The 141,770-nt window shown below is 48.7% G+C and overlaps 4 protein-coding genes across 4 annotated transcripts in view; all 4 read right to left on the reverse strand.

Annotated features, from left to right (window-relative positions):
• Positions 1–22,434: 22,434 nt before the first annotated feature.
• Positions 22,435–29,420, reverse strand: CCDC97 (coiled-coil domain containing 97). The gene is made up of 5 exons (XM_081335430.1): positions 29,106–29,420; positions 27,102–28,047; positions 24,734–24,988; positions 23,932–24,061; positions 22,435–23,252 (listed from the first exon to the last, which is right to left on the reverse strand). Exons 2-5 carry the CDS (start codon positions 27,952–27,954, stop codon positions 23,120–23,122), a joined length of 1,371 nt encoding a protein of 456 aa, XP_081191556.1. The 5' UTR covers positions 27,955–28,047; positions 29,106–29,420; the 3' UTR covers positions 22,435–23,119.
• Positions 29,421–30,227: 807 nt separating this feature from the next.
• Positions 30,228–48,944, reverse strand: HNRNPUL1 (heterogeneous nuclear ribonucleoprotein U like 1). Its single transcript, XM_081334970.1, has 15 exons — positions 48,678–48,944; positions 45,492–45,614; positions 44,249–44,483; positions 43,016–43,089; positions 40,942–41,081; positions 40,757–40,856; positions 39,908–40,020; positions 39,210–39,476; positions 37,878–38,000; positions 37,195–37,323; positions 35,809–35,977; positions 33,962–34,333; positions 33,198–33,418; positions 32,229–32,423; positions 30,228–31,523 (listed from the first exon to the last, which is right to left on the reverse strand). Exons 1-15 carry the CDS (start codon positions 48,853–48,855, stop codon positions 31,407–31,409), a joined length of 2,556 nt encoding a protein of 851 aa, XP_081191096.1. The 5' UTR covers positions 48,856–48,944; the 3' UTR covers positions 30,228–31,406.
• A 4,025-nt stretch (positions 48,945–52,969) lies between these two features.
• On the reverse strand, positions 52,970–106,586 carry AXL (AXL receptor tyrosine kinase; the record flags this gene model as incomplete). The annotated part of the gene is made up of 20 exons (XM_081334432.1): positions 52,970–56,056; positions 56,877–57,013; positions 57,194–57,353; positions 58,457–58,566; positions 58,703–58,824; positions 61,205–61,297; positions 61,930–62,007; positions 65,629–65,724; positions 66,697–66,788; positions 66,907–67,036; positions 67,281–67,307; positions 68,279–68,423; positions 69,550–69,689; positions 71,154–71,346; positions 77,969–78,084; positions 78,599–78,679; positions 87,944–88,126; positions 88,639–88,739; positions 95,415–95,613; positions 106,514–106,586. The coding sequence occupies 20 exons, from the start codon at positions 106,584–106,586 to the stop codon at positions 55,693–55,695; spliced, it is 2,640 nt and encodes an 879-aa protein (XP_081190558.1). The 3' UTR covers positions 52,970–55,692.
• A 27,142-nt stretch (positions 106,587–133,728) lies between these two features.
• CLPTM1 (CLPTM1 regulator of GABA type A receptor forward trafficking) overlaps positions 133,729–141,770 on the reverse strand; it is a 20,220-nt gene continuing 12,178 nt past the window's right edge. The window contains exons 7-14 of the mRNA XM_081335222.1: positions 141,240–141,360; positions 140,042–140,286; positions 139,285–139,378; positions 138,359–138,549; positions 137,635–137,730; positions 136,311–136,446; positions 135,099–135,266; positions 133,729–134,089 (exon numbers count right to left, since the gene is read on the reverse strand). Of these exons, the coding sequence (XP_081191348.1) occupies positions 133,770–134,089; positions 135,099–135,266; positions 136,311–136,446; positions 137,635–137,730; positions 138,359–138,549; positions 139,285–139,378; positions 140,042–140,286; positions 141,240–141,360 (1,371 nt within the window). The 3' untranslated portion in view covers positions 133,729–133,769. The remainder of the gene's footprint in view (positions 134,090–135,098; positions 135,267–136,310; positions 136,447–137,634; positions 137,731–138,358; positions 138,550–139,284; positions 139,379–140,041; positions 140,287–141,239; positions 141,361–141,770) is intronic.

The following is a 141,770-nucleotide window of genomic DNA, read 5'->3' on the forward strand; positions in this document are numbered from 1 at the left end:
GCTGAATAAAACTGGGGTGGGAGCCAAAACGAAGTTTAAAAATAGCTTCAAGCATTTGCTGTATAAACTCTATCGGCAAACATTCCTGCTGGCTGGCCATTGAGGGATGTAAACAGTATCCGGAAGAAAAGGCGCACCTCCATAAAATGGACCATTTCACGAGGACGGCAGCAGAACAGATCCGCAGATCTTGTCTGTAAAGCCATTTACTCTCTGGAGAACCTGTGATTCAGTTGCAGACTCAGATCACGCTGAATGCCAATTCCCAGATCCTTATGTAGTTTTAGGGTGGAGAATCGCTCAGTTTGCAGAGTTTCGAAGTCACTTTAAGATGGGTGGACTTCAACTCCCAGAATTCCCCAGCCAGCTTGCCTAACCCTAACCCAAGACAGCTGGCTGGGGGATTCTGGGAGTTGAAGGAAAGGAAAGGAAAGGAAAGGAAAGGAAAGGAAAGGAAAGGAAAGGAAAGGAAAGGAAAGGAAAGGAAAGGAAAGGAAAGGAAAGGAAAGGAAAGGAAAGGAAAGGAAAGGAAAGGAAGGGAAGGGAAGGGAAGGGAAGGGAAGGAAAGGAAAGGAAAGGAAAGGAAAGGAAAGGAAAGGAAAGGAAAGGAAAGGAAAGGAAAGGAAAGGGAAGGGAAAAAGGAAAAAGGAAAGTCCAACTTTGGGGTGAGTAATTCCCAGTGCTTTCTCCACCCTCGTCCTGCGAGAATTACATCAGTGTTTGTTTGCAAGCTTTGCTCTAAGCCAAGAGAAGAATTTATGGCCGTGCCAGCAAGACCAGCCACAGTGGAGCAGGGGGTGGGGTGTACAAACAGCCACAAGATTGAGCAATTCTGCTCCCAGCACCGAGCAGAAGCGTGCAAGAGAGTTGGCCGGTCCCTCTCCCGCCGCGTTTGGCACGCTCACCTCGAGCAGGAGAAGGAGGGTGACGCAGCTTAGCCAAGAGGTGGAATAGATGCTGGCTTGTTCCTGCTATCGGAAGGCAAAAGATGCATCAGGATGGCTTAAGCAGCTAGGAGAAATTGCTCAGAGAACTACAGGTCTCTCTCCCGCACCTCGGAAATACACCGGTCTCATCTCTTTCGCTCCCCAACCCCGGGAGAGGAAAGGAATCACTTCTGTAGGGAGGGATGGACGAGAGATTGGGTGGTCACCCAATTCCAAAAAGGGCCTTTGGCTTGGCAACCAGCGACTGGAATTGGTACCTTTGTGCCTTTGGGGACTTTTGGGTGGAAAGTGCCAATCCACACCCGGATTAGTGCATTAGTTGATCTCCGTCAACATGAATGTCACTCCCAATGGGCAGCCTGATGGCCAAACACTTTCAAAGCCCAAGCCGGGGTGGTCCATCCATCAAATTGAGCAGCATCCCGTCCCAGCAGAGAAGAGTCATGGCCACCCAGAAACGGAGGCCGAGCTGGGTTCAAGCCCACCAACGTTCATTATACGAAGCTCTGAACAACCGAGTCACGAGGTGGTTGATGGAAAAAGCACCCATCTTTTGCTAATGGGCACCAGGAGGATTTGAAAGCCGAGTAAGGCCCAGAATGCCGGGCCTTAATTCCAGAAGCCAAGAAAGAGTTTGATGGACATTGGGGGGGAGGGAGAGGTGTTGCAATGAAGAGATTTAGGGTGTAAAAATCAATGTGGATGAAATGACCAGAATTCCCCAGCCAGTGACCGACTCCCAGAATTCCCCAGCCAGCAAGCCTTAAGATGGTGGACTTCAACTCCCAGAATTCCCCAGCCAGCACGCTTTAAGACATGGGTGTCAAACTCGATCGCGTCACGCGACATATCGTGATGTCTCGCAACGTTTTTTTGTCTTTGCAGAGCCAGGATGGGCATGGCCTGTGCATGACGCATCTGGCCTGCAGGCCGCCAGTTTGACATCCCTGCTTTAAGACATATGGACTTTCAACTCCCAGAATTCCCCCAGCTGGCATGCTTTAAAATGTATGGACTTCAACTCCCACAATCCCCTAGTCGACATTATTTAAGACTTATGGACTTCAATTCCCAGAATCTCTCGCTCAGCTGGCATGCCACATCTTCCACTCTATCAGGAGTCAGAAAGACGAGGGCCGTTTTTGCCTTCCCAGCCACCCCCTGCCAATTGTGCAGCCAGCTCCCACCCACCTGTCAAATCTAATTCCCCCAAGCTGTTTCCCTTCGGGCTTCTCCCGCTGTGGCTCACATCAGCAGCTTCTGAGTGGCTTTGATGTGGATCAGGGATGGAAAGTGACTAAGACCCCCAGCGGGTCAGCAGAAAAACTACACAAGCCTCTCTTCTCGACCCAGCCAAGAACAAGATCTCCAGATCTCCTGCCAAAGGTGTTCTGGGACCTCATCGGGGACGACCGGGTCATCGTCTGGAGTGAGTCGTCTTCTTCCCACCCACCTCATTGCCATGGCCAGAGGTGCTATTGGATCCAGATGTGGACTGACCACCACACACCCCCAGGAGCCTGTAAAACTATCTGGATGGGCTGACACCCCCCCCACCCACCCCCCCTTAACCTCAGGGCCTTCCCCAGTGCATTGAACTGCGCTTTTCAAAGTCTGGATTTGTCCGTCTCTTTAATACTCACTGATGTCAGATCTCTGATCTCACAAGGGGTTGTGATTCACAGCAGCGGGGGTGGGGGGTGGGGGGTGGGGGGGGGGAAATGGAATTTTGGTGCTGTACTTGCAGGAGGGCGAGAGGGAACTGCAAATCCTCTGTGGGTGATACAGGTAGCTCTCAAATTATAACCATTCGTTTAGTGACGGTTTAAAGTTGCAAAGGCACCGGAAAAAGTGGCTTTATAATTTTTTCTTTTCTTGCGCCTGTCTTCAGCAGGGGAGGCACCCCCATTTGCACCACTCCGGTGACCCCCCCCCCGCCCCCAGGACACAGGTGAACCTCCAAGTGGCCTCAACGACCCTCTAAAACAGGGGTCTTCAAACTTGGCCCTTTTATGACTTGTGGACTTCAACTCCCAGAATTCCTCAGCCAGGCATGCTGGCTGAGGAATTCTGGGAGTTGAAGTCCATAAGTCATAAAAGGGCCAAGTTTGAAGACCCCTGCTCTAAAAGAAGGCAAACGATCAGCTGGCTGCAAGGAGTATAAATCCTTCCGTTCCCCACCATCCAGTCGGAGCCGAAGAAGCTTCTGGAACGAGAAGAGAAACGCCTTCAAAGGGGAACAAAAAAGTCCAGTTGCCTCCTGAAAAAAAAAGCACTTTTGGGACAGCCAGGATCTGGATGACTGAGAATCTCCACAGACATTGAAACCTCATGTTTTTCTTTCAAGGCTGATTTTAAACGATGGGGGGGGGGCGCGTTATAATCCAGAGCAGTGTTTCCCAACCTGTGCAATTCGAAGCTGTGAGGACTTCAATTCCCAGAACTGAATTCTGGGAGTTGAAGTCCGCACCTCTTCGAACTGCACAGGTTGAGGAACATGGAGGCTTTTCTGGGCTCTCGAATAAAAAAACTTAAGACTTAAGTTTTAAGCCTTCTCTCTCTCTCTCTCTCTCCTAGCTTTTTTCCCTTGGAGAATTCACTCCTTTAGTCCTGCGGACAGAGCATCTCCTGAAGAGGAGAAAAATAAGGGGGCATTTTTCTTCAGGAGAGGAGACAGGGGTCGTGGGTTCAAGGGGGTCTTGGATTCAGGTTTTGCCTCTTGGGAAGCCCCAGCCCGCTGTGCGAAAGGTGGCCGGTGCACAGTAGCCTTCTCCTGGCCCTTGGAGGCCCCCTTTGTGTGTCAGTGTGAGATGTGTGTGCGGTAGCTGCTTCGGCTGACCCATCCGGAAGGCATTTCCTGCTGACACCAGCAACGAGGGGGTGAAAGTTGGAGAACTTGAAAAGAATTTGCAAACCACAATTCATCGTTCCCAGGCCGAGGAGAGGCCGAGCCGTGGATGATCCCTGACCCAGGCATGGGAAGGGGCTGGGGGCCCAGCCCCCCCCTCTCCCCTAAGGAAAGCTTGGTCATAAAGGTTGGAAAAGTGATCCGGAGTTCTGTCTGGTCTGGTGACCTCCAAGGAAACCATCAGAGTCCTCTCTGGCCAGGGTGGGTGGGGGACGGTTGAGACACCCCGAAAGACTGTAAAGGCTGGGGAGGAGGGTCAGTTAAGAGCAGGATGAGCTCAGTTCGAATCCTCCTTTGGCCACAAAGCTCAATGGGTCTTCTCGAGGGAAACCCTCTTCTTCAAAACTGGTCTACCTTGCAGGGCTGTTGGCTAGGCCAGGAGGGATGGGAGAGAAATACTGGCCTAAGAGAGGTAGGAGAGTTTGAAAGAAAAGGGCATCCAGGTTCCCGGGCAGGTTTAAAGAAACCAGGATGGGAAGGCTTGTAGGCCCAGCTCTGGGTGGCTAAATGATAAAAAAAAGAATTAAAAACCCAGGAAAAAGAACCCAAACAATAATAAAAAAGAGAGAAATAACACAAAGTAATGTAGCAGCCAAGATCACTCATTATATAATTAATAATTATTATTCAATGTAATTGGATAACATAAGAGCAAGTTTGGTGTAGTGGTTAAGACTCCAGGCTAGAAAACGGGAAACGGTGAATTCTAGTCCTGCCTTAAACATGAAAGAGGGCTAGGTGACTTGGGGCCACTCACCAGGAGACGGGGAGTTCTAATTTTGCCTTAGGCACGAAAACTGGCTGGGTGACTTTGGGCCAATCGCCAGGAGACAGGGAGTTCTAGTCTCGCCTTATCCATGAAAGCCAACTGGGTGACTTTGGATTAATCACCAGGAGACTGTTGAGTTCTAGTTCTGCCTTAGGCACGAAAACTGGCTGGGTGACTTTGGGCCAATCAGCTGAAGATGGTGAGTTCTAGTCCTATCTTAGCCATGAAAGCCAGATGGGTGACCTTGGGCAACTTTCTCCCTGTCAGTCAGACCTACCTCACAGGGTTGTTGTGGGGAACATAGGAAGAGGAAGGAATATTAGGTGTATTTGCCAGCTTGAGTTACTTGTTAAAAAAAATAACAAAAGCAGGACATAAATAAACAAACAAGAAAATGGTTTCAAGAGAAACCTAACAAGTCAGATTTGCTTAGGAACTTAGCTGCCTTCACCGGAGGTGTTGAACCCAAGGCTGGAGTCTGTCGATCAGAGACGCTGTGGGGGCTGATGTCTGCTGATGAGGGTTGGACTAGCTGATCTCTGAGGTTCCTTCTGAGGTTCTCAGATTCAGCGGAAACAAATATGGACTTATCAAACAATTCGTTCCAGCGGAACTGAGTCATTTTCAAAATAGCCCGTGGGTGAATCTCTGCAAATGTCATTTTTAGTTCAGGCATGGGAAACCTTTAACGCATCAATGGCTGCTGGTGTTTGGTCATGCATATGGCCACATTAATGCACGTGTGCGCGCGCATGCACAAACACGGAAAAGCTCCTCTCTCATCTCTCTGACACTTCTTCCTCAATTGCACTGCTGTTTGGGCTGTGTTTCTCAGCTTGGCCGCTTTAAGATGAGTGGACTCCAATTCCCAGAATAACTGGCTGGGGAATTCTGGGAGTTGAAGTCCACCCATCTTAAAGCATGATGGCTGGGGAATTCTGGGAGTTGAAGTCCACCCATCTTAAAGCATGATGGCTGGGGAATTCTGGGAGTTGAAGTCCACACATCTTAAACATGATGGCTGGGGAATTCTGGGAGTTGAAGTCCACACATCTTAAACATGATGGCTGGGGAATTCTGGGAGTTGAAGTCCACCCATCTTAAAGCATGATGGCTGGGGAATTCTGGGAGTTGAAGTCCACCCATCTTAAAGCATGATGGCTGGGGAATTCTGGGAGTTGAAGTCCACACATCTTAAACATGATGGCTGGGGAATTCTGGGAGTTGAAGTCCACACATCTTAAACATGATGGCTGGGGAATTCTGGGAGGTGATGTCCACGCATCTTAAAGTTGTTGAGGTTGAGAAAGACAAGCCTAAAGAACCATCTCTTTTGTTATACTCAACCATGGCTATAATTTCCTATATCCAAATGTTGTTGGAAAAGCACACATGGGTTTGATCTCCTCTGCTTTGCATTTCTCGTTTCATCGCTTGCCTGGTGACTTTACTGTTGGTGGTTTCCGTCTCATTAAGATTTAATGCTGGCCACTGACCGAAATAAAGGAACTTAAAAGCTGTGAGTGAAAGCACGGGAAGAATTCAAAACGGGAGGAGCTTCTGCAGGCCACGCAGGGCCTCTTCCGGACATATTTCAATCGAACAACGAAGGTCTGAAGTGGGTCGGGACCCAGCCCAAATCCCCTAAAAACCCTGATCTGAGGATGATGGGGAGATGGTCTCCAGCGCTGTGGTTTCACCCACCTCGTCCCAAGCTTTGGTGGCCCTCCTACTGCTGAGAATCGGGTGGTCTTTGAATGTTCCTTCTCAAAGGATGGATGGATCCGTTTGTCTTCTCGAGTCGCAAACTGTTAGCCCTGCCTGGGGCGCTCTAGAAGGCCTCCACCCCTTGTCTCTCTGCTACATGTCTGATCTCAAGAGGGAGACGGCATCTTTGGAGTCACCACCCAAGACGCTGGAGAATGGGGTCAGGAACGGGTTCCTGGCTGTCCTCCAAAGAGCTGTCAGAGGAGAAAGGAGCCCCAGAAGTTACAATCCAGACCCGGCCACATGTATGATGCATCCAGCCCAGCCTAGGAACAGATCTCCCCCCAACCTGCCACCTCCCCCCACCCCCGTGCCGGATTTCCCCCAGGTTCAAGGCTGGTGGTAGAGGCCACTGAGGAGGCTGGAGGGAGCTATGCCTGACTGGAATGAGGTCACGAAGAAGACATTTCAGTTCCATGCAGCCCACGGAACATGGTGGCCACCAAAAGAAATGGATATGGAGACTGTGGCGATGGAGGATGGGAGAAGAGATCTGGGTCTCTGAAGAAGGACTGTGTGGGACGGTGGACAAGTTGTGGGGAGAGGAGAACACACCGCCGAGGAACACTCTTGAGAAGAGTGATCGGCATGGCCACCTCCTGATCCTCACCATGCAACATTGAACATGGAAGTCCCAAAGATGCTTCTTTTCACCAGGCGACTGAACTTCACGAGTCCAGTTGCCTCGTGAAAAAAGGACCTCTGGGACAACCATGGCCTGGATGATTGAGAATCTCCATAGACATGGAACATGGAACAATAGAGTCGGAATGGACCTTGGAGGTCTTCTAGTCCAGCCCCCTTCCCACGGCTGGAGACCCTATACCAGGGGTAGGCAACCTCGGCTCTTTTATGACTCATGGACTTCAACTCCCAGAATTCCTGAGTCAGCTGAACATGGAAGTCCCAAAGATGCTTCTTTTCACCAGGCGACTGAACTTCACGAGTCCAGTTGCCTCGTGAAAAAAGGACCTCTGGGACAACCATGGCCTGGATGATTGAGAATCTCCATAGACATGGAACATGGAACAATAGAGTCGGAATGGACCTTGGAGGTCTTCTAGTCCAGCCCCCTTCCCACGGCTGGAGACCCTATACCAGGGGTAGGCAACCTCGGCTCTTTTATGACTCATGGACTTCAACTCCCAGAATTCCTGAGTCAGCTGACTCAGGAATTCTGGGAGTTGAAGTCCATGAGTCGTAAAAGAGCCGAGGTTGCCTACCCCTGTCCTATACCATTCCAGACTTTCTTTGGGCTTGATGGGATGGATACATGTCATCATAGAAAGAATAACAGAATAACAGAGTCGGAAGGGACACCAAAGATCCTCCAGTCCAGCCCTCCCCCCCCGCCCCCATCCAATTAGAAGATCTATAGCACCATTCCAGACAAATGGCTGTCCAGTCTCTTCTTAAAATCCTCCACTGATGGAGCAGCCACAACCTCTGGAGGCAGGTCGCTCCACAGGGTCATTGTTCTCAGCGTTACCAACATGTCCATCTCCTGATGCTCACCATTGTTGGAACCGTGAAGGTGCCTTGATGCTTTCATGCCTCCTTCGAGGTTGACCATTGTAAGTGGGGGGACGAGGACCCCTTCACCTGAACCAGAGTAGTCCTCCTTTCTCAACAGGACTCTGTCCTAGGTGAGTTTGACCCTCAAGAGATTAGATCTGACCTGGGAAGGCTCTTCCTGTCCTGGTGGAATGGAATGGAATGGAATGGAATGGAATGGAATGGAAGGGAAGAGAAGGGAAGAGAAGAGAAGAGAAGAGAAGAGAAGAGAAGAGAAGAGAAGAGAAGAGAAGAGAAGAGAAGAGAAGAGAAGAGAAGAGAAGAGAAGAGAATGAAAATGAATAGACTAGACTAGACTAGACTAGACTAGACTAGACTAGACTAGACTAGACTAGACTAGAATAGAATAGAATAGAATAGAATAGAATAGAATAGAATAGAATAGAATAGAATAGAGTTGGAAGGGACCTTGGAGGTCCCGCTCAGGCGGGAAACCCTATGCTGTTTCAGACAAATGGCTGTCCAATCTTTTCTTGAAAACTTCCAGCGTTGCAGCACTCACAACTTCTGGTGGCAAGCTGCTCCACTGGTTAACTGTCCTCACTGTTAGGAAGTTTCTCCTTAATTCCTGGTTGCTTCTCTCCTTGATTAATTTCCATCTTGGGAAGCTTCTTGAGCTTCTCAAAATGAGTAGAACATCGTGCCTGGCCTGGCCTGGCCTTGGGAACCAGAGTCAGCCCTCGCTGATTCGTTGGGCCAGCTCCACCTCACAGGATACGAGTAACTCCGAGCGGCTTGTGAGTCAAAGAGGAGAAGACTCGCTCATTGCCCACCAAGGGAGAATGGGTGGGAGTGGGTGTAAGGGATGAGTGTTCCCACAAACCTTCCTGCAGGATCATGCTTTCTGGGCCAGCATGTGTTTGCTCAGCACATTATTCCTCTAAAACTGCATTTTTCTTGGAAACTTTAACAAGGATAGAATTCAACCCCCAGAATTCCCCAGTCCGCCCATATTTCCCAATTTATATGTTACTTACAAAGTGTTAATACCACTTTACAATGCCTTGGTAAGGCCACGCATGGAATACTGCATCCAGGTTTGGTCACCACAATGTAAAAAAGATGTTGAGACTCCAGAAAGAGTGCAGAGAAGAGCAACAAAGATGATCAGGGGACTGGAGGCTAAAACATATAGGGAACGGTTGCTGGAATTGGGCATGTCTAGTTTAATGAAGAGAAGGACGAGGGGGGACATGATACCAGCCTTCCAGTATCTCAGGGGTTGCCCCAAAGAAGAGGGAGTCAAGCTATTCTCCAAAGCACCCGAAAGCAGGACAAGAAGCAACGGATGGACACTAACCAAGGAGAGAAGCAACCTAGAACTAAGGAGAAACTTCCTGACAGAACAATTAACCAGTGGAACAACCTGCCTCCAGAAGCGGTGAATGCTCCAACACTGGAAGTATTTTAGAAGAGACTGGACAGCCATTTGTCTGAAATGGTATAGGGTTTCCTGCCTGAGCAGAGGGTTGGACTAGATGACCTTCAAGGTCCCTTCCAATTATTATTATTATTATTATTATTATTATTATTATTATTATTATTATTATTATTATTATTATTATTATTATTATTATTATTATTATTATTGGTAGTCCTCAACTTATGACCACAACAGAGGACACAATTTGTTGTTGTTAAGCGAGATATTTATTGAGTTTTGCCCCATTTTACGACCTTTCTTGCCTCAGTTTGTTAAGTGACTCACTGCAGTTGATAAGTTAGTAACCTGGTTGTTAAATGAATCTGGCTCCCCCCCCACACCAATTGACTTTGCTTTTCAGAAGGTCGCAAAAGGGGATCGTGTAGCTCGGGGACAGTGCAACTGTCATAAATATGAATCATTGGCCAAGCGTCTGAATTTTGATCACAGGATCATAGGGCTGCTGTAACTGGTCGTAACTGTGAAAAGGGCTCAAGCCACTTTTTTCAGGGCCGTTACAACATGGAACGGTCGCTAAACGAACCCTTGTAAGTCGAGGATTACCTGTATTAATCACGGATACAAAACGGACCTACAGCCCAATTCTAACAGCCCCCCCCTTCCACAGTGACATGATGGCAAGTTGGGCACTAGGCAACCGTCTCGCCTTTACGACCGTTTGTGGTTGTGTCCCGTGGTTCCACGACACTTTGATGGCGGTTTTGCCCAAAACCTGGCACTTATTCCTGGTTTTCAGCAAAACCAGCCCAAGTGAAGTGACCTGTTGGTTTGCTTAATGCCGGCGCCGTTTGCTTTACGACCACGGCGCTCATTTAATGGCTCCATCCAGTTAAAATAAAAATTTGCGGGGAGAGCACAGGTGAGACGTCTCAAGTTAGCCTTCTTCAGCTTCGCCAGGGAGGAAATACTTCTAAGATACACACACACACACACACCACCACCACCACCACCACCCACAGGCCAAGCTCAGAAGACCCACTGTCCTAACCCCAGATCAAAGGAGGCTTCCCACGTTCCAAATAAAGGTCGCCGTTTGTCGTCCATTCAATCCGTTCTGTTCCTTCTCCCGGACAGGATTTGGCACCCGTTGAAGAACTGAATGCAAAGAGATGGCTTAAGAAAGGTCAGCTACAAATGTGACCTGTGAGAAACAAGAAAACCGGCTCTTGCGTAACCCTAAATTCATGGGTGTTTCATCAAGCCCAGATGGGGTTTTTTTTCTCCCCCAAAATATGTATTTTTTGAAAAGGGAGACGGAGGAGGAGGAGGAGTGATCCCAAAGGAACTTCCTAAGAGCAGAGCAAATGAATCAGGCCGAAAAATATGATTTTTCAAAGAGTCTGCTGCTAAAAGAGTGCTGTCTGTTTAGTCTGCCGGGGGGGGGGGGTGCGCAGGCTGCAGGCTGAGCAGAGGGGTGGGTGGGTGGGAGGCGTTTCCGGCAACTCCTGACACCAACCTCGGTCCAAAATTACAATTATGGGAGCCCCTCCTTCTCCCAAATGAGCAGCAGGACTCGGTTTGGAAACAGCCACCTCTGGTGGGACCCGGAGCTACAGCCTTGGAGGAGGTTGCCTGTTGCCCCTCTGAACGAGGCCAGTTGTAGGAATCTGGGAAGCTGCCAGGGAGAAGGTCTTCAGTTCAGATATGTTGGGCAACTATAATCCAGTTTTTCTCGCCCCTCTTGCCAGTTTTATCATAGGATACAATTTTTCTTCTTCTTCTTCTTCTTCTTCTTCTTCTTCTTCTTCTTCTTCTTCTTCTTCTTCTTCTTCTTCTTCTTCTTCTTCTTCTTCTTCTTCTTCTTCTCCTCCTCCTCCTCCTCCTCCTCCTCCTCCTCTTCTTCTTCTTCTTCTTCTTCTTCTTCTTTCTTCTTCTTCTTCTTCTTCTTCTTCTTCTTCTTCTTCTTCTTCTTCTTCTTCTTCCTCCTCCTCCTCCTCCTCCTCTTCTTCTCCTTCTCCTTCTTCTCCTCTTTTTCTTTTTCTTCTTCTTCTTCCTCCTTCCTCCTCCTCCTTGTCTTTCTTCGTCTTCCTTCATCTTCCTCTTCTATTCCTTCTCCTTCTTCTCCACAGCAGATCTTGGCTTGACCAAGCCCCCTTGAACCAAGACATTGCTCTTCCGTCCCCAAAGCCCCAGTCAACACCTCCAATCTCTTCTCCTTCAGCTTTGGGGGTCTTCCTTGGTCCTCCAGGAGACAGTCACCTCCTTTGAACGGGGGGGGGGAGGGGGAGGGGGGAGGAGCCCATACAGTATCTACCAGGGTGCCCCAAAGGCATTTTTCCCAACTCCCCCATTCTCTTTTTAATAATAATAATAATAATAATAATAATAATAATAATAATAATAATAATAATAATAATAATAATAATAATAATAATAATAATAAGAAGAAGAAGAAGAAGAAGAAGAAGAAGAAGTTGGAAGGGACCTTTGAGGTCATCTAGTCCAACCCCCTGCTCAGGCAGGAAACCCTATACCATTTCAGACAAATGGCTGTCCAGTCTCTTCTTAAAAACTTCCGGTGTTGGAGCATTCACCGCTTGTAGAGGCAGGCTCTTCCACGGGTTAATTGTTCTAACTGTCAGTAAATTTCTCCTTAGTTCTAGGTTGCTTCTCTCCTTGACTAGTTTGCATCCATTGCTTCTTGTCCTGCCTTCAGGTGCTTTGGAGAATAGCTTGACTCCCTCTTCTTTGGGGCAGCCCCTGAGAGATTGGAACACTGCTTTTGATGGGATCCAGTTTTGCCCAAGGGATCTGTTCTCCCCCCAGGCCCCATGTGGGTGGGATTTGCAGCTGGGTGGGACAAGGGTTGACTGGGCTATTTTAAAACTTCACCAGCCGAAGGAAACCAGGCTGCTTCTTTTGGCAAAGCCTGGCTCTGTTTTGAAACCGAACTCGCAGCCGGACCGAAGAGGTGGGCATCTGCTTCCCCCAGTCTGGCGGGATGGAGTGTCTCTGTTATGCCAGGGTATTTCCCCCCCACACACACACACACACCAAAAGTGGCTGAGACCAGACACCGGGGCTCTCTGTGGGATGAATGGATCCTTCTCTGGGTCAGACAATGATGGATTACACAGCAGGGTGGAGCCGAGTGCGAGGGACGCCTTGAGGGCAGGAAACTAACCCAATATTGCTTTTGCTCGTTGGCCAGGTGCTCCAAGAGGGCAGGGAGGGCCCTGCCATGGTGAGAATTCCGGATTTTTTTGGCATTCCCTTCCAGAATTGAAATTGGAGCACTGGATTCCATTAGGATGGCTCTATTCATCCAGAGGAACATCACATCCCTGGAACTTGCATCTAATTCATCATCATCATCATCATCATTTCATCAAGGAATAGTAAAAGGTAAAGGTTCCCCCGCACATGCGTGCTAGTCGTTTCCGACTCTAGGGGCCGGTGCTCATCTCTGTTTCAAAGCCGAAGAGCCAGCGCTTGTCCGAGGACGTCTCCGTGGTCATGTGGCCGGCATGACTAGACACCAAAGGCGCACGGAACGCTGTTACCTTCCCACCGGAGTGGTCCCTATTTTTCTACTTGCATTTTTACGTGCTTTCGAACTGCTAGGTTGGCAGAAGCTGGGACAAGTAACAGGCGCTTACTCTGTTACGCGGCACTCGGGATTCAACCTGCCAAACTGCCGACCTTCTGATCGACAAGCGCAGCGTCCTAACCCACTGAGCCACCGCGTCCCTCATCAAGGAATAAGGCAGCATAAAAAACAGACAAAAGGAATGACATCTTCACCGTTTGGGGCTGGGCTACTTGAAGGACCTTCTTCTTCCTGGTCTTTCTACCTGTCTGATCTGATCCAGCAGGACGAGAATATTACAGTCCCTTGATTTAGTGGTTAAGGTCCCAAGCTAGAAAACTGGGGAAGGTGAGTTCTAGTCCTGCCTTAGGCAAGAAAGTGGCTGGGTGATTTGGGGCCAATGATCAGGAGACGGTGAGTTCTAGTCCCATCTTAGGCATGAACTAACTTTAGGCTGGCTAACTTTGGGCCAATCACTAGGAGACAGTGAGACCTAGTTCCACCTTAGCCGTGAAAACTGGCTGGGTGACTTTGAGCCAATCACTAGGAGACGGTGAGACCTAGTTCCACCTTAGCCATGAAAACTGGCTGGGTGACTTTGAGCCAATCACTAGGAGACGGTGAGACCTAGTTCCACCTTAGCCATAAAAGCTGGCTGGGTGACTTGGGCTAATCACCACGAGACGGTGAGTTCTAATCCCGCTTTAGGCATGAAAGCCAGCTGGGTGTCTGTGGATGAGTCCAACCCACCTTACAAGATTGTTGTTATGGGGAAATAGGAGGCGGAAGGTGTGTTAGCTATGCTTGCCGTTTTGAGGTTATTTGCAAACCTAATAAAAGCTGGGACCTCAATCAATCAGAATTGAGCCAGAAGGGACCTTGGAGGTCTTCTAGTCCAACCCGCCCCCCTGGTCAAGCAGGAGACCCTACCGTTTCAGACAGGTGGCTGTCAATCAAAAACCTAGACAGCGGCCATGCCCAAGACAGGATTGCAGCTGGAGCTCTACAGATGGGTTTGCGGGCACACGCCGCCGTGCCCCGGGCGAGGAGGCGATTACCGAGAATTCTGAATAACTGGAGGAGGCAACCATTTCTTCCTCGGCATCCGAGAGGAACCAAGTGTTTCCAGCTGACAAGGCTTTGCAGCGGGGTGTGCATGCTTCACTTTGCAGGGTCTCCAAAGGTTTAGAGGAGGGGGCAGACGCAGGATTAAGAAAACATAACAGAAACAGGCCTTCCCGTGGCTGAATCAGCCCTGCCGGGGAACTGTGCCACGTTGGGCAAAGATGCCTCTGTTTCTGCCTGCGTGGGAGGAGGGCCCCCCCACCCCTTATCTGCAGTGTTTACTCAGCTGCCGCCCTGCCTCCTGTGGTCCCGCAGCACCTCTCCTAGGTATGAGTCACTCCCCGGGCTGGTGGGGCCTGGGGCTGGGACGAGGCAGGTGACTCAAGGGCTGATGGTGTAATTTCGGGCCGTAAAGAGGTATCATTAAAACTGCCCACGGAAGATGGAAATAGCCCCAGGGTCCTCTCCGACCCGGCCCAGCCCCGCAGCCGGGCCTAAACAAAAGCCAGCCAAGCGATAGGGAGGAAAAACAAGTCCTTGGGTCACATCTCCCTCTAGGTATCCAACGGCTACCGTTCCTACCTTGTTCCCAGCTGGTGTCCAGGTGGCTGCTTCCATCATCTGCATCCCGCTACTGAGGATGCTTATCATCCCCTTCCAAAATTCCAAGAATTCCCCAGCCGGGGTGTTTTAAGATGGGTGGACTCTTAGCTCCCTGAATTCCCCAGCCAAAGTGCCTTTAAAATGGGTAGCAGAGCAAACCCCCATATCCCCCTTCTAGCACTGATGAGGTTACCTAGCCCGGTAATGAAACGTCTGCAAGAACGTCTATGGAGATTCTTGGTCCTCCAGGGCATGCTTGTCCCAAAGGCGGTTTCTTTTTTTCCAGGAGGCAACTGGACTGCCTTGTTTTTCTTTTGAAGACGTTTTGCTTCTCGTCCGAGAAGCTTCTTCGGCTCTTCCATTGCCCACCGTCCAGTCAGAGCCGAAGAAACTTCTCGGACGCGAAACGAAAGGTCTTCAAAGAAAAACAAGGAAGTCTGGTTGCCTCCTGGGAAAGCATCTTGGGGTCTGCCAGAAAGCCCCACCCTCAGGAAACCTGCAAAGGTATCTGCCAGGGCTTTTATCTAACCAGGTTGTGGGAAAGCAACCTGGGTTTTGCAATGTTGGAGAATACAAGACCCAGAGCGGAGAGCCGCCATCCAGGAAGGCTCAAGAGAATCGGTTTCTTGAATTTTAGACTCCATTGATCTTTGACCATGATTTAAGCATCGCGTCGTCCACCCTTTTGGGGGGGGGAGAAATTCCTGGGACGCTCCGAAAGTTGTAGCCTGGCCAAACCGGACTCCCACATAAACCTGGGAACCTGGGCGACAAGCAAGGCAAACCAACAGTTGTATCAAACCACAAGCGTCTTCCAGCCCAAGGGTACCCTGCAATCTTCAAAGCGGTGACCTCAGCTTGTTAAACGTTTTCTCTTCTCCCCTCCTGGGAATTCAGAAACACGGACAATAGTCGGCTGGATGACCCAGGCCATCTGTCCGGGCTCTGCCATAAGCCAGGGGAGAATTTTATGGCTAAGAAGCCTTGTCGAGGAGGGAGAGCCGGGTTCGAATCCTTCCCCCGGATCCCCGAACGCGCTCGGCGACTCTGGATCGGTCACCTAATTCCACTTTATACAGTTGCGCAGGTCACGCCCGCCTTGCAGCCCTTCGCTTTAGGGATGGTTCAAAGTTATGTTGCGGCACTGAAAAAATGACCGATGACCCGTTTTCGCACTTTTGACCGTCGCAAATTGAAGTCCACGAGTCATAAAAGAGCCAAGGTTGCCTACCCCCCCCACCCTAGGGCAAGAAAGGCCGTGAAATGGGGCAAAATTCGCTAAACAAATGTCTCACTTAGCAACAGAAATTTGGGGTCTCAGTTGTGGTTGTGAAGTTGAGGACCACCTGTAAAAAAAAAAAAAGCTAGGCTTCAAGCTGCACGAACTGCGGGTTGCTCTCAGGAGCTTCTGGAAAAACCGAAAGGGCGCAAGGGAACGAGCTTTCTCTGCCCAAAATACCTGTTGCACAGACATGCCTGGCTTTGCACAATGTGTGGAATGGCAAAAATCCTCCCCCTTCCCTGCACAAAGTGGGTGTCTTTTGGGAAGCACAAAGAGGACGTGATAATCGTGCACACGCACACACACACACACACACACACACACCGTCCAGGACCTCTTACCGTTCCGTCTGCTGGCATCCTCGTTTATTTATTATTTTATTTATTTATTTTAATTCCATTTATATCCCGCCCTTCTCCGAAGACTCAGGGCGGCTTACAAGCTTAGCAGTAGCCTTCATTCTATGTATATGCCTGCTTGTTAGGGCTTTCACAGACACCCCAAGCGGCATTATTACAAAGTCAGCTTAATTGCCCCCAACAATCTGGGTCCTCATTTTACCTACCTCGGAAGGATGGAAGGCTGAGTCAACCTTGAGCCTGGTGGGACTCGAACCTGCACTAATTGCAGGCAGCTGGTGTTACTTAAGGAGGCATTAGCCCACTGCTCCACCAAGGCTCCACCTTTTTACCATTCATTTTACCACCTTTTTGCCATTCATTAAGTGAATCACAACTAGTTGTTAAGGGAGACGTCATATGTCCACCCACTTTTCTTATTTTTGAGCTGAGAGGGAGCAACAGACCCAAAGTCACTCAGCTGGCTTTCATGGCTAAGGTAGGACTAGAACTCACTGCCTCCTGGTGATTGTCGCAAGTCACCCAGCCAGTTTTCATGGCTAAGGCAGGACTAGAACTCACTGCCTCCTGGTGATTGTCGCATGTCACCCAGCCGGCTTTCATGGCTAAGGTGGGACTAGAACTCACTGCCTCCTGGTGATTGTCACAAGTCACCCAGCCGGCTTTCATGGCTAAGGCAGGACTAGAACTCACTGCCTCCTGGTGATTGTCGCATGTCACCCAGCCGGCTTTCATGGCTAAGGCGGGACTAGAACTCACTGCCTCCTGGTGATTGTCACAAGTCACCCAGCCGGCTTTCATTGCTAAGGCGAGACTAGAACTCACAGCCTCCTGGTGATTGTCACAAGTCACCCAGCCGGCTTTCATGGCTAAGGTAGGACTAGAACTCGCAGCCTCCTGGTAATTGTCGCATGTCACCCAGCCGGCTTTCATGGCTAAGGCAGGACTAGAACTCACTGCCTCCTGGTGATTGTTGCATGTCACCCAGCCAGCTTTCATGGCTAAGGCGGGACTAGAACTCACAGCCTCCTGGTGATTGTCACAAGTCACCCAGCCGGCTTTCATGGCTAAGGCGGGACTAGAACTCACAGCCTCCTGGTGATTGTCGCAAGTCACCCAGCCGGCTTTCATGGCTAAGGCGGGACTAGAACTCACAGCCTCCTGGTGATTGTCGCAAGTCACCCAGCCGGCTTTCATGGCTAAGGTGGGACTAGAACTCACAGCCTCCTGGTGATTGTCGCAAGTCACCCAGCTGGCTTTCATGGCTAAGGCGAGACTAGAACTCGCAGCCTCCTGGTGATTGTCGCATGTCACCCAGCCGGCTTTCATGGCTAAGGCAGGACTAGAACTCACTGCCTCCTGGTGATTGTTGCATGTCACCCAGCCGGCTTTCATGGCTAAGGCAGGACTAGAACTCACAACCTCCTGGTGATTAGCCTACCAGGGCCAATTGAACAGTGGGTTCAACTCAATTATTCTAACCCCATTGGGATGGGGATCAATCACTCCAGCTCTGAGTCTTTCATTCTGCATTTTTTCAGTAATCTAGAGACTGAAATGTAGCATTCTATGGGCATCTTCTGTTTTTTTTTAATGGGACAACAACCAGAGTCCCTCTGTGAATGAGATGGGCGGTCAAGAAGAGACCGGACAGCCGTTGGTCCGGAATCGTATGGGATCTCTCCTGCCAGGGGCAGAGGTGGTGGTGGGGGGGGGTTGGACTAGAAGACCTCCAAGGTCCCTTCCAAATCTGCTATTCTGCTTTGTACTCTGCTCGTTTGCTTCTGCCAAAATCCGTGACTCAGGCAAATGCTTCGGGCCCATGGAACGGGGGGGGGAGGGAGGGAGGGGCGGTGGGAATCCCCTCCGCCGGGCGCAGACAGCATCCTGTTTGCAAAGTAATCCACACCGGGCCCCCGAGTAAGAAAACAGCAGCAGTGCCAGGCAGAAGTCGGCCTTCCTACCAGCCTCGACCACGGCAGGCTGAGGCCTGAACGTTGCCAAGCAAGGGATTAATCATTCGGGAGGTGGGGGGTTCCCCGAGGGGTCTCCCCACCACACCATCTCAAGGGAAAGTGGTGTCAGATCCAGCCCTGAGCTGGCAAGTCTCTCCTTGGTTGGTTTGTTTTTTTTCCCCGTCCTGGGACGGCAGGATAGGGCTGGGCTGAAGCGCCCACGGTGCTGCGTTGCAGCTTGCCGAGAGCCTCAAGCGGGTGCCGGGCCTCTGTGGGCATTCAGGAGAGCAATTGGCAGCTGGCAGGGAACCACGTTGGCAGGAAGGAGAGGCTCCCGCTGGAGGAATGGCCGTCCCGATGCCCGGCTCCCGGCGGTTGGCAGAGAAGTTTTGCAAGAATTTAAACTGCTCGGGGTTTCTAACACCACGGACTGTGCTGAAATGGACAGGCTTGCGTTGAGGATCAAAGAAAAAGAAGAGGCAGAATATTTTCAAACGTGGAACTTATTTTATCAGTGGCTGGGGAAACGGGATAGAGAGTTTAAGAACTTAACTTGTATCGCTAAGCAAAAAGAATCAACCCAGGCAACACGTTAAGCACTAATGAACTGTAATAATAGAAAATTAATCAAATATTATAAAACAAAACTGCTTGGGGTTGGGTCTTGTGGGGGCGGGGGATACACAACAGTTTTGGATTCATAAGCCTCCTCCTCTTTTGGCCGTTTTAAGAGGTATTGCTAGGCAACTGACTGCCCGGCCATGCTGCTAGTCCTCTGTGAGTCCGCCCCTGGCAAAGTAGAAGAGGCAATCTGGGATTTGGGAGGACTCAAGTCAATTTTAGTAGGGGAGTATACAGGCAGTCCTTGACTTACAACCGTTCATTTAGTGACCATTTAAAGTTACAACGGCACTGAGAAAAAGTGACTTAGGACCATTTTTCACACTTTACGACCGTTGTGCATCCCCGTGGCCACAGGATCAAAATCCAGACGCTCGGCAACCGACTCATGTGATGCCCTTTTGCGACCTTCCGACAAGCAAAGCCAACAGGGGAAGAAGGCGGATTCGCTTAATAACAATCCTGTTATTAACTTAACAACTGCAGTGATTCCCTTAATGACCGTGGCAAGACAGGTCGTAAAATGGGGCAAAATGTACTTGACAACTATCTGGCTTAGCTCAATCTGGGCTCAATTCTGGCCGTATTCCGAGGACTACCTGTAGCATCTTCTATACAATTTGATTCTTTGCTGAAAAAAACGGGACTTCCCACTTTCCCAAACTTCCCAGAATTCCCAGGGCTTCTCTGGGTGCAGTTTTGCCAAAGGATAGATTTAATTTGGGGGGGGAGTTTTGGCAAAACTATCGTAAATCTACCAAGCTCAGGGAGGGCCAGGGACCCCACGGTCCCCCCACTTCCTCCTCTCCACGAAGCCCACTCCCTCCTAGCCCTGATGACGTTACCTCGTTGGGTCCTGAAAGGGCCTCCCAGTGTAACCCTGAGCTACAAATAGTCTCTTCTATCAGCACCGGCTGAATTTGCCCTTTTCGCTTTTCCAGGCCTTCCTACAATTTGCGGAGATGCTCTCGGGGAAACGTTCTACACTGGGAAACCCGTTTATGAGCACCTGCCTACTTGTGCAAAACAGACAATGAACAAGCCGAAACAAAAAGACCAAAACGCTTCCCCACCAGCCATCAATGAGCAGAGAGTAACTCCAAGATTTAACACCAGACCGACGATCAGGAAGCGAAAAATACCCCAGTCAAGGAACTGCTGAATAAGCGGTGGCTCAGTGGGTTAGGACGCTGAGCTTGTCGATCAGAAGGTCGGCAGTTTGGCGGGTTGAATCCCGAGTGCCGCGTAGCAGAGTGAGCGCCTGTTACTCGTCCCAGTTTCTGCCAACCTAGCAATTCAAAAGCATGTAAAAATGCAAGTAGAAAAATAGGGACCACTACAGTGGGAAGGTAACAGCGTTCCGTGCGCCTTTGGCGTCTAGTCATGCCGGCCACATGACCACGGAGACGTCCTCGGACAAGCGCTGGCTCTTCGGCTTTGAAACGAAGATGAGCACCGGCCCCTAGAGTCGGAAACGACTAGCACGCATGTGCGGGGGAACCTTTACCTTTTAAACAGCCAAAGAAACTCCAAGGCCACTCCCTGCAACTCTGACAGGGCAAGCCAGTCGAATATAAAAGGAGAGCAGTGAGGATGTTAGTTTGGGTCATGAAAGGCCTGCAAGAAAACCATCAAGCTCAGAGAGCACCGAGGACCCCACAGTCCTCCTTCTAGCACTGATGATGTTCCCTAGCTGGACCACGAAACGTCTGCAAGAAAACAACCCAGCTAGGAGAGCACCAAGGATCCCTCGTTTCAACCCTGAGCTGGAAATGTTCTCCTTTATTGATGAGCATCTCATGAGGCCATGGGTGCCGCAGCCCACGGCTGGGCCACTACACCTTGAAGGCAGGGGACGGCGGTTCTGCAAGCCCAGTTAGCCTTAACCATAAGATCAATTGTAGCGATGAGGGTCAGATTCCTCTGTGGTGAGAAAAAGGGAAGCTTTTGCGTCACTCGGATGTGACCAAAGCACTCCAGGAGGCCTTGTTGTCTAAGATGAAGTCAGTGGCAACTGGGAGGCAGGATCTGCTGGGACGGTGTCCACATTTCTCTGGACGCCCTGCGTGCCGGACGGACGCCCTGCGTGCTTATCCTTCCAGTTGCCAAAAGCTTTCCACATTCTCAGGTGCTTTCAATTCCGTATGGTAAAATGCGGCCCTCTCTCTCGATTTTTCGCTCCAAATGTTAGGATTAGAACACAGAACATCATCAGAGTTGGAAGAGACCTCGGACGTCATCTAGTCCAACCCCCTGACCCAAGCAGGACACCGTATACCACTCCAGACAAATGGCTCTCCAGTCTCTTCTCAAAAGCCTCCAGTGATGGAGCACCCACAACTTCTGGAGGCGAGTCGTTCCACTGGTTAATAGTTCCCACTGTCAGGAAACTTCCCCCTAGATCCAGGTTGCTTCTCTCCTTTGGTTAGTCGGTTAGGAATACATTTTGGGCTGAATCCTAAAATCGCCGCAGTCACCTAAGGAACTCTGGAATCAGTTAGTGGTTAGCGGAGAAACGAGGAACAACAATCAAACAACGAAGGAAAAGGAAGGGAAGAGAGATGCCGTGTGATCAGCCCAGCATCCTGGAGACGGCCTGACCTCTCACTGCCAAATTTGAAGGTGTTTTTTTTCTGCAGTTTCTCCAAACTGGATCTAAGAATCCAGATGTTTACTGGAGACGTGCTGCCCCCTCCTGGCCATAGCCATCCAAAGCAGCTGACAATGATAGGATTTAAGAAATCAACAGAGGCTAGCCTATATTTAGGGCTGCGTTCTCGGCTGATACAGAGAAGGATGCTTGGTTTTGCCAGCCCTCTTGGGACTCCAGAGTGTGGGTTGTCGTAAGGGGACAACTAGCTGGGCAAACAGCTGAAATCTCCCCTTGCTCACTTATACACACACCTTGCTTCCAAACCAGATTAAAACTGGAGAGCTGCTCTTACAAGCCAGTTTAGTTCCTCAGAAAAGGGGAAATGGTACAATTTGTATCCTGCTCAAGTCTTTTCAGCTGTAAGGGCAAGTTCCTTGCTCCCTTAGAAGGACTTCAGTTCCTCTCAGTTTATTTATTAACACTTTTATCCCTTATTTCTTTGTTAAGTAATTCAAGGCGGCAAACATATCCAACACAGCTTTCTCCTTTTTTTCCCCAACAACAACCTTGTGAGGTGGGTTGGGCTGTGAGAGAGGGACTGGCCCCCAAAGTCACCCAACCAGCTTTTGACGCTTAAGGCAGAACCAGAACTCACCATCTCCTGGTGATTGGCCCAAAGTCACCCAGCCAGCTTTCATGCCTAAGGCAGAACTAGAACTCACCGTCACCTGGTGATTGTTCCAAAATCACCCAGCCAGTTTTCGTCATTGTCTCGCAGTTTCTAGAATGGGGCCTTAACCAAACTAACTCTTCTAATTCCAGAATTAGTGTGAACTCCAGAAGTTCAAAAAAAGTTCCCCCCTTCTGTTTTTCCAACTATACCCCGTTAGAGACAGGGACTGTATCATGCACAACGTTGGACGTCCAATCATTGGGAGCAACGGGGCCCTACGGGAGCTTTTACTGAAGCGGCGAACTTGCTGCGTATTCTGACGAAACCACTAAATGACGCCAAGCCTTATTTAACAATTTTATTGTTCACTTCCAAATGCTGGAAAACGCACACTTGGTGTCCCAATTGCCACTGAATAGCAGGACACTGGCAGGGTCGGCAGGACGTTAGATTTGGGGCAAGGGCAAACTTTGAGGCCAGCAATGTCTCTAACGGAGACTGATTTAAGTTAAAATAGTGTTTCTCACAACCTTGGCAATTTTAAGAGGGGTGGACTTCAACTCCCAGAGTTCCCCAGTCAGCATGGGGAAGTCCACCCCCCTGAAAGTTGCCAAGGTTGAAAAACACCGATTTACAAGTCAAGGGGAAAATGTGGACCCGAGAAAGGAACACGCCTGTAATCTCCACAACGAGCGTGTCCAAATAAAGGGACGGGGCAGGTCAAACCCAGGCTGGCATTCTCTGATCTTTCTCTTCTCCCCAATCTTTTCCTACTGGGCCCTCAGGAGAATTCAGGAAGCAACGTGGTCGTCTCCCCACCGCCTGCGCAAAATGTGTGTGGGTCTCCCAAGCTTCCCTCGGCAACGAGTTCCGGTTTCAACACTCCCATCGCTCTGAAGGTGAAGCGGATTCTTCCACCCAATTCAGCCAAGAGAAATAAAACCTACGATGGGGCATCACAAGGGTATATATCCCTGCCCTCTCACCAGGAGCAGGCTGCCTTGGTGCCTTTGCCTCCCTCCCAAGGGGCTAAGGTCTTCGCTCCGACTCTTCCGTTTCCATCGTGTCAGCGACTTCAGGGTCCTCCCCGTCAAAATAACGTTCTTCCTCGTCTCTCGAGACAATGTCGAGGTTGTCAAAATCCGGATTCTCGTCTACTTCACTGGAGGAAGGAGCGGGAAGTCAGGGGATGAAGGAGAGAAGGAAAAAGGGGTCAGCTTTCACCGCAGGCAGTCCTGGTCTTACGGTCACAACTGAGGCCAAAATTATTGTGGCGAAGCGAGGCAGTTACGTTTGAGTTAATTTTGATTGTGTGACCCTGGGGATGCTGCTGTGGTCCTAAGTAGGAAAACTGGTAGTAGCAAGTCACTTTTTCCCATACTATTCTAACTTTGAACGGTCACTAACCAAATGGTTGTAAATGAAGGACTAGACCTGTATTTCCAAGATGGCGTGCACAGAATAGAAGGTATTTTTTAAGAAGCTCCTTGTATTGCTCCACACCTGCATTTTTCATGGAACAGCTACTTAAGAGGCTACTTAAGACAAGTAGCTAGCTCCTGGGACCTGTGTCAGGCCCAAAGGACCCAGAACGGCGCGTGGAGTTACTTCTGAGTAGTTCCCGTGGTAAAAACACTAAGTTCTTGTGCATTTTTCCTCTTCCCGCCAGGCCCTTCTTCTGTTCATGCTGTGACTTTCTGACGGCTGGTAATTCAGCATGGGGGAACGTATGTGCTCAGCTACCTGGGCTTGGCTTGCACGATCCGTAAATCCAGCTAAGTGTTAGGTGTGCATGCCACTCCCGCAGAGATCTGTCCTGTCCTGAGTCGTCCTCTCCTTACCTGTAGTCGAAGTCCAGATCCTTGCCTTCCAGGAAACGCTGGTACATCCGGCTGGTGAATTCTTCCCGCAGAAAAGCCTTCTCCTCTGTGTCGGGGACCCACTCGTCTGCGTCGGGATTCAAACCCTGGTCTAAAGAAGGAAGAACAGCAGAAGGGATGGTCAGCGTCTCTTCCGGGGCTGGGAATGCCCTGCCCTTCCCTGCTTTTTTTTAAAAAATGACTTCCTTATTTTTTATATATTTGTACCCCAACTTTATTAGGTGGGATATCAGGCAACAAACATATCCAACACACCTTCCGACTCCTATTTTCCCCACAACAATCCTGCCAGGTGAGTTGGGCTGATTGATTGACAAAAGTCACCCAGCTGGCTTCCATGCCTAAGGCGGGACTAGAACTCCCCATCTCCTACTGATTGGCCCAAAGTCACCCAGATGGCTTTCATGCTTAAGGCAGGATTAGAACTCACAGTCTCTTAATTTCTAGCCTGGTGCCTTAACCACTAGGCCAAACTGGCTCTCCTACTACTTAGGATAGTAGAGGCAGCTTCTCCTCACCTTTTGGGAGACAGAAAACCTCCCTAGCAGTTTATGAGAGAATAAAAAATGGATTAAATTGTATTTAATTTACGATTAAATTGTACATTAAATCCTATCCATTATTCCCCATTTTTTCCGCAAAGCCACCGATCCAACAGGTTCTCCACTATCCCCTTCGAAGCAACTCAGCTGCTCTTGGTCTTCTGCAGGGCCTGGATCTCTTGAGATCCAACCACTAGACCCCACTTCCTTGTTTCACCAACCTTCGCTCTCCTGGTCGCTGTCTTCCTCCTCCTCCTCTTGGCAGGCGTCTTCCTGCTCCTGCTGGACCAGTAGCCGCTGCTGGATCACCTGCTCCTGGTAGGAATCTAGGAGGACGCCGGAGAGGGAGCAAGAAGCCTCCAGCTTACAGTGGCCAAGCTCCTGCAGCTCTTCATCGCTCAGATACTGTCCGATGTATTGCTCGTAAAGGAGGGGGTCACGGCCCCGCATCTGCTCATCGCTGAAATATTCCCCACCTACAAGGAACGGGGAGAGAGATGTCTGAGACAAGAAACCTGGAGTCAGGAGTATAGTTGGTGCAACAGGCAAATTTGGACTAGGCCAGGGGTAGGCAACCTTGGCTCTTTTATGACACGTGGACTTCAACTCAAAGAATTCCTCAGCCAGCATGGGGCAACTATGGCCCCCTCATGACTCGTGGACTTCAACTCCCAGAATTCCTGAGCCAGCATGGGGGAGCTATGGCCCCTTCATGACTCGTGGACTTCAACTCCCAGAATTCCTGAGCCAGCATGGGGGAACTATGGCCCCCTCATGACTCGTGGACTTCAACTCCCAGAATTCCTGAGCCAGCATGGGGGAACTATGGCCCCCTCATGACTCGTGGACTTCAACTCCCAGAATTCCTGAGCCAGCATGGGGGAACTATGGCCCCCTCATGACTCGTGGACTTCAACTCCCAGAATTCCTGAGCCAGCATGGGGGAACTATGGCCCCCTCATGACTCGTGGACTTCAACTCCCAGAATTCCTGAGCCAGCATGGGGGAACTATGGCCCCCTCATGACTCGTGGACTTCAACTCCCAGAATTCCTGAGCCAGCATGGGGGAACTATGGCCCCCTCATGACTCGTGGACTTCAACTCCCAGAATTCCTGAGCCAGCATGGGGGAACTATGGCCCCCTCATGACTAGTGGACTTCAACGCCCACAATTCCTGAGCCAGCATGGGGGAACTATGGACCCCTCATGACTCGTGGACTTCAACTCCCAGAATTCCTGAGCCAGCATGGGGGAACTATGGCCCCCTCATGACTCGTGGACTTCAACTCCCAGAATTCCTGAGCCAGCATGGGGGAACTATGGCCCCTTCATGACTCGTGGACTTCAACTCCCAGAATTCCTGAGCCAGCATGGGGGAACTATGGCCCCCTCATGACTCGTGGACTTCAACTCCCAGAATTCCTGAGCCAGCATGGGGGAACTATGGCCCCCTCATGACTAGTGGACTTCAATGCCCAGAATTCCTGAGCCAGCATGGGGGAACTATGGCCCCCTCATGACTAGTGGACTTCAATGCCCAGAATTCCTGAGCCAGCATGGGGAACTATGGCCCCCTCATGACTAGTGGACTTCAATGCCCAGAATTCCTGAGCCAGCATGGGGAACTATGGCCCCCTCATGACTAGTGGACTTCAATGCCCAGAATTCCTGAGCCAGCATGGGGAACTATGGCCCCCTCATGACTAGTGGACTTCAATGCCCAGAATTCCTGAGCCAGCATGGGGAACTATGGCCCCCTCATGACTAGTGGACTTCAATGCCCAGAATTCCTGAGCCAGCATAGGGAAATATGGCCCCTTCATGACTTGTGGACTTCAACTCTCAGAATTCCTGAGCCAGCATGGCTCAGCATGGAAACCTCTCCCTTTCCCCTCAGCATAGCTGGCTCAGGAATTCTGGGAGTTGAAGTCCACGAGTCATAAAAGAGCCAAGTTGCCTCCCCCTGGACTAGACAAATGGCAATTGCTTCTCTCTCCTACCCTCCTTTTCTCCCTCCCTTTCCTTCTCTCCCTCCCTCCTTCCGTCTCTCTCCCTCCATCCTCTTGTCTCTGTCTCTCTCCCTCCTTCCTCTCTCTCCCTCCCTCCCTCTCTCTCTAACACACATCCATCATGTGCAGTCCAGACACTAGCAGAACAGCTGCCTTATAGTTCAATCCAAGTGAGAGCAGCAAAATTACTGCACCACAACCCTGGAGAACAGTTAACAGGTCTTCTTGCCCTCTCCTTCTGAAAAAAAAAAGAAACTATTTCTATTTGCTGCAAAAACACCTGCGGCCTCTGATCCGGCCTCCTTGTGCGAAGGAAATAATATCACCTACAACAGACATGTCAAACTTGCGACGTTGCGTGACGTATCGGAGCTTTTTCCCCATTGCCGGCAATAGGGTGGGCACGGTTTCGTCGCGACGCGTCCGACCTGCGGGCCAGCAGTTTGACACCCCTGACCTACAAGACATGTGGCTAAAACGGTGCCTCTTCCTACTCTTAGTCCACAAATCTGCCAATCTACAGGTTTACTTTTAAGCAAACTGTAAATCCCTCCCAAAATTCATTCAGGCCCCGGCACCTCTGATGAGCTGTTGCAGAGCTGCGTAACGCTTGTTCCTCATCCTAGTATGCAGAGCTTTGCCCCGGTTTGCTTTGCGGACCTCAGCACAGTAAAAGTCTGCCTCATAATTGCCAGAGAGATGGCGGAAGCAGGGCAAGTGTTCTTCGCGCAGGACCGTTTGGAAGCGCTCCAGGAAGACCAGAGGCTTGGTGTGGTATAAATCCCGTAAAATGTCCAATTTCTGAGCTGCAGTAAAATCTGGTTCATCCTTCTGCTGGCTTCGGACAGCCAAGCGGCTGTTGGCCACAGCATGGAACATGGCAAGCAGAGCGGAGTCTTCCTCCTCCATGGGACTATCGCTCACCCTGCTTGAAGCCAGGGACTTAAAATTTCCATGATTGTAACATGACTTTTTGTTGCCGGAGGTCTCCTCTCCTCTGGGGGTGCCATTTTCAGCATCTGGGTCCTCCAGTTTTTCAGTGCCTTGGTTACCATCTTGGGTAGCCTTGCTCCCATTATTCATGGCTGGATTTTCTGTCTTTAATTCAGCCCAGCAGCGGAACAGAGGGGGCCTTTCTCTGGACTCGCGTTTGCCCGCAGACATAGTTTGGCCTGGATTCCAAGATTCCTCTTCCCTACGAGAAGGTGATTCAGATGTTCCTTTCCGGCTCAGGGGATAATTGTGTGAATTTGGGACTCCTGACATTTGTTCTCCCCAATATGTCCGACTCAGAGGGGAACTGCCAACCGTTCTAAAGCTGCACATATCTGAGGCTGCAAGATTCTGATCATCACCAGGAGATGCTTGGAAAGACCTATCAGAATCTCTGTTGCTTTGCAAAGGGCAACCTTTGCTTGCTGGAATCTCCATCCTGTGATTTCTAGCCTCGGTTTTGTCTGGAAAAATTGCTCTCCGCCCTCTGTGGCAAACTTTCTCCTTTTTTTTTCCTTAGAGAATTAACACCTTGGAAGAGAAAATATTTTTTGTTAGCATTGATTCAAACAGATATCCAATGTCCCCAAGAGAAGGAATCACACCTACTGTACTAGGACAACCTGTGGCTCAGAAATAAATACAAAGAAGCTTGTATGACACTGTGGCCTGAGCCCAAAGGGGTATTCTGTGAAGTAAATTATATAGAAGACAAATTCAAAATTATTTTAATGGCTACAAATTTTGGAAGGAAGACCCAAGATGCTGCTGCTGTTATCTTAATATGGACACTTTAATGGCATTAAAAAGACAGAATAACTTATCCAGTGGGTTTGAAGGAGGGAAGGAGGAAGAACAACATGGCTCCCCCTTCCCCACTGATACTGATGGGGGGCAGAAGGCCACTCCACCACCCCTTAAGAAGCTCTGGATCCCATCCAAGCAGCATTTCAAAATATTCAGATTTAAGGACACTCCCCCCCCCCAGCTGAACAAAACGTCTAATGCGGCTCTCCAAGATCCTCGCTCTACATCCACCAGACAAACTGGAGGGGACTGGAGGCTAAAACATACAAGGAACGGTTGCCGGAATTGGAGGTGTCTAGTTTAATGAAAAGAAGAACTAGGGATGATATGATAGCCCCATTCCAATATTTGAGGGGCTGCCCCAAAGAAGAGGGAGTCAAGCTACTCTCCAAAGCACCTGAGGGCAGGACAAGAAGCAACGGATGGAAACTAACCAAGGAGAGAAGCAACCTGGAAGTAAGGAGAAATTCCCTGACAGTGAGCACAATTAACCAGTGGAACGACTTGCCTCCAGAGGTTGTGGCTGCTCCATCATTGCAGATTTTTAAGAAGAGATTGGAACACCCTTAGACTGAGATGGTATAAGGACTCCTGCTTTGGGCAGGGGCTGGACTAGAAGACCTCCAAGGTCCCTTCCAAGTCTTGTTATTCTGGACCAAGGAGGACCCGAAGGGGAGCAGGTCGGGGTCGTCCCCAAAGGAAGGGGCGCCTTTCCAGGGCAACCATCCCTCCACGTCAACAGAAGCAGGAGGTGGGGGGGGGAGGCCAGGACGGAAGCTCACCGCTGGAAACGGCTCCCGAGGCGTCTCCCGCTCCTTCTTGGCCGACCGCCTTGCCGGGGGAACGTAAACCAAGACGAACAAGCTCTCTCCGAGCGACTTCCGGTTCCTGGGCGGGGCGGCGGGAATGGCGCTCCGGGTGGGAATCTGAGCTGCGGAAACTTTGGTTCCGGGAGAGTTGTAACTGGACGCCTCCATCGAGATTCTCAGGCATCCAGGGGAGGGTTGTCCCAAAGGCGCTTTTCCAACAGGCCTTTTTGTTTTTCCCCCTTTTTAAAAAGACGTTTCGATTCTCATCCAGGAAGCTTCTTCGGTTCTGTCTCCATCTCAGCACTGAAGAAGCTTCTTGGGTGAGGAGTTTTCTGAGGAAAAATAAAGCCCAGCTGCCTTTTGGGGAAAGCACCTTTGAGATTCTAACTCAGGGGTAGGCCAACCTCGGCTCTTTTATGACTCGTGGACTTCAACTCCCAGAATTCCTGAGCCAGCATGGCTCAGCTTGGAAACCTCTCCCTTTGCCCCTCAGCATTTCTTTGCTGAGACACGAAACGTTTTCAAAGATTAAAAAAACCAGGAAAGGCCAGTTGCCTTTTGGAAAAGCATCTTTGGGGGACCACCATGACCTGGATCGGGGTAGGCAACCTCGGCTCTTTTACGACTCATGGACTTCAACTCCCAGAATTCCTGAGCCAGCTATGCTGACTTCAGGAATTCTGGGAGTTGAAGTCCATGAGTCGTAAAAGAGCCGAGGTTGCCTACCCCTGACCTGATTTCAGAATCTCTACAGATATTGAAGACTTGTGGACTTCAACTCCCAGAATCCCCCACCCAGCCATGCTTTTTTCCCCCGTTCCTTCTTTGGAAGGACAGATATTGAAGTTGGAGCTTGATTACTCTGGAGACCTAAGAAGAGGGGACTCATTGGAAAAGACCCTGATGTGGGGGAAAAGATTGACGGTAAAGGGGATGGCAAAGGATGTGATGGTTCGATAGTGTCACTGACACCACGAACATGAATTTGGGCGAACTCTGGTGTGTTATGGTCCATGGGGTTGCAAATAGCTCGGACACAACTTAGCGACTGAAGAACAGCCACAACAATTTTTAAATGCTATGTGCACAGGCAGAGATAGAAAAACACAGGGGCAGTTTAAAGTTCAATATTCATTCTTTTTTCTTCAGATACAAAAAGCTGTTACAATTCAACTCAACACAAAGCATGTTCAGAGTTACAGAAACTGAAACATTGTATAAAAAGTTACACATTTAAGATGATTTTTCTCCCCCTCCACCCCCCCTTTTTAAATCCTCTCCTGTACTGAACAAACAGAAATTGTTATCTTGATGAAAATATTAACAGCTACTGACCCACAGTAAAAAGTTACAGAATTTCTTTAAAAAACAAAACAAAAGAAAAAACAATCGTAATTAAATGTAAAGATAGCCATTTCTCTCCTCCCTCCGGTTTTAATGGTTATTTGCAAAAAACAAAAAAAGAGAGAGACAAGATTAAAAACACCTCAGACAGGTGACACCAAACTGCAAGAAGTTTCCAAATGGTGTAAAGCAAGGGTCTTCAAACTTGGCCCTTTTTATGACTCATGGACTTCAACTCCCAGAATTCCTCAGCCAGTCATGCTGGAGGAGGAATTCTGGGAGTTGAAGTCCACAAGTCATAAAAGGGCCAAGTTTGAAGACCCTTGGTGTAAGGTTTATGGCCACTAGCAAATTGGATGAGGCGGGCTGGAAATGAGATAAACTGAGTCTGCAGGATGTGGTGAGCAAACAGGGTGGCCACAATACGACCCCTCATTTTATTTTTAATGTGCACTTTGACCACCCTCTTCTTCGGACCACCCCGTGGACACCCCTGGAGAGAACGGGGGGGGGGGAGTAAATCCTAAGGAGGCCCCCTCCAGAGCTGCCTGGCCTAAAAATAAAAATAAACAAAAGAACGACGATATGACATTGAAGACCATACTAGCTTCTTTTGGAATCAAAGAAATCTTAAAAGAAGAAAAAAAAAGGGGGTGGGGGTGCTAAAATGGTCTTCAACAAGGAGAGACAAGGAACCATGTAACTTCCTCCTGAGCGATGGTACAAAGGAGATATAACGTGCCTAGCTGTACAAGTAAAAATGCAACCATCCTCAAGAAACTCTAGAGAGGGAAGCTGGGCGGAGACACAAAAGCTTCCTTCTTCTGGATCTCTCGAGATTCAGAAATGCCCGTCAAGATTAAGAACGTGCTGTTCCCTTTCCCGGGGGACGGGGGGTAGGAGGGAGAACAACTCCCCCCCCCCCAGCTATCACTGTGTGCTTGAGCCTCCCTGCGAGGTGCCTGTGTAGCTCCCGTAGTCGTAGTTGCCGTAGTACGGGGGCCACTGACTCTGGTTCTGATAGTACTGGTTCCACTGCTGGGTGTACTGTGGGAAAAGGAGAAAAGTGATCAGTGGACAGCTAATATTTCCTCCCCCACTCTACCCCCCAAATAACTTCCATTTCCGTCTGCTGACTCATCTCAAGACTATGCTGAGGTTTGTTTCCTCCCCTCTACAAGGTCCCCCCTTCGCAAAAACGCCTTCCTTGCTAAAAGGCCAAGGACCAACAAGAGACTCAATAGCTGCGTTGGCGCAACATATTAAACCAGAAGTGCCCAACCTTGGCGACTGATAAAAAAGTTTATCGGTAAGTTTAATGCAGGGATATCCAACCTTGGCAACTTTTTTAAAGCCTCGTGGACTTCAACTCCCAGAATTCCCATGGCTGGCCTGCATTAAACTTATCAATCCGGAGGAGGACGACGACGGAACCACCGCTCCGTTTTTATTAAACACTAAAACAGTCCTCGATTTACGGCCACAGTTGGGATTAGAATTTCTGTGGCTAAGCGAGGCAGTTGTCAAATGAACCACAGTCGATTTCGTGACTTTGTTAATGGAATCACAGGGTTGTGGTTGTGAGGCCAGCTATCCCCCCACCGACACTGCTCGTCGGAAGCCAGTTTGGGAAGGCTGCAAATGGCGACCACGTGACACCCCCACCCAGGGCACTGCAACCGTCATAAATACGTGGGCGGTCCCAAACCCTGAATTCAATGCCTAAAGGGAGTCTTGCTTTTCCACACTTACTTGTTGGTACTGATTGTAGTTGGGCTGACTGTAGGCTGGTGGGGTTGGGGCTGGCGGGGTTGGGGCTGGTGGAGGCGGCGGCGGCTGGGTGTAACTTTGGCTGTAACTGCCATAGGTTCCATAGTTGTAGCTGGGAGCACTGTAGCCCCCTTGGCTGTAGCTGGCAGGGGGGCTGTAGGGCTGGTTGTAGCTTTGCTGTGGGTGACAAAGTCACAGTTGATTCTCTAAGCTGAATTGTGCAGACACAGACCCTCTAAACCCCGTTTAGAGGGCCCCCCCCCTGTCAAAAACCTCGTGCCGCAAGCTGAACTCAGCCTCATCTGGCTTAGAGGCACAAGAACAAAATCCTTTTCTCCTTGCTGACATCCCTTTTTTTTTACCCAAAGGAATATTTTAAAAAGCTGCGTTTTGGTCTAGTGGTTAAGACAGCAGTCTAGAAAGTGAGAGGCTCTGAGTTCTGGTCCTGCCTTAAGAATGAAAGCCGGCTGGGTGACTTTGGGCCAATCACCAGGAGACGGTGAGTTCTAGTCCCGCCTTAGGTATGTAAAGCTGGCTGGATGACCTTGGGCCAGCCACTCTGTCTCGGCCCAATCCACCTCACAGGAGATGGATTGGGGAAAAGAGGAGGAGGGGCTGTTGGATAAGTTTGCCACCTTGAGGAGTTTGTAAAAATAATAAAGGAGGGATACCAATAAAATTTGTAACATATCGTCATGCCAAAGGCTAATGAAGCACCAGGCCTAGAAAGATGTCCTACCGATCGGTATCACGTACGTCCAACGTGATGCCCACATATAACCTGCTAGTCCTCATCTTTCCTTTTACCCACCAAGTCACGCTACTGGGGTTGCTTTCTCAGCTGCCTTGATCGTTCCCAGATTCATCCCTTAATTATCCCCCGCTTGGAGGAGGCTTCAGCATTTCCCCAAAGGGAATCTCGAGTGTAACCCTGGGGGGGGGGCACCCTACCTGTGGTCCTTGACTGTACGACCCCGGAGGGGGGTTGGTGGCAGGGGCCACGGCTGGTGGAGCAGGGGCCAAGCTACTGCTCTTGTAAGGATTCTGGTCACGTGCTGGGCTGTAGCTGCTCGGCTGTTGGTTGTTCTGATTGTAGCTACCTCGGGTGTTATTATTGTTGTCTCGGTTTCCACTCCCCCAGCGATTTTGGTTGTAGCCGCCTCGGTTGAAGCCTGAATGGCAAACCAGTTATGAGCTTCCACTAAAGAGCCAGTCTGGTATAGTGGTTAAGGCGCCAGGCTAGAAAGCAGGACGCTGTGAGTTCTAGTCCTGCCTTTGCCATGAAAGCCACTGGGTGACTTTGGGCCAATCACAGGGGATAGCAAGTTCTAGTCCCGCCTTTGCCATGAAAGCCACTGGGTGACTTTGGGCCAATCATCAGGAGACGGTGAGTTCTAGTCCTGCCATAGGCACGAAAGCCAGCTGGGTGACTTTGAGCCAATCATCAGGAGACGGGAGAGTTCTAGTCCCGGCTTTGCCATGAAAGCCATTGGGTGACTATGGGCCAATCACAGGGGTCATAGTGAGTTCTAGTCAAGCTATACTGAAATATTACATTCATGGGGAGACTTTGAACTTTGAAACAACACATAAGGGACTCCCAGCTAAGTTTATTGGAATGTCCAGTGGCTCCTAAGCGACCAGTCATAAGTCAAGGATGTATAATTGAGGCAAGCAACTTTCTCACCTCACCGAGGCCATTAGTCCAGTCTTACCTCCACTTCCGCTGCCACCACCAACTCCGATTCCTCCTCCTCCTCCTCCTCCTCCTCCACCGCCTCTGTAGCCACCTCCTCCTCCTCCTCCGCCACCTCCTCCTCCTCCTCGGTTCTGGAAGCCGCCCCGGCTGCCCACTGGCGGGCCTCGATTGTCAAAGCGCTGAAATCCTCCTCCGCCTCCTCGGCCACGGAAACCACCGCCACCGCCTCCGCCGCCACCCCAGCTGTCGAAGCGTTTTTCAGGGGGCGGGCCTGCTTTCTTGCCTTCGTCGTTGTACTGCCTCACCAGCTTCTCTGCCTCCTCCTGCTGCACCTCAATGTAAACCACCGAGTCCAGGAAATCGCCGGCTTCCGGCAGGGCAAAGTTGGCTGCCGGGAAAGAAACCAGAGATGCTGGTCAGTCACCGCTTAAGAGGGGTGGAATGGGGACCCGCCGAGTCACAGGGGACGGGACCACGTGGAGAGTTCCAGGGATTCAGGAACAGCAGAAAGAGAATGGAAAGGAGGGGGGGGGAAACAAGTGGGGAGAGAACAGAGGAACACACCTTAAACAAGGGGTCCTCAACCTTGGCAGCTTTAAGACTTGTGGACTTCAACTCCCAGAATTCCTCAGCCAGCATAGCTGGCTGAGGAATTCTGGAAGTTGAAGTCCACAAGTCTTAAAGCTGCCAAGGTTGAGGAACCCCTGCCTTAAACCACAAGCAGGGCAGGTTGTTAGTGGTGCTCCTCCCTTCATGCCATGTGACCAGTAGGGAACCTTATCCTGGTTTCAAGCTGGCGGCTTCATAAATAGTCCTCAGCTTACAGCCATTCATTTAGCAACTGTTCAAAAGTTACAACGGCATTTGAAACCGTGACTTTAAAAATGTGACTTTATGTCCATCTCGGCATCGCCACCATCACGTAATCAACGTTCAGATGCTTCAGATATTGATGACTTTAGGAATCGCTGGTTCTGACCTTCCAAACTGGCTTCCAAACAAACAGAGGTCAACAGGGAAAGCTGGATTCACTTCATGACCGGATGATTCATTTGAGCTGTTCTGGGGTTCGTTTTTTTTCCCCCTAGAGAAGGCCTCAACTACAGCTTCCCAGCAGTCAGTGGTAAGGGTGAGGCTTTCAACTTTCAAGAGAGGCTCAAGGCTAAAAGTGGGAGACCCCGAGTTCAATTCTGGTGTCAGCATGAGAACAGGCTGAGTGACTTTAGGCCAATCACCAGGAGACGGGGAGTTCTAGTCCTGCCTTAACCATGAAAGCTAGGCGGGTGGCTTTGGGCCAATCACCAGGAGACGGTGAGTTCTAGTCCCACCTTGGGCATGAAAGCTGGCTGGGTGCCCTTGAGCCAATCACCAGGAGACGGTGAGTTCTAGTCCCACCTTAGGTATGAAAGCCAGTTGGGTGCCTTTGGGCCAATCACCAGGAGACGTTGAGTTCTAGTCCCACCTTGGGCGTAAAAGCCGGCTGGCTGCCTTTGGGCCAGTCGCTTTCTCTCAGCACATCTCATCTCACAGGATGGTTGTTATGGGGAAAATAGGAGGAAGGTGTGTTGGATATGTCCCTTGCCTTATTTATAAAAACAATGAAGGGGGGATTCGAATAAATAAATAAATAAAATAAAAACCAACCAGGACAGCTGTAGATTTAAAGCATCATAGGTATGGGAGTGGGTGGGAGCTTCAAATATTTCAGAGAGAAGAGGAGGAAAACCAAGAGGGAACTAGAAACAACTGAAGGATCCCTTTTAAACTCCTTGAACTACACCCGACACACAGTCAGGATCGACCGTCTCCTTCTCGCGTGTGCCATGAATGCAAAGTTTGGTTTTCCTACTTCCGGCATCCTACCTTTCATTTCTAACACTGCGTGATCAGGCACATCTTTCCCCTCCTCATCCGTGCGTTTTATTGTCCGGTCTTTTAAATCCTCGTCCGTGGGACAAATTACGATGGCTTTGCGTTGAAAACCTTCAAAAGGACGCATTTTTCGTCTCTGAGCAGATCCATAAACATTTGTCTACCAATTGTAATAAAGAAGAGTGTTGTTTAAAAAAAAAAAGACCTGGTTGTTATTAGGCAATTTAAGGCTCCCCCCCCCACACATAATGGAACAAGGGTTTCAAAGAAAGAAACTCTGGCTTCCCTGCCCACCCACCCACCAGGCCCATTCCTCCCTCCCTCTATCCTTTCTGGATAGGTAAGAAGATGAGAATTGTCCCTGATAACAAAGCAACCTTGAAGAGAACCTCTCATTTTCAAAAGATAAAAACAGCAAGAGGCGACGGGAAAGCACCTTTTTTGCAATTCAAAGGAACCCCCCCAGCAGCGGTGGCTTTGCTCAGAAAAAGTGCAGTTTGGCTCAGGAGGGGGAAATGAAGCAACGGGGCACCCAGCGCCCCTTCATTTAAGTGCACCGTTCACGTATTAGAGCCATCCAAGCACTAGAGTTAACTAGCAGGGGGATTTTAAAAGATGTCGTTGTCTTAAAAGACCATCTCTAGACTTTTTTTTTGAGTTGAGGGAAAGAGGCAGGGAGGCTGCAACAATCTGAAGTGTGTGTGTGTGTGTGTGTGTCTCCAAGCTTGACAATTTGTAGACTTCAATTCCAGAATTCCCCAGGCAGCATGTGTCCACAGGTCGTTGTCAAGGTTAGACAAACCTGATCTGAATGCATTATGTTTGAAAGGCATAAGCTTCAGAAAGATTTATTAGACGCAAGAAGCCAAAAAAACTGGTTCAATTATGCCTTCTCTACCATTTGAAGCAAGGACTGCTGGTTTGCTTTGATTCTGGAATAAAGGTTGCACAACGGCAACCACCTATGTGTGGGTTGAGTGACTACACTGATTAATTAATAAATAAAATGGGGGGCCCGGAAATCTATCATCTAGCTAGCTAGCTATCATTATCTAGCTATCATATCTAGCTATCTATCTATCATTATCTTTTATCTAGCTATCAATTATCTATCTAGCTATCTATCATTATCTATCTTATCTAGCTAGCTAGGTATCTATATCTATCTATCTATCATCTATCTATCTATCTATCTATCTATCTATCTATCTATCTATCTACCTACCTACCTACCTATCTATCTATCTCAAATAAATAAATAAAATGGGGGGGGGAGAGAGCACACGTCCACCTACCCTAGGCTGGCGCAGCTTGCTACACATCTGCCCCAGACCCCCTCCCAGCTGTCCCCATGAAGCAAAAGGAGGGGCCTCATACCTGATCCAGGATGTAATTCCGCTTCTTCCGCGCTGCAATCTGGATGAGGCGGTTCAGGCACTGTGTCGCTTGCTGGATGAGAACGTCCCAGCGGCCGGCATAATTGCGCTGCCGTCGGAGTCCCATTACCTGAGAAAAGGCAGGGTGGTGAGGGCAGCTGGGGAAAGGTCATAGCAAGAGCGCCCCCTGGAGTAGCTGGCTGGAAATAGGCCTTGCTTCTAGCATTGGGAGTCCCAGGGCAATTCACGCAGGAGTCATGACAGGAGACTATCAGAATAATATACAGGTAGTCCTCCACTCACGACTGTAACTGAGCCTAGAATTACAGCTGTAAGTCATTGTGGTCGTAAGTCGAGGCATCCTGGCCCCAGACCTGATTTTTCACCATTTTTTTGCAGCGGTCACTAAGTGAATCCATTTTCACTAAGCAGAAATCCACAGGGACTGATTTTCACTTAGTAAAAATCTGCAGTAAAATCCGCAGGGACTCGTTTACTGTTTTATAGAAAAACCACCGGTGACGAAAGAAAGCCTATCTAAGCAAAGGTCTGGCCAGAAAAAACATCATTTTCAAAAGAGAGTGAGCTGATCTAGGCTTGGACATACCAGGAAGCTATAGGGGCCGACCCCAAATGAGGAAGCAGATGGGAGAAGCCGGCATTCTCTGCCTTTCCAAAGCTTACCCTCATTTTGTCCATAATGGCGTTTGTTCCCAAAATATTATACTTCTTGCCTGGATTGGCTGCGGCATGCTTAATGGCCCATGTAGTCTTCCCGGCGGCAGGCAACCCCACCATCATCAAGATCTGAAACACAGGGTGTGGTTTGAACAGCTGCTGCAAGCCAATAATGCAACTCCCAACCAGATTTTCCAAAGCAAATCTCTCCTTTACAGATCGAGTGGGGAAAAAAATGGCAGCTCCGTTGGACCGCATCCTTCGAAGGAACTATCCATTCCAGACACAGAAATATGAGATTACAGGGATCTCTTAGCCTCAGAGGCACAGAGAAACCAACATTTTTAACCCTTACATTTTCTTTTGAAATATACAGGTAGTCCTCGGCTTACAACAGTGTGCTTAGTGATCATTCAAAAGTTACAACGGCACTGAAGAGTGAGATAGGATTGTTTTTCGCATGACCGTTGCAGCATCCCCAGTCACATGTTCAAAATTCAGAGGCTTGGTCAACGGACTCGTATTTATGAAGGCTGCAGTGTCCCAGGGTCACACGATCCCCCTTTTGCCACTTTCTGACAAGCAAATGGTTGAGGCAGATCCGCCTAACCACCGTGTTATTAAGTCAACACATTCAGGGATTCACTTCACAACTGTGGCAAGAAAGGTTGCAATATGGGGCAAAATTCACAATTTTTTTGCTCAGTTGTGGTTGTTGAGGAATACCTGTAAAGCTTTTATCATTCTAACATCCAGTCACTGTGTTTGAATCTGTTGAGTCTCTCTGACTGGCCCTTTTCGCTGCTGACAATTTGAAAATCTGATTATTATTTTTTATTATAAGCAGTTAAGGCCTGGTCTTAAACCCAGTTGATACAAGACTATTTCAGAGGAAATAAACTGCTTGTCAATGCTGCAAACACTGACATGTTTTTGCACCGACAATATAAGAGATAGCCTTTTGTTTAAACTGCTTCACTCTGAATCTTGAAGGGAGGGAACTTTCTAACACTATTTTGAGAAGATTAGAAAAGCCCACGTGCAGAATGGGAGGTGAGACCTCTTATGTAAAACTAATTGGATAATGTGATTTATGACGTGTAGATAAGGGCGGGGATTGAGATTTCAGATTCTAGCATCCCTCCATGAGTGCTGATGTTTCGTTTCATTACTAAGACATTTTAGATAAATAATATGCCTGCAATTTGTTTGAACTGTCTCATTCATTGGAACCATGACACTGCTCTTGTCCGAGTCCTGGTCCACTCAACCCCCCCAACTGGAGAAAGACCTGCCAACTGAACCGGCCATGGCTGGCTTCTCATTTGGGGCACCTACTTCACATTCCCTTTTGCTCTTTGGTCCAATTGTGCCCCGAACTCGCTCAGACAGGGGGAGGTGCTGTATGAAGGTGAATCCCGGTGGAACCGGAAAGTAAGTGTCTTCCCTTTGGCCAAAGTTGAATTCGATGGCGCAGTTCTTGGCCAGGACATGAGGGAACAGGGCCTGGCCCCCCAAATTCTCCTTCCGTAGTCGATAGGCCACCCCGAGCCATTTCCCATTCTTCATGTAGGACATTTCCACATCGTCACCACACTCAAAGTCCTGAGAAGAAGAGGGAAGGAATCGTCAATCAATCTAGAGCAGGACATTTGAGGCCGGTGGAAGCTTAAAAGTCTTCCCTTTTCCTGCTAGGAGACAGTAAGGTAAAGGGGACCCTGAGGGTTTCACTCCATTAGTCACAGCCAACTTTAGGAGGCACTGCCCATTTCCTCTAGGCATGCAGCGGAACATAGAGCGCTGTTACCTTCCCATCGAAATGGTACCTGTTCATCTACTTGCAATTGCATGATTCTGAACTGCTAGGTGGGCAGGAGCTGGGGCAAGTAACGGGAGCTCAACCCGTCACGCACAGCGGCACTCGGGTCTCGAACCTGGGCTGTTGGTTTTCCAGCTGACAAGCCCAGCATCTTAACTACCGAGCCATCGTGGCACCTTAGAGGGGTAGCCTCTGAAACTCCACAGGTCGCACTCACCACAAGACAAGTGATGACGTCATTCTCGGTAAAGGTTTCGCCGTAATTTTCAAACTTGCAATTAGTGGATTTCTTTGCCGTGCCTCCGTAGCCGTAGGAGAAAGCCTCTTCACCTAAGGACGACGATAATTGAGCAGAGATCTGAGCAGCCGTGCCGTGGGGGACCAGGTGGCATTGGTGGAGCAAGAGAACTCTTAATATCCCCAAGGTGGTTTTACTTAAGCAGGGAAATTGCATAATTCAAATGCTCCGGTTTAAACTAAAGATACTCAGAAGTAATGACAGCCCAGTGTAGCATGAAAGCTGGCTGGGTGCCTGTGGGTCAAATCGCCAGGAGACAGTGAGCTCTAGTTCCAGCTCAGTCATGAAAGCCAGCTAGGTGACTCCAGGCCAATCACCAGGAGATTGTGAATTTCAGTCATGGTTTAGACATGAAAGCTGGCTGGGAGACTCTCTCTCAACCCAACTGATCTCACAGGGCTGTTGTTGTGCAGAAAATATCGGGGGGGGGGGGGCGGAAAGATGATGATGACGATGATAATAATAATGATGATGATGATGTTGGAAGGGACCTTGGAGGTCATCTAGTCCAACCCCCTGCTCAGGCAGGAAACCCTATCCCATTTCAGCCAAGTCTCTTCTTAAAAATTTCCAGTGTTGGAGCATTCACCACTTCTAGAGGCAGGTTGTTCCACTGGTTAATTGTTCTCACTGTCAGGAAGTTTCTCCTTAGTCCTAGTTACGTTCACCCACTTGAGTTGTTTATAAAAACAATACAGGTGGAATGTAAAATAAATAAATAAAACATACCCCAAGGCTTCCCTAGATCCAGCAATTGAAACTACTCACCTAACTGAGTGCTACATGAATCCAGTGACCAGCCAATCCGCACGACGTGAGGATCCGGTTCAGTGGGAGGAAGGTGCTTGACAGAGATCTCTTCATTGACCTGAAGACAAAAAGAAAGCGCCTGGCGTTTAGCGATACTCTTTTTCCCATAATCTCCTCCGCCATGAGGATGCACGTTCCCTCACCTTCATCTCATAGCACACCCGCCCACGTCGCACGCCGTACGTCGCTCGGGCGCCTGACCAGAGGTAAGCAAACCCTTCGATGGTCAGAGGGTACCCACTGTAGCGATCACGGGCAACTTTGAAATGGAGATCACAATTATCTGAAGAGCAAAACAAAGGTTGTCAATGAAAAGCAAAGGAGATTTAATTGTAGAGGCAGCTGTGGGCTAAAACCCCGTGCAGATCACAGCCGATGTGTGGAGGGGAGGCTTTCCTTGATGGAAAATGACTCTCCTGATGACGTTAAGCTAGGATAACAGGCAAGGAGAAATTGCTAACTCATTTCTGGGATCAAAACTGCTGCATGTAAATGACTGTATTTAAAGAAAGGCAGAACTCAAAATGGAATAGGAATGGAGAACTTTTACTGGGGGGGGGAATCACTTCTGCTTTGCAAGCTTAAAAAAAACAACCAACAGGCCTCTATTCAATCATTTTCTTGCCAAAATAGAATGGCTTAATGTGAGGCTGTCTCAGAGACTCAGGACCACTAAATGATCCACTTAGGGCAGGCGTGTCAAACTCAATTTCATTGAGGGCCGCATCAGCATTGCGGTTGCCCTCAGGGGGCCGGGTGGGCGTGGCCTACTGGGTGGGCGTGGCTAGAGTGTGTATGGCCTACTGGGTGGGCGTGGCCAGCTCTACATCATTCACATCAAGGGTGCCTATGGGGGCCTGGGCAGGAGTGGGACAGATCTGAGGGTCTCTGGCAGAAGGAGGGTCTCTGGGCCAGGGCCAAGGCAGTGGGGGCCGTTCCCTCACTGTTTCCAGGATGGCTTCGCAGGCCACATGAAACCGCTTCACGGGCCGCATCCGGCCCCCAGGCCTTGTGTTTGACATGTCTGACTTAGGGGCCTTGTGGTTTTTAGGGAAGAAAGCAATGCCATACAACTTGCCAATATCTAAGGCAGTTACTGCACCATTTAAATCCCTTTCCTACCACCCCTAAACACCTATATATACTGTACAAACTCAAAAGAATCTTGTTGGTTTAACCCAGGGGTAGGCAACCTCGGCTCTTTTATGACTCGTGGACTTTAACTCCCAGAATTCCTGGCCAGCTGGCTCAGGAATTCTGGGAGTTGAAGTCCACGAGTCATAAAAGAGCCGAGGTTGCCTACCCGTGGGTTAACCATTCAATTACATCTGACCCTTGGTGAATTTATAGGCAAGTGCTCTCCATGCCACCCTGTCAAGCGCACTTCCTTTCAGTTGCTGGATGTTCAACTTGCATCCGATTTGATGTTACCGAGCCAGCGTGTTCTCTGCTTGCCCCTTCTTCTTCTTCTTCCACTAACCATGCCTAGCATGGTTGTCTTCTCCAAGGCGTTTGCACCAGAAAGAAGGAAAACATTTAAAGTCCACCTTTTCGAGGGGAGGATTTGCCCACTTCTGACCCAAACTAAAATAGGCCCCATTGCAAAAAAGCTGAATTTTAAGCCTTCCTGCGACGAGGGTCAGATCTGTTATTTTTCTTCTCGCAGGGAACCCATTAATCTAAAGGACTTTTCCTCAACCCCTTTCCCTGAATTTCAAGAATTGTGACCCACACATTCCTCTACCTCAGCTGTTTTTTTATCTTATTGCACCTCAGGGATGTGAGATTATTGAAGGACACAGGAACAGAGCTGAAGGGGAAACTCTGCTATGTGTGTCGGCTCCGCAAATGAACAAGGTGGGGCAAGAGGGGGTCTGCCTTTGGGGGACGGGGCAGCATAATGTTTTTATTTTTTCACATTTCTGAACCGCCCTTCTCCCTCAAAAAGGGACGCTTACATTTGCAATAAAATGACATACATACATACATACATACATATACATGTTTGTGTGTGTGATGTATATGTGTATGTGTATGTGTATGTATGTATGTATGTATGTATATATATATATATATATATATATATATATATATATGTGTGTGTGTGTGTGTGTGTATTATACACACACAAACACACACACACACACACACACACACACACACACACACAATATCTAGAGAGAAGTTAAAAACAACACTGCAATCTCTGTAACTCACATGTATCGATGGCCACCAGGGAGTCGTCAAAATCATCCTCATCTTCTTCTGCAGGTGGCTGAGGAGATCGACCCCTGGAAGAGATGCAGCAGGAAAGGGAGCTTCCATCAACCCAGCTTAGGCAAACTGAGATGTGGCCTGCAACGCAGGCTGAGAAAGGAAACACAGTGCCTGACTCCAGGAAACTAGGCCCACCCCTGTTACCATGTTGAGTAAACTGGGAACACTTGGAAAGCTCCTAGCCAAGTCAAATATGGCTTCCCCAGGACTGCAGCCCTGGATTTAGATGTAGGAAATCTTCAGTTTTCCATAAGCGTCTGGACTACAATTCCTAGCATCCCTAGAAAACATGGCCAAAAGGGAGGGATACTGGGTGTTGTAGTTCAGGAACACCATGAAGATTTCTTTTGGTGAGATGGATGCCTATGATAGGTAGGTGGATAGGACAGACCAGGGGTAGGCAACCTTGGCTCTTTTATGACTCGTGGACATAGCTGGCTCAGGAATTCTGGGAGTAGAAGTCCACGAGTCATAAAAGAGCCAAGGTTGCCTACCCCTGGGATAGACAGGCAGACACATACACATATACATACATACATAGATAGCAGACTTAAGACTTATATACCGCTTCTCAGTGCTTTACAGCCCTCTCTAAGTGGTTTACAGAGTCAGCATATTTGCCCCCCAAAATCTGGGTCCTCATTTTACCAACCTCGGAAGGATGGAAGCCCGAGTCAACCTGGAGCCCACCAGGATCAAACTCCTGGCAGTGGGCAGTGAGTCAGCCTGCAACAGTGCAATTCTAACCACTGCACCACCACGGCTCCTTCACACACAAATACATACACACAACAGTATGTATGCCTTAACAAAAAAAAGTTTATCAGATGAGAATGTGCATTTACAAAGATGTTATAAAACAGCTGTTCATTTCAGCCAAATATCTATTTTATTGTAAAGTTTAAAACTAAGTATGGGTTACGATAATAGCCCACTCTTAATGCCCAATTTTTCATCCAATAACGCTTGCAATCTTTACAACTTACTAAAATCAAGCGGACGGCCAAGTTTGTGGAATAAACGAAGGGAATGCATTTGGCCAAATCCCAGATGCCTCTTAAAACAGATTCTGCACTCGATGGCACCGCTGGGCTCGGTTCCTTTCCAGGGTGTTTTGGGAAGATTAAAAACAAGCTAGAACAACGCATGTACCGAATCCTTGTCTGAACGTACCTTTTATTCTCACGGTATTCGTAATAGCCACGCCCTCTGGCCTCATCAAATGTCCTCTTATGACCTTGCTGCGGGGGTGGCGGCTGCTGCTGCTGCTGCTGCCACGGCTGATACGAGTCTGAGGTGTTATAAGCAGAGGGGGGCGCGTTGTAAGAGGAAGCCGAGGCATTGTAGCCAGATGCTGATATGCTGTGGCTGGGAGCTGACTCCTCTTGTTTTAATTCTGTCTTCATTTCTGCATTAAAACACAATGGGCATATTTAACTGGGCCAAGTAATCCACATTAAAAAGGAACAACTACTATTCGCTCCGAAAAAGCCAGCAAAAATCACCCTAACTACGAGAGAAAACTCTATTTCCATCACTACCAAATGACTTGGCTCTGAGTCAGGCAACAGTTAAGAACCACAGCAGAGACGATCAGCAATAAAACGTGCAAGGATACGTTCTCATTATCGCTCGGATTTATGTGCCAGAACCAAAACCACTGAAGTACCTATTTTAATCCCCCACAATTTTCTTCCTTCTGCTCTTAAGATGCGCGGATTCTATTAGAATAACATAGAGACATGATTAAGATAACAAGGAGAGGGATATTCAGGCAGAGAAGTCTAAGGGGAACAATGTAATTATCAATTAGGGCAGTGATCCCAAGTGGAGCCGAAAGAAAACAAGGTGTGTTCCTCACCTTACTGTGCTTTTTTTAAAAAAGGGAGAAGCTACAAGTCCACAGTAAACAGAAGAAAAAAATCCATTACATTTTCCTTTAGTGATATACAACAAAGCGAAAATAAATAATAATAATAAAATAAAAATGAATAAAAATGCATTAACAACAGATTCCCTTCGTGGAAAAAATGAGAACTCTATCATTCAACAACATGCAAATCTTTTACACATAGGTAGCCCTTGACTTACAACCGTCATAAATGAGTCAGTTGTCAAGTTTGATCGCAGGATGTTGTAATGGTTGTTAAGTTTGAAAAACGGACAGTCTCCGAACAGACTCCGAACGGTCGCTAAATGAACTGTTGTTAAGTTGAGGATGACCTGTGCTACATTTTGGAACGTTTATCCAGTAAAAAAGATCGTCCCTCCACATACTCTAACCTCCAAAGTTTTTTAGTGCAAAAAATAACTGGGGCGTCTCAGTAGCGCTATTCTAAAACTTCCTACCCAAACTTTGGAAAAACTCTCCAGTCAACAAAACAACAAAGGCTCTTTTCCCGACACTCGTTTTTACCTGATCGATCTTGGCTTACAGGTCCCCGCTCGTAACCCAATTCGTTCTCCTGTTTAACATTGAAATGCTCAAAAGACTGATACCCTTGCCGGTTGTCTTGGCGAGTGTTGTCACGGATGCCATCTTGAAAAACAGGAATCAAAAAGGAGGCAGATCAGCGTCACTGTTTCATGCTACTTTGGGGGACGGGGGGGGGGGAGAAAAAGGACCGAATGCCCTGGTTTTTCTTGCACCGTCAGAAAGCGGTTGTACATGGAGGGAGTGGCCATCCCAGCCAGCCAGCCAACCCGCCCTTACCTGGATGGCTGCAGATCAGTTATACCCTCAGCGCAATTAAAGAGGCTGAATCTTTTTTTCTGGAGCACCCACAATTCAAGATGCAGATGGGGAAGAGAAATGGCGGGGTTGTGTGTGAGAATAATGCCCCATCCTGAAAAGCAACATTATCCGTGCAGCAAACTGAAATGCCAGAGAGGAGGTTATTCTGTGCTGTTTTTCTCTGAATACGACTCCCACCCCAGGGGAGGACCAAAATAGTGCTGCTAAGGAGAGGGTTCGTTCCCTGATTACGGCAAGGCTGTACGCCAAGGCTAAACAACACAGGAAACCAGAGGGTGCAGCATGTCCTCCGCATCACAAGAAACAATTGTGCTTGATGTAGGGGGGGGGGGGAAAGCCCTGTATTTTGAGCCCAAAGCAAATCACAGGTGGGATGCTCCCCTCTTTAAATTTGGTACAGTTATCCACTTTGTTTGATCCCAGCTGGAATAATGTTATATCTTGTTGTGATACCTGTATGTTAACCAAAGAAATAACAGGAGTTGGAAGGGATTTTGGAGGTCTTTTAGTTCAATCCCCTGCAGGAGACTGTATGCCACTTCAGACAAATGGCTGTCCAATCTCTTCTTAAGAGCCTCCAGTAATGGAGCACCCACAACTTCTGTAGGCCAGTTGTTCCACTGGTTCATTGTTCTCACTATCAGGAAATTTCCCCTTTTTCTAGGTTGGGACTCTCCTTGATGAGTTTCCATCCGTTGCTTCTTGTTTTGCCTTCAGGTGCTTTGGAGATTAGGTTGACCCCTTCTTCTTTGTGGCAGCCCCTCAAATATCAGAACACGTGTCTCCCCCTAGTCCTTCTTTTCAGAAGACTAGGCAGACTAGAGTAGACAAACCCAACTGCGGTAAAGATAAATGGGAAAAATGCCTGACAATATGACACACCCAAGACAGAAATTTGCGGTCAATTTTGTAAGGTCCAAGAGATTCAGAGGCCAATTAAGAATAAGTATAACGAAGAGAACAAGAATAAATGGATCAAAGATTGCTAAAATCACCGGAATTCTAGGTAGTTATCAACAGCGCTGTCTTTACAACCAATGTTCAGGGCATGCTAGGTGCTGTTTGGAGATGCTATGGGTCCTTTCTCTGGCTTTCCAAGAAGCAGCTGTGCTGAACCTTCCCTTAAGGCAAGAGGATCACAGGCACTCAAGACAGGAGTCGCTTGGCAACAAAGGGGAACATCAGGGAAAACAAAGGCCCAGATGCCATAAAAATAACACCTTGCACTTTGGGAAGTGAGAAAAGCTCCGGTCTCTTCCCAACGGGCAGCTTGGATCGCCCACAGGCCTCCAGGCCGGGAAGCCCCCGAAGTGGAAGGTCTATGGCAAGGGTCCCCAACCCCCCCAGTCCGTGGATCGGTACCGGGACGTGGCATGGACTGCACAAACAAGCAAAGCTCTATCTGCTGGATGCAGGTAGCACACAAAACCAGTCACGGAAAAACCTCTCTCCACGGAACCGGTCCCTGGTCCCAAAAGTTTGGGGACCTCCCTCCGGTCTATGGAGATTCTCAGCCATCCAGGTCACGGTTGTTCCAAAGGTGCTTCCCCCCCCAAAAGGCAAGGAATGTTGTGGGTCCCATCCCCTAAGGCAGGGGTAGGGAGCCTTGGCTCTTTTATGAGTCGTGGACTTCAACTCCCAGAATTCCTGAGCCACCCTGGCTCAGCATGGAAACCTCTCCCTTTCCCCTCAGCATGGCAGGACCCAGAAGGAGGGCCTTCCCGGTGGTGGCTCCCTCTGCCTGGAACATCCTCCCCCCCCAAAAAAAAATTAGACTGGCCCTCCTCTCTGAGACTCTTCCGGAAGGCGCTGAAGACCTGGGTCTGCCAGAGGTCTTAGGGAACCCAGAGCGGGATGGAGCCCATCAAATGGTTAGTTTGAATGGGCGGGTGGGGGGGTGATTTATTATTTTTCTTGTTATTTTTTTCCAATAGGTGTGTTTTTATATCTGTGTGAGTCGCCGCCTGCGAGTAGGCGGCAGCATAAATTTTCCAGATAAATAAATACAGACATACACACATAAGAACTGGACTTTCTTTTGTTTTCCCTTGAAGACGTTTCCGCTTCCTCGGTTTTTCAGTTCAACCGAGGAAGCTTCTTGGATGGGGAAAAAACTCACAAGTCCAGCAGCCTTTTTGTGTGTTGGGGAGGAGCCCCCTTTGGGGCTCCGGGGAGGCCGGTCGGCGCGTTGGAGGAAGCGGCGCCGGGGCCTGGGCGGGCGGGCCGGAGGATCCCGGGCGCCTCCTCCAGACCCATGTTCCGCGGCCATGGGAGCCCATGCTCCGCAACGAGGGGCTGCCTACCGTAGGTCCATCCTCCCCAGCCTTACGCTCCCCGAGACCCATCCTGCCCAGCGAGACACTCTCCACCCATCCATGTTCCCCAGCGAGAGCCATGCTCGCCGGAGACCCATGCTGCACAGCGTGGGGGTGTCCTCACTGACCATACTCCCCGGCCACCACATTCCCCCCCCGCCCCGTCTCCTCACAACCCCATCTTCCCCAGCGAGTGGCTGCCGCGCACGGCCCATGCTCCCCGGCCAGAGGCTCCCCCAGAGACCCATCCTCCCCAACGAGCGGGAGTCTTCTTGCCCCCGCCTTAACGTCCCCCGTGAAGACCCATCCTCCCCAGCCAGAGACGCCTCCTGCCGGGCCCATCCTCCCCAGCGACCATCTGCCTCGTACGGCCCACCCTCCCCACAGCCCATGTTCCCCGGCCACCACAACCTCCGCCCCGCAGACCCATCCTCCCCGGCCGGCGGTGTCTCCTCACGGGCCCCGGCCTGAGACCCATCCTCCCCAGCGAGGGCCGCCGCCTCCTCCTCCTTCCCCCGCCCGGCCCGCTTACAGTGTCCGTCGGAGAGCGGCTCTCCGCCCGAGCCCAGTCCGGGCGCCCCGCGGGCCTGCTCGGCCTCTAGCGCCGCGTGCAGCCGCCCGGCCAGCTCGGCCTTGAGCCCGCGGGTGTCGAGGCCGCGGCGGCCGAGCTCCTCCTTCAGCTCGCTGACGCGCAGCCTCCGCACATCCATGGCGCCGCGCTCAGTCCCGGCCGCAGGGTCGCGGTTGCCCGGCCATCGGGGCGCCGTTCCGGGCTCGGCTCAAAATGGCCGCCCTCGCCGAACCCCCGCCATGCAACGGGCCCTCCGGTTGGCCGAGCCGGCGGGCGAGGAATAAGAGGCGCTCTCCGATTGGAGAGAGCGTCCCCTGCCTTCGCCCCCCCCTCCTCTCTCTCCCTCCGTCTCCCGCTCATTCCCTGCCTGTAAAAGGAGCTCATGCGTTGGTCAAAAATAAAGGTCAATCTATAAAGAGCATTCTCATTGGCTGAAAACGGCTCGTTTCCTACCCGCCTTCACTTTCTCTGAAACTGGTCAGGGAAAGGAGAGGGGAAAAACAACTGACTGACGAAGGAGGGGGCTGGACTTAGGTTGCTGAAGGCGAATCCCCAGGCCTCTCCCTTCCTCACTTCTCATTGGCTGAAATGCGGGCTTGTTTGGACTGTTATGTGGAGGGTACCCTTCCTCTCTTTTCTATTGGCTGAGCCTTGCGTAAACTCCTCTAATTTGGTCTCCTCCCACCCTCCCTGGGGATGATGGGAGTTGAAGTCCAACACATCTGGAGAAAATCAACTTAGGAAAAATTGACTCAAGGCCAAACGAAAGGTTTTTTTTCCCCTCAAACACCTCTTTATATTTATACCTCTACAAGGTTATATAATATTTAAGTGTTATATATTAAAATATATACTACACAAGCTTATATTAATAATTTATATCAAATATAAATAAATAAATAAATAAATAAATAAATAAATAAATAAATAAAATGAAAAATAAAAAATATAACCTGCATTTCTCTTTAATTATGCAACTGTAAAAAAGCAATATTGCCTCCAAATCGAGCATAAGCTAGTCAAAATTAAATACCTTGTAGAGCTTATTTTACCTACTGAATAACATGGATTTTAAATATAGAGTAACTTTGGCTAGTCTGAGGTCAGATTTAGACATTGAACTAAACCATGTTTTATTAATAAACCACAGCCTGCTAGTTGATGTGCTTAGCAAATGATGTGGTGAGGATGATGCTAGTTGATACATCACCTTAAGAACCAGGACCATGCTGGCTGGGAATTCTGGGAACTGTGGTCTCAAAACATCTAGACGTGTACATTTAGGAAGACAGTGAATTTTAGAGCATTGTATCTCAGCCTTAATAGCTATGGACTTCAACTCCCAGATCATCTGGCTGGGGAATTCTGGGACTTGAAGTCCATACCTCTTAAAATTGCCAAGGTTGAGAAACATTGAAATTGAGCATTTCTACACAGTGCAGAGATTTAACCGCCAGAGGGTAGCATTGTATCAGCCAGACCAGCAATGAGATATTTCCAATCTGATTTTTGTCCTCTGCAGGCTAAACTTTTTTCAGGGTAATTAATTGAAGCTCTTTACAGCTCCTTATTTTGAGCATATGATCCAAAGATCCAGCTCCTTTAAAAATTCTGCAATTCTGGGAAAATTGGAAAGAAACCATGAGCTTCAAGATGGATAGACTTTATTATAGCGGCAGTGAATGCACCCTGAGGCCCTAGAAGACCAGGTTGAGAACAAATCTTCTGGCAGAAAATCTATCTTGTGTCTGGATCTCCAACTTTGGCAACTTTAAGACTTGTGGACTTCAACTCCTAGAATTCCTCAGCCAGCATGGCTGGCTGAGGAATTCTGGGAGTTGAAGTCCACAAGTCTTAAAGTTGCCAAGTTTGGAAAGCCCTAATCTATTTGGTCACTAAATGTTGACACCAACTTGATGGCACCTAATCAATCAATCGAATTGGGTTGGGACCCATTTCTTTTCCTTCAAGGGGAGGAGGATTGGAATCTGTGTCTTAGCCACCATGTTGACTTTTTTGACCATGCCTGAAGACACCCCCAACTGAAACAGAGATTTATCTAAGACAAGTAAACTCTTGTTTCCCCATTTCTGCATTCTGTACTATTCACTTTCTCTCCTTTTAATTTCAATTTTCCACTCATCTTATTTCTTCCGAGAAACTGGAACGCCCCATTAAAGGGCTCTGCGGCTAATCAGAAAAGAGTTCAACCCTGATTAAGAGGAATGTGTTTGGGGAGACGAGAGCTCCCTGTGGTAAATAGACTTTCTTGTTTCTCTATTACTTGCTTGGCTTGATTCAACAATGGTTCTAGGAAGCAGTCTTGAATGTGCCTATTGATGGTGGTTTTCCCTGGCAAGCGGAGAGGGAAAACAAGGGATTATTCCCCCCTCCCCCGGTCTTCCGATACTCATCGCATTGGTTTTTAAGCATAAGCAAAGTTCCCTAACTCAACTACCAACAGAGATGCTGAGATCCTAGAAAGAGTGCAGAGAAGAGCAACAAAGAAGATCAGCGGTCTGGAGGCTAAACTGTATGATGAACGATTGTGGAAACTGGGTATGTCCAGTCTAAGGAAGAGAAGGACTAGGGGCAACATGATAGCAGTGTTCCAATATTAGACAGGCTTCTACAAAGAAGAGAGAGAGAGAGAGAGAGAGAAACTATTTTCCAAAGCTCCAAAAGGCAAAATAAGAAACAAAGGATGGAAGATAATCAAGGAGAGAAGCAACTTAGAACTTAGGAGAAATTTCCTGGCAGTGAGAACAAGCAACCAGTGGAATGATTTGATTCCAGAAGTTGTGGCTGCTCCATCACTGTGGTTTTTAAGAAGAGATTGGACAACCATTTGTTTGAAATGGCATGAGTGGAATTTTCCTCCAATGGGATTTTCCCATGTATTTTACCAGGAAACATACATAGGGCAGGCTAGAAAAGTCAGTGCCCTCCTAACCATACCCAAGAACTCTGACTTTGTTGGCGATGTCCATTTTTCTCTGAGTTCAGGGTGACGTAACCCTAACCCTAGAGTCTCCTGCCTGAGCATGGTTTGGACTAGAAGACCTCCAAGGACCCTTAACCTATTGTATTGTATTGTATTGTATTGTATTGTATTGTATTGTATTGTATTGTATTCTATTCTATTCTATTCTTTTCTATTCTATTCTATTCTATTCTATTCTATTCTATTCTATTCTATTCTATTCTATTCTATTCTTGTTGGACTAGAAGACCTCCAAGGTCCCTTCCAAACTTGTTATTCTAAAATAACTGTTAAGATGGACAGGAGAGCCAGAATTTGGTTCCCCCAAGGTGCTCTTCATCAAAACAATTAAAAAACGAAAGTTAGAATATTTCGGACATGTGATGTGACATCCAGAAAAATACTGCATACTCCATTTAATCCTCCAGGGAAAGACTGAAGGCAAATGAGGTCCATGCAGAAGAAGAACATCATGGCTTCAAAATCTAAGGGACTGGTTTGGACAAAATGCAGCAGCACTTTTTCGTGCTTGCAACATGATCACCAACGTCCGATAACAGATATGGGACAAGAAAAAGAAGGTGCTGATAAAGCAAAAGGGAAGATATATTCAAATGAATTCACTGTCCCAGCATCCTCAGAGTCGTGTGATCAAAATTCAGTCCTTTCGCCACTGATATTTATGATGGTTGCAGCATGTCAGGGTCATGGGTTTGCCATGTACGACATTCCCAGCTGGCTCCCGATAAACAAAGTCAATGAAGAGAGGCCAGATTCACTTAATGACCTCACGATTCATTTAAGGGCAGTGACTTGCTTAACAACCATGGCAAAAAAAATTTGTAAAATTGGGCATCCTTCACTTAACCACTGTCTTGCTTGGGAAATTCTGGCCTGATTGAGATCATAAGTCGAGGACTTAACCGTTCCATGTTTTAAGTCCTCTTCCCCCCCCCAACTTCCTAAATTTCCCATAGAAATTAAAACTTCAGACCAGATTTTTGTCTCTTATTTTTTTTAAAAGAAAGTTTTTATTTATAAAGCAAAATATACCACAGAGCATTCTCTAAAAACAGACCTGAGTGGAAAATGCATTTTTACAAAAGTAATGAGTGGAAAAACATTTCATATACAGCATTTTTTCTTTAAAAAGTATATACATTTATTATATATATATATATATATATATATATATATATATATATATATATATATATATATATATATATATATATAATAAGAATCTAAAGAAAGATAATTCACTGGGCTGTGTGCATGTCAGCTCGATAGACTGTAATCTTAATGTAATAGCAGGTAAAGTCAAATAACACACCAGGTGCAAGGAATGTCAAAAGGTAAAGAGGTGTGTTGCATATAAAAAAGGGGTGGGGTTTAGACAGGGCTTTTGCAGCAGCCATCTTGACTTTTTTGACCCACCAGGCATGTCCCTGAAACAAACTAAGTGGAACACATTATAGACCCAGAGGTGTCCAACCGTGGCCACTTTAAGACCTGTGGACTTCAACTCCCAGAATTCCCCAGCCAGCCATGCTGGGATTTGAAGTCCACAAGTTTTTAAATGGCCACGGTTGGACAGCCCAGCTTTAGACTAGCAGAAACGTCTCCTTTCTCCAATCTGGTCATTCCTTACAGATCCCCAAAAGAAGATGAGTTTGCATCAATACATAACTGGCAAGTAGAATGGAAAATATGAATTTGAAGCTGAAATGAAGTCCCTCAAAATATGATTCAGTGGCCGGGAAGAAGTTTGGAGAACTGGCATCGCACAATTCTATCTGCTTGTCCCCAGCTGAATCTCAACGTGGAATCATGGATCTGCTGAGTAACATAAAGTTGGAGGGGTGGGATGTCAACCCCCTTTTTTTTTTTTTGCTCTTAGCAACCCCCCTCCCAGACTGCACCCCTTTTTATTATTCTCCAGGCAGGCTCTGAGACTGCAATCGCTATAACTAAAATCACAGCGCACCCAGCTGTGTTTGCAGAAACCTTAACTCGATTACTAAGTTAAGCACTTTTTCTAAGTTCACACAAGACATTCGGTTACTTTCTGTTTCAAAGGGCCTGGGAGTTGCAAATCAAGGCTCACCCCCTCAAACAGGCAAACTAAAGTTCAAACTAACTAGATTAGCATGTGGGCCAAATGCTGCGTTCCAGGTCTGGTCCATAACCGGCAGTCTGAAGATACGGTGGCTGCCCACACATTTTCTCATAAATGTTGTGTTTCCTCACAACAGGGATAAAGAAGAGCCCCCATTGTAGGGCAAGATTTCTCAGCCTTGGCACCATTAAAATGTGTGGACTTCAGCTCCCAGAATTCCCCAGCCGGCATGCTAGCTAGCTTTAAGATGTGTGGACTTCAGCTCCCAGAATTTTGTACCCGGCATGCTCACAAGCTTTAAGATGTGTGGACTTCTGCTCCTAGAATTCCCAAGCCAGCATGCGAGCGAACTTTAAGGGGTGTGGACTTCTGCTCCCAGAATTCCCCAGTCAATCAATGCTGGCTGGGGAATTCTGGGAGTTGACAGTCACAGGTCTTCGAGTTGCCAAGGTTGAGTAATACGGCTTGGTATGACACAATCAGCTACATTCATGCTGGAAAGTAACATTATCACCATTGGCCAGGATTGTCCAGGTTGGGTTTTTCTTTCCCAAGGCAGCAAAATGGTGAAGGAGAAAAACACACCAGCGGTTATTTTCATCTTCCTGCAGCTGTTGAAGGTAAAGACTTTCCCAGGAAGAAACCAAGATGGTGGTTCCCTCCCCCTTCAGGGCATTTCCTAATCAATGCAGGTGGTCCGTCTCTCGTTTCTGCAAAGGCCTTGCAAAAAAAGGAAGAAAGGAAAAAAAACTTCTTCCTTCCCCCTTCCCCCCCCAGCAGAGAAGGGCGAGGGTTAGGACTCAATTTTAAGCATCTGGATAGGCACTGGAGGTTTTTAAGAAAAGATTGGACCGCCATTGGTCTGAAACGGTACAGAGTTTCCTGCCTGAGCAGGGGGTTGGACTAGAAGACCTCAGAGGTCCCTTCCAGCTCTGTTCTTCGGTTAGGCCTTTTGCCTTTTGCAGGATCCTTGGTCTGAAAGGGTTCCCCGGAGATCACCTCTCTGCAAGTGTTCACTTATGGCTAAAGTAAAATGCTGGCAAGTCTTCTCGAGACTTGGGTCTTCTCGAGAATCCCGTAAGCGGTGGAGGAAACCCTGAAGTTGTCTCCAAGAGCGGAAGGGAGCCAAATTACAAGTCCAACTCACTAGATTAGCACATGGGCCAAATGCTGCTATCCAGGCGTGGTCTGGAACCGGCAGTCCCTTTTTCTTGGGATTTAAGTTCACGAGCCAGATCTGGGTGTCCGAAATGATTCTTGAGAACCAACTGGGCTATCAAAGTTCGTCAGATAAGAAAGAAAGAAAGAAAGAAAGAAAGAAAGAAAGAAAGAAAGAAAGAAAGAAAGAAAGAAAGAAAGAAAGAAAGAAAGAAAGAAAGAAAGAAAGAAAGAAAGAAAGAAAGAAAGAAAGAAAGAAAGAAAGAAAGAAAGAAAGAAAGAAAGAAAGAAAGAAAAAGAAAGAAATCACTCTGCTCCCTTCAATCTCAGGTTGATCCTCTGCTTCATTTGTCCTTCAGTGCCAGCTGGCACAATACGCTCCATGGTGATGAGCAGAGAATCGTGGCAGTGAAATAGCCGGACGAAAATGAGAACCACGGATGTGTGTGTAGGGGGGGGAGTGGGGAGAGCTGGCTGGAAATCCCTCTGTCCGGTTGACTTGAGCAGGTCGGGTGGTCCGTGTGCTTCTCAGCTTGGGAAAAAGCTCAGCAGAATCAGGAGAGCGATTCCTTGCGAGAAGAAGGATGGCTGTGGGTCTCTCAAGGGTTTGTCTTTGGAAGTCCCCCCTTGGGGGCGGAGAGGTGGGGGGCCACCAGCAGGGTGTCTTGCGACATCTACACCAACGCCCAGCTCGAGGGCCCTGCAGATCTTCCCTTTTAGGCGCCTTCCTCAGTGGCGGCACAGCCGAGGGTCTCGGTCAAGAGTCGGCTGTTTTCAAGGGGAGTGGGACACATCACGTAGCGGCCCATCGCCTGCGGGGGATGGACCTCGGCCGAGGTCACCATGACCTTCAGCAGCTGGCTCTCTTTGGCCAGGGATTCCTCGGGGCCCAAGCCTCCTACGGCACCCAGCTCCGCCTCGGCGGGAGCCACGCCGTCGTCCATGTTGACGTAGAGGATCTCCTCAGGGTCCTTGGGCGGCGGGAGGGACTTGAGGGTCTTCTCCAGCTCCTGAGAGAGGATTTCAAAAGTGGGACGGTCGCGGGGGTTGAGCGCCCAACAGCTCATCATCAGCTCATACCTTGGTGGTGGGGGTGGGGATAAAAAGAAGATGAAGAAGTTATTTCTAGAGAGTAGATCTTTCTGAGACTCAGGGGGGTCCCTGAGTCTCAGAAAGAGGGTCTCCGAACTTGTCAACTTTAAGATTTGTGGACCTCAAAACAGAGAAGCAAAACCTACTCCCTTCGCTGATGAGGTTACCTAGTAGGTCATGAAACGTCTGCAGGAAAATAACCGAGTTCAAACACCACCAAGGACGCCGCAAATGTTCTTCTTTCCCTTGACTCCCAAATTTTGGCCAAACTTACTCAGGGTAGGCAACCTTGGCTCTTTTATGACTCGTGGACTTCAACTCCCAGAATTCCTGAGCCAGCCAAGGGAAGGAGGGAGGAAGAGAGAGAAGGAAAGGGAGGGAGAGAAAGAGGGAAAGGGAGGGAGAGAGGGAAGGAGGGAGGGAGAGGGGGAGGGAAGGAGGGAAGGGGAAGGAGGGAGGGAGAGAAAGGGAAAGGGAGGGAGAGGGGGGAAGGAGTGAGGGAGATAGAGGGAGGGAGGGAGGGAGAGAGAGGAGGAGGGAAGGAGAGAGAAGCAATTGCCATTTCCCTACCCCAGGGGTAGGCAACCTTGGCTCTTTTATGACTCATAGACTTCAACTCCCAGAATTCTTGAGCCAGCTATGCTAAGGAGACATGGAGAGGTTTCCATGCCGAGCCATGCTGGCTTAGGAATTCTGGGAGTTGAAGTCCACGAGTCATAAAAGAGCCAAGGTTGCCTACCCCTGGGGTAGGGAAATGGGAACTCCTACATTCTGTGACAAAATGGGAAACTGAGGCGGAAGTACGTACAGACTATCCAGGCAGTCAATCGGCTGCTTGAGGCGGTTGCCTTGACGTAGGTAGTCGTAAATTTCGCTGTTCTCCACCCCCGGATAAGGCGTCTGGCCTCGTGTGGCGATTTCCCACATGGTGACTCCAAAGGACCACTGCAGGGGAGAGGTTAGGAGAAAGAAGGTAAGGGGGGAGGGGGGCAGAAGAAAACTGGAGTCCAGATGGAATGCAGATGCTCCCCAGGATGCCCAAAAAATGGAGGTCTGTTTCCAGCAGGAACTAAAAGTCAGGCCGATTTACTGGCTGGCGAGGGAACAAGGGAGACAGCGGCTCACCACGTCGCTCTTGGTGGTGTAAACGCGATCTGCCAGGCTCTCGATGGCGATCCACTTCACCGGCATCTTGGAGATACGACCTTGGCGGTAATAATCACCGTTGTAGATCTTCTTAGAGAGGCCAAAATCGGCCACGCAGGCTGTCATGCTTTCGTTCAGCCTGTGGAGGGAATGCGAAGGGCTCTTGAAGGAAAGGCTTTAAGGGTGAAGAGAGGGGGGACGGTCGAACAGGCGGAGGGAGTAGCCTTGAGGGACAGGAAGGAGAGCCAGACAATGCTCAGATAACAGAGATCTGAGCCCAGGTCAGAAACGTAATCTGAGGAAGCATCAGACAAGGGCACGGCTAGTTCTCTTGGAGATAAAGGGAGGAAACACATTTAGACTGACAAGGTTCCGAACCAGATGGGTCTAGTGTTAAAGGCACTAGGCTAGAAACCAGGAGACTGTGAGTTCTAGTCCCACTTTAGCCACGAAAGCCAGCTGGGTGATCTTGAACCAATCACCAGGAGATTGTAAGTTCTAGTCCTGCTTTAGGCAAAATAGTGGGCTGGATGACTAGGCCACTACCAGATGTTGAGAGTTCTAGTCCCATTTTAGGCATGAAAGCTGGCTAGGTGACTTTGGGCCAATCGCCAGGAGACAGTGAGTTCTAGTCCTGGTTTAGGCATGAAAACCAATTGGGTACCTTTGGGCCAATCACCAAGAGTCGGTGTGTTCCAGACTCGCCTTAGCCATGAAAGCCAGATGGGTGACTTAGGCCAAGTCCTTCTCTCCACCCCACCCCACAGGGTTGTTTTTGTGAAGAAAATGGGAGGAGAAAGGAGTATGCCTGCCCTGCCCCCCCCCCCCGAGTTATTTACAAAAATCATAAAGGCAAGCTAAAAACAAGCAAAAGAAAAAGGAAATAATAACCTTATAACAAAATTAGTATTTACGTGCAGGACTTTCGTTTCCTAGTCTAGTCACCTTGAAGGCCTGACGTACAGGAACATTGCTACTGAACCCTTAAATAAGAGATTGAAACGCCTTTCCAACAGCTTGTATCTATATCCTCCAACGAATGAAATCATTGTGCACCCCAAAGCCAAGAAGCTTCTGGACTTCAACTCCCAGAATTCTCAGCAAAGGCTGGGAAAGTCTGAGCACTGAACTCCCCCAGATCTGGATAGTGGTGCCGAGATGCAGAACGCAGAAACGGATCCCGATGGGGCTTCATTGCTGATCTCTGCTTCTAAATCCCCCTTTCTAGAGATGTACACTCACATGCAGTTGCGGGCCGCCAAATCGCGATGAATGAAGTTCTTGCTACTCAGGTACTCCATCCCACTTGCAATGTCCACCATGAACTTAACCAGGGTCTGCGTGGGCAGGTACTGTGAAGAAAGAAGAACCCAATCAGAGGAGACCTCCCAACAAGGCCTAGGCTCTGATCTTGGACTTAGTCCCCCTCGGAATGGAGTCCCGTGTTTTAGGGCTAAGAATCAAGGATCCGGCATAATTGCTACCTACCATGGGACTCTCTCTGAGCCGGGAATAGAGCAGGAAGCTATGCAGATCTCCATGTTTCATGAACGGCAAGATCACCACAGGCGATGGGTAGCCTTCGCTTTCCGTGTTCTGCAGACAGACGCCTTCAGGAAAGAGAGAGAGAGAGGCCATTTGTGAATTCTCTACCACAGAAGAAGGCGCGGAGTCCTTGGCGCTCTGTGAGCTTGGCTGTTTTCTTGCAAATGTTTCCTGACCCAAACTAGGTAACCTCACTGAGCATTGATGATGTTCCCTAGTTGGGTCGTGAAACGTCTGCAAGAAAACAGCCAAGCTCAGAGAGCATCGAGGACCCCACAGTTCAACCCTGAGCTACAAGTATTCTCCTTTCTCAAAAGAAAGTCTGGCTTTCCTTTGCGGGACTGGCTTTCTTTTCGCTAAACCATGAGGCAGTTTGTCCACTTGTGCTTGGCATACTGTGTGAGAGAAGGTATTGTGGTTTACAAACTTACCTCTTCTTTGTGGAGCCCCTTAAGATTTTGGAACACTGCTATCATGTCACCTCTAGTCCTTTTCATTAAACTAGACACACCCAATTCCTGCATGTTTTAGCCTCCCGTCCCCGGATCATCTTCGTTGCTCTTCTCTGCATTCTTTCTAGAGCTGTGATGGCGAACCTATGGCACGGGTGCCACAGGTGGCATGCAGAGCCCTCTCTGTGGGCACACGCGCTGTCGCCCCAGTCCTAGGCCTTCAGCTGGGTTTTATAAAACCTTTTCGCTTTAGGCCTCTGCCGCTGTGTGCAAAGAAAAAAAGGTTCAATCAATCCATTTCAACTTCTCGCCGGAAAAAAAAAAGATCTCGCAAAGTTGGAATTGATTGATTGAACTTTTTAGTCCCACCCAGTCTGCCGTTAGCACGCCCAACCAATGGGCCACACCCACCCGGCACCCAACGATACATAAGTGGGTTTTGGGTTGCAGTTTGGGCATTCGGTCTCCAAAAGGTTCGCCCTCACTGTTCTAGAGCCTCGACATCTTTTTTATATCGTGGCGACCAAAACTGGATGTCACATTCCAAGTGTGGCCTTACCAAGCCCGAATGTTATTTTGACCGTGTTCCTCTTTAATAGGAACCAGAGGGCAGGAAAAAAGGGACAGGGGAAGAGGAGGGGGGGCAGGAAACTGAGTGAGAAGGTCCCACTTTGCTGCCTGGCAAACCCCAAGCTAGCCTGAGTTGCATTAGCTGAGCTCCCGCCCACCCGTCTGTCAGCCCCATCCCAGTCAGGGCTCCAGCAATCTTGCCAACATCTGTTTTCCCAAGTAACGTTCTCTGTTCCCTCTCGCTCACAGCTTCAATCCCCCCAGGGGACAATCTGTCCTTTCTGCTTTCCCCAGCCCTCTACCCCCCCCCCGCCCCCAAGCCCAAGCACTGTTTCCTTTCTTTTCCATCATTTTTTCCCCAGGCTCCAGCTGAAAAAAAGTTTGCCCCAGATGAAGTGAGCAAAGGTGCACTTTGCAGGTCTCTCCAGGCCAGGGCCACCTGCCCCTCCCCCCCCAGGCCGGAAATTGTAAATCTGCACACGATTGGATGTCAATCTCAGTCTGGGAATTTAATAAGAGGAGGAAGTGCGCAGAAGGAGAAAGAGGCAGGCCATAAGGAAAGGAGTAGGTAACCTGGCATGCTCAAGGTGGCTGCCTTGACCGCTCTCTATGGTTGGCCTTCTTGACCGCTCTCTATGGTTGGTCTTGTTGACCGCTCTCTATGATTGGCCTTGTTGACTGCTCTCTATGGTTGGTCTTGTTGACCGCTCTCTATGATTGGCCTTCTTAACCTCTCTATGGTTGGCCTTGTTGACCGCTCTCTCTGATTGGCCTTCTTAACCTCTCTATGGTTGGCCTTGTTGACCACTCTCTATGATTGGCCTTAACCTCTCTATGGTTGGCCTTGTTGACCGCTCTCTCTGATTGGCCTTCTTAACCTCTCTATGGTTGGCCTTGTTGACCACTCTCTATGATTGGCCTTCTTAACCTCTCTATGGTTGGCCTTGTTGACCGCTCTCTCTGATTGGCCTTCTTAACCTCTCTATGGTTGGCCTTGTTGACCGCTCTCTCTGATTGGCCTTCTTAACCTCTCTATGGTTGGCCTTGTTGACCGCTCTCTCTGATTGGCCTTCTTAACCTCTCTATGGTTGGCCTTGTTGACCACTCTCTATGATTGGCCTTCTTAACCTCTCTATGGTTGGCCTTGTTGACCGCTCTCTCTGATTGGCCTTCTTGACCATTCTCTATGGTTGGCCTTGTTGACCGCTCTCTCTGATTGGCCTTGTTGACTGCTCTCTATCGTTGGCCTTGTTGACCGCTCTCTATGGCTGGCCTTCTTGACCACTCTCTATAGCTGGCCTTCTTGACCGCTCTCTATGGCTGGCCTTCTTGACCGCTCTCTGGGCTAGAAGGAGGAGACCATGGATGCTCTACATGTCTGCAAGAAGCCGGGCATAGAAGAAGAGACCTCCTTGTCCCTCACCGATCAGTTTCATGACGTTGGGATGGTCAAAGTCCTTCATGCAAACGGCCTCACTGAGGAAGTCCTCCATCTCACTCCGGGTGCATATGGCAACTGCCAAGAGAAGAGAGAAATTAATGCTTTGGTAGCATTAATCCTTGCTCGAGGATTTCTGGGAAAGAAACTCGCTGTTCAATGACAGAAAAGGAATTATATGGCCACCATTCACCCCTAATGACTCTGGGCAGCTTACAATAACAATATAAATTAAAATTAAAAAAAATCTTTACCCAATATAAAAAGGATAAAAACAGTAAAAACAATAACCCCACCCCACACCATTGGGACAACAACCAAACAAGCCACTCGAAGGGGTCCCAGCCACCCTGGTTTCCCCAGGCCTGTCGGCAAAACCAGGTTTTCAGGGCGTCATGAAAGAGTGTCAAATTGGGGGGGGGGCACTCTAATCTCTGTGGGGATGATGTTGGAAAGGGAGGGAGCCACCAGCGCGAAGGCCCTTCTTCTGGGTCCCGCCAGATGTACCAACTCTTAGGAGAAGGCATTTGCAATATGCACACTTAAGACACTTAACACTGAGGAAAAGGAAAGGGAACCTCTGGGTATATGCAGAGTGGCATTCCTTCAGGATTAATTGTGCTCTCTCAGTTTACTGGGGTTGGGGCAGCTCTAAATCTCCCACCGAAAAAAGGATATATATATATTTTTTCCGTCTTTCAGTTACTTACTCTTCATTGTCTTGACCGCCACTTTAAAGACGGCGCCATCTTGGCTGAGTTGACCCTCCATAACCGAGCCAAATTCTCCTGAAAAAAGCAGAAAAAGGCTCTTCGTGAGGCTTCTCTGAGGAAAATCCAATATGGCTGACATCCCTGCCATCTTTAGGACGGCTCTGTGCCGCTCGTATCATCCCATGCTGGAATTGTAAAAGGTTTGTTATTACGGATGGGGTCTTTTTTTTAAATGAGGATATTATAACAGAATAACAGAACTGGAAGGGACCTTGGAGGTCTTCTAGTCCAACCCCCTGCTCAAGCAGGAGACCCTTAAAGAATCAGAGAATCCCCCCTCCTCTGCTTCCCCCTCCTCTCCACAAGCCCCACTCCCCTTCTAGCACTGATGAGGTTACCTAGTTGGGTCATGAAAGGTCTGCCAGAAAATGGCCAAGCTCAGAGAGCACCAAGGACCCCACAGTCATCTTCCACCACCTCCTCCTCGTCCTCCCCCCCGACCATGGGGGAAGCCGGTCTTGCTTAACGACTCTGTGATTCACTTAACAACTGTGGTGATTTGCCTCACAACCATTGCAGAAAGCTTGTAAGATGGGGCAAAACCAGTGGTGGGATTCAGCCAGTACCAGTTCAGCGGAACTGGTAGCTAATTTTTGGTTGCCCAGGCCCAGAACGGATATCCAGAAGCAGCATCCACGCAGAGAACCGGCGGTTGACCTGTTTGAATCCCACCACTGGCAGCAACTCCATTGACAACCACCTCACACAGCAACGGAAAATCAGATCCTAATTCGCGCCGTAAGTCTGAGCATGGCTCAGAGAAACCCAAGACTGATTTCCTCGTCTGTCGGGTATTTGATTGTCCGAATCGGATTGCCAGTTTCTGTGTTTTCTTTCAGGCGCAGTAAGGTTTTTGGATTCGCCTGAGATTTTAATTTGATTTTAGGAAGGCTGGGCTTCTTTTAAAGTTCTGGGGATTCAGGAGCCGGAAGGGAAGAATTTCCATGGAAGAAAAGCAAAGTTATGAAATTCAGCCACGTAGCAGGGGGAAAGGCTGTCATCCAAAGCTCCTCGGGGATTAAATACACCCCCGCACACCATTTTATTGTTGGGCGGGAATGAGAAGACGCATTTTCCCCCAACCCAGACGTTATCATGAGCCTGTCCTACTTGAACGGAAGAAAAAAAATGGATAGCTCAGATAAGGAAGGGAGAACAGGCCAGATGCTAACCGTCTTTCGACAGAAAAATGACTGATGTTCACCCAGGCTTGCAAGAAACACCATCACCTACGCTGAGTAGTAAACCAGCCAGATGATTTTTACAACAATGGCTTCCTGTTACCCATTTTGAAGGCGTGGGATGAATCTAGCCAGGATCGGCTACTCATAATTAAAAACATTTAGGGAAAATCGAGAAGCTGGCTATTTATTCTCTTTTATAGTTTGTTTGTTTTTCTTTAATTTTATTTTTAAATTTGGTCTTTCTGGCTGAACCTGGAGAACGTGGAAGCTCCAGAAAGGTCGCTGGCATTAAACCAAACCATTGGCAAGGCAAAGAAGTTGGTGCGCCCGTGCACATAGCTGGTTTAATGTGCTTTCTGATTTATCCGACTATATTTATAATTGGGATATGAGCCGGTTGGTTGTAGTGGGTAAAGGCATCAAAGGAAGGAACCAGAGGATTCTATTCCTGCTTTAAGATGGGCACAAAGCCAACTGAGTGGTTTTGGGCTGGTTCTCCTCTCTCAGCTTTGGAAGAAGGCAAAGAGCTTGGGACAACCTCGCCAAGAAAACTGCAGGGACTGGACCGTTTAGTTGCCAGAGGCCAACAAGGTGCACACGAACACAAACAGGCAAACAAAATTTTATATACAGGTAGTCTTTAGCTTACAACTGTTTGTTTAGTGACTGTTCAAAGTTACCACTGAAGGAATGGAAGAAGGGAGGGAAGGAGGGAGGGAGGGAGGGACGGAGGAAGGAAGGAAGGAAGGAAGGAAGGAAGGAAGGAAAGGGAGGGAAGAAAGGGAGGAGAGGAAAAGGGAGGGAGGAATGGAGGAAGGAGAGGGAAGAAGGAAAGAGGGTGGGCAGAAGGACGGTAGAAAGGAAAGGAAGGAAGGAAGGAAGGAAGGAAAGGGAGGGAGGGAGGAAAGGGAAGAGAGGAAAGGAGAGAGGAAGGGAGGAAGGAGAGGGAAGAAGGGAAGGGATGACAGGGAGGGTGGGCAGAAGGGAGGAAGGAAGGGAGGAAGGAAGGGAGGAGAGGAAAAGAGAAGGAAGGAAGGAAGGAAGGAAAGAAGGAAAGAAGGAAAGAGGGGGAGGGAGGGGGGAAGGAAGGAAGGAAATAAGGAAGGAAGGAGATCCATTGAGGAAAACTTCTCTAAATGTTTTCCTCCTTCTGAAATGCTTCCAAACTAATTCCAGCTGTGCTTGAAAGAAACATCTTGGTTTCCTAAGTGAAGCTGGGAAGGAAAGTCTGCCAGGCCTCTGACCTAAATGAGCAAAACGGCTCTTCGTCTTGTTCTATTTTGACGGCAAGAGAGCCAGGGAGAGTGCTTAGTAATGGTGTAGTAGATTATTATGGTTGTCTTAGAAACCAAGCTTTGCATTTGGGGCCAGTTTATAGGTCATTAAGCTATAAAAATGGATTAGGGGGCCAACCCACCTCGATTGCTGCCCAGGGCAGGACGTAAGCCATCCCAGCCTAATCCAGAGACTAAAACAATTACCATGGCAAAAGAAACAAATCAAACACAACCAGTCAATCAGCAGGCTGAAAAAGAAGTCAATTTTAAGAGACTTCCAACAATCTGAGAAATTCCAGGGACTTGAAATGAATCGTTGTGCAATTCTAATAAACTAGTAGACATTCACGCAATTATTTCCATGGTGCAATTTGAGGCTTTTCCTGCTAGGATAATTTTGCAAATGTGTGGGTTATTTCCCCCCCCTCATAAATTTACATGTCTTTAATCTTACGCAAGTGTTGTGTGGTGGGTTACTATTTTCCCATCACAGGCAAAAGAAGTCTCCCAGACTGGTCCTGGGCTATGCAAATTCAGAGAACTTAAGAATTAACCCAGTGTTTCTCAACTGGGTTTGGCAACTGGAAGATGTGTGGACTTCAGCTCCCAGAATTCCCCAGCCATCCTCAAGTCTTAAAGTTCAATACCTTGCTGGCTGGGGGACGCTGGGAGCTGAAGTCCACCCATCCTAAACCTCACTAGCTTTCTTGACGAGAGAATTCTGGGAGCTGAAGTCCACCCATCCTAAACCTCACTAGCTTTCTTGACGAGAGAATTCTGGGAGCTGAAGTCCACATATCTTAAAGTTCACAAGCCTGATGGCTGGGGAATTCTGGGACTTGAAATCCACACTTCCACACGAGAAAGACTGGATTAACCAATCAGGAACTTTCCCCAATTCAGGGGTACTAACTATCAAGGCCAGGTCGTCCACAAGGAGAGGTCAAAAGACGTAAGATGGCGGCTTCAAATGGAAGGCACCATCTTTGCCTCACCCCGCAAGGTCCTCTAACAAGGTCCAACTAGGTTAGCTGGGAGCTGCTACCTAAATTACTGCCTAATTTAATCAGAATGAAATGGAATTTCATTTCTCTGCCCCTTTCTATGTGGTACAGCGCTGCCCTAACCTTGAACCGATTATTAAGCCATAATTGAGACTGGTCCCAAGAACATACCTTCGCCAAGGGTTTTGCCCAGGGCCACTCTGTGTCGGTCAATCATTACATCCTGAAGCTTCTCCTTCAGTTCTTCACTAATACCCAGACTGTTCACTGTAGGAAGAAAAGGCCTGGCTCAAATCATCCCTCCAGTAGCGTCTAAAGCAGGGCTGTCCAACCTTGGCAACTTTTAAGACTTGTGGACTTCAACTCCCAGAATTCCCCAGCCAGCTATGCTGGCTGGGGAATTCTGGGAGTTGAGGTCCACAGGTTTTAAAGTTGCCAAGGTTGGATACACCTGCCCTAAATCCAGCCAGTAATTGGCAAGGAGAAATATCAGAATTAGGCCTCCTTGAGGTCCAAAACAGAAGTCTCAATCGGGAAGCCAACATAATCCAGCTTTCCCAGCTTAATGGGATGGAGGGTTTGTTGTCACTGTGTGTTGGGGGGAGAGAGCACGGGGGGAGGCTCAGCTGATCTCAATGTACACATGTTGTACTTTGACAATAAAGGTTTATTATTATTAATGTCCTGGAGAGCTGCTAGAAGTGAGGCTGCCAACATATCAGCTAGCGTTGGGGAAGACTGGACTTCTGCTGTTGCTGCAAACCATCTCCAGATCTGGGTTGAATTGTATCAAGGTTTCCCGACTAGGCTATAGGTGGAAACCTTCTTCTCTAAGTTGGCTTGATCTTCTCCTTCTGAAGGATAAGCGGGCAGACGCTCCCGATTCCACCACGAGAACCTTCTCCTTTGATCTGATGGAATCTGCCTAGCCATTTATGGACTGTTGATGGTTATATAGTACAGAAAGATTATGGACCGTAAGACTTAAAGAGGTCAGCTACATCACAGTCTAGCTCAGCCTGGCACCAGCTGTTGCCTCGGTGGGCATGAGCGGCAACTGCTAAACCTGTGGGGAAATGGGAATGCTCCTTATGCACCGATGATGTTACCTAGTTTGCTCACGAAATGTCTGCAGGAAAACCACCAAGCCCAGAGACCCCAAAGTGAATGCCGCTTGCGGGATCTCAGTGTAAAGTCAGGCCCTGAGACACATTGCATTTGTGGGGAAGAGGAACTCACAAGTAGCTTCGGTGGTCCGGCGGCTGTACGATTTGCGGGCCCGATAGTGAACCACCAGCTCCCCCTGTTCCATGTTGGGCTCAAATGCTTCCCTGAGCAGAAAGAAAACATGAAATGGGGTCCTGACTGGTCCCACCACGAGAACCACCCAAAGGGTTGATCAAGACTTAAACAATGAGTGGCTTTTCTTGAAGGCCACCTTCTCCTTACCCGTAGCGTGTTTCCTTCTTCCTCATACGTGCCAAGAAGATGAGGATGAAGATGGTGGCTGCCACAGCAGTGGCCACTGCAATCACCACATACCACCAGTGCCAGGAGAAGGCAGAGACAGACAGTCCTACTGTGAAGAAGAGAAACTATTGTTAAGTGAGTAGAGCTTTGTCAGTGGGTAAACTTTTATAGGTAATGATCTAGGCCTCTGAAACTTTCTGGAAGACAAACCATCATTGGTAGGACCATTAGACGCGCATTGCAAAACTCCATAGCATCAATGGATGGAAGATGTAGTAATCCTAATTGTGGGGAGTTGCCTATCCCAACTTTCCATTTTTAGTGTTCCTTGGAGTCAGAAAAAAGCTTCTCACCTGACTGAGGAGTTGGTAGTATTTCACCTGCAAGAGAAAAAAAAACACATTAAGAACTACGTATATTGATGGATCGATGGATGGAGGGAGGGAGGGAGGGACGGAGGGATGGATGAGTGATTTGACGCATGGATGCGTGGATGGGTGGGGGGATGAAGGGATGGGTGGATGGGTGGATGGATGGATGGAGATAGCTAGATAGCCAGATAGCTAGACAGATACTTGGGCAATAAAACATCTGCAAGCAAACCACCAAGGTCATAGAGAACCAAGAACTCCACCGATAGATGATAGATAGATGAAGATGGTCGATAGACAAGACCGCCATTGCCTCAATTAGAACAAAACTTTGATCTTTTGGGGCCTACCAGACCTACATTAGTGCGTATAGTCAAGGCTATGGTCTTCAATGTATGGCTGTGAAAGTTGGACCATAAGAAAGGCTGAGTGCCAAAGAATTGAGGCCTTTGAACTGTGGTGCTGGAGAAGACTCCTGCGAGTCCCTGCGATCGAACCGGTCAGTCCTAGAGGAGATCAACCCTGACTGCTCTTTAGAAGAACAGATCCTGAAGTTGAAACTCAGATACTTTGGTCACCTAATGAGAAGGAAGGACTCACTGGAGAAGAGCCTAATGCTGGGAAAGATTGAGGGCAAGAGAAGAAGGGGACGACAGAGAAGGAGGTGGCTGGATGGAGTCACTGAGGCAGTAGACGTGAGCTTAAATGGACTCCAGAAGATGGTAGAGGACAGGAAGGCCTGGAGGAACGTTGTCCATGGGGTCACGATGGGTCGGACATGACTTTGCAGCTAACAACAACAACAACAAGACCTATATTTGAAACCAGAGACTCCACTTGACAACTAGCTTATGTTCTAGAACTTTGTCAGTTTCCAAGCAAGAAGAAAAGGGGCAGAAATGAAGAGCCGGGTCAGAACCATCCTGAAGTTCTCCCAAGGTGACAGCCCTCCAGGCGGCACATGGTCTCCCATTTCTTACCTGGTTCCAAGGGGAAGATGGTGATGGCTTTGCTCCAGGGTCCGTCTCCAGCACTGGTGTAGGCTGCAATCCGTACGGTGAAGTTCTGTAGGGTGGAGTTCAGAGACAAAACTGTCTCGTTGGTCAGTCCCACGTCCACGATCACCTTGGGAGGAGAGAGACAGACAAGGTCTTCGGTGAGATATTGACCAGGGGATGTGTAACCGGGGGCAGCCAGGAGTTACGAGTCCCAAGGACCCACTGAGCAAGCCAATGGGGCAAAAATTACACAGGACCGAGAGCTGTTTCTTCTTCTTTGCCTTCTGCCCTCTGAATTTCTTTCCTTAAAAAATGGCATCACAACTCTTTGGGAGGTTCGCCTGTCCCAAAGGTCCCTCCCAGCCTTCTGATTCTATGATTCCCAACCCAAATAAGGGAACACTATGCGATACAGGTAGTCCTCAACGTACGACCACAATGAGAAGCAAGGTGGTTGTTAAGTGACTTGATTTTTTACAACCTTTCTGACATGGTTTGTTAAGCCATTTGCTAAGTGAGTCGCACCGCTGTTAAGCGAATCCAGCTTTCGCCCACTGACTTTGCTTGTCAGAAGCCGGTTGGGGATCACGTGACAACAAATGGGGATCACGTGACAACTCCTCCCCCAGGACGCTGCAACCGTTGTAAATACAGATAGTCCTTGAATTACAACGGTTCGTTTAGTGACCGTTCAAAGTTACAACAGCACTTGTGAGCGTTTTTCACACTTACGACCGTTGCAGCATCCCCAGGGTCACATGATCAAAATTCAGGCGCTTGGCAACTGACTCATATTTATGATGGATGCCGTGTCCCCGGGTCCCGTGATCCCTTCTTGCGACCTTGTGACCATCAAAGTCAGCGGGGAAGCCAGATTTACTTAACAACCATCTCACTAGCTTAACAACTGCAGTGTTTCGCTTAACGACTGTGGGCAGAAAGGTCGTAAAACGGGGCAAAATTCACACTTAACCATACTGGCCACATACGTTTTGGGTTCAATTGTGGCTGCAAGTTGAGGGCTGCCTGTAGATGCCAATTGCCAAGCACCTGAACTTTGATCATGCGACCGTGGAGATGCGGCGACGGTCAGAAGTCCAAGGACCAGCCGTAAGTCCCTTTTTCAGGGGTGTGCTAACTTTTGAACGGTCGCTAAGCAAATGGTCGTAAGTGGGAGATGATCTGGAAACTTTCAGCTGGGGGATTGGAACAGGGCTCGGGAGCCAGGCGGCCTACAGGTACAGCTTACTCACCTCGGGCGACTCCCCGTTTTGACAAATCAGCTTGTACCCCTGAAGGATCCCATTGATGTTGCCCCGTGGCTCCCTCCACTGGATGATAGTGCAGCTGCCGTTCTGAATAGCCACAATGTCTTCCGGGGCGGCTGCAGGCACTGCGGGAGAGAGAAGCCACGTGTGCACCGTGGCAGGAGGCCTGCATGCGCTTCCCGTTCGCCGTTGCAAGCTGTAAAGTCGCGTGCTTCACATAGAGACGGACACAGAGCTGGGGTAGAGATGAGTTTATTCTGAACAGAACGAACTGGGGAAACAGGGAAGCCTGGCGTCTATTTGTACCTGCCCAGGTGGATGGCATCTAATCAGTTCAAACCTGGGCTTCCTGCCAGTGCAGGTGACAATGGGTGTAGATCCTGGCTTCCCACCAGGCTGACCATGCCTGGGGCTGTCAACAGCTTAAGTCATTAGGCTTATCCTGAGTGAGCAGTCATCGCCCGGAGCTGTCCAGCCCCTCTGCTGATCTGCACCATCAGCCTCCTGCTGTGCTGTCCTTTGTGTATGCTGGGAGGCATACACTGCACAAGCCACCATTGCTCTGCGGAACCCTTGATTCCCACAGCGCTCTCTGAGGTCTAAGTCCCCATTTTGTAGGCTGTCTTGCTATTAGCATCTTTTCTCATCTCCTCCTCTGTCTCCTCCTAGTGTCGTATGATTTGAGACTTGTGGTTTATATCTTGTGATTAATGATTATATCTTACAATTTATGACCTATCACGTTGTTGTTGTTTGTGCATAAACTTGAGAGCTTCTGCACCGGAGACAAATTCCTTGTGTGTCCAATCACATTTGGCCAATAAAGAATTCTATTCTGTTCTGTTCTGTTCTGTTCTCTTCCCCACTTCACTCCATTCCGTTTTTTCTGTTCTGTTCTGTTCTACGTCATGCCATGCCATGCCAATGTTTTTCACTGATCTAATGCTTTTTTACTGTTTTTTATTGCTTTAACATGTTTTTTAAATTTTAATTATAATATATATGTTTTGAACTGTGAGATCCCCAGAGTCATTTGCTGACATCAGGGCTATAGAAATCAAGTAAATTAAAATAAATTAAAATAAAATAAAATAAAAGGAAATAATAGAATAGAACGGAACGGAACGGAACGGAACAGAACAGAATAGAATAGAGCTGGAAGGGACCTTGGAGGTCTTCTAGTCCAACCCCCTGCTCAAGCAGGAGAACCTATTCCAGGGGTAGGCAACCTCGGCTCTTTTACGACTCATGGACTTCAACTCCCAGAATTCCTGAATCAGCATCTCTGATTCAGGAATTCTGGGAGTTGAAGTCCATGAGTCATAAAAGAGCCGAGGTTGCCTACCCCTGACCTATACCATCTCAGACAGGTGATTGTCTGGTAGTCTCTTGTAATAAAATGATAAAAAAATAAAATAAAATAAAATAGTTGTAACTTGAGTCCTCAACACAAGGAGTAAGAGGCCATTTCTGGCTACAGGGTAGACTTCAGTTTATGGCTGCTCACTTAGTGACCATTCCAGGTTAGGGTGAGGGTAAAAGGGTCAGGCTCTTGACCTCTCAGTCCCCCCTGTTTCCCCCCATCTTACCCCCTTCTAAGGTGTCCATGGGCACCCAGTGAGTCCAGGGCGAGTGGCCCTCCGCGCAGTGGCAGGCCACGCGCACGTGGTAGGTGGTGAAGGCTGTCAGGCCACTCAGCGTGTGGCTGAAAGGCGGGACACGGATCTTGCGGTTATACAGCTCGTCGGCAACGGTGCGGAGGTCTTCATCGGAGCGCACAGCCTGGAAGGAGGAGGAGGAGGAGAAGCAGGTGAGGAGGGACCCAAGGCAAAGAAGATGCGAGGAACAACTCTCGCCCTGGATTAAACCCTGATTGTGGGGTTGATGGTGGCCCCAAACAGCAGGGAGATGGTTTTGAGTGGGAGAAAGGAAGACAGAGTCCTATGTCCCAGTCGAGTTTAACTCAGTGAAAATGGCAATCTATTCAACATTATGATGAGGAAATAATGGATTTTTAAAAAAAGTATTCCAGATCCTTTACAGCTAGTCATGCATTCAGTGACCGTTTCAAGTTATAACGGCTCTGGAAGAAGGGGTCCTCGCGCTTATGACCGTTGCAGCATCTGCGACCCCATGGAGGTGAGAGCTCTATGGGGTTGCCTACCCAGAGGATATCTGGCCCACCTCCAGGAACAGAGTTGCAACCCGTCGTGAGAGGGCGGGGGGTGGCCTGTCTCTGGGGGCACCCAACTGAGTGGCAGTGAAGTTGGGTGGGGACCAAGATATCTGTCTTTATGCTTCGATCCTCCCACTAATGGGACGCCTTTCCTGGACTTACTAGACTTATGCGGAAATATACTAGCACGGATTTGTGTGCCCTCAGGGGAGCCCCCCTCTCCTGGGTGCGACCCGCCTCTTTAGACACCTTTAACCTCGATGACGGGCCCGAGTTTTGGGACCCTGAGAGATGGCCGGGCAGGGGCAGGGGCCATCAATATAAAGTTAACAGAAGGCCTCTGATCATTTTTTTATCTAGATTTTTTATAGGGTTAGGGAGGGGGGTGGGTGATAAGGGTTGTCTGGCCTTGGGGGGTGGCCAATCAACCATGGTTCAGGCCGGACTTGGGTCTGACCGCGCGGCGGGAGAACGGGGTGTCGCTGTCTCCGGAGCTCACGAGCGGGTCGTGGGATTACCAATTCCCACGACGGGGAATGGCAGCAGGCGGATAGACAGGGGGCCGTATCGCTACCGGGAGGGCCATCTCCGCTACTTGCAAGCGGTGAGGCGCTCCGACCCTCTGCTTCTTCCCCGAGGTTCCGGGAGCGAGGATGTGCAGCCTCCTGAGCTCCGGCTGGTGTATCTGAATGCCAGGTCCGTGGTTAACAAAGCTCCCCTCGTTAGGGATTTAGTTGAGGGTGAGCATGCGGACCTGGCCTGCATCACGGAGACCTGGTTGGGCCCAGAGGGTGGGGTCCCTTTGGTTGACATCTGCCCACCAGGCTTCCGGGTGCTGCACCGGCCAAGAGCTCAAGGTAGGGGTGGGGGAGTGGCGGTTATTATTAGGGAGACCTTATGTCCGCGGGAGACCACCGTTTCTCAGATAGTCGGGTGTGAGTCTCTCTTTGTGAGATTTGGTTCTGGGGCGCAGTTGGGTTTGCTGCTGACGTACATTTCGCCTAGTCGTACAGCGGCAGCCCTGCCCGAGCTGCTTGATATCCTCTCAGGGTTGGTGGTTGAGTTTCCCAAACTTATAGTTTTGGGAGACTTCAATCTACCATCCCTGGGAGGCTCATCTGAGCTAGCTCGGGAGTTCATGGCTTCCATGACGGCCATGGACCTGACGCAAGTAATTTCTGAACCAACTCATGAGGGAGGCCACACTCTTGACCTGATTTTTTTATCTAGACGGTGGTTGGATGATCTTGGTGGGGGCTCTCCATTTATTATGCCCCTGTCATGGACCGATCATCATCTCCTGCGGATGGTCTTCCGTTTTGCCACCCCCCGCCGTGGGGATACGGAACCAATTAGATGGTACCGCCCCAGACGCTTAATGGATCCTGATAGATTCCAAGCGGCGCTGGGGTCCCCACCTGCCTCCATTGCTCACAGCTCGGCGGATGCCTTAGTGGAAACCTGGGAAAGGGCAGCCACTGAGGCACTTGACCGGGTTGTACCCTTGCGGCCCCTGACCCGGCGCAGATCCCAGCGAGCTCCATGGTTCTCCGCGGAGCTCCGGGAGATGAAGCGTCAGAAACGGGGCCTAGAGAGCTGTTGGAGGTCGAGCCGATCCGAACCCGACCGGTTGCGGTTAAGAACCTATATTAGGTCTTATCTCGCAGCGATGAGGGTGGCGAGGTGTAATTACTTCTCTACCCTCATTGCGTCCGCAGATAATCGCCCGGCCGCCCTGTTTAGGGTGACTCGCTCACTTCTTAATCAGGAGGTGAGGGAGGATCCCTTGCAGGGTCGTGCCGAGGAATTTAGTCAACATCTGTCGGATAAAATCGCTCGGATTCGGACCGGTTTGGACTCCAGCTGGGCAGAGTCAGGCGATCAGGACACGGACGGTCTTGTCAATGTTATCTGGGAAGAGTTTGATTCTGTGACCCCTGATGAAGTGGACAGGATTATGGGGAGGCTGAGCTCCTCCACATGTTTGTTGGACCCGTGCCCTTCCTGGCTGGTTTATGCAGCTAGGGAGAGGACACGAGGCTGGCTCCAGGCGGTTATATCTGCTTCTTTGAGTGAGGGTTATTTCCCCACCGTCTTGAAGGAGGCGGTGGTGAGACCTCTCCTCAAGAAGCCTGCCTTGGACCCAGCTGTGTTGAACAACTTTCGTCCAGTCTCCAACCTTCGCTTTCTTGCGAAGGTTGTTGAGAGTGTGGTGGCGCATCAGCTCCCTCTGGTCCTGGATGAAGCGGATTATCTGGACCCCTACCAATCGGGTTTCAGGCCCGGGTACAGCACGGAGACGGCATTGGTCGCTCTGGTGAATGATCTCTGGAGGGCTCGGGACAGGGGATATTCCTCTGTCCTAGTCCTATTAGACCTCTCGGCGGCTTTCGATACCATCGACCATGGTATCTTGCTGCGGCGTCTCAGGGGATTGGGAGTGGGAGGCACGGTTCTTCGGTGGTTCTCCTCCTATCTCCTGGGACGTTCGCAGTCGGTGTTGGCAGGGGGGCAGAGATCGGCCCCGAGGTCTCTCGTTTGTGGAGTTCCTCAGGGGTCGGTTCTCTCGCCTCTCCTGTTCAACATCTACATGAAACCGCTGGGTGAGATCATTCGTGGTTTTGGAGTTGGGTATCATCAATATGCCGATGATACCCAACTTTTCTTTTCGTCCCCAAACCACCCCAGTGATGCCCTCGCTGTGATGTCCCGTTGCCTGGAGGCGGTTCGGGTCTGGATGGGGAGGAACAGACTTCAGCTCAACCCTGACAAGACTGAGTGGCTGTGCATTCCGGCATCCCGGGACATTCAAGATGTTCCATCTCTTTCTATGGGGGGTGAGCTCTTACCCCCCGTGGATAGGGCTCGCAACTTGGGAGTCCTCCTAGATTCACGGCTTACCCTAGAAGATCATGTAGTGGCCGTGACTAGGGGGGCTTTTGCCCAGGTTCGCCTGGTGCGCCAGTTGCGGCCCTATCTGGACCGGGATGCCCTGTGCACGGTCACTCATGCGCTCGTGACCTCTCGCCTTGACTACTGTAATGCTCTCTACATGGGGCTTCCCTTGAAGACCACTCGGAGGCTCCAACTGGTACAGAATGCGGCCGCGAGAGTTGTCTTGGGAGTTTCCCGGTACTCCCATGTTACACCTTTGCTCCGCGAGCTGCATTGGTTACCAGTTGTCTTCCGGGTGAGGTTCAAGGTCTTAGTTATGATCTTTAAGTCCCTACATGGCATGGGTCCGGGGTACCTCGGGGACCACCTGCTGCCGGCTTCAACTCCCCTCCGTCCTGTGCGTTCCCACAGAGAGGGCCTCCTCAGGGTGCCTCCGGTCAGGGAATGTCGACTGGCGGCCCCCAGGGGGAGAGCCTTCTCTGTGGGTGCCCCGGCTTTGTGGAACCAACTGCCGGTGGAGCTCCGGACGGCATCGGACCTCCGAACTTTCCGTCGTGGTCTGAAGACCCATTTGTTTGAATTGGCCGGTCTGGCCTGATGGGGGAGCTGTGTTTTAAATTGTCATTTTAGATTGCATTATTGTTTTTTAATTGGGCACTGATTTAATCTTTGTTTTAACTTTTGTATAGTATTGTATTTTTATTTATATGCCCTGTGAACCGCCCTGAGTCCCCAGGGAGAAGGGCGGTATATAAATTAAATAAAACAAAACATAAAACAAACATCTCCACAGTCACGTGTGCTTAGCAACTGGCATGCACGTATGACAGTTGCAGTGTCGGAGGGTCACATGACCCCCTTTTGCGACCTCCTCAGCTGGTTTTCCACGAGCAAAGTCCGTGAGGGAAGCCGGATTCGCTTAATGACCACTCTGTGATTCACTTAACAACCAACTTGCTTAGGAGCAGAAATTCTGGTCCTGCTTTGGGTTGCAAGTTGAGAATTAGCCGCATTTATGATGTTTTAGTTTTCATCTACTCCTTTCTTTTCCTCCTTTTATTTCTATTTTGTTTTTCTTTATCCTTTAAACCAGGGGTGTCAAACTCAATTTCATTGAGGGCCGCATCAGCATTGCGGTTGCCCTCAGGGGGCCGGGTGGGCGTGGCCTACTGGGTGGGCGTGGCTAGAGTGCTTATGGCCTACTGGGTGGGCGTGGCCAGCTCTACATCGTTCGCATCAAGGGTGCCTATGGGGGCCTGGGCAGGAGTGGGACAGATCTGAGGGTCTCTGGCAGAAGGAGGGTCTCTGGGCCAGGGCCAAGGCAGTGGGGGCCGTTCCCTCACTGTTTCCAGGATGGCTTCGCAGGCCGCATGAAACCACTTCGCGGGCCGGATCCGGCCCCCGGGCCTTGTGTTTGACATGTCTGCTTTAAACGCTTGAAGCAAATCAGTGCGTTCCAATAAGCAAAACAAGAAAAGGATTTGATTCCCCCCCTCCGCTCCCCCCAGATTCCCTGTTTCTTTGGAACTAAGCAACCCATTTTGCTTTTTCAAAATTGGGGACCAGTTTTTGAGGTATAACAGTGACACGACTTAAGGTGCTGGACGGAAATTTTTCTTCATTTTAAAGTGGAAAACAGGGCTCCTTACGTTCAGTCTGACTTTTGGAAAAAAAATGCCAAACGGCAGGTCTCTGCAAATCCCTGGTTTTCGCCTAGATTTAATAATAATAATAATAATAATAATAATAATAATAATAATAATAATAATAATAATAATGATGATGATGATGATGATGATGATGATGATGATGATGATGATGATGATGATGTTGGAAGGGACCTTGGAGGTCATCTAGTCCAACCCCCTGCTCAGGAAGGAAACCCTATCCCATTTCAGACAAATGGCTGTCCAGTCTCTTCTTAAAAACCTCCGGTGTTGGAGCATTCACAGCTTCTAGAGGCAGGTTCTTCCACTGGTTAATTGTTCTCACTGTCAGGAAGTTTCTCCTTAGTTCTAGGTTGCTTCTCTCCTTGATTAGTTCCCATCCGTTGCTTCGGAATGTGGGAATCCACTGAAGGAGGAGAGGTTGCCCTGAAGATCGCTGAGCCCTGCCTCACATTTTGCGGGGGTGAGATTTATTTATTTTTTTGTCCATATTCCTCTTTTTTTTCTGCTGAGATTGCCTTTCTTCCGAGAACCACTTCCAGTAGGGAAGCTTCCACTTCTGTGTGAATGACCCCACATTGGAAATACCCCTTTTTAACTATCAGTTTTCATTCTTGGCTCTTGAAAGCTCTTTCTCATGAATTTCAGTTCCCCATCCTTGAGGTTGGGGGGGGTCTGTCGCATTTCATTCAGCTGGCGAGGCTGACCGGGCTTGGCGGGGTGGGGGGCGTCATCGTGGGATGAGTAAACCGACGACGTCCGGAGGAAGCAGATTTTGGCAGGAAATCACTTCTAAAAATAAAACCAGTCTCCTCGGCAATACTGAAAGGGCGATCGAATACAGGTAGTCCTTTTCTTACCACCACAATTGAGCCAAAATCTTCTGTCCCTAAGCAAGACGGTTGTTGTGCGTTTTGCCCCATTTTACGACCTTTCTTGCCGCGGTTGTTAAGGGGATCACCGCAGTTGTTAAGTTAGTGAGCTGGTTGTTAAGTGAATCTGACTCCCCCCCCATTGACTTTGCTTGTCAGAAGGTCTGCAAAACGGGATCACATGACCCTGGGACAAGACAATACAATGCAATACCAGAGTTGGAAGGGACCCTGGAGGCCATCTAGTCCAACCCCCTGCTCAGGCAGGAAAACCTACACCATTTCAGACCAATGGTTGTCCAGTCTCTTCTTAAAAACCTCAGGGATGGAGGACCCACAACATTTGGAGGCAGTCCCACTGATTAATTGAACTGGGGTTATAGAAGGACAGAGTGGGAAGGGACCTTGGAGGCCATCTAGCCCAACCCCCTGCTCAGGCAGGAAAACCTATACCATCTTAAAAACTTCCAGCGTTGGAGCAATTCAAAACTTCTGGAGGCAAGTGGTTCCACTGGTCTATGACACTTAAGACACTGCGACCGTCATAAATATGAGTCAGTTGTCAAACGTCCAAATTTGGATCACGTGACCACAATCATCCTAAGTGTGGAGAATGTCGTAAGTCACTTGTCTCAGAGCCACTGTAATTTCAAACAGTCACTAAATGAACCGTCTTAAACTGGAACCCGTTTCTATTTCTGAACGGAACAGAACAGAACGGGGATCAATTCTACCTTAAACCCCCTTTTTTTGTACATTGTTGGTTTCTCCGCCGGCGGGCTGTGGAGTTATACCTGGATGGTGCAGAACTCCTGCTCATAAGCGCCGCTAAAGCCGGGCTCCCACGTCACATCCAAGCTGTGGGCAGTGCGATGGGCAGCGGATAAGCCACGTGGCTGTCCAGGTAACACTATGGCGAGAAAATAATTAGCAATATTCCCCTGCCGATCGAGACAAGAGAACGCCAATGCTACAAAAACAGCAGGTTTCGCTCCAGACTTCCACTTATTAGGGCAGTCAGAAACTTGATGGATAACCACTTCAGCCCGCTTCAGCCTGCATGCAACCTTGGCCACTTGAGGACTTGTGGACTTCAACTCCCAGAATTCCCCAGCCCAGCAATGGAGTCCACAAGTCCTCAAGTGGCCGTGGTTGGAAGCCCCTGCAGTAGAGAGGCCCGTTCTTGCATCCAAGCTGTAAGTTGAGGACTGTCGGTATTCTTGTATCTGCGGAAATAAAGCATGTCGGAAGGGGATTGTCGTCGCCATCGATGCCACCCCAAATATAGCGAATTGAAGTGTTTTTAAAAACATGCACCTTGAACGGCATCTTTAACTATACTGGGCAGGTCTCACACACCCCGTTTATGCCAACCATTTGCGCCCGGGCTCTCCGAGACGGATTTACATAGTCTTTTTGCTCACCTTTTACAACTGCGGTTCGGGACGTGCTGACTCCTTTGGCATTGTGGGCTTCGCACGAGAAGGAGGCACTGTGATTCAGCCCTAAAAGGAAGCAACAAACGTCGAGAGAAAAGATGAACTAATTGGGACCAGCTTTAATGCCTTAAGAGTAATGCTTTATGTATTTATAGCCCAGCTTTAGCATTTGTCAATAACACAAGGTGGCACACATACCGAATGTCTTCCTACACTTATTTTCCCCACAACAACAACCCTGTGAGGTGGGTTGCGCTGAGACAGAGGGACTGGAACTCACCGTCACCTGGCGATTGCCCAACGTCATCCAGCCAGCTTTCTTGCCTAAGGCAGGACTAGAACTCACCGTCACCTGGTGATTACTCAATGTCATCCAGACAGCTTTCTTGCCTAAGGCAGGACTAGAACTCACCGTCACCTGGTGATTACTCAACGTCATCCAGCCAGCTTTCTTGCCTAAGGCAGGACTAGAACTCACCGTCACCTGGTGATTACTCAACGTCATCCAGCCAGCTTTCTTGCCTAAGGCAGGACTAGAACTCACCGTCACCTGGTGATTGGGCCAAAGTCACCCAGCTTGAAGTCCATGCATGCTGGCTGGGGAATTCTGGGAGCTGAAGTCCACCCATTTTAAAGCTGTCAAGGCTGAGAAGCACTGGCTTAGTGGATGCCCAGAAAGGCGTCTTTGGGAAGTCTGATGCCCACAGCTACTATCTTAGACAGCGAGCAAAATTTGAATCTGGGGCTGCCTCAGACTTTGATGCTTGGGAACTCTGCATTTTAAGCTTGCTTCTTTGGCCCTTCGGGGACCAGGATATTTGGAGAAAGGCTGAGTTTTGTTTTATTTCCTGAGTGATACTCGGGGGTGTTATTGTTGGAGAATCTAAGTAATTCCTCTTTCCTTTCTTCAGCTGTTTTGGAAGAGTTGCTGAGGGGCAAAGTATAAAGAATAAACAGATTTTTGACCACAAAGAATTGGAAGAAGGGATTCCTGGTTCGAATCCTACCTCTTTTTGCGCTGGTGGTCTGGGCTGATCTCTTTGGGAGAAAAGCTGGGGTGATAGAAGTAAACTTGGAAACCTCTTGCCATATGCTAAATAAATAAAATTTAAAAGTTCTTTCCCCAGACAGGAAATGATGGTTAAACCAAGTGAACTCTGCAAAGCAAAGACGCTAATTTGACTGAAACCTTATGAAGTCAAGAGGGAGATTGATAGACATTCACTAAACACTGTTTATTTCCCCTGCATGGGAACCCTTGGTGAGGATGCAAAGACAGAGCTCCATCTGCAGAGAAACGAGCACGCTGGATATTTGAGAAAAATATCTGAGAATAATCCCCAGAATTCCCTTGAGGCAGCTCTTCCTTTAATATGAAACAGGAGACACATGTGTGTCAGAACGCAGATGGGATCAAAAAAATCAAAATGTACATGTCCTGGATGATGCAACCCAGTTCAGCGTTTTGATGGGAATTGCCTCTTTGGCTAAATACAGAAAGTCCTTGACTTACAACCATTCCTTTAGTGACTGAACTTACAAAGGCACTGGAAAAAGTGACTTATGACCAATTTGCACACTGCCAACCATTGCAGCATCCCCAGGGTCACGTGTTCAAAATTCAGACGCTTGGCAACTGGCTCATATTTATGACGGTTGCAATGTCCCGGGGGGGGGTCACGTGATCCCCTTTTGCAACCATCTGACAAGCAAAGTCAATGGGGGAGGGGGGAAAGCCAGAGTCACTTAACAACTATCAAGCCCCAGGAAAAACAAAAAATCTAGGCAGTTCGAATGAGCATAAAGATTTATTGCAAGCTTAAGTTCTCTACAAGAATCTGACCTACTAACGGCCCAAGCAAATTGGCGGTAGATAAGAGTCAATGGAATTCAAGGTGGGCTGGAGTTAGAGCTCATGTGGGTGTGAAGGAACTCATGACTGATGATGTGTTTGACACACACCCCTCCCTCGGGCTTAGCCTGATCCTCTTCTACAACGGCTGTGTTATTAACAACTGTAGCAATTCACTTAACAGCTGGCTGGGGAATTCTGGGAGTTGAGGTCCACAAGTTTTAAACTCGCCAAGGTTGGACACCCCGGGTTTAGGTTTCCCCACAGCAGCCAAGTCCTTGAATGCACTGTGGTGTGTGTTGGAATCTAGCCCAGATTGAACAATAAGCAGCATCACAATGGATGTTCTTGTCCTGATCGTACCGTTCCTGCAAGGGCTGGGTCAAACCAGTGGGCGCTGGCAGCCACCTGGACAAACAGCAGGCAGAGAGGAAACAAGGCAGGGGGCACATTTGTGTGCCATGCGCGCTGGGAGAGAACCAAATGCCACAAGTGCTGAAAACAGGAAGGGACTCGTCGGATTAACATGTCTAGTCCATCCACCGTGGGTTATACCGCTTTCTGACCACATCATTTCTGCAAAGAATGAGTCAGCAACGGGGAAATATTCCCAGCAGCTGGCAGAAACAGATGTCCAGATGTTCAGAGAAGAGCAACTAAGATGATCAAAGGCCTGGAGAGTAAAACATATGAAGAACATCTGCAGGACTTGGGTTTGGCTAGCTAGTCTGAAGAAAAGAAGAAATGGGGAGACACAATAGCAGTGTTCCAGTATTTGAGGGGCTGGCACAAAGAAGAAGGGGTCACGCTATTCTCCAAAGCCCCTGAAGGCAGGACAAGAAGCAACAGATGGGAACTAATCAAGGAGAGAAGCAACCTGGAACTAAAAGAGAAATTTTCTGAGAGTTGGAACAATTAACCAGTGGAACAACCTGCCCCCAGAAATAGTAGTGGGTGCTCGATCACTGGAGCTTTTTAAGAAGAGGCTAGACAGTCACTTGTCTGAGATGGTATAGGTTCTCCTGCTTGAGCAGGGGGCTGGACTAGAAGACCTCCGAGGTCCCTTCCAGCTCTATTCTATTCTATACAGGAGATTCAAAAATGTTTATTTTTTATTCTGTTTTTAATCCTGTCCGTTTCCAGTTCTTTGTCCCACTACTTATGGGAGTAGTAGGCAAGAAAAGCCAAATGTACAGATACAAATTAGGTGAAATCTGGGTCAATAGCAGTAACTGCAAGAAGGATCTTGGAAGGCTAGTGGACCATCACTTAAACATGAGCCAACTGTGTGCAGCAACAGCCAAAAAAGCCAATACAGTCCTAGGCTGCATTAACAGAGGGATAGAATCAAGATCACGTGAAGTGTTAATACCACTTTACAAGGCCTTGGTAAGGCCACACTTGGAATACGGCATCCAGTTTTGGTCACCACAATGTAAAAAAGATGTTGAGATTCCAGAAAGAGTGCAGAGAAGAGCAACAAAGATGATTAGGGGACTGGAGGCTAAAACATAGGAAGAACGGTTGCTGGAATTGGGTATGCCTAGTCCAGGGGTAGGCAACCTTGGCTCTTTTATGACTCGTGGACTTCAACTCCCAGAATTCCTGAGCCAGCAAGGCTGGCTCAGGAATTCTGGGAGTTGAAGTCCACGAGTCATAAAAGAGCCAGGGTTGCCTACCCCTGGTCTAGTCTAATGAAGAGAAGGGCGAGGGGTGACATGATAGCAGAGTTCCAATATCTCAGGGGCTGCCCCAAAGAAGAGGGAGTCAAGCTATTCTCCAAAGCATCTGAAGCAACGGATGGTCCAAGATGGTAGCTCCTTCTGCCTGCTATCCCTCCACCCATCCTGAAGACCAGCCTTCTCCAAGCTGGAGCCCGCCAGATGGCCGGAATTCAACCCCCATAAATCTCCACTCAGGAGCCACACACAGAAACACACACACACACACAAACCCCCCCCACACCTTAATCAATTTTAAAGCAAAGGCAGGACCGGAAGTATGGCACTTTTCATCCACCTCCTTATGCTGTGCTTTAAGCCTCGTTTGGAAGAGGCCAGATTGCCCCCACCCCCACCCCCACCCCACCCTGACACACCCCTCCTTCCTGGTATTCCTACGGGCTTTGATTCCAAGGCTTGAATCACCAGCCTGTCACCTCCGGACCAACATTCTCTGTCTTTGACTCAGCACCAAACGGAACGAAGATTAGTTTATTGGACAGGACGGGTTGCCAAAGGAACGCAGAGATGTGGAGCAGAGCCAGGCAGATACCCACCATCCACGCTTGCCTGCAGGCAGTGCAACAACATGGGATCTTAATTAAACATTGCTTGGGGGGTGGGGGGTGGTGTCAACCTATTCTCCAAAGCCCCTGAAGGCAGGAGAAGAAGCAACGGATGGAATCTAATCAAGGGGAGAAGCAACCTGGAATTAAGGAGAAACTTCCTTAACAGCGAGAACAATTAACTAGTGGAACAGCTTCCTTCCAGAAGTTGTAAATGCGCCAACGCTGGAAGTTTTTAAGAAGAGATCGGATAGCCATTTGTTTGAAATGGTAGAGGATCTCCTGCCTGAGCAGGGGGTTGGACTAGAAGACCTCCAAGGTCCCTTTTAGCTCTGTTGTGCTGTCTTCAGCCCCCACTTTGCCAGACAAAGAAGCCTGGCTGAGCTCGGCCCTGGGGAAGGGGCAGAAAATGAGGGAAAGGGGAACACTAGAAAGACCATCTGGGTGGTCACGAGCATGGCCTACTGCGAGTAAGCTGAATTTACTTCTGCCAAATTGCTGCGTTTGTTTTTTCTCCTGGCATAAGCAGAACCTGTCTCGCTTTGTCCCCCGGTTGCCCTCCGGCCCAACTAGTCTGACAAGGCTGGGAAGATTTATCTCAGGGAATTTCATTTATCTTCTACTCATCCCAGAGTTTCAAAAGCCCTTTCAAAAACCTGTCTGACTGCATGAGGGAGAGGCATTTTTACAACCAGGGTGGATCTCTCCTCTTCTGCTTCTGCTTTAAAGAACATTCAGGCGCCCATCTCTGTATGTTTGTGTCGATGTGTGTCTGTGCACAGGTGCATCTGTGTTGGAATGTACATGACATCCTCAACTTACAACCATGCGATTACAACAGCATGGGGAAAAAAAGGGACTTACGAGTGGACTTCAACTCCCAGAATCCCCAGCCAACATGTAACTTTAACATGAGTGGACTTCGGTGCCCAGAATTCCTCAGTCATCCTAAAACTTGAAGGTGAGTGGACTTCAACTCCCAGAATTCTCCAGCCACCATTTAACTTTAACATGAGTGGGCTTCAGCTCCCAGAATCTCTCAGCCAGCCAAGCTGGCTGGGGGATTCTGGGAGTTGAAGTCCACACATCTGAAAGTTGCTAAGGTTGCGCAATACTTCCTTACAACAATAAGGTAACATTCCTGGAACCTTCACAAGGTCGACTTCTTGACTGAGTTGCAAAAAGCATTTTGGGAGAAAATGTCAGGCAAATCATCTCTTTTTGCTGAATTTCCAAGAAAACATCACGGCCCAGAGTCACGAAATTCCCAACAGTGGAATTTCATTTGAAAGAGATTTGGCATTTTTCTTGTTACTCAGAAGGGACACAGCAGTATTGTAGACCCGACCCTCTCAGCCTCGGACTGAAATTACTAACTCAGAGTAGTAATTGCTGAGTCCAAGGCACGCAACCCTATTAGGGTCAATGGGGCTTTGTCTCGAGCCTAAACACTCAAGGCTGCGGTTTGACAAGGCTTCTTACGACTACAAAGACCATTTAGGGACGACAAAGAGGGTCCAGGGAAATCGGGAACGTTCCTCAACCGCAACCATCCTCCAGGGCTGTTTCCTGTTCTCCAGGCATCTGCTTGGAGCTCCCTACAATTGCCCAGTCATCAGGACAGGGTGGTAGTTGTGTTCGAAACCAAGAACTCACAGTAGCCAACATCAGTTGGGTTAGCAACTTGTTTTCAAGGCAAAGGGCACCAGCTGGGAAATTGGGGGGCGGGGGGGGAGGGGAGAAAAAGGGACTTGGTCATTTAACCTCTGGACAAGGAAAGGAGGCCAGCAGAACCAGGTGAAGTGCCTTGGTGGAGCAGTGGGCTAATGCCTCCTTAAGTAACACCAGCTGCCTGCAATTAGTGCAGGTTCGAGTCCCACCAGGCTCAAGGTTGACTCAGCCTTCCATCCTTCCCAGGTAGGTAAAATGAGGACCCAGATTGTTGGGGGCAATTAAGCTGACTTTGTAATAATGCCGCTTGGGGGGGGGGGCGAAAGCCCTAATAAGCAGGCATAGACATAGAATGAAGGCTACTGCTAAGCTTGTAAGCCGCCCTGAGTCTTCGGAGAAGGGCGGGATATAAATGGAATTAAAATAAAAAATAAAAAATAAGTCCTTAGTGCTCTCTGATCATGGTGGTTTTCTTGCAGATGTTTCATTACCAAACTAGGTAACGTCATCAGTACCAATAAGGGTTTATAAACAGAAAATGAATCCCACTCCCTAATAGCACTAATGAGGTTATCTAGTTGGGTCATAAAACTTCTGCAAGAAAACCACCATGCTCAGAAAGCAGCCAGGAGGACTCCATGGTCCTCCTCCTCCTCGTCCTCCTCCTCTGCAAACCCCACTCTCTTCTAGCACTGATGATGTTACCCAGTTGGGTCACAAAACGTCTGCAAAAAAGCACCAAGCACAGAGAGCACCAGGGACCCCACAGTTCATCCCTGAGCTACAAATATCCTCTTCTATCAATAGACAGAGGTGGATCAGGAGTTGGGAGAAGGTAGAGTGGTCTAAGAAAGATGGGGCCTTTTAGCCCAGCGGAATGGTAGCCAAGTATGTTGACTCCATGAAGTCGGGCTGCCTCCAGCTGGCACAAATAATCCAGGTGAGACCCAGGGCAATTCATGAAAACTCCAGCTAAGTCCTTAAACATTCATGGAATTGATAAATAGAATATGGAAATACCTGGCTTTGGGGGGGGGGAATGGTCTTGTGGTGGTGTAGTGACAGTCTGGTGTAGTGGTGATGACACTGGCTTAGAAACCAGGAGACGGTGAGTTCTAGTCCTGCCTTAGGCAGAAAAGCTGGCTGGGTGACTCTGAACCAATCACCAGGAGACTGTGAGTTCTAGTCCTGCCTTAGGCATCAATACCAGTTGGGTGACTTTAGGCCAATCACCAGGACACCGTGAGTTCTAGTCCAGCCTTAGGCATGAAAGCAACTGGGTGACTTTGGGCCAATCACCAGGAGACGGTGAGTTCTAGTCCAGCCTTAGGCATGAAAGCAACTGGGTGACTTTGGGCCAATCACCAGGAGACGGTGAGTTCTAGTCCAGCCTTAGGCATGAAAGCAACTGGGTGATTTGGGGCCAGACAGCCCAACCAAGTTCACAGGGTTGTTCTTGTGGGGAAAATAGGATGAGGAAGAAGTATTAGGTATGTTCACCTCCCAGAGCGATAAAGGTGGAATAAAATTCCTGATCAATCAATCAATCAATCAATCAATCAATCATCGATGAGAACCAGCTGCAGTGACATCCTGCCAGCTCTTGGGAAGAGGAAGGGTAAGGCCAGATGCCAAGTGACGACTCATAGCAAAGATGGCAGGCACCCTTCTCCTGCCTAGGCGGTGGGTGATTCCAGGCACCAGCCAGCCTTCCTGGAATCCGGGGAGATTTCTCAGCCCCCTCCCCCCAATTGCGATAAATCCTTCCTCCTGCACTTGGCTCCCCTGCACAGTTATGGAACTCAGTCGAACAGGAGTGTGTGTGTGTGGGGGGGACATATGGGGGGGTCCAAGGCAGCTGGGCCTATCGCACCGTTGTTGTTCTTTCGCTTCCCATCTCTTTCACCCAGGGCAGGCCGATAAACCCGGCTTCTCTGCCTGCCAATTGCCCAAACCGTCTTTGGTAACCTTGGCCCAGCCTGTTCCCACGCTTGGAGCGAACCCCTCCCAGGCTGAGCCATGGGGAATTGTCCCCCCCCCCTCCATAGAAAAGACGACAAAGGAGCTCGCAAGTTGGGGACAAGCCAGATATTCAGAGGAGAGGACGGGAGAAGACAATGAACAAGGACGGGCGACCGGGGCCCCTGGACGAGGCTGAATGGCAGAGAGAGGAAGGGGGTCTCGCACGCACCGCCGAGACCCCTTTCTGCTGCCTCGTCTCGCTGGTGGGAAACCCGAGTCCCCCTCTTTGCAGCCAATGCAACCGAGCGCCAAAGAAAAGGCTACTTTTTACGGCTTCGCTGGCCAGATATGAAAAAGGGAAAAAAAGGAAAAAAAGCAGACGCTGAAAGCCGTGAGCCCGGGGGTGAGGGGCTATGAAAAAGGCCCCCTTTGGAACCCTCATTCCTCTTCCTTTCAGCCCCACAGCTATTTTCAAGCCTGGAGTCTGGAGCAAAATGAAATGAAACCCGCAAAGAATGGGCTATTGAGCAAAATGGCCCACCACCAGGGGATTCATCCTGTTTGCTGAAGACACGAAACGGCCATTGACGGTGTTCAGACAACACACAAAAGCCCCAAACCACGCAGCCACGTTTGGGGTGGGTGGGAGGCGTCAACGTCTCTGGGTGCCCGGGAACCCAGCCAGGTTAGGGAGGGATTCAAAGCCAGGGCACTCAAGGGGGCAGTGGGATTCACACGCTGTCCTGTGTCGCGACTGTTTAAAACCATGGTTAGGGGAACCAGTCAGAAAGAGACTGTATATTCTTGGTTTGTCTTTGTGGCCTGCCAAGCTTCCTGTTCATCTGCAGAGGTGTAGGTAGGTGGGTAAGGGAAAGGGAAGGGGAGGGGGAGGGGGAGGGAGGGATGGAGAGAAGGAGGGAGGAAGGACAAGGGCGGAGAGGGTGGAAAGAAGGAACAAAGGAAGGAAGGCGAAGGGGAAAGGAAGGACAAGGGCAGAGTGGGAGGGAGGGAGGGAGGGAGGAAGGAAGGAAAGAAGGAAGGAAGGAAGGAAAGAAGGAAGGAAGGAAGGAAGGAAGGAAGGAAGGAAGGAAGGAAGGAAGGAGAAGAGAAGAGAAGAGAAGAGAAGAGAAGAGAAGAGAAGAGAAGAGAAGAGAAGAGAAGAGAAGAGAAGAGAAGAGAAGAGAAGAGAAGGGGAGGGAGGGAGGGAGGAAAAAGGAAGGAAGGAAGGAAGGAAGGAAGGAAGGAAGGAAGGAAGGAAGGAGAAGAGAAGGAGGGAGGGGAGGGAGGAAGAGAGCAGAGGAGGAAGGAAAGAAGGAAGGGGAAGGGACTTCAGAGGAATTGTTAAGGAGCCATTTGTCTCTATTCAAATCCCCACCTTGAAGCTACAGTCGTAATCTATCACACACTCCGAAACCCGCCTTGTAACAAGCTGTGGTTGAGCATGGATGTCATCTCAGCTGTCCTGGGTGAAATCTTAACCCCCAGCCTGGCAGCTGCTGCCTTTTGAAAGGGGTCACTTTGCCCACAGAAAAACCGGGCATAGCGTGAACTGACTCACCTCTCACCCCCAAGATGGAGGGGGTCTGGGCCAGGGGATCCGCCAGCGAGTTAAGGGGAGCGCTGTCCTGCAACCAGATCACCAAGACAGGCTCGGGAGGTCCGCGCGCTCCACAGCTGAGGTTGAACGGGGTGTTGGCCGTGATCTCCAGATCTTGGGGCTCCTCGGAGAAAAAGGGGAGGCCTGGCCGCAAGAGAGAAGAAACAGGGGTGCTAAAGCACTCTTTGTTGAATAAGCCCTGATGGCAATGGTAAGCCATGATGGGATGGTTCACACGAGACAAAGATAAAGAACACTATGGCTTAGCTTGGGGGGGGGAGGCGTGGTCAACAATATCCCAAACTGCTAGCTGGTTGACCAGGATGGCGTGGTCAACAATATCCCAAACAAGCAGATCTTGGCTTAATCCTATGAAGGAATCAAGTCAGTGATTCTCAACTTTGGGGACTTGAAGATGGGTGGACTTCAACTCCCAGAATTCCCCAGCCAGCTGGCTGGGGAATTCTGGGAGTTGAAGTCCACCCATCTTCAAGTCCCCAAAGTTGAGAATCGCTGCTGAGATAATTTCTCTCAACCTTCTGGTTGCTCCTTAAGGCCAGCAGTGAGCAAATTTCCCAATTTCTGAGCATGGCTGTGCCTCCCCAGGTCTCTGCAGGGCACTTCCCCCCCTCTCCTCCCCCCACCATTACATTTACCTTCTAACTTCAGATAAGCTCCTTCGGAAACAATTTCAGATCCATTCACCAAGGCCACACACTGGTAACTTCCCATGTCAGAAAGCTGGAGGGAAGAGATGCTGGAAGGAGGGGAAGATGGGAGAGGGGAAGAGAGCAGGAGATGGATCAGCAAAGGGGCTTGGAGCATGGGTTGTGTGGTCCACGAGACTTGATGCGTGCGAAAACCAGGCCTGAGCTGGTTTATCAAACTTAAACCAGTGTTTCTCAAAAACATTAAGATGTGTGGACTTCAGCTCCCAGAATTCACCCAGCCAGCATATGTGGACTTCAACTCCCAGAATTCACCCAGCCAGCATATGTGAACTACAACTCCCAGAATTCCCTGGACAGCGTATGTGGACTTCAACTCCCAGAATTCACCCAGCCAGCATATGCGAACTACAACTTCCAGAATTCCCTGGACAGCGTATGTGGACTTCAACTCCCAGAATTCACCCAGCCAGCATATGTGAACTGCAACTCCCAGTCACCTTTTTCAGCATCATTGTAATTTTGGACAGTCATTAAACCACTGGTCCTAAGTTGAAGATTACCTTCAGTCTTGTAAATTTAACTGGTCATTTCTCCAGCTTAGCCAAAGAAAAATCTCCACAGAATTTCAAGAGGACAGCAGGGCACTGATTTGAGGCACATACTCCAAAACTGACTCCCGGTCTTTCAACCTCGCTGCCCAAATAGTGGCAGTCCTCAACTTATGACCACAAGGGTCATAAGCCACATTTCTGTGGCTAAGCGAGATGGTGGTTAAGTTAGTTTTCCCCCATTTTACGACCTGCCGTGCCACAGTCGTTAAGTGAATCACTGCAGCGGTTAAGTTAATAACAAGGTTGTTAAGCGAATCTGGCTTCCCCCACGGACTTTGCTCATGAGAAAGTCACAAAAGGGGATCACGTGACTCCGGGACACTGCGACCGTCATAAATATGAAGCAGTTTCCAAGCATCCAAATTTGGATTGCGTGACCACGGGGATGCTGTGACGGTCGTAAGTGTGAAAAATGGTCATAAGTCACTTTTTTTTCAGTGCCATTGTAACTTTGAACTTCAGTCACTAAATGAACTGTTGTAAGTCAAGGTCTGTATGCTGATTAAGGATCCTCCTGGCATTGGCAAAGCCTCAGCACGAAGGGTCTCCACCCCACGGCTTCGAGGGAAGGAGATTTGCCATGGTCTTTTTCTGACCACTTCAAGGTGGTCTCCAAGATCCTCCTGGGGCCGGATCCAGAGGGTCAAAAATAATTGTAGCTGAAAGGAGGAAAAAAAATAACGCCAAGGTTTAACATCCCCAGAGACCAAGCCAGTCTTTTAAACGAAGCGGATGTCAGGCAGGGACAGGTTTTGATTGCCCTGACTGTGGTGCCATCTTGACTTTTTTGACCTCCTTTGCCCCTCACCACAGCTGCAGTCAAACACAAGGGCTTCGACAAAGCCGACGAAAGACAAGGGACACCGTTTACAGCTACTTAGGGAAAGTTTTCAAGGGTTTTGTGGGGGGGGGGTGTTAGCATTTATCATCAAGAAAAGGTCGGGAACTTTTAGTCACTTAAAATCAGGATTCTTTCCTCTTTCCTTCCTCAGGATGACTGCAAGGTCAGCAAGAGAAAACGCAGAATTGATTCTGCTTTTTTGCAAGCTTTCTCTCGTGGGCAGTTCCTTAAAACAATTTTTGTTTCGTTCAGCAAAAGCTGTTTTCCCCCAGGCTGGTTATCACAAAGGAGACCAAGGCTGCCTTTTTTTTTTTTTGCAAAGCCAACACACACACACACACCCAAGCAAGAAAAAGAAACTCATGAAAAAGAAAGTTAAGTGTTAAAAACAACAACAACAACACAGATTCGCTGACCCCACATAAGTAACAGGCAAAGTCCATTTTAAAAAAGCAACATTGAATCTAAAAGCATTTCTTTTAACAGAATAACAGAGTCGGAAGGGGCCTTGGAGGTCTGCTAGTCCAACCCCCTGTTCAAGCAGGAGACCCTACACCAGGGGGAGGCAACCTTGGCTCTTTTATGACTCGTGGACTTCAACTCCCAGAATTCCTGAGCCAGCATGGGAGAACTATGGCCTCCTAATGACTCGTGGACTTCAACTCCCAGAATTCCTGAGCCAGCATGGGGGAACTATGGCCCCCTCATGACTCGTGGACTTCAACTCCCAGAATTCCTGAGCCGGCATGGGGGAACTATGGCCCCCTCATGACTCGTGGACTTCAACTCCCAGAATTCCTGAGCCAGCATGGGGGAACTATGGCCCCCTCATGACTAGTGGACTTCAACTCCCAGAATTCCTGAGCCAGCATGGGGGAACTATGGCCCCCTCATGACTCGTGGACTTCAACTCCCAGAATTCCTGAGCCAGCATGGGGGAACTATGGCCCCCTCATGACTCGTGGACTTCAACTCCCAGAATTCCTGAGCCAGCATGGGGGAACTATGGCCCCCTCATGACTCGTGGACTTCAACTCCCAGAATTCCTGAGCCAGCCTGGCTCAGCTTGGAAACCTCTCCCTTTCCCCTCAGCATGGCTGGCTCAGGAATTCTGGGAGTTGAAGTCCACGAGTCATAAAAGAGGCAAGGTTGCCTATCCCTGCTCTACACCATTCTGGACAAATGGCCATCTAATCTCTTCTTGAAAACCTCCAGTGATGGAGTACCCACAACTTCTGGAGGCAAGCCGTCCACCTCCTCGGTAAAAATTAACAGACAGAGGTGTCCAACCTTGGCAACTTTGAAGTTGAAGATGTGTGGCCTTCAACTCCCAGAATTCCCCAGCTAGCCTGTCCTAAAGGTATTCACTTTCATTTAAAAAAAACAACAACCAAGTTTCTATCCCTCATGGGGTCCGAAAGAAGATTCGGCATAAAAAAAGAACTAAAAAAAATTGGTTGAGAAACAAACTAGGATGGGGGAACTCACGCACTGCCTGAAACGGAGGCTTCTGAACAAACCAGAATAGGCTACCTTCATCCATGAGGCTCCCTTGCAAACCAAACAATCCAGATTAAAATTGAGGCTGCTGAGGGAACCCAATCCTTGTCTCTCAGCCCAAAGGGATGCCACAAGGAGAGAGGCAGGAGAAAACGGTGCCAAGCTTCACTGCCAAGAGTGAACAATCGCACACATAATGCACACCCCTTGCAGGCTCCTAGTGAGTGTCCCCTCCCCACGTGGTTTGGCCCGTGGCTCCAGAAAGCCGGAGGAAGGCCCGTGAAGCAGAAGGCAGCAGCCAGCTGGACGTCCACCCAGTTCCCTGGCTCTGCCATTGAGCAACTGGAATCAATATTTCCCATGAGTCATATTAAACCAGCTAGCAGGCTTCAAGACAGCCCCCCCACCCCCGGCAAGGCAGGCAGGCAGAACCCACCCACCCCATTTCCATGATGAAGAAGAGAAGGACTTGTTCACGTGGAGCAGGGCCACCATCCGATCTTCATCTGAACTTTGCCCATTCTATAAGACGACTCTGTCACTTCTATGTCAGGTCAAAAGTGGCCATCTCTGGTCTGGTCTGGCCTCCTGGTTCCCTTGGACTTCAAAGCCCATTGCTCCCAGCCACCGCCCATTTAGAATAGAATAGAGCTGGAAGGGACCCTGGAGGTCTTCTAGACCAGCCCCCAGCTCAGGCAGGAGAACCTATACCAATTCAGACAAGTGACAGGCAACCTCGGCTCTTTTATGACTCGTGGACTTCAATTCCCAGAATTCCTGAGTCAGCTATGAATTCCTGAGTCTAGCCAGCCTCTTCTTAAAAACCTCCCGCGATGGAGCGCCCACGATTTCTGGTGGCCAGCTGTTCCACTGGTTGATTGTCCTCACTGTCAGGAAGTTTCTCCTTAATTCCAGGTTGCTTCTCTCTTTGATCAGCTTCCAACCATTGTTTCTCATCCTGCCCTCTGGTGCTTTGGAGAATAGTTTGACCCCCTCTTCTTTGTGGCAGCCCCTCAAATACTGGAATGCTGCTATCATGTCACCCCTGTTTCTTCTTTTCTTTAGACTAGCCAAACCCAAGTTTTGCAGCCATTCCTCATAGGTTTTAGTCTACAGGCCATGGATCATCTTAGCTGCTGTTCTCTGATTTTTTTTCCCCAAAGTCCCAACATCTTTTTTGTAGCATGGTGACCAAAACTGGTTGCAGTGTTCCAAGTGTGGTCTTACTAGGGTATTTAGCACTACTAAATACTTCGCAATACTAATTTTTCAGGATGGGAAATTGGAACGAAGGCCGCTTGCTACGTGGACACACATACGGGGATTCAGCTCATCGACTTTTTCATGAACTTTCAGATTGTTCAACAACCCTCCAACGTTAATTATACAAAAACAATTTAATAAATACTACTTTAGTTAATGGTTAATGGTGCTACGAGTCATAGCAATGGGACTTTAGAATTCAGACAGAGGGTCCTTGCCACATAACGCCCTATATAAAAATAATTTAATAAATACAGGCAGTCCCCGACTTATATCAGTTCATTTAGTAACCGTTTGAAGTTACAAAGGCAGTGAAAAAAGTGACTTATGACTGTTTTTCCCCACTTATGACCGTTGCAGTATCTCCACGGTCACTTGAGCAAAATTCAGCCACTTGGCAACTGACTCACATTTATGACGGTTGCAGTGTCACGGGGTCACGGGACAAGCAAAGTCAATGGGGAAGCCAGATTCACTTAACAACCGCGTTACTCACTGCAGCGATTCACTTGCAACTATGGCAAGAAAGGTGGTTAAAATGGGGCAAAACTCACTTAACGGCTGACTTGCTTAGTGATGGAAATTTTGGGCTCAGTCGTGGTCGTAAGTTGAGGATGACCTGTGTTCTTTTAGCTAATAGTGCTATGAAGAAGAAGAAGAAGAAGAAGAAGAAGAAGAAGAAGAAGAAGAAGAAGAAGAAGAAGAAGAAGAAGAAGAAGAAGAAGAAGAAGAAGAAGAAGAAGAAGAAGAAGAACAGGACTTTAGAATTCAGGCAGACAGCCCCCTGTCACGTAACCCCTCAAACTTAACAATTGTTCAGAAGAAAGACAACAAAATGTCTGGATAGTGGATGTTGGCCTTGCCTGGAAAGAGCAGAAAGACTTGGGAGAAAAATCATGAAATGCAAAGACCTGCAAGCAGAAATAGAACAACTGTGGCAAAAGAAAGCAAAAGTAGCACCAACGGTCATAGGCGCCTTGGGAGCAATCCGCAAACATCTGGAGCACCACATCTGCCTTGACAAATTGACCATCCAACATTTGCCAAAGGCAGCCCTGCTCAGAACAGCTTACATCCTCAGACAATAACCTTTAAAACCACTAAATAAAACCCAGGTCCTTGGGAAGGACTCCGTAGGTGGACAAAAATGCCAAATCCAGACGAAACATCTGGCTGATTATAGCACCAACCATAATAAAAATAATAGAGAGTATTCAAGGTCGCTCTTGCTAGCAGCTGACCACCCTATCCTCGGTTACATAGTCTCCTTGCTGGCCACCTCACCTTCAGGATTAGGGACCTGCGTGGGCTCAAACAGAGGTGCCAAAGAATTAATTGACCCCAATTGATCTTCCATTATTGATTGATGGATAATGTTATCCATTCAGTCACTCTTGGCATTTTATTAGGCCAGATCTCTCTACATCTTCTGATCTTCCACTAGCCCCCATTGATTAATCACCTATTGATCCCTGGTCATTTATTGAGCCCCTTTTGACCTCCCCCACCAAACATCTATCAACCCTTTGGATAGTCCCATCATACCTTGGGGGTTGATATTGATCACTTTGGAGAACCTGCCTTACACTGACGTATTTATTTTGAAGGAACTAGCAGTGGGTGACGTTCACACAGCAAACCAGGACCTAAACCTTACTTGGCAAACCATATAATGTGCTGAGCATAAACCAAGCCAATCAGATAAGAGCTAGATGCCGCATCCACAGGCAGAATGGCCTTCTCTACAGAGTTTTCAAGGTATTGGTCAGCTGGTTCCCATTGGATCAAATGGGAGCCGGTTTGGTCTAGGGGCGAAGGCACCAGGCTAGAAAATGGGAGATGGTGAATTCTAGTCCCACCTTAGACATGAAAGCCAGCCTGGGTGACTTTGGGCCAATCATCAGGAGACTGTGAGTTCTAGTCCTGCCTTACGCATGAAAGCCGACTGGGTGTCTCTGGGCCAATCATCAGAAGACGGTGAGTTCTAGTCCCACCACAGGCATCAAAGCTGACTAAGTGACTTTGGGCCAATCATCAAGAGACTGTGAGTTCTAGTCCTGCCTTACGCATGAAAGCCAACTGGGTGTCTCTGGGCCAATCATCAGGAGACTGTGAGTTCTAGTCCCACCACAGGCATCAAAGCTGACTAAGTGACTTTGGGCCAATCATCAGGAGACTGTGAGTTCTAGTCCTGCCTTACGCATGAAAGCCGACTGGGTGTCTCTGGGCCAATCATCAGAAGACGGTGAGTTCTAGTCCCACCACAGGCATCAAAGCTGACTAAGTGACTTTGGGCCAATCATCAGGAGACTGTGAGTTCCAGTGCTGCCATAGGCATGAAAGTCAACTGGATGACTTTGGGCCAGTCTCTCTCTCTCTCTCTCAGCCCAACCCGCCTCACAGGGTTGTTGTTGTGGGAAAAATAGGAGGAGGAAGATGTTTTGGCTATGTCTGCTACCTTGTATTATTTGTAAAAATAATAAATGTGGGGAACAAACAGACAATCTGGCCCATTAACAGTGCCAACCAAACTGTCGGATGCTCACCTCAGTTCGCTGGTGGTCATCCATTCTTCCTCTTCCAAAGGCACCTGGATCTGGTTACTATCAGCGAATTCGAAGACCTCTCCATCTCTCAGCCAGCTGATCTCCGGCGCCTCGCCCACGGCCAGGACAGAGCAGAAGAGTTTTACATCCTTCCCCAAAGACGAGGTCAAGTTTGAAGGACTTTCTAGAAAGTGTCCAGCTAGGAGGTAAAAAGAGAGTCGGTTGAAATCCTCAAATTAGGAGAAGAGATAACACAACATCACAACAGCAACCAGTAATTTAGCTCTCAGATCTGCAGGTCAACTCGATTCGGAGGATTTGCCTATACAAGTCTCGTTTAGGGACTGTTCACAGTTAACGACGGTGATGAAAAAGTAACTTTGCAACGAGTCCTTGCATGTAGGTCTTTTGCAGGTGTGTAAAGAAAAGGGAAGCTGAAGTAAGACTGTAAGCACGGCAGTGGTTTTGCTTAGGAACCGAGTTGCTGGTTCTAGTTGTGGTCAAACACACTGCGGAAAGCCAGAAAAAGGAAACGGAGCACCTACACAACAAAATGGAAAGCCGTGGGACTTTAATGAAAAGTGCTTAACCACTCAACCCAATACAGGACGACCAACACAAGACATCTATCAAAAACATCTCAGATACTTCTCACAGATTATTATAACCATACAATATCATCGTAACGCACAAACCAACTAAAGACTTCCAAAACAATTTAAGTAAACCAAAAGACCCAGCAGCCGCACGAGAAAAAAAACAGGAGTCATCTACAACAGGGTGCCCAACGCCCTGGGCCGTGGCCTATTCGGAACCGTGCAGCTCAACTCGCATGCGTGTAGCTCAACTTGCATGCGTGTAGCTCAACTCGCATGCGTGTAGCTCAACTCGCATGCGTGCAGCTCAACTCACACAAGTGGTGGGCTAGCACGCAGGAGCTTGCACGTGGAGCTCTACTTGCAGTCGAGCTGCGTGTTCAGGCACATGCGTGCTGGCCTGTTGCTTGCACCGCCCAGCTCCCCTCTCCCCTGCCCAGCCAGCCACCAAGCTGGGGACTGCTGAACTACAACATCCAGTGTAAGGAGGGCGACAGGACAGAAAGGCAGAAGACTAGCAGTGGGCATCCATGAACACCAACGACCAGTCAGAAGATAGGATGAAAACTTCTTAATCTCACAACACACAGATAGACTCCACTGTAGTTTCAACTGGGAAACTGTGAGCATCCTAAAACAAGCTAGGCAAATTCCTGGAAGCTCAGACTAATCAGCCACCAATGGACAGGGAGAGATAAACCATGTTTGCACACCATTCAAAAGAGACAATAAAAAAGCTAAGAAGGAAACAAGGCATCCTTTTCAGCAATCAGCACCCAGATAAACGGGGATTAATACCAGACAAACAATCTAGCAGAAAACAATAATCAAGGAACTACCGGGAAGAAAACCACACACCCCACCCACATTGCCAGGACAAGCTACAAAATAAATAGGGAGCGCTGATGTTATTTGGTTGTGTATTGAAACATCTGCAAAGAAACAACCAAGCTCAGAGAGCACTAAGGATTCCACATTTTAACCCTGAGCTACAAATAATCTTCTGGCAGTTGTCAGTCTTAGTCTCTGCAGGGTTGTTTTTTTTGGCAAGGTTGTTTGGAAGTGGGTTGCCATTGCCTCGTTCCTAGGGCTGAGAGTGTGTGGTTGGCCCAAAGTCACCTAGATGGCTTTGTGCCTAAACAGGGACTAGAATATATGGCCTGCTGGTTTTTAGATTGATGCCTTCACCACTACACCAAACTGGTTCTTATTTTGGAATGTACCAATCTGAGGCAGCCGGAGGGAAGAGTGGCATTCCAATCTGGTTGGCTGCAACTATACGTGCTTCTCGATCCTCAGATGGATTATGCCAGCTCTGCCCACCTAATGATGGTTCGGGTGTGGCCTGGCACCCCACAGAGATACTGGATGGGCCTAGACCAGGGGTAGGCAACCTCGGCTCTTTTATGACTCATGGACTTCAACTCCCAGAATTCCTGAGCCAGCCATGCTGGCTCAGGAATTCTGGGAGTTGAAGTCCATGAGTCATAAAAGAGCCGAGGTTGCCTACCCCTGGCCTAGACAGAACACAGAATCAGCCTCACAAAATTAATCAGATTCTGGATGTGCTCTTTGCCTTGGCAGAAATCTCAAATTGGGGCTGCAAAGCTTTGGATGGCCATCAGAGGGCGGTGTAGAGATGCAGAATCCCTGACTCTTTGCTGCCACCTACAGGTCACCTGGAATATTTGCAGCATGGTGCAAACTGAGGTTTATGGAGTTAACAGTTTCTTGGTTCCCGTAATCTGTCTTATCAGTGTTTCTCAACTGTGGCAACTTTAAGCAGTGCGGAGTTCAGCTCACAGAATTCCCCAGCCACCGTGCGACTGAAGTCCTTGTCAATGTGCATTTTGTATGCAACACAATGGAAAAATAAGCAGTTGAGTTCCAATTCTGCAGTCACAGTGCTGTCTTAATGTCTTGACCGCTCTCGTGGTCATCCCTGCTCTCTGCTTACCTGTCTTTCTCCATTAGTCTTCTTTTAAAAATGCTGCCCAGGTGGATAACATAATTATCTAGTTTGTCAACATCTTCAAATGCAGAGATGTCTGCAACTAAATGGGTGAGGTGAGACGGGGGCCAGAGTCCAGTGGGAGCAATGAGAAGCCAGCGTCTGCTATTATTGCCAGTGGGGCAAGAGTGTTGGGAGGGAAGGAGGGGAAAAGGGAGGGAGGAAGGAAGGAAAGAATGGAGGAAAAGAAGAAAGAAAAGTCAAAAGGGAGAGGGAGAGGGAGGGAGGGAGGACAAAAAGGGAGGGAGGGATGGAAGGAGAACAAGACTGGAGGGAGGGAAAGAGGGAGGAAGGAAAGAATGAAGGAGGAAAAGAAAGAGAAAAGAGAAAAGGGAGAGTGAGGAAGGAAGGGAGGAAGGAAGGAAGGAAGGAAGGAAGGAAGGAAGGAAGGAAGGAAGGAAGGAAGGAAGGAAGGAAGGAAGGAAAAAGAGGAAATGGAGTGAGAAAAGAAGGGAGGGAGGGAGGGAGGAAGGAAGGAAGGAAGGAAGGAAGGGGAGGGAGAGAGAGAGGGAGGAATGGATGGATGGATGGATGGATGGATGGATGGATGGAAGAACAAGACTGGAGGGAGGGAGGGAAGGAAGAAGCAAGGAAGAAGAGAAGAAGGGAAGGAAGAAGAAAGGAGGGAGGGAGCAAGTAAGAAAAGAAGGAGGGATGAAGGGAAGGAAGGAAAGAAGCAAGGAGGGAGGGAGGGAAGGAAGGAAATAAATAGAGAGTAAGAAAACGAGAGAGGGAAGGAAGGAAGGCTCTCCCACCCTTCACAGCTACCTCAACACCCACCCAACATGCCCTGCCAAGGAGCCCCCCACCCCACCCGCTGTTTGCCCGCACTCTCAACCCAGCACACTCGGGAGGCTCCCCTTGGAACTTATGAAAAGCCCATGGTCCCCAGCCAGGATGACCATAGCCAGGTGGATATTGGGTGTGTGTGTGTGTGTTTGGATACAGAGCAGGAGTGGGCAACTATGGAGACTTTCAGACCTGTGGGACTATAACTCCTAGAATTCCTGAGCCAGGTCGTAAAGATGGGGCTCGGGAATTCTGGGAGCTGTAGTCCCACCGGTCGTAAAGTTGGGGCTCGGGAATTCTGGGAGCTGTAGTCCCACCGGTCGTAAAGTTGGGGCTCGGGAATTCTGGGAGCTGTAGTCCCACCGGTCGTAAAGTTGGGGCTCGGGAATCCTGGGAGCTGTAGTCCCACCGGTCGTAAAGTTGGGGCTCGGGAATTCTGGGAGCTGTAGTCCCACCGGTCGTAAAGTTGGGGCTCGGGAATTCTGGGAGCTGTAGTCCCACCGGTCGTAAAGTTGGGGCTCGGGAATTCTGGGAGCTGTAGTCCCACCGGTCGTAAAGTTGGGGCTCGGGAATCCTGGGAGCTGTAGTCCCACTGGTGGTAAAGTTGGGGCTCGGGAATTCTGGGAGCTGTAGTCCCCCCCCCCCCCGGTGGTGAAGTGGGTTCCGAGGGCGGGAGATGCCTGGGGAACCTGAATAAATGAAAGAAACTGCCGGCCTGGGAGCCGAGTTAACCCTCGAGGCACCAGGGACGAATTCCAGGGCCTGAGAACCAAAATGCCACACTGGGAAGGAGCCCAGAGTTCACCCCAGAGGCCTCTTCTTCCTTTCTCAAGCCAGATTTGGGGAGGCCCTGAGCCAGTTCCCAGACCCTCGGCAAGAAATATCGCACTTTCTTTTTTTTTTTCTTGTTCTCCCTTTTGCCTGGCCTGCTATTCGAAACCCAGTTCCAACCCTCCCCCAGGGCAGAAATCTACCATCTTTAAGCAAGGCTAAAGAATCCGATCGATCAATCAATCAGAACAGAGCTGGAAGGGACCTCGGGTGATCTTCTAGTCCAGCCCCCGGCTCAAAGCAGGAGACCCAAACTCCATGGCCGGATGTCTTTAGGGCTGAATTCATGCAACCATGCAAATGGATCCAAAGTCGGTTCGGTGGATGGCAAAGACGGAAGCCGGGGTTAGCCAGACAGGGAGTCCTTGACTTATGGCCACTTATTTAGCGACCGTTCAAAGTTACGGCGGTGCTGGAAAAAAGGAGTCATGGTGGCGCAGTGGATGGAATGCAGAATAGCAGGGTAATTCTGCCGACTGCCAACGGTTCGATCCTGACCGGCTCAAGGTTGGACTCAGCCTTCCAAGGTCAGTAAAATGAGGACCCAGATTGTTGGGGGCAATCGACTGACTCTATAAACCGCTTAGAGAGGGCTGAAAAGCACTATAAGTCTATTGCTATTTTCCTTCCTTCCTTCCTTCCTTCCTTCCTTCCTTCCTTCCTTCCTTCCTTCTATGGCGCGCAGTGGTTAGAATGCAGTATTGCAGTTTAATTCTGCCCACTGCCGGCAGTTCGATCCTGACCGGCTCAAGATCGGTCAAATGAGGACCCCACTTGCTGGGGGCAATGTGTTGACTCTGTAAACCACCTAGACGCGGCTGTAAAGCACTGTGTATATAAAATACAGTGGTATATAAGTCTTAAGTGCTTTTCCTATTGCTAGAAAAGGGACTTGGGACAGGTCCTTGTGCTTGTGACCGTTGCATGGAATTGTGATCTAGACACTTGGCAACTGTATTTATGACGGTTGCAACATCCCAGGGTCACATACTCATCATTTGTGACCTTCCCAGCCGGCTCCCAACAAATGAAGTCAATGGGGAAGCCAGATTCCCTTAATGACTTTGTGTGATTCACTTAATGACTGTTGCAAAGAGATTATTAAAATGCTGACAGTCACAGGATGGCTCACTTAACAACGACATCATTTAGCAACAAACGTTCCGGTCCCGAATGTGGTCGAGGACCACCCGTATCTCTCTTTGAGCTAGCCTACAGCCCCTAGTATTTCCTTGTGGTCTCCCATCCGGGTTGTATCCCGATCCATTCCCCGTCAGCTTTTTAAAGTCAGCCAGTGTGACATCCAAGCCAGGGACCCTTGAACTCAAAAATCTGGTCTTGCCATTTGGGGGCCGCCTTGGTTAGTTTGATCCAGAGGACTTCCAGATTTGAATTCCTACATCCTTAAATCAACCAACCCCACCCCCCCACCAGCCCCGTTTTTAATGCTAAATGCGTCATCTTTTTGGAGAGACTCGCTCAGCGTTGTCCCAACCAGATACTTGAGACCTTTGCAAACAGAACAGGGAGAAACCAGCAGTTTTTTTGGCTTGTCCTGCAAAGGGCCGGACCGACTTTTTGCGTCTTATTAGAAACTGTGACAGCAACGGAGTGATGTAAATGAATTTACTTCTCCCAGCGGGAAAGAATTGGAGCAGGTTTTTTGCCTCCCTCCTCAACTAGCTTTACTGGACACCCAAAAGTTTAGTTCAGTCTCCCCCCCCAGCCCCCAATCCCACAGCCACTGGCTGCGGCCCCTCCCCTCCCCTTCAAACCCTCCACCCAGTTCCCTGCCGTTCCAGCTCGGGATGACTCACCCGATCGAATCAAACGTTTGGAATTTGGGCATTCCGAGTGGCTCATCCCTAGATTTTGGTTAGCAGCGAAGGTCATCCACCCGTTTTGGCCCAGCCCCACCCCTCGGCCTGAACGAGTGGTCCCGTGTTTTTAATTATAATTTTTTTTAAAAAAATTTTTGATTTATATAGCCACCCATCTCATGATGCGCGATTCTGGGTGGCTTGGGATAAAATAGGTAAAAAAAAACAAACAAAGCATTTTGTAGGAAACCGAAAGGCAGAGCAGCGTTATAAAAGAATCGGCCTGCCATCCAAGGAGCCAAAGGAAGAATTGCATAAGAGATTTCCCCGCTAGTTACTTTGGATCTAGATAGAACATAAAGGGCTGGAAGAGGTCTTCTAGTCCAGCCCCCTGCTCAACGCAGGAGAACTTATACCATCCGGGTCAAGTGGTTGTCCAGTTGTCCAGCCTCCTCTAGGGATAGAGCACCCACAATTCTGGCAAGCCAGGATCTAGCCAGGATGAAAGCCAGAGAAACTCTTGTTTCGCCCTAGTTAGATTGAGAACTGCTGTCTCAGCCAGGTGGGAGAGAAAACGCCCTGCTGTAAATAGAGCCATCAGGACTGCGATATGCCCAGGGATTTCAAGAAATAAACACCCAATTGATCAAACCTGTCAAAGAATTACATTATTTTCGCACACGCAACTGGAATTAGGGAGCAGAGCTGCGGGCTTCACCGCCTCATTTGCCAGTGTGTTTTTTTACACAGTTTTTGCAATTAACCATGGCTCTGGAATTTACCTTAACGTCAGTCGGGCATAAAGATGGGTTGAGCCCAGTGTATCAGCTCCACCACCCAGATCATTGTGTGAAGTTCACGGTTAGGGCAACCAAGAAGTAGCCCTCCTCTTTCCTTGCCCTCAACACTTGCTCTTCAGACAGATTCTCTCCGCCTTGGGCAGAGGGTTGGACTAGAGGACCTTTGAGGTCCCTTCCCGCCCTAGAATTCTGTACCGTAGTGTCTCAGATGCAGGTTCCAGAAAGTTATTAAGGCAAAATGCTGACAACCAGCTTTCCCTCTTAATCGTCCCACGGGTGCTTTTTCAAAAGGCAACTGGGCTTTTTTCTTGAAGACGTTTTGCTTCTCCTCCAAGGAGCTTCTTCAGTTCTAACCGAAAACTGAAGTCAGAACTGAAGAAGCTCCTTCGATGAGAAGCAAAATGTCTTCAAAGAAAAACAAAGAGAGTCCAGTTGCCTTTCGAAAAAGCACCTTTGGGAGGGACAACCATGACCTGGAGGACTGAAAATGGCCACAGACATTTCCCTCTTAATGTGCTTTTATAAGCTGCAGCAGTGCGTCTCAACTTGGACAACTTGAAGCCGGGTGGACTTCAACTCCCAGAATTCCCCAGCCAGCCATGCTGGCTGGGGAATTCTGGGAGTTGAAGTCCACCCGGCTTCAAGTTGTCCAGGTTGAGAAAAATTGCAGAGAAGCCGCAACAATAGAACAGCAGGGGGAAAAAAAAAATCTGGATTTTCTTTCCATGTCTGCCGTGCGATCCTAGGATAGCAGTCTATACTTTTGATTGCAGATATGATGTTCAAAGGACACAACGTGTGCATTGGGAGGAGAGAAAAAAAAAGGCCCAGGCACCCGCAGCCACAACTTTTATTGTTCTATTGTTTCCTGGTCCTCTTGGATATGTCCCAGGGTGATATATACATGATTTATGAGTGTTAATCACCCGGTAAAAAATAGGGTGTCTATTAATATAGAGCCATGAAACTTGTCCACTCTTTGAACCGTTTGGACGCCACTGCTGAAAATCCAGCCGTGCCACAGTTTGATGCCAAGCTTGATGCCGTTCACCCACGTTTATTTCACACAAATATAACTGACCATGGATTTTATTCCTTATTTTCCCTCTGTAAGGAAATCAAATCCTCTGGCAAACACCCCGATTCGTGGGAAAATGGCTTTGCATTTTCACACCTGAAGCCCCAGATTTTTGTTGCTAAGTGAGACATTTGTGAAGGGAAACTTCGCCTCGTTTTACGACCTGCCTTGCTACCGTTGTTATGTGAATCACCGCCTTAGTTATATTTGTCACCCGGTTGTTAAGAGAATCTGGCTCCCCCCCAATTGACTTTGTTCATCAGAAGGTCGCGAAAGGGGATCCATATGACCCTCCCCAGGGGACACCGCAACTGTCATAAATGCGAGTCAGTTGCCGCGCATCTGAATTTGGATCACGTGATCGTGGTGAATGCTGCGACGGTCGTTAAGTGTGAAAAAAAATGGTCCTGTCACTTTTTTTCAGTGTCGTTGTCCCTTTGAATCCTCCCTAAAATGTCGTAAGTCGAGGACTAACTGTATAAGGAAATCAAATCCTCTGGAGGACACCAGGGATTCAAGGAAAGCGGTTGTGCGAATGTGAATTCTAAGTGGTTTGTTGAAGCACAAGATGGGCAGCAGCTAAATTTGATTCTAATAAAAGAGAAAAATGCTTGTTAGCCTTTCCTTCTTCAGTGCCACACAGTGATTTATCTGATTTGATTTTTATGCCGTTCATCGGCCTTATAAGGCGACCCGGATGCATTTATTGGGCACATTGGAGCAGGGACAACAGAGCGCCAGGAGGTTCCTTGGCAGTTCTTAAGATGCCCCAAGGCGGTTTGCCCTTCGCTAAACTTTTAATTTTAAGCCGTTGCAACCAGTGGGTGAGCACTGAAGTCCTTGACTTACAACCATTCATGTTAGCGACTCCTCGCACTTACAACCATTGCACCATTCCCCACAATCATGGGATCAAAATTCAGGCGCTTGGCATCCAGCAGGTCCTGGGAATCCTGCGATCACCATTAGCGACCTTCCCAGCTGGCTCCTCCCAAGTCAATGGAGGGGAGGGGGATTCGCTTAACGACCGCGTGATCCGCCGCACTGCCGCGTTTCTCTTAACAACCGTGGCAAAAAAAGCCGTAAACTCAAGCACAACTACCTTCACAACAATCAGGATCGGCATTTCCACGGCTACGCAAAGCCGTGGTTTCGCCGTGGAACTGCTGATCCCGATTGCGGATGTAAGTCGAGGTCGAGGGTAACGAGAGCCAAAACTATAAAGGAACCTGCTGGCTCCTTTTTCCGACAAGCCAATTTTTATTCAAAAGCATAGGAAAGGAGGCTTTGGATTGCAAGCTGGCTAGGATTTGGTTTAGACGGCCCCCGGACCACCCATTCACCAGATCAGAGGGGACAGATCTCTCCAGGGAGTAGCCAGAGAGCCAGCCGGCTGCCCGAAATTCTTTCCAGGGCCTCTCACCACCCCCTGATTTTCCTTTGCAAATCAAAACAATCCGGGTCCGCTCTCCGGGGTTAAAACCAGGGGCAACCAGGAAGAATCTGAGTCTCTCCAGCAAGTGACGGAGCCCAGCTGGAGCTGGCTCCCGGAATTGAGAAGTTGTGTGTGTGTGTGTGTGTGTGTGTGTGTGTGTGTGTGTGTGTGTGTGGTGTCGGGGGGGGGGGGTGTACGTTTTCTTTTATGCATTTACCCCATCTTTTATGCATTTACCCCACCAAAGGATCTATTTGCTTGAAAAGACAGGGTAGAGCAACTTTAAGACCTGTGGACTTCAACTCCCAGAATTCCTCAGCCAGCCAGCCAGAATAGAGCTGGAAGGATGCTTGGAGATCTTCTAGTCCAACCCCCCCTGTTCAAGCAGGAAAACCTTACACCATTTCCCACAAACGGTTGTCCAGTCTCTTCTTAAAAACCTTCCAGTTTTGCAGCACCCACCACTTCTGGTGGCAAGTCGTTCCACTGGTTGATTGTTCTGACTGTCAGGAAATTCCTCCTTAGTTCCATGTTGCTTCTCGCCTTGATTAGTTTCCATCCCTTGCTTCAGCCTTCAGGTGCTTTGGAGAACAGATTGAACCCCCCCTTCTTTGGGGCAGCCCCTCAAATACTGGAAGGCTGCTATCATGTCCTCCACCTTCCCCCCCCAGTCCTTAGAAGAAACCAGAATGGATTGGGGGGGGGTCACGTATTGCAAAAGGCGCTCAGCAAGCACCATTTACATGACCCATTAAGCTCTCCCAAACTGGGTTTACATGAAACACTAAACGGAACCCAAGTGATGATGAACCCCTGCAATTTATGAACCCTAATTACTCTCTCACCGTTTATAGCGAATTATAGGGACGCCACCTTGACGTTCCTGCAAAAGGCTGGTCTGTATTTGAAACAATCAAGTCTATCTTATCTCAAGGAAGTTGTGAGTGGCTTACAAGGTTGCGTAAACAAGGGTCGTTTGGCAGCAGACTTTGGAGTTGAGAGGGGATAGCTTGACCAAAGCTATCCACCCAGTATTACAGGTAGTCCTTGACTTATAACCATTGATCGAGGGTTCAAAGCTATAATGGCACTGAAAAAGGGACTTATGACCATCACAGCATCCTCAGGGTCACGTGATCAAAACTTGGGCACTTGATAACCAGCTTGTATTTAGGAAAACAGCAGCGTCCCGGGGTCCCTGGGACAGACCATTTGCGACCTTCCCAAGAAGCTTCCGACAAGCAAAGTTAATGTGGGGAAACCGGACTCACTTAATGACTGCAGTGATTCACTTAACAACTTCCTGGCTTAGCGAATGGAAAGTCTGCTAGTAAAGAACTAGTAAAGGGGGAAGGAGAAGTCTTTTACTTTAGAAGAGACTGGGCAGCCATTTGTCTGAAATGGTATAAGGTTTCCTGCCTGAGCAGGGGGTTGGACTAGAGGACCTCCAAGGTCCCTTCCAACTTTATTATTATTATTAACAACAACACTGCACAGTAGGCCGAGGCGGATGTGTTATCCCCCCGTTTCTCTCTAAGCGATGTGCGTTTAAGTAGAATTTGGGTCTGTTTCTGCCTGTTGGAAACTGCACAGCCGACTTTTTAGCCACCTGCATCCCTCCAGTTTTGTGGGGGGGGGGGTATGTGGGGGTGTCTCTGGGTTTCTCCTGGCTCCCATCCTGACACCAACACAACAGCACTCAGCTCACACAAAATAGGGGTACCCAAACACAGACTCACCTTCCTGGCTGTGGCTGATGCCCATCCAGCAGGCCAGCAGACAAGCGAGGAAACAGCAGGACACTTGTTCCATCTTCTCCAAAACAGTTTAGTGGCTCATGGGTGGAAGACGAGGAGGGGAGGGGGAAAAAAAATTCCAGAAAAATCGGTTGGGAAAATCAGATCTCTTCCCCAGCTGCAGCAGGATTCCGCCTTCACCCAACCATTAAAAAGCGGCCGAAGGAATTGTCACTGGAGTCCGAAAACAAGTGACGAAAGAAATCCACGGTGAAGTCAGCACCCAAGAGGGTCAGGCGAGCGATAGATCCAAAGTGATTCTCCCTTCCCCACGGCGTGCCCGAAACTCCTGCCAAAAGCCTGGAGTAATTCCTCAACTCAAAACGTTTCTCTGCTCATTTAAAAAGAAGAAGAAGAAGAAGGAGGCAATTTTAGGGACCGTCCCAGGGAATTTCTCGCGCGCGCACACACACACACCCCACTCCCCTTTCAAAATTCCTGCATTAATTTGGCTTTCCTGGTCCGGCTGGGCAAAATTGCAATTCTTCTCAGCTCTGCTCCCCTGATGTTGGAGGAACAGCTTTTTTTTAAAAAAAATATTCTTCTCCTGGGTTCGATCTTGGGTTCCTCCAACTTCTGAGCTCCGATGAGTCTACTCAGACCCTACAATAAACTTGCTTACTCAAGAGAGTCAGCGTCTCTGAGCTGAGTGAATGAGAGAGAAGTGCGGGGGGGGGGGGGAAGAGCTTGCTTCCCTTTCTTGGCTCACTCCCTGACACAGACACTCCTACACACAGCCGCAACCTTGTGCGATAGCAAAACAGCAGCAGCAGCAGCAGCAGAAGAAGAAGAGGCCTGACAGATTAGCATAGCCGGCAGATTTGGGGCAGTGGGTGGGTGGCTTGCCTTGGAAAAACTAGAAAGAGCAGAGAAAAAAGGGTCCAAATTCCATCCGGCTGCTGAAGGGTTAAGGAGAGGAGGACAAAAGGAGAAAGCAGAAAAGAATTTTCCTTAAAGTTACACTCACCCACATTCTGCAAAGAGGACTTGGCAAGAACACCCCAGCGAGGGAGACAGGCTGGATAGGAGCGCCCTGAGAAAAGAGGAAGAAAAAAAAAAGGAAAAACAGGAGGAAAAAAAATTCCCCCAACTTTCCAGACCCACCAGAGGCAACCTTGCCCATTAAGTGCAAAAAAAGTCAAGAAAAAAAAATACAACAACAACCACCAGAATTTAACGTTGCTTTACGCCCGGGCTAAGACACGGCGGGGGCGTCTCTGTCCGTCAACTTTTATGAGGGTCAAAGACCAGTCTGGGAGCTTCAGTCAATCAGTAATTCCCAATTTTCTGGAACACAAATTCCTCTTGAAGATATTTCTGCCTTGATTTTCGGAAGAGAGAGAGAGAAAACACACACACACACACACACACACACACACACACCCCGGAATCTACAGTTGTGGAGGAGACAGACCTGGCCGGATGCTGCTTGGTAAACAATGGGAAATTTCGGGATATTTTCTGCTGAAATTCAGCGGATGGAATCAAACCTTCGGTATGGGCTTTCTGTAAACTACTTTAGCCTAACGCCCGAAAGGAATGTCTCAGCCCGCCGTTTCTGTTTAGAACAATTCGCTCATCTTACACAATCCCCCTCGGAAGGGACAATTGCTGATCCTCCCAACCTGCCTGTACTTGTTCTCCCGTGAGTGACTCAGACAAGCCAACATTTTGAAGGAGGGATGAGGAAGTGATCTGACCAGAATGACTCCCGTAACAACAGTCGTGTCAGTTACTTCATTTAGCATCACTGAGGTCGGCGTATGTCAACCTCAGCAACTTTAAAATGGGTAGACGTCAAATTCAGAAGAGAGCTGGAAGGGACCTTGGAGGTCATCTAGTCCAACCGCCTGGCTCAAACAGGAGACCCTGTACAGTTTCAGACAAGGGGCTGTCCAGCCTCTTCTCAAAAAAAAAAAAAAAACCTCCAAGGATGGAGCACCCACAACTTCTCAAGGCAACCTGTTCCAATGATTAATTGTTCTCAGTGTCAGGAAATTTCTCCTTAATTCCAGGTTGCTTCTCTCCTTGATTAGTTTCTTCTCCTGCCCTCTGGTGCTTTGGAGAAGAGGTGGACCCCCCTCTTCTTTGTGGCGGCCCCTCAAACACTGGAATACAGCTATCATGTCTCCCTCCCCCCCCCCGCCGCCCCCAGTCCTTCTTTTCACTAGACGAGCCATTCCCAAATCCTGCAACCGTTCTTCATATGTTTTAGCCTCCAGGCCTTTAATGTATCTCATTGGAGGAGAGAACCGGTTTGAAAGTGGATTACTGGCTACGGCTTGTCCCAGAGGATGCTGGGAATTGTAGTCTCAGGCAACTCACCTGGGCAGCCTTTGCTGTGGAATTGGTTTAAAGACAGAATGGAAGGGATGGAAGGGTTCTTGGAGGTCATCCAGCCCAACCCACTTGTTTGCCCTCCCCTTGCCCCAAAGCAACGTTTTGAGATAGGATCAGAAAAACCTGGAAAGCTAACAACACTGAAATTTAGAGAATGCCATTTTTTTCCCCATTGCAGGAGATCGGAGAAAGAATTCTGAGGAATCTTAAAAAGTTTGGGGCTAATTTCTTGTTAGTCTTCTCTACCGTTTTGCATCCTCACTTCTCTTCCTCAACCCTCTCTTCGGCGAGAGTGCCGTCAAGCCCCCATCCCTCCCCCATTAAATAAATGAAAGTTGAGATGAAAAGGCGTTAAAATGCCCCATTGTCTGTATTTCTGCTGAAGCTCAAACAACGTATTTGCCCAGTTATCCATTTAACTCACCGCAAAGAGAAACTGGGCAGCAGATCAGAAAACTGTGAATTCCCACAAAGCAATTTTAATCTTGCTCTACAGCGGTTGGATAAATGTTTTTTTTCTTTGAAGGATCACCTTAAAAACCCAATCTAACCCCAACCCCAACCCCAACCCTAGAGATAACAGAATAACAGAGCTGGAAGGGACCTTGGAGGTCATCTAGTCCAACCCCCTGCTCAGGCAGGAGACCCTATACCATTTTGGACAAATGGCTGTCCAGTCTCTTCTTAAAAACTTCCAGTGTTGGAGCATGCACAACTTCTGGAGGCAGGTTGTTCCTCTGGTTAATTGTTCTAACAATTCAGGAAGTTTCTCCTTAGTTCCAGGTTGCTTCTCTCCTTGATGAGTTTCCATCCGTTGCTTCTTGTCCTGCCTTCAGGTGCTTTGGAGAATAGCTTGACTTCCTCTTCTTTGGGGCAGCCCGTCAAATAGGTTGACTCAGCCTTCCATCCTTCCGAGGTAGGTAAAATGAGGACCCAGATTGTTGGGGGCAATAAGCTGACTTTGTAATATGGCTGCTTGGGGGAGGGCGAAAGCCCCTAATAAGCAGGCATATACATAGAATGAAGGCTATTGCTAAGCACATTGGTTTGTGCTTAAATTGTAAGCCGCCCTAAGTCTTCGGAGAAGGGCAGGGTATAAATAGGAAATAGGATTATATATATATATATATATATATATATATATATATATATATATATATATATATATATATATATATATATTCACCAAGCACCCGATCACTGAGGTGGCTGGATGAAGCCACCAGCGGATGAAAAGTCAAACCTTTCACCTCTTTTAGTGGATACTTTTTTCTGAAAGTGAGAGACGTGCATGCCCCGGTTTGCTGACTCTTTTAGCCAGCTCAACCACACAAAATTGCATCCCTCGGAGGGTGTCTCCAGCTAAGCCACTGAAACACAACTGCCTTGGGCCAAGCAGAGCTGAGTCTTGGCGCCAAAGCTGGGCCGGCAGTTGTCAGACAGGTGAAGATCAGTCCTGGGCAGGGGAGAAAATGATCTGATAGAGCCGGAGTGATTACGTATCTGCTAAAAGATACGCTCAAAGTTAAAAGGAGTTGCTCTTTTGGAAACGCAGCCTGGAACTGGCTACGGCAAACAGACACAGACAATGTAAGGCAGGGGTCTGCAAACTTGGCCCTTTTAAGACTTGTGGACTTCAACTCCCAGAATTCCTTAGCCAGCGTGCCTGGCTGAGGAATTCTGGGAGTTGAAGTCCACAAGTCATAAAAGGGCCAAGTTAAAAGACCCCTGATATAAGGTCTCTGCTTTTGCTTAATGATCATAATCAGCTTTCTCTGGCCCAGCTATGGAAGTTGATTTCCCCCCCCCCCCCAATTTCTTTATATCCTGCCTTTGTGATATTTTTCTCCTCTACAAATAATTCAAGGTGTGGTGAACATATCAAACACACTTCCCTTCTTCTATTTTCCCCACAACGACCCTGTGAGGTGGGTTGATCTGTGTGTGTGTGTGTGTGTGTGTGTGTGACTGGCTAAAAGTCACCCAGCCAGGTTTCATACATAAGGTTTCCTGGTGATTGTCCAAAGTAAGCAGCTGGCTTTGATGACTAGGTCAGGACTAGAACTCACCGTCTCCTGGTTGATTGGCTCAGAGTCATCCATCTGTCATAAGTCACCTTTTTCAGTGCTGTTTTGACTTCCAACAGTCACTACAGCAATGGTCATAAGCCAAGGACTACGTGGGCACGCTGGATTTCCATCTGTCACTGAAGACTCTCAGAAAACTCTCCGTCTCCTGTACAGGTGGTCCTCGACTTAACAACCGTTCACTTAGAGACAGTTTGAAGTTACAACGGCACTGGAAAAAAAGTGTCTTATGACCGTTTTTCACACTTAGGTAATATATTTTATTAACTTTTTTAACATAATCATCATTAATATTTGGCAAACAGAATGTTGTCTGGGTTTACATTTACAAACACCCAATAACAATTTCTATAATTCCATACCCCACATAACAGCTTTGCTTGATTTTCTCTTCTTCCAATAATATTCTCTTTTATCAACCTTACATTAGTACATTTCTTAGTAATTTTAAGAGATAACAATTGAATAAAGCCATTTTTCTAGTATTTCTACAAGTAACAACCACATCAATATAAATCTTCTTTTCTAATTAATCACCGTAGTCACCTTATCATAGATTCTGTTTTTAAAGTTCTCATTTAAATTTGTTTTCCCCGCAATGTTCAAAAAACATTTTTCCCTGTTAAGATTTTCTTAAAGTTAATTGCACTTAAATATTGAAGTCTTTTTCCTCCTACAAGCCGTCCCAACACTTTTATATTTCTCATATCTTAAAAAAAAGAGAGAGAGAAAAAAAACCCCGTTGCAGTATCCCCATGGTCACGTGATTTACATTTGGACGCTTAACAACTGATTCACACTTATGACAGTTGCAGTGTCCCGGGGTCATGTGATCCCCTTTTGCGACCTTCCTGGCAAGCAAAGTCAATGGAGGAAGCCAGATTCACTTAACAACCGGGTGACTAATTTAACGACTGCCGTGATTCGCTTAAGAAACGTAGCGAGAAAAGTAAAATGGGGCAAAACTCAATAAATTTCTCACTTAGCAACGTTAAATTTTGGGCTCAGTTGCGGTCGTAAGTTGAGGACTCCCCGTATCTTCCTTCCTTCCTTCCTGAACTCAGAAAGCACTTGTTGTTTTCTGGCTGACCTCAGGAGCGAAGTGGATCTTGGCCTCTGTGCAGACAACAGCCGTTGTCTTGCCCAGGACTTGATAACATGACCCTGAAAAGGAGTTTCCAGGGACACCATGTTTCCCTCGAGGCGGCAAAGATAACAAGCCTACATTCTCCTGCCAGTGGAGGAACCAAGAAGCACAAGGGGAAAAAAAGGCAAGGATTGTTTTTTGGCGCCTCGGGAAAAAAACCCTTTTCCCATGAATTTCCAGCGTTGGGTTCTTTGGTCCCTGGAGCACCCCCTGGTGAGGGTATTTCAGTACTGCGTTTGCATTCAAACCCCCCCTCCCATTTCTGAACTTCATGGTGCCCCCCCATGCTTCCCCCTAACAGATACAGAGTGTTTTGCATTTTTAACAAATATATTGGAAATTAAGGGAGAGTTGAATCCCGCCTTAGGCACGAAAGCCGGTTGTTGGGTGACTTTTGGCCAATCATTAGGTGACGGTGAGTTCTAGTCCTGCCTTAGGCACAAAAGCCAGCTGGGAGACTTTGGGACACAAATTCCTTGTGTGTCCAATCACACTTGGCCAATAAAGAATCCTAATCCTATGAATTCTAATCCTAATAATTCTAATTCTAATAATTCTAATTCTAATAATTCTAATTCTATCTCATAATAAATTTTAATTTGAAAAAAATGAAAATGAAAACCATGCTTCCAATATCTCAGAGGCTGCCCGAAAGAAGAGGGAGTCAAGCTATATTCTCCAAAGCACCTGAAGGCAGGACAAGAAGCAACGGGTGGAAACTAATCAAGGAGAGAGAAGCAACCTAGAACTAAGGAGAAACTTCCTGACAGTTAGAACAACTAACCAGTGGAACAACCTGCCTCCAGAAATAGTAGTGGGTGCTCTATCACTGGAGGTTTTTAAGAAGAGACTGGAAAGCCATTTGTCTGAAGTGGTATAGGGTTTCCTGCCTGAGCAGGGGGTTGGACTAGATGACCTCCAAGGTCCCATCTGTTATTCCGTTATACTCTCTCTCCGGAGGTTATTTGCACTCTGTTCAGCAGGTGAATGGCCCAGTCCACTTTGATGCCCTACAGAGGAGAGGAAATTCTCCAGAAAGCACTTTTGCAGATTTTGCTAGCTGCTGAATCCAATCCCTTCTTCTTTTTGGCCAACCTACATCATGTTTTGAGTCACCAAATATTTAAGGTCAAGCAAACAAACCTCTCGCTCCCTGGTGACTTCGGAAGGACGTGAACCTGATGCCGAGGAGCCGCAGGAGGAGTTAGTTAGTTATCTGGGACTACTTAGAAAGATGAAGAATGTGCAAATCCCACCCCGTCCTCTTAACCCCCCCAAACCCGCTTTTACTCTCTTCCCTTCTGCCTTCCTTTTTCTCCAGCCTTCAAAGCCCTCACGGCCGTGCGTAAAAGAAAAAAAAGAAAGAAGAAAAAAGCCACATCCAACCCAGGCTGGGAGATGGACAGAGGCCAACATCTGCGTCCAGATGTTTTCTTCTGCTGCAGCAGCAATCGCACGGAACGGGTCCCAAAAACAGCCGAGGGCCACACCCAGGCTGGGATTCAGATGGGAACAGCCGGTTGTGCTGGGGGGTGTGGGGGCAGAGAAGATGCCCTGCCCAAGATTGCTCCGTAGATTTAGGAAGAGCGAACTGGGAAGAGAGAGAGAGAGAGAGAGAGAGAGAGAGAGAGGGAGGGAGGGAGGGAGGGAGGGAGAGAGAGAGAGAGAGAGAGAGAGAGAGAGAGAGAGAGAGAGAGAGAGAGAGAGAGAGAACCACCAAAACAGCCACCTCTTCATCTCCCAAGTTCTAGCATCTTTCTTCTTCTTCTTCAGCTTGAGGGAGCTTTTAAGAACTCCGGAAGATTTATATTTGTATATTTATTTGTTTCCTACTTTTATTCCTATTTTCCCAACAACCCTGCGATGTGGGTTTGGCTAAGAAAGGGACTGGTTCAAAGTCACCCAATTGGTTTTCATGGCTAAGGCCAGACTAGAACTCACCATCTCCTGGTCATTGGCCCAAAGTCACCCAGCTGGCTTTCATTCCTAAGGTGGGACTGGAACTCCCAGTCTCCTGGCAATTGGCCCAAAGTCACCCGGTCGGCTTTCACGGCTAAAGTGGGACTAGAACTCACCGTCTCCTAGTGATTGGTTGAAATTGCCACCCCATTCCTTTTGCAGCTTTTTTTTTTAAAAAACTATTTGTAAAATTCATCCCTCTTGAACGCGGAATAACAGCAGTTTTGCCGTTTTGTGCAAACCCAATGCAATGTATGCCTCGCCTGGTGCCTGCAGCTTTAGGCAACTTCTCCCTTTTGCAAATCCATTTGGCTCAAATTGGTGGCTCTCTGGACTTCTAAAGCTCTGTGTGTGTGTGTGTGTGTGTGTGTGTGTGTGTGTGTGTGTGTGTGTGTGCACGCGCGCATTTGCTCCACGAAGCCTTTTGCAGAGAGTGGCAGAGAATGGGGCTCTTTTGAATGCAAACCATGTACCATATCCATCACCAAAGCATGGTTATTTCCGTTCCACGGACAGGGGGGGCTCTGCAAAAGTGGGTCTCTACTCCCCCCCCCAAGTCTCTGAGGCCAAAGCATCAGCAGCCACTCTGTCTTTCCTCTCTGTTGAAAACAGCCAGCCCTGCACTCTTTGCTACCTCGTACCAGGGCCTGGCAGCTGAGCATTAATTTCAGTTCCCTAGCAGTCGCTTAAACCCACACATGACTTACTACTTGGGAGGTTACTGTGGGGTAAATTAATATAATGTGGATTATGTGCCTAAATGATTCGCTCTGCTTTGCAATGAATCCATGCTCCAACTATAGAATTCGTGCTAAGGAGCAAGCATGTATGACAATGCATCCAGTCTTCAACTCCAAGTTTCTAGACCTTAAGGGCACGGCAATCAGATCAGGCACTCTGCAGTGGGAACTGGAGAAAACACACCAGGTTTCTAGTCCTAAATTATGCATCACATTCTGCAAAATGTGGCCATGATCCTACACTCCAGTTACAAAATTTACACTAGGAAATATGTATGGCAGCTGATCTGGCTTCTTTTAACTCCATGTTTCTAGTCCTTAAGGACCCTGTGATCAGAGCAGGCATTGTCTGCCGTGGGAATGGCAGAAAACACACCAAGTTTCTCACCCCAAATTAACTGTCCTCCTCTGCAAGAAGTGGCCATTAACCCATGCTCCGACTACAAACTTTGCAACAAGAAGCAAAGTTTCATGGCAACAGATCCAGTCTCTTTAACCCAAGTTTCTAGTCCCTAACGACAGCTGATCGGATCAGATATGGCCCTCAATGCCTAAGGCAGTCTTTCCCCCCCACCAACAAATTATTTAAATCTCCATACCTAATTCAAGCTGAATTCTGGAATGGAAACGAGTCAGTAACCCTGGGCATACTCATCACGTGCAGTGCCAGCCTGTTGGAAGGCATCAAAGTTTATCAGATTAAATTAATTTACATTTAAATCCATTTTAAGCCTGAAATTGGCCTGGGTGATTTCTCTGCTTTTCTGCACTTCTTGCTATAAGCAAAAAAAAAAGGAATGGCCAATGGAGTATTTCCACTTTAAACCTTAAAACATTGCCAAGGCTGGTGAGGCACTCCGTCCCCCCAAAAAAGGCATTGAGAGAAAACCTTGCAAAGAGCATTCCAGAGGCGTGATTGTCTGCCAACTGAGGCCAAAACCGTTCCCTGCCCCTCGACAAAGGGCCGCGGTGGATGAAGCAGCTCTTTTAATCCCCAGATGTTTGGGGTTTGACGCACAGGACTCTGGCACATGGGGGCATGAGACATCTCCGGACTCTCATTTCCAAAGTATGCATAAACCATGCGCTCGAGGAATGCCGAGACTTTGCTGCACGGCATAATAATCTGGAATTAGACCCAGCATTTAAGACGCTGGGATTTGTTCTGCTATCTCCCACCATCCAACGTTCTGCATCTTAATAAGTTGGAAGGGACATTGGAGGTCATCTAGTCCAACCTCCTGCTCAGGCAGGAAACCCTATACCATTTCAGACAAATGGTTATCCAGTCTCTTCTTAAAAACTTTCAGGTTGGAGCATTCACAACTTCTGGAGGCAGGTTGTTCCACTGGTTAATTGTTCTGTCAGGAAGTTTCTCCTTAGTTCTAGGTTGCTTCTCTCCTTGACTAGTTTCCATCCGTTGCTTCTTGTCCTGCTTTCTGGTGCTTTGGGGAATAGCTTGACTCCCTCTTCTTTGTGGTAGCCCCTGAGATATTGGAACACTGCTATCATGTCACCCCTCACCCTTCTCTTCATTAAACTACACATACCCAATTCCAGCAACCGTTCTCTATATGTTTTAGTCTCCAGCCCCCTAATCATCTTTGTTGCTCTTCTCTGTACCCTTTCTAGAGTCTCGACATCTTTTTTACATCGTGGTGACCAAAACTGGATGCAGTATTCCAGGTGTGGCCTTACCAGGGCATTGTAAAGTGGTATTAACACTTCACGTGATCTTGATTCTGTCTCTCTGTTAATGCAGCCTAGCACTGTGTTGGCCTTTTTGGCAGCTGCAGCACACGGCTGGCTCACATTCAAGTGAGGGTCCACTTGGACTCCGAGATCCCTCTCACAGTTGCTACTATTAAAGGTTAGTAGTTATTATCCCAAAACAATTGTTTACTGTATTTTCTTCCACTGTTAAGAAGGAAAAACATACAGAAAGGAGTAACTATTCCTTCTTTTAGGTGTTGTTTTGAGGTAAATTCAAGATTTGGGGGGAATGTCCTTTTGATCGGCTCCTCTGGTTGAAGCCTGTGCTCCAGCTCAAAATATGGAGCTGTGTTGCTTTGCGGAGGGTGTACCGATAGCAAGTGGGAGATCTTGTGGCAGGACTTTGATATGGACACCTTTCATCAACCCCTGATCAAGAATACTAGTGTCTTATTATGATTCCTACAACTCAGTGCTTTTTTCATAGGGGCACTCAGAATACACCTTTGATAAAGGAATATACATAATAAGCAAACAAACCATAAAACTGAGTTTAGTCAAAGCAGCAAAGTCTGCCCTCCTGTGGCCAGTGTGAGCTATAACATTTGGCAAAGAAGTCCTGGAGTGGCTTAGTTTTATTCTTTCATTTCCTTCCTTTGATGAAAGATACATATACACATATATATATATATATATATATATATACATATGTGTGTGTCTGTGTCTCTCTCTGTGTGCATGTGTATACACACATACACACACACACACACACACACACACACACACATATATATATATATATATATAGAGAGAGAGAGAGAGAGAGAGAGAGAGAGAGAGGGGGGAGAGGGAGAGATATCAAAAATAATTTTATGAAAAGTGCAAAAATAATTTCATTGGAAGTTTATTTTGGTAGAACAGGACATATCTGAATACACCAAACCCCCAAATCCTTACAAAAGACGATCCCCAGTGACTTCAGCAAAGAGCAGAAGCACAAGGTGTCCAACACTGCAGGATCACAAATATAGTCAAGGAAGACTTGAAAGCAGTTTCAAATACCTTGTTGTTTAATACAAGCATCACATCTTCCAAACATAACCCAGCTGGAAGGGTTTGCACAATTCAAAACATAATAAAATCCTAAAGATAAAATACATAAAAATATCCTCCGATATTTTAAGGATAAAAAGCCACATTTTTATCATTGCAAAGATTATAAAAGCAATGATAAAATACCATGATGGGTCAAATAGTTCACTAATTTAAAATGACATTTTTGATAAAAAGGTGAGGTGTAAAAGAAACAATAGTTGTCATCGAAAGATTTCTCTCAGAAGAAAGAAAATGCAACTTCAGTGGTCAAATACATGAATATCACAACAGAGATGGTGATAAGAACGGATACAGAAAGGATACATAGAAACAGACAAAAGATAAAATATCTTGTGTACCATAAGCATCACAACTACTTCACAACAGTAAATCAGGAGTAAAACTCAGCTTTATTACAAAAAATACACATCAAACAGAATGTTACCAAGTCTGAATCCCATTTAGAGATATTTCAGAAACAAAAACATAAATGTGTGTGACAGAAGAAATCAAAATTATTGAGGTGACAGCCACATACTGTGTGTCATGATTATTTACCAGTCAAAACATAACTTACACATTTTAAACAACAGCCAAGGATAAAATTATTCCCAGACGGAAAAATAGAAATCTTTTATGAATCACTGGCCATATGCTGGTCATTGAAAAAGGCTGCTGAGGTTTTCTTTCTGGTTCTAAGAACCGTTGCCACGGCTAAATTTACACCAGGTAGAAAACGATAAAATCTATTATCAATCACCAGAACACCCAGCATTAAAAAGGGCCAGTGAAATGTTTTCTGGTTCTAAGAACCAACATCATGCCTAAATTAAGCTGACTCTTTCTCCCGGGCCGTTGGCTGCAGGGATAAGTAGCCTCCAGCCAATCGGGCAGCAGGCCGAACGGTGCTGTGGGAGCAGCGTGCGATGGGGGATCGCAGGGCCTGTGGGCTGCGGCTGCTCCCCACGTTTTGGGGCCTTGCAGCTCTCTCGCCAGGACCGGAGGGAGGGGAGTGGTGGAAGGGGTCACAGCCACTGGGGGCAGTTGGTGGGGGGGCAGTCAGGCAAGAGTGTGTTGGGGGGACCAGGGAGGGAGGGGTGGGCGCCTCAAGGAGACTTCACAAACACACATTGGCTCGCAACTCAAACAAAAGCGGGGAGGAGGGGGTGACGGGGGTGATGGCGGGCTGGGGGGGCACACAGGCAAACAGCAAGGCCAGTGTGGCTTTTGCCCGTGCTTCCCTCCCAAGATGGCCGCAGTTGCACCCCCCCCAGCCCTTGCACATTGCCCACTTCCCTCCCAAGACGGTCGCAGTTCCAGCCACCCAGCCCTTGCACATTGCCCCTGCTTCCCTCCCAAGATGGTCGCAGTTCCAGCCACCCAGCCCTTGCAGATTACCCGCGCTTCCCTCCCAAGACGGTCGCAGTTCCAGGCGCCCAGCCCTTGCACATTGCGCGCTTCCCTCCCAAGACGGTCGCAGTTCCAGCCACCCAGCCCTTGCACATTGCCCGCTTCCGTCCCAAGACGACTCGCAGTTCCAGCCCCCCAGCCCTTACACATTGCCCGAGCTTCCCTCCCAAGACGGTCGCAGTTCCAGGCGCCCAGTCCTTGCACATTGTCCGCTTCCCTCCCAAGATGGCCACAGTTCTACCCCCCCAGCCCTTGCACATTGCCCGCGCTTCCCTCCCAAGACGGTCGCAGTTCCAGCCACCCAGCCCTTGCACATTACCCGCGCTTCCCTCCCAAGACGGTCGCAGTTCCAGGCGCCCAGCCCTTGCACATTGCCCGCTTCCCTCCCAAGACGGTCGCAGTTCTACCCCCCCAGCCCTTGCACATTACCCGCGCTTCCCTCCCAAGACGGTCGCAGTTCCAGGCGCCCAGCCCTTGCACATTGCCCGCTTCCCTCCCAAGATGGCCGCAGTTCCAGCCACCCAGCCCTTGCACATTGCGCGCTTCCCTCCCAAGACGGTCGCAGTTCCAGCCACCCAGCCCTTACACATTGCCCGCTTCCCTCCCAAGACGGTCGCAGTTCTACCCCCCCAGCCCTTGCACATTACCCGCGCTTCCCTCCCAAGACGGTCGCAGTTCCAGGCGCCCAGCCCTTGCACATTGCCCGCTTCCCTCCCAAGATGGCCGCAGTTCCAGCCACCCAGCCCTTGCACATTGCGCGCTTCCCTCCCAAGACGGTCGCAGTTCCAGCCACCCAGCCCTTGCACATTACCCGCGCTTCCCTCCCAAGACGGTCGCACTTCCAGGCGCCCAGCCCTTGCACATTGCCCGCTTCCCTCCCAAGATGGCCGCAGTTCCAGCCACCCAGCCCTTGCACATTGCTCGCGCTTCCCTCCCAAGACGGTCGCAGTTCCAGGCGCCCAGCCCTTGCCATTTGCCCATGCTTCCCTCCGACACTCGCAGTTGCAGCAGCTAAGCTGGCCTTGCTGTTCGCCTGTGTGCGCCCCAGCCCGCCGCCACCCCCCCGCACCAGCCTTGTTCCTCCTCCACACTTTCGTTTGAGTTGCGAGCCAATGTGTCTGTGAAGCCTCGAGGCACCCACTCCTCCCTCCCTGGTCCCCCCAACACACTCTTGCCTGACTGCCCCCCCCAGTGGCTGGGACCCCTTTCACCACTCCCCCTCCCTCCGGTCCTGGTGAGAGAGCTGCAGGGCCCCAAAACCCAGGGAGCAGCCGCAGCCCACAGGCCCTGTGATCCCCCATCGCACGCTGCCCCCTATTGGCTGGAGGCAACTTATCCTTGCAGCCAACGGCTCGGGACAAAGAGTGTCGGGTGAATTGGCGGGCCGAAGGGCAGAGGGCCAAGGGCCCATTGGTGGTGGTGGATGGCTGGGGGAGGGCAGCAAAGGAGGAAAGCTTCCTGTAAATGGGCCGAGGCGAGTGGCAGGGGGTGAAGGAGGCGTGGCCAAGGGTCCGTGCCTAAGCATCCCACTCCGCTCCTGAGGGGGGTCTTTCAGTCCCTGAGTTACCACTCTGGGACACTCACCCTGAATGAGAAGGCGGCCAGTCGGCTCCCAGACTCATTCGGTCCCTAAGCAGACACTCTGTGAGACTCACACTGGGACGGAGACCCTTTCGGTCCCTGAGTGAGCAGCCAGGGGGAACCACACTGGAGGAGTCAACAGCCCCCGGTTGGAAGCCTCTCCCAGTCCCTGAGGATCCCCAGCTGAGTCTCAAACTGGAAGGGAATCCTTTTGGATCATACCTTGAGATATAATGTCAGTAGCAGCCAGATGTCTTAGAACCAAAAGTCTCTTATAGTTTCAGCGATTCTTCTAAAAGTCTGTTTTGATTGCATTAAAAAGGGCCATTGAGGTTTGCTTTCTGCTTCTAAGAACCATTGCCATGGTTAAATTTACGCCAGGCAGAAAACTATAAAATCTCTTACCAAGCACTGGCCACACTGGTCATTTAAAGGGGCCATTGTGGTTTGCTTCCTGGGTCTAGGAACCATTGCCTCAAACTGGAAGGGAATCCTTTTGGATCGCTTCCTTCCCACCATCATCCCCTCAGAAATAATGTGAGTAGCAGCCAGATCTCTTAGAACCAAAAGTCTCTTATAGTTTCAGCGATTCTTCTAAAAGTCAGTTATGAGCTTTCTTGATGGAGATCATATTCATTCTTGCGTTCCATTCCTCCTTCTTCCATCAACGCTGCAGGCTGACGACTCAGTCTTCTAAGGTGTGCAGAGTAAAGGCCTTTGAGATAAAAAAACCCCCTAACATTACTTCAGCTGCCGTTGGACTTTTACTCCTAAGAATGCACAGTACACACTGCTTACTATTACCTCAGTTGCAGGTGTTACTTAGCTAGGAGGGACCATCAAGTAGTGGAAGACCATCCACCTCCCTCAATATCCCAAAACTTTGAAGAATAAAACTTACATAACAGCTGAAGGCTAACAGGGCTTGAGCTGGAGACATTTTCATGCTCTTTTTTCTTCTTTCTTCTCTTGATTTTGTTTCTTCCTCTGCCATGCTAGCAACTCTTGTCTCTTTCGAGGAACCTTTGGCAACAGGTGTGCCATTGTTCCTCCCAAGTTCAAAGACTCAAAAACTACAGTATCTTCTATCGATCAACGGATACACCTTGCATTAAAGAGGGCCATCGAGGTTTGCCACGGCTAAATTTACACCAGGCAGAAAGCTATAAAATCTATTATCGATCAACAGCCACACCTAGGATTAAAAAGGGCCGTTGAGGTTTTATTTCTGGTTCTAAGAACCATTGCCACGGCTAAATTTACGCCAGGCAGAAAGCTATAAAATCTATTATCGATCAACAGCCACGCCTAGGATTAAAAAGGGCCGTTGAGGTTTTATTTCTGGTTCTAAGAACCATTGCCACTGCTAAATTTACGCCAGGCAGAAAGCTATAAAATCTATTATCGATCAACAGCCACGCCTAGGATTAAAAAGGGCCGTTGAGGTTTTATTTCTGGTTCTAAGAACCATTGCCACGGCTAAATTTACGCCAAGCAGAAAACTATAAAATCTATTACCAAGCACTGGCCACACTGGCCATTTACAAGGGCCAATGAGGTTTTATTTATGGTTCTAAGAACCATTTCCACGGCTAAATTTACGCCAGGCAGAAAGCTATAAAATCTATTATCGATCAACAGCCACGCCTAGGATTAAAAAGGGCCATTGAAGATGTTTTTTTGGTTCTAAGAACCCTTGCCATGGCTAAATTTACAGCAGGCAAGAATGGTATAAAACCTATCATCTAAAGGTCAGTTGTGATTAGCGTGGGGAAGTAGCATTCTTAATGGAGATCATATTCATTCTTGCGTTCATTCCTCCTCCTTCCATCGACCATGCAGGCTGACGACTAAATCTTCTGTCTTCTAAGGTGGTGCAGAGTACATGTCTTTGAAATAAAAAAATAACCCTAACATTACTTCACTTGCCATTGGAGTGTTACTCCTAGGAATGCAGTACCCACTGCTTACTATTACCTCAGACACAGGTGCTATACTTACTTATCTAGGCATAAGGGACCATCAAGTAGTGGAAGACCATCCACCTCCCTCCATATCGCAAAACTTTGAAGAATACGAGACACGGCTAAACTTACCACAGCGTAGGAGGCAACATCACAGCCAAAGCCTAACAGGACTTGAGCTGGAGACATTTTCATGCTCTTTTTTCTTCTTTGTTCTTTTGATTTTGTTTCTTCCTCTGCCATGCTGGGCAAGTCTTGTCTCTTTCGAGGAACCTTTGGCAGCAGATGTGCCATTGTTCCTCCCCTCAACCTCAAAAACTCAAAAACTACAATATCTTCTATCGATCAACGGACACACCTAGCATTAAAAAGGGCCGTTGAGGTTTGCTTTCTGGTTCTAAGAACTGTTGCCATGGCTAAATTTACACCAGGTAGAAAACTATAAAATCTATTATCAATCACCAGCACACCCAGCATTAAAAAGGGCCAGTGAGATGTTTTCTGGTTCTAAGAACCAACATCATGCCTAAATTAAGCCAGGCAAGTAATCTACTAAGGGTTTCCATGGCGACATCTAGAATTAAAAAGGGCCACACAGATTTATTTTCCAGTTTGAGGACCTAATCTAATGTCTCACCCTAGTAAAAAATCTAGTTACTAATTTATTGAGAAGGCAATACCTCATAACAAAGTTACACATCAGATTTACTTTGGGTTCTAAGAGATCTGGCTGCTACTGACATTATATCTCAGGGTATCATGTTGGGAGGGAAGCAATCCCCAGTTTGAGACTCAGCTGGGGATCCTCAGGGACTGGGAGAGGCTTCCAACCGGGGGCTGTTGACTCCTCCAGTGTGGTTCCCCCTGGCTGCTCACTCAGGGACCGAAAGGGACTCCCTCCCAGTGTGAATCTCACAGAGTGTCTGCTCAGGGACCGAATAAGTCTGGGAGCCGACTGGCCGCCTTCTCATTCAGGGTGAGTGTCCCAGAGTGGTAACTCAGGGACTGAAAGACCCCCCTCGGGAGCGGAATGGGATGCTTAGGCACGGACCCTTGGCCACGCCTCCTTCGCCCCCTGCCACTCACCTCCGCCCATTTACAGGAAGCTTTCCTCCTCCGCTGCCCTCCCCCAGCCAGCCACCACCACCAATGGGCCCTTGGCCCTCTGCCCTTCGGCCCGCCAATTCACCTGACACTCTTTGTCCGGAGCCGTTGGCTGCAGGGATAAGTAGCCTCCAGCCAATAGGGGGCAGCGTGCGATGGGGGATCGCAGGGCCTGTGGGCTGAGGCTGCTCCCCGGGTTTTGGGGCCTTGCAGCTCTCTCACCAGGACCGGAGGGAGGGAGAGTGGTGAAAGGGGTCCCAGCCACTGGGGCCACTGGGGGGGACAGTCAGGCAAGAGTGTGTTGGGGGGGACCAGGGAGGGAGGGGCAGGCGCCTCAAGGAGACTTCACAAAGACACATTGACTCGCAACTCAAAAGAGGGGAGGAGGGGGTGACGGGGTGATGGCGGGCTGGGGGTACACACAGGCAAACAGCAAGGCCAGTGTGGCTTTTGCCCGCACTTCCCTCCCAAGACGGTCACAGTTCCAGCCACCCAGCCCTTGCACATTGCCTGCGCTTCCCTCCCAAGATGGTTGCAGTTCCAGCCACCCAGCCCTTGCACATTGCCCGCGCTTCCCTCCCAAGACGGTCACAGTTCCAGCCACCCAGCCCTTGCACATTGCCTGCGCTTCCCTCCCAAGATGGTTGCAGTTCCAGCCACCCAGCCCTTGCACATTGCCTGCGCTTCCCTCCCAAGATGGTTGCAGTTCCAGCCACCCAGCCCTTGCACATTGCCCGCGCTTCCCTCCCAAGACGGTCGCAGTTCCACCCACCCAGCCCTTGCACATTGCCTGCGCTTCCCTCCCAAGACGGTTGCAGTTCCAGCCACCCAGCCCTTGCACATTGCCCGCGCTTCCCTCCCAAGACGGTCGCAGTTCCAGGCGCCCAGCCCTTGCCATTTGCCCGTGCTTCCCTCCGACACTCGCAGTTGCAGCAGCTAAGCTGGCCTTGCTGTTCTCCTGTGTGCGCCCCAGCCCGCTGCCACCCCCCGCACCAGCCTTGTTCCTCCTCCACACTTTCATTTGAGTTGCGAGCCAATGTGTCTTTGTGAAGCCTCGAGGCGCCCACCCCTCCTTCCCTGGTCCCCCCCAACACACTCTTGCCTGACTGCCCCCCCCAGTGGCTGGGACCCCTTTCACCACTCCCCCTCCCTCCGGTCCTGGTGAGAGAGCTGCAGGGCCCCCAAACCCAGGGAGCAGCCGCAGCCCACAGGCCCTGCGATCCCCCATCGCACGCTGCCCCCTATTGGCTGGAGGCAACTTATCCTTGCAGCCAACCGCTCGGGACAAAGAGTGTCAGGTGAATTGGCGGGCCGAAGGGCAGAGGGCCAAGGGCCCATTGGTGGTGGTGGCTGGCTGGGGGAAGGCAGCAGAGGAGGAAAGCTTCCTGTAAATGGGCCGAGGCGAGTGGCAGGGGGTGAAGGAGGCGTGGCCAAGGGTCCGTGCCTAAGCATCCCACTCCGCTCCCGAGGGGGGTCTTTCAGTCCCTGAGTTACCACTCTGGGACACTCACCCTGAATGAGAAGGCGGCCAGTCGGCTCCCAGACTCATTCGGTCCCTGAGCAGACACTCTGTGAGACTTACACTGGGATGGAGACCCTTTCGGTCCCTGAGTGAGCAGCCAGGGGGAACCACACTGGAGAAGACAACAGCCCCCAGTTGGAAGCCTCTCCCAGTCCCTGAGGATCCCCAGCTGAGTCTCAAACTGGAAGGGAATCCTTTTGGATCACTTCCCTCCCAACATGATACCCTGAGATATAATGTCAGTAGCAGCCAGATGTCTTAGAACCAAAAGTCTCTTATAGTTTCAGCGATTCTTCTAAAAGTCAGTTTTGATTGCATTAAAAAAGGCCATTGAGGTTTGCTTTCTGGTTCTAGGAACCATTGCCATGGTTAAATTTACGCCAGGCAGAAAACTATAAAATCTTTTATTGATCAACAGCTACACCTAGGATTAAAAAGGGCCGTTGAGGTTTTACTTCTGGTTCTAAGAACCATTGCCATGGCTAAATTTACGCCAGGCAGAAAACTATAAAATCTATTACCAAGCACTGGCCACACTGGTCATTTAAAGGGGCCATTGAGGTTTGCTTCCTGGTTCTAGGAACCATTGCCATGGTTAAATTTACGCCAGGCAGAAAACTATAAAATCTATTATCGATCAACAGCTACACCTAGGATTAAAAAGGGCCGTTGAGGTTTTACTTCTGGTTCTAAGAACCATTGCCACGGCTAAATTTACGCCAGGCAGAAAACTATAAAATCTATAATCCATCAACAGCTACACCTAGGATTAAAAAGGGCCGTTGAGGTTTTACTTCTGGTTCTAAGAACCATTGCCATGGCTAAATTTACACCAGTCAGAAAACTATAAAATCTATAATCCATCAACAGCCACGCCTAAGGTTAAAAAGGGGCGGTTGAGGTGGTTTTTTTGGTTCTAATAACCATTGCCATGGTTAAATTTACGGCAGGCAAGAATGGTATAAAATCTATCATCTAAAGGTCGGTCGTGAGCATTCTTGATGGAGATCATATTCATTCTTGCGTTCCATTCCTCCTTCTTCCATCGATGATGCAGGCTGACGACTCAGTCTTCTGTCTTCTACGGTGGTGTAGAGAGTACATGTCTTTGAGATAAAAAAACCTAACATTACTTCAGTTGCCATTAGAGTTTTACACAGTGATTACTATTAGCTGAGTTTGCAGGTGTTACTTACCTAGGAAGGACCATCAAGTAGTGGAAGACCATCCACCTCCCTCCATAGGCTAAAACTTTGAAGAATACGAGACACAGTTAAACTTACCTCACGGCGTAGGAGGCCACATCACAGCCGAAGGCTAACAGGGCTTGAGCTGGAGACATTTTCATGCTCTTTTTTCTTCTTTCTTCTCTTGTTTCTTCCTCTGCCATGCTGAGCAAGTCTTCTCTCTTTCGAGGAACCTTTGGCAGCAGGTGTGCAAATCTTCCTCCCATCAGTCTGCAAAGCTAGAAAACCCTAACCTCTCTCATAAATCAACAGCCACAGCTAACATTAAAAAGGGCCGTTGAGGTTTTGTTTCGGGTTCTAAAAACCATCGCCATGGCAAGAAAACTATACCGCAATCAAGGAACGGTCAAAGAAGCTAACAACCTATAGTGCAACAAAGAACCAGCAAGACTATTTTCAACAACAATGAAAGAAGCCAAACATAAACTGACAGCAAACCAGACTCCCTTCTGCTAGCACTGATGATGTTCCCTAGTTTGCTAATGAAACGTCTACAAGAAAACCGCCAAGCTCAGAGAGCACCAAGGATGCCTCATTTCAACTCTGAGGTGGGAGGGAGGTGATGCGAAAGGATCGCCTTCCAGTTTGAGTCTCAGTGAGGGGGTCCTCGGGCACTGGAAAAGGCTTGTAGCTGAGCGCTGTTGACTCTTCCAGTGTGATTCGCCCTCACTGCTTGCTCAGGGACTGAAAGGGTCACCCAGGCTGACCCCAGGGAGGACTTCCAGTGTGAGTCCCCCACAGTGTTTGCTCAGGGATTCAATGAGACAGGTAGCAGTCTGACTCCCGGGCTCATTCAGTGTGAGTGTCACAGAGTGGAATCTCAGGGACTGAAAGACCTCCACCAGTAGGGGCATCGCCATGCTTGTTGGTATGTGGAATGCTCTACTACTGCTCTTTTTTTCCACTGCTACTTTGTAAACATTTTTGCAGCAATAAACATGTTGCAAACAGTAACTGCCAGGCTTCCACACTTTCATGATATACTGGAGAGTGAATTAAACCATCTCTCTTACTGTTGATGTCTTCTTCTTCGTCTATATGGATTCATGCCTTTGAAATTAAAAGAAATCAACATCACCAAATGACCAACTTATGTTCAGAGACTAGAAAAGCAATCAATCAAAGGGGATTTTTGTGTTTTATCCTATGAGTGAAAGAAGACAATATACAATGAATTGGAACATTGTCCCCTTGAGAATTCCTGAGAACATGCAACTAGTTGTCTTTTACATGCTTTGCTTCTTTTAAGGACTTGAGCCTTGACTAAAATTTCCTCAGGTCTCAAGAGTTGACTTGGGAGGAAATAAGGGCAACTCCAGGTACTGAAGCAAGTTCCTGAGAGTTAAGCCAGGTCCTGGGTCTGAAGTAATTTTTAAAAGGACATAATAATAATAAAGTTGGAAGGGACCTTGGAGGTCATCTAGTCCAACCCCGCTCAGGCAGGAAACCCTATACCATTTCAGACAAATGGCTGTCCAGGCTGAGGTTATCTCAGATTCCACCAATATTTTATTCTAAGAACTTGAGCCTTGGCTAAAATTACCACAGGCCTCCAGAATTGACTTTATTTCAAGAAAATAAGTCCAATTCCTTGACCTGAAGTAATTAGTGTTAACTTTTTTGTTTAGTTACTTGAAGTAGCTATTCCGCTACATATTTTGCTTCTTTTAGGGACTTGAGCCGACTAAAGTTACCTCAGGTCCTAAGAACTCACTTTATTCCTGAGAGCAAGATCAGCTCCTGAGTAATTTTATCTTTACCTTTAAAATTATTAATTCTGACTTGCCTATAGTGTTTTGTTCCTTCTAAAAGGACATGGCTGAGATTACCTCAGATTCCACCAATATTTTAAAATGTGCACCTTGGCTAAAATTACTTCAAGAGCTGACTTTATTTCAAGAAAGTAATGTCAACTTCAGGACCTGAAGTAATTTTAGTTAACTTTTCCCTTTAGTTACTTGAAGCCACTAATCCTCTACATGTTTTGCTTCTTTTAAGGATTTGAGCCTTGACTAAAACTTCCTCAGGTCCTAAGAGCTGACTTTATTCAAGAAAGGGCAACTCCAGGGACTGAAGCCATTTTGCCTTTAAGCTAATTTTAATGCTTGTTCACCTGTGGTAGTTTAGCCCTTTTAACCACACCTGGCTAAAATTAGCTTACTGCAAGGACATGACTAAGATTTTTTTTTAATCCCATTTATATCCGCCCTTCTCCGAAGACTCAGGGCGGCTTACAAGATTGCCTCAGACTTTACTCCAAAGCTAATTTTAACTCTTATTCGCCTGTGGTGGTTTGGTCCTTTTTAAAAAGGACATGGCTTCCACCAAAATTTTATACTAAGAACTTGAAGTCCTGGCTAAAATTCCCTCAGGCACCAAGAATTCACTTTATTCCTGAAAGGAAGGTCTGCTCCTGAGGCAATTTTATCTTTCAAGCTAATTTTAACTCTTATTCACCTGTGGTGGTTGGGCCTTTTTTAAAAAGGACATGGCTGAGATTACCTCAGTTTCCACCAAAATTTTAAGAACTTGCGCTTTGACTAGAATTACTTCAAGACCCAGCGGTTTGCGTTATTCCCCGCGGGAAAGACTGAGATAAGTATCTTTAGTGACCTGTGGTATTGGCGTGTTTGAATAAAACGCCCTTGAGATATTACCTCAGCCACCACTGGCGTTTTACTCCTAAGAATGCACGCCGCGCTTAACATTACCACAGGTGCTATCCTGACTCCCCGAGAACAAGCTAAAGAACTCGCGCTCCCCTCCCTCCGTATCTCACAACGTAGAAAAGTCTCCGCTAGAATTACCTCAAAAGCTCAAAAGCCCCTGCCCGGCCTCGAGCTCGAGGACTTTGGCCGCGGGAGCACCGGAGAGAGAATTTTTTGCCCTCCGGCGCCCCGCAGCATCGTCCCTTTCGGGGAACGAGAGACGCGGTAGCGGCGTCTACTGCCTGCGCAGCGGGCTCGCTTTGCTTTTTTGCACTCAGCCTGAGCAGCCCGCCGACTTTTTAAATGTCCCCGCCTCTCGGAGAGGGGAACAGACCGCTCAGCCAATTCTAGGGAAGCGTTTTCGGAGCAGCCAATCACGGGCGAGATGAGCCTGCAGAAAGGAGCCCGCGAGGCGGTCCAAGGGCGCTGGGCAGGAAAGGCGCGCGCAAACACAGGTGCGAGCGTTCGGCTGCTTCCCCGGCTCGCGGGGCGGTTGCCATGGAGACGCCCTAGGGGCGCGAGGCGGCTCATCACGGCCAGATGGGCCTCGGCCGCACAGGTGAAGGCGATTAGGCGGCTGCGACGCCGAGTGTGTGTGTGTGTGTAAAATACCTTCTCGAGGCTTCGCCCCACCCGGGGACCCTTGGACTGCAAATCCCATCCGTCAGACAGCCAGCGGGTCTCCCCTTATGCATAGGAGGCTGGAATAGGTTTGGAAGTTCCCCCCCCCCCCGCTGCAAAAGCCCAGTTTTTAAAACATCCCCGTCATTTTTGCAGCAGTGCTTTTTAGGATTGAGAAATCCAGAGGGTGGCTTTGGGCTTCTACTGAGGAATGCTTTGGATTACAAGTCCCATCAGCCACCTCCAGGGTGGTGATGGGGGTGTTAATAGGGATGGTCCCTTCTTGCAACGAGTTTTTTTTTTGCTCATGTTGAGCAGGTTCCCCTCCCTGCTTAAAATGCTTTTTCAAAAAAATCTGAAAATGTAATACATGGAAAAACAAATAAAATTATGGTTATATGTACAGTATAGGAGACACTTTGGACTACAGGTCCCATTAGCTGGCCTTGGGGGCGGGGTTGATGGTGATTGCCTCTCTTGCAACAGACTGCCCTTCTGGTTGGTTAGTAGTCCCCTCCACCTAAAATTCAATGCTTTTTTTGTTTGCATCTTCTCCACCCTGTTACAATCTTGCCAGGCAGCCCTTGGTTTTATTTTGAATTTGCTTTCTAGGGATTCCGCTAAAATGTTATAATAGGGTTTCTGATACATAGTATTTTGCCCAGTGAAAGAAATTGACTCGGAAGTTTGAAACTATTTCTTCTTTTTTCTATTATTGGGACTCTTCCCTACCCACAGTTAAATGTTTTCAAAAGAAGTCCGATACATTTATATCCCCATAAGGATTTTAATAACTTGTAATGAGACCCCTCTCCAGTTTCCACCATGTTGCACTCTATACTATATCTGAATAGTACCTCTGCATGCTTTGGAGTAAAAAGTGAGCAAAATCACTCCCTGAAAGGATGTTATGAGTGAGATCGCAAAAAAAATGTGGCCGGGCGGGAGAGAGGCCCGGTCCAGCTCAATTCAGAATTTTTTTAAGAGCTGCAAGAGATGCAGAGATGGGGGGGGGGGGGAGAAACATAAGCCTGGAATTAAAATGGGCAGTTTCAGAGAGCGCCAGTTTAAACGTACAGGCAGTCCTCAAGTTACGGCCACAACTGAGCCAATTTCTGTTGCTGAGACATTTGTTCAGTGAATTTTGCCCTCCTGTACAACCTTTTTTGCCCCAGTTGTTAAGTGAATCACTGCAGCTGTTAAAGTTAGTAAGTTCACTGGGTGGGGTTTTTTTGCAGACGTTTCATGACCCAAGTAAGTAACATCATCAGTGCTAGAAGGGAGGGGGGGTTGGGAGGAGGAGAGGTGGTGGACATGGAGGACGACGACGACTGTGGGGTCCTTGTGGCTCTGAGCTTGGTTATTTTCTTGCAGACATTTCATGCCCCAACTAGGTATCAACATCAGTGCTAGAAGGGAGTGGGGTTTGTTTCTGATTATATACAAAGAGTTTGCCCTGTAAATGCTGATGGGAGGGATCTTTCAATGGTTCCCTGAATAGGCTGTTGTTTACCACTAGCTTGTTTGTCTGAATGGGTAGTTCCTTGACTGGGGTATGTTTACTTGATTATTGGTCGTGTGTCAATTTTGATCACTCAGGGAATTATCAATGCAAGCTAACAGTAAACCACAACCTAGTCGAGGAATCCCAAAAGATCCCTCCCACCAACATTTTCAGAGCAAACTCTTTGTATATAAACAGAAACAATCCCCACTCCCTTGTAGCACTGACGAGATTACCTAGTTGGGTCATGAAATGTCTGCAAGGAACCCAGAAATTTCAATACAGGTAATCCTTGACTTAGGACCAGTTGGTTAGTGACCATTCAAAGTTACCACTAACCTCTCCAGGACAACCTATGACCTGGATTTGGAGTTCCGACATCCCCCCACCCCCTCCGGCTCCCTGCAGTCAAGCAATCGCATTTTGGGTGCTCAGAAACTGGCCACCATGTGCAGTGTCCCATGGTCATGTGACTGCAATTTAAAATATCGCTCTTTCCCAGTCACTGGTGTTTACTTTCCGTTTCCAGCAAAAATCACCCACTGGGCATAATAATAAGTTTCACTTAAAAACTCTGGCATTCGTTTAAGGACTGCTGCACAAAAAGGCGGCAAACCAGACACAGTCATCTGGTGACCTGCTTAATGACCAGGAAAAGTTACAACCTAAATTCCAGTTTCAGTTACTGTCATAAGTTGAGGGCTACATGCCGTTAAGTTGCCAGTATAAGCCAGCTTCTGCAGTTATTCCCTCGACAAAGTCTGCCCTTCACCAACCCAGAGGGCGCCTTTGAACCCTCAAGAGAAACGTTTCCCAGGAAGCACTCTAGGAACTGAAGTCCATGCATCTTAAAGAGGCCTGAGATTGATAACCCCCCCCCCCGAGTTAAAGGTAAAGGTTCCCCCGCACGTGCGTGCTAGTCGTTTCCGACTCTAGGGGCCGGTGCTCATCTACGTTTCAAAGCCGAAGAGCCAGCACTTGTCCGAGGACGTCTCCGTGGTCATGTGGCCGGCATGACTAGACGCCAAAGGCGCACGGAACGCTGTTACCTTCCCACCGTAGTGGTCCCTATTTGCATTTTTATGTGCTTTCCAACTGCTAGGTTGGCAGAAGCTGGGACAAGTAACAGGCGCTCACTCTGTTACGCGGCACTCAGGATTCAACCCGCCAAACTGCCAACCATTTGATCGAGAAGCTCAGCGCCCTAACCCACTGAGTCACTGCGTCCCCTTTAAAAAAAACCAAGTTAGGTCTATGTAAGTCAATACAGGTAAGTCCTTAACTTACAACATTCATTTAGTGACCGTTCAAAGTTACAACAGCAGAGAAAAGTGACTAATGACCGGTTTTTTTACACGCGTGACCACTGAAGCACCCCCATGGTCAAAATTAGGATGCTTAATTCATATTTAGGACGGCTGCAGTGTCCCAGGGCCCTGTGATCCACTTTGGCGAACGTCTGACGAGCAAGCTCAATGGGGAGGCCAGATTCACGTAATGACCGTTACCAATTACACAGCTGCAGTGATTCTCTTAACAACCGTGGCAAGACAGGTTGTAAAATGGAGCAAAACTCAATGCTGTCTCACTTTGCAACTGAAATTGCTGAATTGTGTTCACAAGTCAAAGGACTACCTGTACGCACCAGTAACAATACACATCAATACAGCTCCATTTTTGGGGGGGGGAGGACCCCCCCCATCCCCATCCCGGCTACAAACACGGAGCATTTTTTTAAGCAACACTAATTTCACTTCTGGTTTTCACTGGTTTTCTGCCATTCCCCCAAAGTGCCCAGCATTCTGCAACCTCTCCCGCCCCCGCCCCAGAGCCCCTTCCTCAAAGTCCTTATCCCGAATCCTGTCGAGAAGAAACAGGAGGCGGCCCCCCAAAAAAAGGATCGTTTTTTTGTTGGTTGTTTTTTTTTAAACATAAACACCCACATGAATTTATTCAATCCATCGTCCTTCTCGGGAATGCAATGATGAGAAACGGTATCGTTGGCATGGGTGGCATCGGCTCTTTTTTTTTTTATATGACACGGAGACACACAAAGACTTGGCAGGAAACGAACTCCTGAAAACGACCGAACGTCTTAATGACCCGCATGATGGAGATGGTGCTCACAATGATTGGTTACTGGTTGGGAGGATTTGCTTTCAAACACAGAAATCTACAGCGGGGTTGGGTGGGGGGGCGAGGTGAGGTTTCTCTCGCAACAGATACAACATGTCACACTTCACTTCCACATTTCAAGGGGTCTCCTCGTGGCTCTGGCTGACCGACCCGTCTCCTCCCCCACCTCCTGCCTGTCTCCCCCCCACCCCCCCAGAAGTTTTCCTGGAATATAAAATAAAGCGACTCTGCCTCCGCCCAGCCCCTACCCGTTCGCTTCCTGTCCATTATCCAACAGTGAGAGTGTCCAGTTAGGAATTTTTTTTAAAATAAAAGAGTGGGCTAATCTTTCTTCTTCTCCTCTGCCGTTTTGACCAGGTGGGCTTCGGGGACGGCATCAGGCGAGCCCCCTGAGTTGGCGGCGGGGGTCTCTCCGGCTCCTCTCTCTGTCGCTGCGTTGGCAAGGCTGTTGACGGGACCCTCGGCGTTAGCCCCCGGCGGGCTGCTGGCCAACACTGCAGGGACACCGTCTGGCTGAGCTATACTCATCGTCGTCGTCGTCCTTCCTGCTTGGTCCGCCCCACTGATGCCAAATTCATTCACGCGGGTTAGATCCACCCGGTAGATCCACCGCTGGTAGAGGTAAATGAAGAAGACCACATCTGGGGAGGACAAGAGAGCAAATGGTAAGCTTGAAGCACAGCTGGGCGAGGAAAAGAGGGTTTAGAGCGGTGTTTCTCAATGTTGGGAACTTTAAGACCTGTGGACTTCAACTCCCAGAATTCCCCAGCCAGCCAGCCGGGCTAAGTTTGAGAAACACTGATCTAAAGCTGCTGCCCCTCCCACTTTAATCTCGCTTTTCCCTCAATTCTTGGTGTCCCCTAGGGGTGATAAATGTTAAATCCAGAAGGGTTGGATGGGTGCCAGGGGAAGGAAAGGCCTTGAGGGAGAGGTTGGTGAGTTGATTGGTTGGAGAAAGAGATGAGAGAGAGAGAGAGAGAGAGAGAGAGAAAGATAGAAAGATGAAATAGACAGAAAGAGAAAGAGAGAGAGAAAAAGAGAGAAATAAAGAAAGATGAAGTAGACAAAGAAATAAAGAGAAAGGAAGGAAGGAAGGAAGGAAGGAAGGAAGGAAGGAAGGAAGGAGAAAAAGAAAGAAAAAGAAAAAGAAAGAAAGAAAGAAAGAAAGAAAGAAAGAAAGAAAGAAAGAAAGAAAGAAAGAAAGAAAGAAAGAAAGAAAGAAAGAAAGTAAGTTATTGGCCGCCCATCTTACTACAGGGTAATGCTGGGCAGCTCACAGTTACATCTAAGCTAAAACATAAAAAAGTTAAACTCTAACTTTAAAACCAAAGATCGCATGGGGGGAGGGCAGGGATGAAGTGGGGAGGAAGATGAGATCTGTTGATCAACCACCTCCACTGGACTGATTTCCCACGGGGGCCCCTGAGCCAACTGGCAGAGCCACGTCTTTAGGCCCCAACGACAGATAGGAAGGTTGGGCCCAACCTCACATGGGATGGCGGGAGGTGTCCCAGAGGGCAGGAGCCACAGCCGAGAAGGCCTTCGTCCTGGAACCCCCACCAGCCGGAATAGCCGGGTTGAGGGGACTAACCCCGTGGCTGCAGGACAGAGCAGGGGAGGGAGGGCCGAGACGGAGAGAGAAGCCGTTACCGTCGCGAAGGCAGCCTATCCTGTACATCATCGGCATCTTGATGACGAAGGCAAAGAGATCATCAATGAAGGTGTTCAGGGCTTTGTAAGTGAGCATCCTCCAGGGCAGGTGAGCCACCGACTTCAGCTTGTAGTTGATGAAGAGCTGAGGCGTCATGGTGATGAAGCCTGGAGGGCGAGAGGGACCAGGTAGTCCTCGACTTACGACCACAATTGAGCCCAAAAGGTCTCTCGTTAAGGGAGACACTGGTTGAGCGAGTTTGGCCCCCCGTGTCACCACCTTTCCCATCACGGTGGTTAAGCAAATGGCTGCAGGGGTTAGGTTAGTAGCCAGGTGGTTCAGTGAATCTGGCTTCCCCATCGGCTTTGCTTGTCGAAAGGTCGCAAAGGGGGATCACGTGACCTGGGACGCTGCGACCGTCATAAATGGGAGCCAATTGCCAAGCGTCTGAGTTTTGATCAGGTGCCCCTGGGGAGGCTGCAATGGTCGTTAAGTGTGAAAAAAGGGTCATGAGTCACTTTTTTTAAGGGCTGCTTTAACTTTGAATGGTCACTAAACGAATTGCTGTAAGTCAAGGGCTACCTCTACTATCGCAACAAGAAGCTTGGCAAGCACCGTTCCCTGATCTGTGGCACAATGGTTAGAGTGCAGCACCGCGGGCTAATTCTGCCCGTAGCCAGGAGTTTGATCCTGACCGGCTCAAGGTTGACTCAGCCTTCCGTCCTTTCGAGGTCAGTACAATGAGGACCCAGATTGTTCGGGGGGCAAGAGGCTGACTCTGTAAACCGCTTAGAGAGGGCTGTCAAGCACCGTGAAGTGGTATATAAGTCTAAGTGCTATTGCCCTTCCTTCCTTTCCCTCCCTCCCTCCCTCCTTCCTCCCCTTTCTCATTCTCCTTCCTGGTGCCACAGTACTTAGAATGCAGTATTGCAGGCTGACTCTGCCCACTGACAGCAGTTCGATCCTGACCGGTTCAAGGTCGACTCAACCTTCCATCCTTTCGAGGTCGGTAAAATAAGGACCCAGATCGTTGGGGGGCAATGTGCTGACTCTCTCAACTGCTTGTAGAGGGCTGTAATGCACTGCGAAGCAGTATATAAGTCTAAGTGCTATTGCTATTGCTATCTGGACCACCTCAAAGGACTCGCAGATGGGAAGCCAGACCCGGGGGCATAGGTCAAGCTGTTAGGGGGCAACCTCTGCGAACTCACCAAAGGTCAGCAGGAACCCATAGAGCATGCTCAGGATCCAGGAATACCAGCCTTTGTGTTCCATGTAGAGCAGGCTGTATACCGCGTAACAGCCCAGCAGTGGGAAGAGAATCCAGGAGAGGTATCGAAAGGCCATCTGTAAGGGAGGTTGAGGGCAGACTGGAAAAAGTCAAGCATACCAGGAGTTCGGAAGAGGGGAACCCACCCAGGGCCACCGAGAAGCTCGTCACCAAGCTGCATGAATAAATGTTTGATGGAGTCACCCATAGGTGATATTTAGTATAGCATTTCTCAATCTTGAGAGCTTGAAGATGGGTGGACTTCAACTCCCAGAATTCCCAACAGCAAGGGAGTTGAAGTCCAGACGTCTTCGAAGTCCACGCATCTTGCTTTCTGCAAGAGCTAGGTCAGTTTAACGTTCTAGGACAGTGATGGCGAACCTTTTAGAGACCGAGTGCCCAGACTGCAACCCAAAACCCACTTATGTATCGTCGGGTGCTGGGTGGGCCAGCCATGCTGAGGGGAAAGGGAGAGGTTTCCAAGCCGAGCCATGCTGGCTCAGGAATTCTGGGAGTTGAAGTCCATGAGTCATAAAAGAGCCGAGGTTGCCTACCCCTGGTCTAGGGAGATTCTCAAGTCATCCAGGTTCACAGTTGTCCCAAAGATGCTTTTTCAAAAGGCAACTGGACTCCGTCTTTGCTTGAAGACGTTTCGCTTCTCATTCAAGAAGCTTCTTCAGTTCCGACTGAATGGTGGAGGATGGATTTACATTCTGTGCAGTTATCTGGTTGTTAGTACTCATTCTGAGTGAGGGGTCAAAGAGGTCATCTACATTAAAGTTGAACAACCCTCTCTCAACAGAGGGGGAGGGGTACAACACCATCTATCTCCTCTTTGCAACACGGTCCTTCCAGCAGTTCCAAGAAGGTTCCAGAACCGTTTGCACTATTCAGGTGACCCTGGGGGCACAGATAAACAAGTGGCCTCAACGACTCTCGGGAAGAGCGCCAACAACCAGATGACTGCAAGGAACATAAATCCTTCCATCCTCCACCATTCAGCAATAACTGAAGAAGCTTCTTGGATGAGAAGCGAATCGTCTTCAAGGAAAAACAAGGGAAGTCCAGTTGTCTCCCCAAAAAAGCACCTTTGGGACACCCATCTTCAAGTTGCTGAGGTGGAGAAATACCGATTTAGTACCTCTACCTCTTTCTTTGGACCACTAGAGTTGGATGCAAAGACCATCTTTCTAGTCCCGACAGGAAAGAACCAGGTATCCTCGAATACCTGGCATGTGTCCACACCTGGGAAGGCTTGAACTTACATCATCATAGATTTTGGTCGATGATTCGATGTACGTCGATTTGTCTTTGAACGTCAAGCGTGGGACAATCCCGGCAATTTTGTTCTCACGATCCAGCTGTTCGGCAGAAAACAGGGTGGAAGAGAACAGAGAGAAGGTTAGATTTTGAGACATCAGGCTGCTTTCAAAGACATTTCCCCTTCCCAGAATCCCCTCCCTGAGTGCACTGAGGCTACAATCCTCATCATCATCACCAATCACTGTATGCCCATGATGGGCTGGGGTGGGTGGGAAAGGGTGGACTATAAGCAGGGCAGGGCTGAAAAGTGTGTCTTACAAATAACTCAAGATGGTGAATGTATAGAATACTCCCTCCTACTCCTATTTTCCCCACAACAACAACCCTGTGAGGTGAGTTGGACTGAGAGGGACTAGCCCAAAATCACCCAGCTGGTTTTTCATGGCTAAGGCGGGACTAGAACTCACAGTCGCCTGGTGATCTGTCCAAAGTCAACCAGCCAGCTTTCATGCTTAAGGCATGACTAGAACTCACCATGTCTTGGTGATTGGCCCAGCTGGACTTTGTGCCTAAGACGGGACTAGAACTCCAAGTCTCCTAGTGACAGCTGGCTTTCACGCTTAAGGCAGGACTTGAACTCACCGCCTCCTGCTTTCTAGCCTGGTGCCTTAACTATTCGACCAAACTGGCTTGATTCTTCCTCAAGTTATGGGTCCCGCTTCTTACCCGGACATCCATCACTTTTGTGATCTTCCAGAGATCAATGAGCAGACCGAAGAAGACGCTGACTTGCACCACAAAGTTCGTTTCGTTATCCAGGATGTAGAGGAGGACCACGAGGGACTGGAATACCCCGAAGAACACTGACCGGACGGACAGGCCCTCCAGAGACTGCCTGCTGTTCCAGAACTGAATATCTAACAGGGCGGATCAGAACACAACGAGGTTGGAAAAGGACATAATCCTTGCTCGCATCATTTGCCCTACCAGACTAGGCTCCTTTCAACAAGAATCCTGGCGACTTTTAAGTTAAATGGACTTCCAACTCCCAGAATTCCCCAGCCAGCTGTGCTGTGCTGGCTGGGGAATTCTGGGAGTTGAAGTCCACCCCTCTTAAAATCAGCAAGGTAAACACTGGATTAAAAGAACCACCGAATGTCTCTCGAAGCCGTACTAGGTTAGAATTGGTAACGTGGCCAAACGCGACAACACGCAGCAGTGCCCACTCAACCCAGCGTTGGGAAAAAGATCCAGGAGACGTCCTGCTTTTAAACAGATAGTCCTCGACGTTATGAGCCTAAATGGAGCCCACCCGTGATAGTCAGATTTTTGTAACGGCCGTAAAGTCGGTCGGTCCTGTGATTTTACGACCTTTTTCTGAGGTGGTTAAGTGAACGCGGGTGTCACTTAAGTGAACCAACAGTTTGCAATGGGCAGAGTGCCAGAAGGAGCCGTGTGGCCCAGCACCTGGAGTTCGGTCATGTGACTGAACGTGGGAGGTGGGCGAGCGACGGAATTTCGAATCGGGATTGTAAGTCGCCTTTTCGGAGTTGGCCGTAACTTGAAACATTCGTCTGCAAGTCGAGGACTGCTGGTAATCACAGCAGGGAGACGGGAGGGGAGGAGCGATTCTCCAAGACTCTGAAACCTACCGTTCTTGAAGGCAAGGAACTCAAAAATGCTATGCACAATGGAAACAACAATAGTCAGAGCCAGCAAGTAAGGATTTGTTTCTAACAAAGCCACCTAGAAGGAAAATAAACCAAGGGGTTGTGAGACGACACACGAGAAACCATAGGCACATAACAAAAAGATCTGTAACAATGTCCCTAGTCAGCATGACTCAAGGCACAAACCCAGATCCCCAGGCCTGAGGACAATACCCTGTCCTAGTTTTGATTTTTGATTTATGCGTTTGAATTTTTGCCTTTATTATTTTTACAAATAAGTAAAGGTGGCGAATATATCCATCTTCCTCTTCCCATTTTCCCTACAACCACCCTGTGAGGTGAGTTGGGCTGAGAGAGAAAGACTGGCCCAAAGTCACCCAGCCAGCTTGCATGCCTAAGGCAGGACTAGAACTCACCGTCTCCTGGTGATTGGCCAAAAATAACCCAGACAGCTTTCATACCTAAAACGGGACTAGAACTCACCCTCTCCTGGTCATTGGCCCAGTCACCCAGCTGGCTTTCACGGCTAAGGCAGGACTAGAACTCACGGTCCCCCACTTTCCAGCCTGGTGACTTAACCACTAGACGAAACTGGCTCTCTATTTTTCCAGAATTTCTAAAACCTCCACATTCAGCTTTTTAATACAAGGATTCTAGTCCTCCCTGTTTTAGATGCGGCTCCGGAATCCAGAGCCTGAGGTTTCCCAGGGTTAAATGAGTCGTCTTCCCCACCACTCACCTTCACCGAATCCTGCTCCTCGTCGGACTGACCGTACAAGTCCTCCCCGAGGAAATTCCAAGGAGATTTGCTATTCTGGGCAGCGTAGAGCTGCCACCGCCAGAGCGAAAGTGGGCAGTAAGACAGGCGGAAGGGCAACCGTTCCACGCTCTCATTAATGGGGTAGTAATCCTTTTGCAAATTCCAGTAATCGTTGAAGTAAAGGATGGGGTAGTAGTCACCACTCACGGCGTCGAATTTCACATCTGGGAAGAAACAAGCCCAGCATCGAGATGCTGCCAGGGGAGAAATGGAGACCAGGGAGAAACCAAGTCTACGCTCAGCACCCTGGATTTTACGGAGGGCAGGGGAAAAAAGGCACTTCTGGCCCCTTGCAGGATCCCATTTTTCCCACCTGTCCAGAAAAATTACTCAGAAGTTGGGAAACTGCCAGCTAGACTGCAGGGAGGGAAGTAAAGCAGGAACCTAGCTTCGAATCACTGCTGTGGGAAAAGGAGTGGCAGAACCTGGGGCCGGGGTAAAAAGAGGAATTAGCCTAGAGTCCCTACGCAGTCACAGGCAAACTGAGTCCAATCCTCCTGAAGCGCCGTTGATCCTTCTCTAACGCTAAGCAAGTGCTGACGTTAATTGAGAAGATTCTTGCACGTGGCTGGCTGAGGAATTCTGGGAGTGGAGTCTACAAATCTTAAAAGTTGCCCAATTTGGAGACCCCCTTGAGATACAGCCAAGCAAACGGCAGTTATAATGGCTCCCCAGATTTCTAGCCTGTGCAATATCCCTGCCGTCACAGGATCGTGACTTCCTACACTGCCTGCTGGTTTCCCATCAGCAGAGTCATTGGGAAAGCCAGCAGGAAGTCAGAAATTGCAATCATGCAAGGTCCTTGCTTAACGACCCAGGTGGTCCACATGGAACAATAGCAAACTGGAATGCAAGATTTACTGTTGCAAAATGTGACATCCTGGTCCCAGTTGCTATTTTAACCCGAGGACTTACATGTACCGTGGCTTTGTAAAACACGAGGCATAGGAGAGAATGGGTGCTAAGCAAAGACATCAAGGAAAAACTGGAGAGCAGCTGCTCCAAGCATCCCCAAAGATAATTTTGTCCAAGCGCATCAGAGAAAGGGAAGCTCCACCCGCCAGCATATCCTGCAGCCAGAGCAACTCCAGATGTTCGGAATTATTTGAAGTCTTACACTGATCCAGAGGGGGAGGAACACTGCCCTTCACCCATGGTGTGTGGTCATCCACAATATTGATGGTGAGGTTGGGGTGCCAGTGTGAGATCACCTCCACTGGGCCGTAATCTTCAGCTCTCTGCAAGATAAGCACAAAGCGTAAATAACATTTCTTTTTTTTTGGGGGGGGGTTGTAGAAAAAAAGAGAAGGGGATATTGTAGAGCTCTCAGTAGCCATCCAAAAGACTGAAATTTGATGGGTTCAGTAAAAAAAAATATTTGGGAGGGGCTGTCTATGGAGATTCTCAGCGATCCAAGTCAGGCTTGTCCCAAAGCAGCTTTTTAAAGAGGCAACTGTGTTTTCTTTGTTTTTTCTTGAAGAGGTTTCGCTTCTCATCCAAGAAGCTTCTTCTCTTCTCTTCTCTTCCATTCCATATTCTCTTCTCTATTCTTCTCTTCTCTTCTATTCCATTCCATATTCTATTTTATTTCTCTTCTCTTCTCTTCTCTTCCATTCCATATTCTCTTCTCTTCTCTTCTCTTCTATTC

This window comes from Vipera berus (assembly GCF_964194415.1).
Source record: "Vipera berus genome assembly, chromosome: 9".
In the NCBI taxonomy this organism is placed as follows: domain Eukaryota; kingdom Metazoa; phylum Chordata; class Lepidosauria; order Squamata; family Viperidae; genus Vipera; species Vipera berus.

Coding starts and splice junctions, on each gene's coding strand:
- CCDC97 (XM_081335430.1), bottom strand. CDS start 27,954: ATGGAGATTCCAGCAAGCAAAGGTTGCCCTTTGCAAAGCAACAGAGAT. Junction 24,989..27,101: donor TCTGCAACAGCTCATCAGAG/GTGCCGGGGCCT, acceptor CGTTCCTTGTAG/GTGGGGAATATTTCAGCGAT. Junction 23,253..23,931: donor GATCTGGACTTCGACTACAG/GTAAGGAGAGGA, acceptor TCCTTCCTCCAG/TGAAGTAGACGAGAATCCGG.
- HNRNPUL1 (XM_081334970.1), bottom strand. CDS start 48,855: ATGGATGTGCGGAGGCTGCGCGTCAGCGAGCTGAAGGAGGAGCTCGGC. Junction 44,484..45,491: donor TGTAAGCCAAGATCGATCAG/GTAAAAACGAGT, acceptor GTTTTAATGCAG/AAATGAAGACAGAATTAAAA. Junction 39,477..39,907: donor ACGTCATCACTTGTCTTGTG/GTGAGTGCGACC, acceptor TCTTCTTCTCAG/GACTTTGAGTGTGGTGACGA.